Here is a 112,237-nt window from a genome sequence, read left to right on the forward strand (position 1 = left end):
ATCTTTCCTTCAAGTGAACAGGACATCTGTTTTTACGCTTAACTTTTTCATCAGTTAAGACTGAATTTATTTAAGATTTTATGTGAACATATGCATAAACACAAATAAGTTTAAACACATCTGCACAGAAAAAAGATTAACCCTTCAAAACATAACAAAGCAGGTCTGGTTAGTATGTAACTATTGTAAATCTTAAAGATCCTGTGCATTAGGCTGACCCATACAGAAAGCAGGGGAGAAGTCTCAATGAAAGAAAATTACTGTTCAAGTCTAAGTGGTGTTTTGAAGAGCCAGCAGACTAAGTGACACCATGAAGCTAGTCACAGTATCCAAACAAGCAGACCTGCTTGGGCTACTAAAGCAGTGTATCCTCCTGAAGGTGTCATTTTCTCCCAAGTTATTTTCTGTTTCGAAGGCGTTTAGATTTCCTAGGACAGTCTGTGGGTTCAACCGCCTTCCTCCGTTTTCCAGAAGATTGTTCATTTGAGCCAGAAGCTGAAGAATTTCCTACTGTACTCTCCATCACCTCTCGCAGCTTGCGTTCAAGCTCAGCCAATCGGGCATTCTGTTCACCTATGATTTGGGTTTGCTCTAGCAGTTTCTGATCTTGATCTTGGAGTTGTTTCTGTTGCTCTTGCACTTTGATGCGAAGCTCTGAGATTTCCCGCTTTAGCGCTGTCAAGCCCGTGCCATTGGTTTTTACTTGCTGCTGCAGTTTGGTGATGTCCTGTCTTAAAGGGTTCTGCTTGGAGAACAGCTGCATTGTTGTCAGCGCTGCGGAAGTCCCTGGAACTTCAGAGAAAACTGTGATTAACCCTCTGCAACTTTAAGACAAAGGCAGAAACTGTGTCCCAGTTTTCATATTTTGCTTATCCCCACTTCCCGAATATGAATCTGGCTGCAAGTTATGTGAACATGTAAACAGATTTACAGTCATTTATGCATCTAACAAGAGCATATGGTATCTCAGAGCACAACTAGTTTAATTTAAAATAATTAGATTTTCAGTAGTCTGGAAAACAGCTCATCATTCATTTTCTGTATATAAGCCCCCCTCCTTCTGCTGTATCAAAAATTACGTAGAGATAGTATGTTGTCATCTAGACTTAGTGTCACAGATGTTAAGTAAAAACCCCACAACATGTCTATAAATTACTTATTACAAAATAGTTATATTAAATAAATGTATTTCATTAGAGCAGTACAATTCTGCCGTCTTAGTTGTAGACAGCTAAAATTCTAAAATTTTGCGGTTTGGGGCTTAACAAGGTATTTCAGTTTAACTTACTTTTTAGAAGAAAGGAATTTACTTTCCATGCTTCTTTAGACTCACTCTTCCTAAGTACTAAAACCATACTGGAATTTGAGCTTGGGGATGTTGGTTCTAATAAAGTTCCTGCAAATCAAGGAGACTAACAGCTACTGTATAATTTCTTTCACTTTTTCTATCATAAAAGATATCTATCACTTCTTCTATTTCTATCATTTTACTCTTCTAGCAATGCTGTGCAAGTAAGATGCAACTTTTAAGCACTACAAAGACAGAACAGTCTGGAACAGCCTAGAACAGTCATCATCCTCCTCCTCTTTTTTTTTTTCCCCTTAAAGATGCCAGCATAGCTACAGTTATGTAACACTAAAGGGTTGCCATTAGATAGGTTACGCTCCTCCCTCAGCACAGGATAGGCACTTTTATGCCACATAAAGCCTTGGCCTCGAGAAGCCGATTGACATCAACTCTGGTTTTGGGCAACGCTTCCTCAACTGAGAAACTAAATGGAATTGAGGTATAATTAACAGGATATAATTAAGAGGTAGTATACACACTTATGGCTAAAAGGATGGACAGCACATACCAGAAACAACAAGCAGCTCCTACAGTTAGGCCTATCATTTTTGCTTAAGATGTATTTATTTTTTTTCAATTTTTAATCACATTCTTTCAGAGAATTGATTTCGCTATTCCAAAGAAGTGTGAGGATGTTCAGCACAGGGAAAACACTACCGTTCTACTAACATTTGCTTTTGGCCATTATTATATGAGGCAACTACCTTAGACTTCGGTTCACAAATGGTCTGGAAAGTCTGACAGATTATATGAAGGACCAGTTTAATTGTTTATTTATAGGCTGTTATTTTAATTGCCTTTTCACTATTACCCACAAGTATTTTGCTTGTTAGTGTATACACTAGTGCCCCAGGAAAGTAAAAAAAGCATGTGTTGTAGCTTTCTATCCGCTACAACAGCTTAGGCTAATTCATTTGCTGATCATCCTAAAAATAAAAGGCATTGGGTTGTCATCTCACGTGCCAGATTTCAACCAAGTGCAATGATAAAGTCTCATTCATTGGTGGCACAAAAGCGTTTGTTTAATGAGTACACACTATGCATAATTCTAACATACATTCAAGTGACTGTTCTTTTGGTAGTACAAAGGCTCCTTAAATTTCAAAGCAAATGAATTTCAGTTAGCATTCTTAAGAAACAAGGATCATCAATATTTATGTAATAAAGCTTGCATTTAAGGGAGGGAGCTTTAAAAAAAATACAGTGCTGTGAATTTTTACAGAAAAACTAAATAAAACTTAACTATACATTGGAATTAATACCTGGGGCAGTTCCTAGCAGACGTCCCGATACATCTGACCCAGGTATCTTTCTTTTCAGTACTGGAACAATCTTCTCATCAAAATATTCCATAGCCATGGAGGAAATGTCCCTTAGTTCTTGAAGAACTTCATGAGCTCTCTGAGGAGCTCTTGTAGAGTTTACATACCTTAGCACACGATAAATTTCATCTATTACCTAAAACATTTAAGAAGAATTAGGATTTTCTGATAAAGGCAAGATTATTTCAGACCATTCTGGAAGTGCTGGCATATTCGGGGGCTTTTACTACATACCTATCACATAACACTGTGTGCTTTAGTTCTAGATCAGCTTTTTGAAATGAAGTGCTATTTGTGATATATCAGAGAAGCTATTCACTTGATCTGTCACAGCAACTCTCTTCAAACTCATGAAATAACGCTCATGGTGTGAAATTTTGTTTTATTACATCCATACTTGAGTTCTAAATTATATAATCTATACTCAGCAGAGCATAATAATTTGGTTTTGGAGAACCTGAAGCAAGATGCTCTAAGAGCAGTCACTGCCCCAGCCAGTTACGAGGTATATGAAACACAGGAATGGAACAGCAAGAATTATCGTTATGTCAGTCTGAAGAGCTGTAAATAGTTACTTGAGTCCATTTGCATACACCCAAAACATTGCAAGTTCAGATTAAGTCCAAAATGTATTAATTTATAAAATGTCAATCCACTACTGACAGAGAACATAAGCACCCTCTTAACAGGTTTGACAAACAAGCCCTTTGTAAGGAGAGATAGAGAGATGAAAGGTGCCTTGCTAAACTACAAATTATAGTCTGAGGCAGGTTAAGATAGAAGCGCTAGACTTTCATTACCAAAACTAATGACACAGGTATTTTGCGCAGGATTAAGAAGGGTTGAAAAGATGCCTAAAGAACACAGATCCTAAGGACTCAAAATCACAAGTAAGACAATACAGTTGCATCTTCTGTTTCAATAAAGGAAGCTTAGCTAAAAAGTTGCAAAAGCCAGACAAGACTAAAATGTCTCATCACGCAACAAGCTTACAAAAGACTTCTCTAATTTTACCCACATTATATCCTGTTAGCAACAATATCCTTAAAGCATTCTCCTGCCATCCTCAACATAAAATCTCGCAGCAGCGTTCTGCTGTCACCAGGAACCCTCACACAGTATGCTGAACCTCAAATCAGGGCTCACATACTCTAATACAAATTCACTTCCTGACAATTCTGTGGCACTTTCATTCAAACGAAGTTTCCTGAGGGGAGCAGGGCAGTGAACACTAAGTGTTGAATCTGCTTGACCACAATAGGATTTTCTGGTGAATTGGTAACGGTGCTAGCAAGCTCATATACAGGAAGTAAATAATTTAAAAAAAAAAAACTTTTTAGCTGTTACACCAGAATACAAACAAGGTCCTTATGACTCAGTACCCACAAGGAAAACAGCTGGCAAGCTCACTTGCCCAACTCCTGCACACCCCAGGTCTAGATTGCTTATTGCCTTTCCATCTACTGTTCAAAAAAGTAAGGCAACATTTCTTTCAAGTATTCCATTTACTATGTGAGTATCTAGGACGTAATTTTATTTGGCTTTACGTTTCTTAACATTTCTTAAAATACATAATATATCTAAACATATATTATAAGGTCAAATAAGCATCTAGTTTTAAATCATTAGTTTAATTTATTTATATCAAGTCAATAAGAGTGTACAGAAATCAAGTTACCTCCTCAAGATAAAAATACATTGCGTGCCAACAACCTATCCTGCTGTACTGAATGAAAAAACGCCTGCCATCCTTCACCTGAGTCCAACAGCTAACTTCTCCATTCATCCCAGGACAATTCAGTTATCTGCCCATGAAAAATTAATACCAACCTCACACGGAAAGATCAATGAATAGAGCATTAGCCTAATGTTCACAGATCTTGTTTCAACCCTGAACTGTACCATTCTTCCTCAGATCACGATTTTGTTGATTCCCCTGTGCACTTTTGTTTTCACAGCTTATAAAACACTGGTATCTCTGATGTACATCTCGCTTGCATAATTTATATTTTATGTTGGGGCGGTATTCTGAAGTGCTGGAATTGTTCAGTAGTATTGATATTTAACACACTTTATCTACATTTAAAACTAATTCCACCTACTGTACAAAACCACCCCATCCACTGTAACACTGAACAGTGCTTCCACATACTAAATATCTTAATTAATCTGAAATACTCAAAACCTTAAGAAAGGTGCCTAAAATCTTCCTGATTGAGTGCTTCGTGGTATATGTAGTCTAAATTACTGTATCTTCTGATGATCTGGCCTCCAGTTGTTTCATACAATTAAAATTCACAATTAAACCCTACACAAAAGTTGCATAGGATGTATATGCCACAAGTCAAACATCAGAATTAAGAAATAATCTAAGGGAAAATGGAAATCAAGTTAAAAATCATTAATATTTAGATATAGTCTGGTTCATTCATTTCAGGCTGCCTGTTATAGCAGCATATTGGCTCGTGTGTTTGTTTGCAAGTATCTGAAACTCAGTTTCAGTATATATATAGTATATAAATTTGTCCCAGCCTTCCTAGGTTAAGTTACACAACCATATTCTTTTAAATACAGATATACATGCACATAATATAGTCTACATTTTACCTTTCCAGGTATGAAGCAACAGAGATTGGAATCCACATACTTCATGAAAGTCATATTTAACAGAGAGAGTCTCGTTTCTACAGCAGCCAGGATGTCTGCATGACGAGCTAATGAATGGTTTCTTCTTTCTGACTCCCGTCTAGAAGACAGACCATTAAGTGACACTGATTTAACAATGAGTCAACAAAATGAAACTGGAACAATTGCTCAAGTTAATTTCACCCTTAAAACCCCCTGAGGTTTGAAAATGTAACCATCAACATTAGTTCTGTCTTTATGGAAAAAACACTGACACAGATTGAGAACTAGCTAGTAATAGCACACCGCACTTTAAGACAAAATTTGTTCTCTAAATAATTACTACACCTTATGTGATCCATAAACTCTATATGTAATTTACGACTGTTTAAAAACAAGGTTTCACTACTAATTAAGAGTAGTCAGTGTGAATATTTTTATCCCCCCATGTTCTTACAGTTAGTATTTCAATGTAATTGACATAAACTATCAGTGTGTCATGGTTTCAGCTGGGATAGTTAACTTTTTTACTAGCAGCTGGTATAGTGCTATGTTTTGGATTTGAGATGAGAAATACTTTTGATAGCACACTAACGTTTTGAGTTGTTGCTAAGCAATCAAGGCTTTTTCTGCTCCTCATATTGCCCTGCCAGTGAGCAGGCTGGGAGTGCACAAGAAGTTGGGAGGGGATACAGCTGGGACAGCTGACCCCAACTGACCAAAGGGCTATCCCATACCATGTGACATCATGTCCAGCGTATAAAGCTGGAGGAAGAAAAAGGAAGGGGGGGACGTTCAGAGCAATGGCGTTTGTCTTCCCAAGTAACTGTTAGGCATGATGGAGCCCTGCTTTCCTGGAGATGGCTGAACACCTGCCTGCCCATGGGAAGTAGTGAATGAATTCCTTGTTTTGTTTTGCTTGCGTGTGTGGCTTTTGTTTTAACTATTAAATTGTCTTTATCTCAACTCAGGAGTTTTTTTCGCCCCCCCCTCACTTTTACTCTTCCAGTTCTCTCCCCTATCCAAATCGGGGGGAGTGAGCAAGCGGCTGCATGGTTCTAGATGCTGCCTGGGGTTAAACCACAACATAGTGCTTGCTACAAAGCTTAGGCTGAGATATAAGCTCTTTTGACAAAGGATCTCTACAGTAAGTAGCATTTAGTTTCTTCTCTCTGACTGGGAAATCTGATAGGACACAGCAGCAGCTGCACTTATTCACTGGAATAAGGAGAAAAGACATTGCTTCAGTGAGAAACTAGCTCCCAGTAATGCTCACATGTCAAACACACACCCCTCCCCCCCTTACGCTGTTTAATCCTTGGCACTGAAAAACCTTGCTTTTTTTAAGTAGTGTTGTAGGTAAATCATCAGTGAAGGCAGTCAGTCTTTTAAAGAAATGGCATTTATTCCTTCCTAGGAGTTCTTGCTTGATTTGCCAGAAGAGTTGAGTAATACAGGACCCACTCTTCTCTATTTAAAATACCAGAGACTTTCCAATATTCCAGTTCCTAGTACAAGACAACTTACATTCATCCACACCATTATTTTGTAATTGGATCTTAGGTTCAAGGTGCTTTTGGAAAAAAAAAAAAAAAAAGGCAATAAAACCAAATGTGACTCAAATTTTCAAGATCTATTTAAGCGGAATTAGCCAGCAAGAAATTCCTTTTTCAATACTCTGCTTAAAAGAAGCTAGCATATTTAATTTTAGCTTCAGTTGTAACTGGTACATACCTTGGAAGCTGAGCTTTAACTTGCTTTTGACACAAGTTGTGGTATCTTTCCACTTTCAGAAATCCCTGATTTAACATCCGTTGGCAAACCAAGTCCATTCGCTTACAAACCTGTATTTGAATAAAAAGAAAAAACTTAAGGCTCAATTAAGACCACAAGTCACTTTTACTATATCTTATCCATACTTGGTGGGTAGTAAAAGATTATCTCATCAGTTTTTGCGCCATTTCAAGAAGCGAAAACTGCAGTTGAGCTTAAGACATCACCACCTCTAACAGTGAGCACAATACTCCAAAAGGAGCAGCTATGTTCCACACAGTTCACAAATTAATCTCCTGATATTGCCTAACAAGAGACAGTAGGCTAAATGCCACCTATATATAAGCAGATGTAATTTCCTGTGATTTTAATGAAAGTTGCAAATGCCTGAGCATGGCTTTTAACTTGGTCTCCAGAGTGATTCTGGTAGACCAAGTTAATATTTTGTAGTCTTAAAAAAGAAGGCTTTACAAACAAGAAATCACGATGGTTTTCTTTCAGCATTTAAGGCTTATGTTTTTGAAGACAGCCACAATGAAATTTAAGAACGTATGCAACATAGTGCCCATGAAACAAGATTCCTTTCTGTATAAAGAAGTATTTTCTTCTGTTTAACTGATTCCTTTATTTGCTACTTTGGATACCAATAGCCTTAATTTTTTCCACAGGGGAAAAAGAACATTAATAGCTGCAGAAGCTATAATAAACTGCTAAATTTAAACCTTCACAAAGTAACCAGTGACAAGACAAAGCCGACAAAAGTTTAGAGCAATTGCAATTCAGTTCTGAAGATGCACGAGCTTAGTGAACCAACTGTCCTTTGAAATTCTTTTGAGTTGGTTTTTTTTTGTTTGCCCCCCCTTTTTTTTTTTTTTTTTTTTTTTTAAGTGCACAACTACTGTGAACCCACTTTGCGATGGACTAGCTTTGTGTTTTGGTTTGGTTTTTTTTTTTTTTTTTTTTTTGTTTGTTTGTTTTTTTTTTTTTAAATAAATACTCCTTTCCTCCATACATTACTCATTTCTCAACTTTGAAGTCTATGTAAATTTATACCTCAAGGAACAAGATTCTCACTTCTAGAAAAGCCTCCAATTATTTTCTGTTTACATGGAAAACACCACTTAAAGAAGTTCTACTTTCTGTGAGACTTTCTCTAGTTATAGCTAGTTTAAGTTCTGTAAGAACTGACCACTTTCAAACAAACCTGTATTAACAGACCATTAAGTAATTGCTGTCAATCTGCCTGTGATCCTTTGTATTAGATCTTCCTTGTTAATAGTCAAAGGAGAAGGATTAGACAAGCTAACTACAGAGGTACAGCCTCAGTACACTCTCACCCACATTCACTGAATCAGTTAAATTATTTCCAGTGTATAAAAAATAATGCTGGTCCTTCAACTACAGGAAGGAGGAAATTGTCACATTTCTTTTAAGATACTAGCTGCACCAGTGATGCCTAGATCTGATACCATTTTTGAGTACAAGACTTTACAGCTTACTTGTAGTTCTAATGCTACCAAACCGCTGCACAAGAGCTATGTTAGCTATGCAATTATTCAGCACAAGAGAAAAAACAATCCTAGATACATTATTAGCTGCAAATTCAGAAGAGGCAAAGAAAGAGTGATTTTAACCATGTGTATACTGACCCCTGGTGGCACCAAGGACCTTTCCGTGAGCTGGAGCCTTTCCACACCCCAGACAGCAGGTCACAGTGGGTAATGATAGATTTCTTAAACACTGAATTTTTAAAGTCTTACTCGTTTGCTTACACTACGCAGCATGAAGACTTATTTGCTCCAATTTCTGGACATTACCCATTATTTATTCCAATAATCAGTCTAGAACCCAAACACCGAACAGATAACAGGTATCACCACAAACCAAAAAGTGTTTGTCTGCAACTTATTTTACCAATCACCTCTTACTTCTCAGCTGGTCCTGATGTCACCATTTAAGCCATACGGTACCTGAAGTTATAGGAACAATATACTTCTTTTAGACTGCATAGTCAGCAGTCATATGCAAAGCAGCATCATTACACTTTTAAGTGTTCATATTAGTCCAAGACAGTTTGACATTAGCTATTCAATGGGCTTCAATATTCTTCTATTCAAAGGAAGTAAAAAGTTAAATTTGCTCATTTGCAAATTTTTGTGAATATTTTCTCATTCTAACCATACAGCTGAAAGAGCCCAAGTTTCCTCAAATTTCAAGCCCAACCAGACACTGTTCAGATTTCAGTGTTAGAAAGTTATTCCAAGTCCACGTGAAAAGCAGATTGAAAAGTTGGTTGCTTCTTAGCATGCTGACTTATATGTAATAACAGATTCTATGAGAAAACTAATTTTCCACTGCATTTGTAAACAAACTAAACTGACACAATCTACTAGATGACTACTACCAGCTTCCATTTCCTCAAGCACGTCTTATTTCTTCCAAGCTTCACTAACAGATAACCAATATCAAAACAGACATAAATATATCCTAAAGTATTTAGATTCAATACATGTTCTTTTTCTTAGAGGCTACACAGACACCATGTTTCATAATGCCTTTCTAGGGTGAAGTGTAAGTAAGTGACAAAATGTTGATGACTTCAGCAAGAAGCTTTAAAATAGAAGTGCCTGTAAATACAGATTTACTGAAACTGTGGGAAGATTAAAGCCATGCTGTCCAAAGGCTATGAGCCTTTATTTGTGCTGTGCAGAAAATAAGCACAAGTTTGCTGCAGAATCTAAGGCACTTCTGACGTGTGTCAGAATCCAAGATAACCTTCTCCTCAGAGTGTTCACGGAGGGAGGTTACAAATTGTTTGGTTTTAATAATTCTTGCTGTAGTAATAGCCTGAATGGAAGTATATTTCCAAGGTCAGACACATGAGTGAAAAGAATTTCATTATTATCCCACTCAGGTAAAAATTCCAGAGCTGCTGTAAGTCATAAAAAAAAAAAAAAGATCACAGTAAAAGAAGCCTTCAAAAGCTAGAAGATACGCCAGCTTCCATATCAGCATGCCCACCAGGCTGCAGCTTGTCCAGAACATTACAGCTTCAGACATAACGATCTTCTGAGTTTTCTGCGTTTCTCTTATGATGACATAGCAGAGGAAATAGATGAAGTAAATACTCGAAAGGGCTGAAAGCAAAATGCTGCTGCTTTTCCTCTCATTCACTTTATCTGAACAAAAGTTTGAGAACTCAAGATTTGTACTGAGGCATAATTTCAGACATGACTGCATTATGAATACCTATTGTTTAGTCTCCATTACTTTAGATCCACTTCACTGCTTAACCAGTAGGTGCTTCGTTTATGCTTTTAAATGCAGTAACACCAGGAATAGCAGAAAGCATTATGCTCAGGAAAGCAAGTTCTTCTTTGTACAATGAGGGGCCCATGGTCTTGCCCTGCCTGATAGCAATCACCATAACCAGGAAACATTCTTTACCTTGTCCTTTGGTGAGAGAAAACGACTTACGTTATGCTTCTCATTATGCTTTATATAAACAATACAGGCTCCCATCTCTATTTCAATCTGAAAATTTGCCGATGTTCCACGTCCTCCTACCCATCCCACCCCCTAGTCTGTCTTCTTGTACACACACTCTAGCTCCAACACCAGTTCAACCCAAAGATATCTTTTTTTGATCAGTGAGCTAAGGTGATCCTGAAAAAGATTAGGACACCCATTTCATTCAATGCTGGGATCCAGAGAACACATCAAAGTGATCAGTTTAGGGAATCCACATTTTGTGTTTATACACGTATGATCAAACTTCGTTTAGGTTGATTGATGTCCTGGATCATACCTTCCTACCTTCCTCAAGATGCTTTATTCCACAGAATGCCACATTCTAAGGGGTTAACGAGGCTAATTTTGGGCACTTTAATATGCATGAGAACTAAGCAATTTAATCCCTGTCATTCAATTAATGTGTTCCTGCAATGCATCTTGAGCAGAATACTACTCATTATAAGATACACCCATTCATCTTTGATAAGCACCTCAAGTCAGTTCTCATAGAGAAGAAAAATTCTTGTTTGTGCTAGGCAGATCTTAGAGCAGGAATATACAAGTGTTTCCCAAGGTTACCTGTAGCCTTTAAAAATCCAAAATCGATGAAATTTTATTATGAATTTATGCCTAGGCATTGTTATTTTAAAAGGCTGCCTTAATTCTCCATCAACAGCATCTGGAATTACGTAAAACATCCAGTCTCTTCCCCTCTGTTTATACCCTTCAGTGAATCGCCAAAATAATACCTTTAGTTCTGAACGGCCATCCAAAAGACATAACTCAACAAGCTTATGTGGTTATGAGCTACACTTTAGACTAGATCAAACCAAGAGGGCTTTGATTCTTTACATTAGCACTGGTTAACAAAGTGTACTTTCTTCTCAGAAGAATGCACATAATGCCTTCTGATGTGCTTAAGGGGACAGTAAGGAATTTGATGGAGATTAAGTTTCTTGGCTGTCACTGACTCAAAAATAGGGAAAGACAAACTGAATAGTTGCCTTCATTTTACACCTAGTATTGTTCCATATGTGTGTCAAAGTTTGTATTTATCCAGCCTGGTTTTGCATATTTCTGAAACTTCTGAAAGGAGCAGTCTTCTTCCAGAAAAATGAACTTCTAGGTGCCATGTAAGAGAGCATAAGAAGTAAAATATAACACCTTTAAGTAGCACGGACAGTTAAACAGCTGGTTTAATCCTTACACCACCATCTTTCCTATTCTCAACTTCACTGTTGACAAAGCATTGTTTATAAACATTAAGTTAACCCTACAGAAAGAAAAAAACTTCTATTGACTAGTGATAGCTCCCACAGGTACTACCATTTATAAAATGCAACGGGAAAGTTGCAGCAAAGGGCTGTGTCTAGTGTTGTAATACAGACCACGCAACGCTAAGCGTACCCAAATAGTACATGTACTTCTCCTCCCTTCATTCAAACTGTAAGTACTCAAAAGCAGAGGCTGCAATCCAAAAAGGCAGTACTACATCTTTTTCACAGATCCACTACCTACTCTCACAGAAGCAGCAGAAGTCTTCAGTGGATTGACAGCATGCTAGAAATATTTAAGCACTGGTGTACTTAGTGCAGTATGAACGAACAGATTTTCTGCTTGAAGAGCTTTCAGTTTAAAGTTACAGTTAGACTGCAACGCTTCAGGTTGCTGATCCAGGACACATGCAGTCTAATTTTCTGCAGAAATATGCTTGCAATATTATTATTTAGGCTAATAGAGTTCTTAAAATAGAAACAGTACAGTACATGCAAGTTTACTGAGGGTTACATAAGCTATGCATTAAGTCCCTCACTATTTATGACCTCATAAGAAATTCAGCAAGATAGCAGCTTATCATATTATGTCATAGTATACATCAGGCTCCTCGTGCAGGCAGTTAAAGATTGATATATACTGATCTCATCACTGACAGCTGTGCTTTATTTTGGCATTTACAAAGTTTGGAGGTAGAGGTAATATCTTTTATTAGATCTACTACTATGACTCGAAGAAGCAGGCTGCCTGTCAGGCAGACAAGGGCTTTCTTACATCTTTTTGGCCCCACATTTATATCTAGACAGAGTAGGGTCCTTGGAGCAGCAGGGTCACCACCGCCTACACTTAGAGGCTTAAGCTCTTTAAGTAACAATAAATACACAAATGAGACACAATAGACTACTCCCCCAAGAACAGCAGTCACTAGGAGAAATAAGCCTCCAGCAGCCCAGTAATTTCTTCTAGAGGACCAACGGAATGAAACAAGTAAGAGAAGGTAAAAGACCTTTAGGAATGCGTGTATGGAGGTACGCACCTACATGCCCGTACCGAGGATCGAGGGCCGTTGGGGAGATGGGAGAAAGCCCCATCCCACCCCACCCCACCCCAACCCACATCTTCCCCGGCGAGGGCACCGCCGACACCTCCCCACCTCCCTCCCCGCGGTGCTCCCGCCCCGGGGCCGGCGGCTCCCGGCCGACGAGGAGGGCTTCCCCCGGCGGGCCCGGGTCCCGGCCGCAGCAGGGCCCCTCGCTCGCTCGCCTGCCCTCCCTTCTCCTCCCCGGCCCCTACCAGGCGGAGCTGGCTCGTTTCATCGTAGGACAGGAAGCTGAGGATGCTCTCGATCGCCACGATGGGCAGCCCTATGAGCGTGTTGCTCTGAGGCGGCGGCTCCAAGGGCGCCAGAGCCTCGGGAGACTCCGAGACCGGGGGCGGGGAGAGCCGCGCCGAGCCCAGGGCGCCGCCTTCCCCGTCCGACAGGACCCGCTCCTCCGGCGCGGCCATCTTCGAGCCCGTCCTTCCTCTACTGAGGGAGGGGAGTGAGCCTTCCTATGACGACACTTCCGCCCCCGTCTGTTAACGGACGGGGCGCCCCGCCCCTCCCGGCCGCCGGTGAGGGGGCGGAGCGCGGATGGGAGCGGGCGGGCCCCGGCAGTGCTCCCTGCAGGGACGCCGTCGACCTCGGGCTGTCCTCGGGCAGCGCCGCCTCAGGCGTTGCGCCCCGGGAGAGCCTTCTGCCGACCGAGGGAGGGCCCCGAGGCCTTCTGGAGGCTGATGGAAATAACTCCCCGCCCCCCCAACTGCCGGTCACCCCGCCAGGGGCCAGATTTAAAACAAGCGACTGGAAATAAATCTACCGTACCATATGTAGTGAGGGCGTGAGGCTCTCTGTCAGTGAACGCGGTGGTGAATAAAAGCACATAAAAAATAAAAGGGAATGAAACCCTGCTTAGGGCTTGGTAAGGGTGTCAGGACACGGGGGTAAATATGGCTGCGTGCCCGGTGCGTCCCTTGCACAAGGGACATAAGCCACTGCTACCGGCTGTGGAGGGAAATGGCCCCCTGAGCTCCCGGTGGCAGCAGGCCCGCCCCGCACAACTGGTTTTGTTGCACGTTAGTCTGACCTGGGTCGTTACAAAGCTACAGGGCTTCTATTTTCCACTCTGGGGAAGAAGAGACGTGGGAGTGAAGCCATCCAGGGGGCTGCAGAAGCTCACAGAGGTGTGGACTATCCTGAGCTCGAAGGGACCCAAGAGGATCATCCCGGCCTGCTCCTCACTCCACACAGGGCAACCTAAAAGTTAAACCATATATATATGGTTATATATGGATATACGTCTTTAAACACTTCTTGAACACCGACTGGCTTGGGGCCGTGACGCATTCCCTGAGGAGCCCATTCCCATGCTGGACCACCTTTTCCGTGAGGAGCTTTTCCCTCATACCCAACCTGAACTTCCCCTGAGGCAGCTTTACACCATCCCCTGGGGCCTGTGACCAGACGCCAGAGAGGAGAGACCAGCGCCTGCTTCTCTACGCCCCCACCTGAGAAAACTCGGTGAGAAAGACCTCCAAAAGGTTTGTCACTGCTGTTGCTCAGGAGTACAGCAGTGCAAATTTAATCCTGGTCTTTCTATTCTACACATAAATGGATGAGCATCCCCCTTTTGTGTCCAACGGGGGCTTAGCCCCCCTTGGACAGGACATGCAGCGGGAGCTGGGGTGAGCCGATGTTACTGAGAAGGCAAAACAAACAAACTCTGCTCCTTTATTTGCCTTTAATCCTGTATATTAGGGAGGTTTCTTGGATGTAATAGCTGGGGCAGCAAGGGGACGGGATGAAGGGCTGTTTCTAGAACATTCCCTGGTGCTTCGGAGCATGGTCACGGACATGTACACCATAGCTTCACAACCATTTTAGCCCAACAGAACTTGACACAGACATTGAAAAGTATGGTGCCAGTCTCCTCTCTGCCTTCAGCTGCTGCTGCTGCTGCTTTTTTCACGTCAGAAGCGTTGAGCATGCATGCTTGACTGGGGACCTGGTGCTGCTGAAGACTGACTTGCCAAAGAAAATATGTAGGGGCATGCCAGAAGTGACGGTAGCAAAGTGTATGGGAAAAAGCCATAAAAAGTTTGGAGAGAATGGGACCATGCATTGCAGTACCTGCACCAAGGTAGTACAGCTTAAAATATTACTGGATTAAAGCATTAGCTAGCTGCAACATCTCTGTACATTTTTTTTCAGCTGTGCTTCTTCTCTTTGGAGGTTATCTTAACCCATTTCTTTCATGTGCAACTTCTCCCTTTCCTTGGAGATCCACCTGGAACCTCTTTCTTAAAAGAAAAAAAATACAACCGGAAAAGAATTAACTTGGGAGCAGGGCAAATGCAAGGGTAAGCCTTTATGTGTGTCATCCTAATGGCACTCCAAAAATGTGCACTAAAATTAATATTTCCTTTTTGGGAGCAGAACACTGTGTGCCTTGTACGGATTTGGAAGTGTTTGCTCCCCTTGCCCCTCGACTCATCAATGCTGCTGTAAAATGATCTGGCTATCTTGGAACAAGGGTTTTATTCTTGTGCATGATTTTAGGACCTGATCTCCTCTCACATGCACACTCAGCAGTTTGAAACACACTCAGGAGAATTCTTTATAAAGTTGTGACTTGGCACGTGATATTTGGGCTGGCAGTCCATTAATGTTTTAAAAGCAAGTGGTTTTTTCATCCTCCCTAAGCATATATAATTTAAGATAGCTTCAAGAATGCTTTTTTGTTTTGAACAATTTGAGTTTTTAAGATACAGCTTTATGTTTAATAAATATAAGCTCTATGTTCTATATGTTTATTATATAACTAAGTAGAATATAGTAATAATATTCACCATATATTTTATATTAACTACAAGTATATAAATAGCCTTATAGTTAGTAAGTCTGCTCTAGTAACTAAGCTAATTCTGCCGCCTTCCAGGTTCTGATTCACATCTTTCCCCAATGAATCTTGTGTCATTTGTCTGAGTATGCATCACTTTGCATTAATTTGCAAAAACGCAGACGACACGTGTTTTCACAAAATCCCCATCACAGACTCTCAGGTGGCTTAACTTTTCAGTTACTATCGGGTAGTGTGAAGCCAGACAACTTGATAATAGTTCCTGAAACGAATGATATAAAGTTATGTAGAGTCTATTGCATGTCAAGTATCCTACAAACACTATAGTCAGGATTTACAGCTAATGCGGGATGCATGCTTCATTTGCCTTATTTGGGTTACTACACATTTAGATTTCTGCAATGCTTGTAAGATTTAAAAGATCTTGAAATAGCCTTAGTTTTGATTATACCATGTTAGAATGATAAGTATAGTTGGACTGAAATTTTTTGGAAGTGTCTCAATGACTCACAAGAAAGATGTTAGGGGATTTTTGTGCCTCTCTGCTTTGGACTATATGGTTTAAAGGGAAGGCTTCTTGGGCCAAGGATGGCTGGTTTGCTTTCTTTGTAGTAATCTGCAAAAAATTTTTATGTCATAAATATTTGTAAAATCTCATTACTTATCTTAAAATTTGTCAGTGAAATTCTTAGATGTATCTATACTGAACAGGTTCAACCTCTCAGCTTACTATGTGCTTATAAGACTGTGTGTGTATCATGCTCCCAACTGATTTGAGTGTGATCTGTTGAGGACAGCAGGGACTGTGAAATTTTGCTGAAAGTACATAGAATATTTCATTTGGGCTTTGTCTGATGACGAGCAATGCCAAGAGGCGTGATGAAGAGGAAGGAGCCTGGCTCAAATACAAGGAATATGGTAAATATCAAATGTGAGACAAGAGAAGAAATTCAGGGAAGGGGAGAAAGAGGGTGAGAAGCAGGAGCTAACAAGCAGACATCTGGGAAGACAGAGATGGGGGGAAGAAATCTAGCAGCAGGAGTTGGAGCGAAGGAAGGTGTGTAACTAGGTCAAGAACTGCCATGTTAATGATGAACATAGGAGCAAAGAGGAGTACTGTGCTCAAAAACTGAGGATAAGAGCAGAAGTTGGGTAGGAGGAGAACAGATTTGTTTTATTAAGTCAATGTAATCAATAGAAAAATAGGAAATGCCTTTCCACATGGCACGTTTTCTTCTCTGGGGTGGCAGCAGTTTGCTCACTTTATGGATATTAAGGGTTTTTTTAAGAGGTGCTAAATTTGAAAGAAGTCTGGTATATTCACACAGCCATATTTTCTTTCAGGCTGCTGGAAACTGAGACAGAGTAAAGTCGAAGGCTAAAACAACTGCAGAAGCTAGGTGCAAGGCCAGACCTGGACAAAACACACAGCCTGGTTTTGCTTATACAGGAAAACAGTTACATCTGGGCATATGCACGGACCATGAGTTTTGTGCCAGAAGAGGAGAGACCTGTAAGCAAGCTAAGGGAGATCTACAGAGAGTCTGCGCTCTTGTCCCTGTGAATCGCCTCCAGCTTGCTTAAAGGTCTTGTTTAGAGAGGCATTAAAAAAGAAATAGGAAGAAAAAGCCATAGTAAAATTTCCTTTTAAAATGTTCTTAACAAATGTAGACAGGAGTGTCAATTTGTACAGATTCATGCTTTGCAGCCGAGACTTTTGATCCATTAATAGGTAACTTACTATTTATTGTCATGTGGAGTCATACCTTCAGATACAAATGTAATCCCAGTTTAATTAAATCAATATAAATATTTAAATGGATCTTTTGTAGTTTAACCAGTTTTGGGCCTAGTAGTGTTACATATTGCATGAAAAGCTGGTTGAAAAATGACCTCTAAAACCTACATCTAGCTTATAATTTATTTGTAATACTATATGTAAGGTATCTGATAGTAATCATAAGCTGAAGTTGGGAGGCAGAAGAGTGTGATGCTCCCTGGGAAATGAGAGGAAATGGCAAAAGGAGAACAGGTAGAAAACAAGATGAAATCAAATACAGTCTCTGTAGATTTTTCTCAGATAAAAGTAGGGGAACAAGACTAATCTTGAGTAGTTTTTGTAGGCTAGGTATGTTGCACAGTCAAGCTTTCATAAATATGGGGTTTTGTTTAAAATAAAAAAAAATACTTAAAGTGTTTTCAACTCCACAAGAAAGTAAGAGTTTGTAGACATGTAATATGTTTATTAGGTAAATTGATGTACTTGGGAGATAAAAAGGTCAGGGGTTCAGAAAAATAACGTTTCTATTTTCTTGGAGTCAAAATATCTTCCCTGAAAGAGAACTGCAGAATCAAGTTCTGGATAGCATGTTATCCTGGTCACGTTACATATCCTCACACAGCTGTACTTAGAAGTAAGCTCAATGAAAAAGCTTTTATAAAGAAAAAGGTGGTTTTAATTAGATTGTGACTTTTGCTATTTGTCTGTATTATTTTCTTGTAGGGTGCTTGCAAGCCCTAGGACGGAGAATCAGTTTCCACTATAAGGAGGGCCTCAGTTTTGTTGCTGGTTACCTTGATGTAAGTTCAAAGGAATTTCTTTGATTTTAGTATATTACCACGTATTTATGTCATGATAAAGAGAACTTGGTGAAGAGATCAATAAATGTCTCTCTCATCAGTTCAGCTGAGTAACATACCACTGACACGACAAACTGCGCCAATAATGTTGATGTATAAGAAAAAGTGTCTGTTGTCACTTATAGACCATGTACCTGTGTCTTCTAGGGTTATCTAAAGCAGAATTTGATTTGCTGAGGCACGGGACTATAGCTCTGTGTGAGAATGTGAAAAGAAAGTAGGTAAACTGACCAGGAGAGTACGTTAACAAAGATGTAGTCTGCTCAGTTCTGCAGTCACTTCACAAAAAAGAAACTGTGCGGAGCCCAGTCTTGAAATAAGTTTGTATTTTCTGAAATCCTTCTGGTTTCATTCCCTCTTGACTCCAGAGGGACTGCTAGCATGAGCTAAGGCTGGCTGCTCGGCAGCCAAGAAATAGGGATGAGGCAACAGTAAAATGGCAGTGTTAATTTAACCCTGCACATTCTCAAAACGCCCAGCTGGGATGAAGGTTCAGCATCACTGCATGGCTGATTGCATGGCTGATCAGTGTCTTAAAGTTTCTGGTAAGGAATGAGATTTTGATCACAGAATTACTGTTTGCAACAGCTGAACGTATATGTGCTTAATGAGCATAGTTTTAGTTCCTTCCCTGTTCTTCCTCACTGACCAACTCCCTTATGGGGCTGGGTGAGTGGCTGCAGGCAGATACAGCTTTCTCACATTGCTCTAATTGCCTTAAACAGACATTTTGTTACACAGGGTCTTCTGTCAGGATCTGTGCTGAGATAAATTGTCAGGGATCCAGAGTGAGTCTAGTGGATATAATTTAGTTCTTGAGGAGAATGGCAGCTGTGTAGGATGCATACAAAACACTAATTTGTGCCAGCCTACATTTTGTTTAAATATGTGGGGGACTAATGGAAGAGGAAGTTTATTTCTCCTCTCTTTAAGACACAGTGCAGACTTGCTTTAGCTGGCTGGTTGTTAAATTACTTGTGGAAAAAAGTCTGAATTTAAATTATATGGAAAAGAATTTTGAGTGAGGAAATCAGAATTTTCTTCTAGCAAGTAACTTGAGAAGTTGGAGGAGCTTTAGTTTACGGAAGTTAAATAATTCCTGGTTGATCAGTAATAAATGGAAGACTTGTTTATGGTGAGTGATGCTTGAGTACAGTGGTTTTAATGTCACTTTCTACTTTTATAGAATCATCCTTTGAAACTGTTGTTAAATTATCAGGTTAAGAGCTGAATAGGTTGCAGCAAAATTGAGGCGAATTTCTAAAGTAGTTTCTGAGTGCTGCTGGTTTCTGGGTGCTGCTGGCTCGGTATAATTATTAGCTCACTGAGTAATGTGATTATGTATTTTGCACAGTGGGTGCATGTGTGACTCTCACAACTTAGATAATGGGATTAGTTTACAGAGAGGATGCAAGTTAAGCAAGAAATATTTTTTTAATTAAGTCTGAGGCTACAGAGTCTGGACCTGAACCTCTGTTGTCTCATTAGTTGCTTACCTGTGTTACCAGTTCATGTATACAGTGACCAACAAAGTTTATATTCACTTTGTACAGAAGTGCTTTCCCAATGCAAGAGAACGGCTCTCATGCTTTCTGAGTGAGATAAATGTAACTCAGCTATTCCTTGTGTTGGGAAAACTTAGTTTTTGTTTAAGCCGTGACACCGGAATGTGACAGAATACAATTTTTTGTTTAGAGTTTAAATCAATATCATCTGAGTGTGAATAAGGAAGTATACATCACGACCGAAATGGACTTCATCTGACAACAAAATATACCTTTCAACAAAACGCAAACCATTCAAGTAGGGGCCTGATGATGTTCTTCATTAAACATGCACTGATGCTATAAACTCCCTGAAGGGGATTACAGCTGAAGATAGTCATTTCAAGTGCCAGACGCAGATGTTTTAGAGAGAAGTAGCTCATCACCAGGAGGAAGGTATATCTATTATATCACTCCTCAATAACGACAAAAATCTTTACACTTGAATAATTGGACTTGACAGAAGTTGTACTAAGGCACCATGTCTAAACTTTAAATTTACATCTGTTAAATGCTTCTTGATGTAGTCTTTTGAATGTGGCATAAGACAAATGCTTTTGCTTTGGAAGCAGCCACTGGGGTAATATGGGATGTCCTAGCTGATGTGGTTAGCAGATTTCTTTAAGTATTTCATGAATCTCAGCTGCAGACTTCAGAACTAGTGAATTTCTTTTTTCCATCTGGGAGGTAGACTCAGTCATTGCTGCATGTTTTCCTCAAAACTGTTGGTACTGCAAGGTCTTTTATCTGATGTTTTAAAACAAATTAAATAGTAAAAATGCAGTGTTAGATAGCGAAAATGAATCTAACAACCACTGGAGGAGAGCTGGTGGATTAGTTGAACTATATGAATGTGTTGAAGGTATAAAACCATTCGTTTTCTTTTCTATAGCTACTTCTTTTTTTGTGTGTGAGGAAACTTGATATTACTGACTGGTTAAGGCATTTGCTTTGAATCACTGTCTGGAAAAGCCTTATCTTGAGCTGGAGACTAGCTGTATAAATTAGGTGCCGGGAGTTCCAACATTGCTGGAAAGAATCCAAACTCGTGAAGCTGCTGTGCCCCAGCCTGCTGAGTTTAGGTGAGCAATTCTCTTGGCATGTTCCCTTCTGGGGTTTTATTTATTTGTTTGAGTTTTTTTGTTGTGGTTTTTTTTTTTTCTCCCCAGCAATCTCAATGCCAATGCTTTGCCTTCTTTCTGTGCTCTTAAGCCGTAACCCTCAGAAACCGGAGCTCAGAATTTTGATTTGGTGGAGTTTTAACAGTAGGTGGCAGTGGACAGCAAATCTAACCCACCTGGCTTCCTGCTGTTGTGTTGATTCCTGACAAACTCTCTCTAAAATTACTGTCTAAAAATCAGATTCACCATTTATTTTTTTTTTTTTGGCTGAGTAATTAAAGGGGTTATTAAAATATAAATGACTGGCAGGTACAGATTTTTAAAAAATATTTCAAGGTATTGCAAGAGAGATGTTGCCTGATAATCCTCCTAATTGTGTCAGGACTGCAAAAGAAGACTTGACTGGTCTGGAGGCAGTTTTAGGCAGCCTAATGGAGAAGTGGATGAGAAGTTACTGTTAAAATTGCTTAGATACAGCGCTGAAGGAATTAACTGAAGTTTTGGAGTTTTGAGTAGTGTGCTGAAGGCAGGAAATACAGCAGTGTCTTCCCAGTGCGCCCCCCGCCTCCCCCTCCCCCCCCCCCCCCCCCGCTCCTGTTGTATGACAAGACTAACAGCAAGAAAAGATGATGCTATTGATTTCTGCTGACCGTCATTACCACTCTTGTCTGTAATGTCTGTCTGCTACAGTAAGTTTCTGTGGTTCAGATCAAGTATAGAATCATAGAATGGTTTGGGTTGGAAGGAACCTTAAAAATCATACAGTTCCAACCCCCCAGCCATGGGCAGGGACACCTTCCACTGGACCAGGTTGCTCAAAGCCCCATCCAACCTGGCCCTGAGCACTTCTAGGGACGGGGCATCCACAACCTCTCTGAGTAACTTGTTCCAGTGTCTCACCACCCTCACAGTAAAGAGTTTCTTCTTAATATCTAATCTAAATCTCCTCTCTTTCAATTTAAAACTGTTACCCTTTGTCTAATCACTACACTCCCTGATAAAGTAGATCACTTGCAGAGAAAAGAATGATTCTGCTACATTTTTGTTTGGTGATTTATTTTTTTTTTTATTTCCTTTCCTTGGATGCTTTTCAAGCAATTCCATGAGTATTAACTTCCCCTGAACCCTTGCTGTGACTGCTTCTAGGGAACTGCATGTGGTCTTAGTCAACCGCAGCATGCTCTGGACAGGCCGCCAAGAGTAGCGGGAACCAGGGAAGAGGTGCAGAGCTTCAGCTGTCTGTGCCGTTGGCTCCAGATCTGGTGGATCTCATCTTCTCTTCCTTTTTGTGATAACTCTGCATAGGCAGGACTGAGAACTGTAGCCCCTTGCCAATTCCCCTGTGCGTGACTCGGTTACCTCCAACTGTTGACACTGGAGACTGAACGTGCAGTCAGAAACCCTCACATGTTTCTCCCCGCCGTGGGGAGGAACCATCTAATCCCCTGCTCATAAAACCGAAAATCCCTCCTGTAATTAATAACTTGTGGGGAATTCATGTTGTGCTTATCTGGTGAAATCACGTCTGAAGTGCTGTAAGAGACAGCAAGGTGGGATGCCGTAGGGAAGGTAAGAAATCCGGAGGGAAGGTAAGCAATGCTGCTGAGAGGTGCACAGGTGGAAGCGGGTTTGACCCCGCTTTACCTGCAAACCTGGCGAGTGTTGTCTCCTCTGTTGGAGCGAAGCTGTGATCTAGAGCGCGTGGCCAGATGGCACTGTGAGCCTCCACCGCGGTGTATGAGTCACAGAGCCTGGACAAAAACTGGAAAAACAAATAAGTGCACCCCTTGAAGCTTCATTTCCTTAGCGGGGATGGGGTTGTAGTTTTGCGGGGAAGCTGTAAAAATTAGAAGTTGTGCCAACAGAGACTTCTGTGGATTGGCCTGCGAGAGACATGCACTGGCAAAATATAGGTACTGTGCACGTGCACACATCTGAAACCTCTTTTCTAGTTGATTTTTTTTTTTTATCTAAACATTTCCAAGTGTATTTTATAGGCTTAAAAGTTATTATTCTAGTATTCTGATTATTATTAGAAAGAATTTGTCCCTCTATTTGGGGTATACATTGAAAGCTCGTACCCTTTATTTTATCCCTTACTAGCTCAATGCTCCTAAAAATTCAGCAGAGATTTGCAGGAGAACTTTGTTTGTGCATTGCGACGTGTTTTGGCCTGTAACACTTTTATCTTGTGAATTAAATTAAGAGTTTGAGTTCAAAAACCTACCAAGAGAATAGTGGGATTATAAACCTGCTGTGGTGAACGAGTCCGGGCAGCAGAGAAGCGACCCGCAGGTGAATGGGGGCCATGGGAAAGAGTAGGTATTCACAGCGTGTACTCTACTGGCAGTGTCGCGATGGGGGGGCTTTGCTCATGGTCGAGGGTGGGTGTTTCCAGCCCTTAAGTCAAACCACCGCGTAAGAGGCAAACCGGCGGCGGCTGGTGCTGCTGGGAACCGCGGGTGCTCCCCGGGAGAGCGGCTGTCCGCCAGGCGGCGGTGTGTGTGTGAGGGCCGCGGGGCGCCAAGGGTCATGGGGTGGTGCCGTGACGCCACGGCGTTGCCGGGAGACGGCGCGATGTTTTCGCCAGGTGCCCAATAGGCGTCGGCGGAGGTGATGTCATACAGCCGGCGGCGCCTTCTCATTGGCTGGCCTTGGCGGCGGGGCGGGGACCGACCGGGGGTAGAGGGGGGTGGGGGGCGGGCGAGGTCCGCGGTGAGGGCGGCCCTGGTGGCGGGAAGCCCCGCACGGAGGGAGGGCGGCTCCGGGTCGCGCCGGAGCTACCGCCGTCTTCGCTTGAAGAAAAACGTACCGGGGGAGGGGGGCTGGAGAGTTAAAGGCGGTCACGGCCGCGGGGAAGCGCCCCTCCCGTCCTGTCCTCTCCCCTTCCCCGTCCCCCCTCCCCCCACCGGTGGTTCCTCTGAGAGCGAAGCGCTCCCGGAGGTGTGAGCGGGGAGACTTTGCACAGCAGGTTTAAAACCTGTGAGACACTTCTGGGAAGAGGTTTTAAATATTGGTTTGTTTCAAAGCGATGTAACAAAAAAAAAACCAAACAACCAACCAACAACCGACGTGTCTTTTGTTTTCCTTTGCTGTAATTAGGCAACTGCAAAAATAGCTTTTTGAGCTTTTTTTACCTCCTTTCCCCCAGCTGCAACAGTATTGTATTAAACAATACTTGATTGTCGCATAGGAGTTCCCGGGGTTTTTATCAATGCTGTTAAAGTTTCTTTGTTGCTGTAGAAAAAAAAAGTGTTTATATACAAATTAGGTCTGAGTTTTGTTCTCCCTTCATCTGGGAACTTCTAATCCTCTTCCCTTTTATCCTTTTTAATTACTGGAATTACTGGGAAGATTTTAATACGAGTAGGAAAAACAGATGGAGCTGGTTTTCCTGCAGAGAGAGCCCTGTAACGGTGCTGATTTAGCATGCTTTCCTTCCTCGGGCAAAGTACCTGTGTTTGAAATGCGTGTCCGGACGCTGGTTCAGGGAAGAGAATTCCCCCCCCCCCCCCCCCAACTGGGTCCAAAAAGATTGGTGAGGTGGTTTTTTTTGGACAGCCCAACCTTAAAGACTTTGTTCTGGCCCCTCCACGTTGTTCTGCGAGGCTTGACTTGGTCACTGTAGCTCGCCTGCCAGGTCCATCCAAAAATAGCAAAAAAAAAAAAAAAAAAAAGTAAAACGTCCCTTGAGCAGGGATGCTAAATTGGCTGCGTACACGAAGAGCTAAAAGGGGGTTGCCGGTAGGACCATCCGTTTGCGGCGGCAGGGACTGGCACATCAGACTAGGGCAGGCTCCAGTGCTGAAGCCCGACCCCGGGCCCGCCTCTCCCCGCTGCCGGTCCAGGCAGGCTCCGTGGCGAGGGACCGGTGCCGCCTGTGCCCCTGCCCTCCGTGGGGCCCGGCGTGTTCCGGAGGGCTGTGCGGGAGGAGGTGACCCGTGGGGACTCACGCGGATCTCGTACTGCCGCAGCACCCCGCTGAGTCCCGGACCCGGGACCGGCGGTGGGAGAGCTGACCCCCGCCGCATCGGCCGGGGAAGCTGAGCTCACGGTCGGCCGGGACCAGGCGCGGTCCGGCGGCTCCCCTGGGCCGGGCACCCCAGGCGGGGCGAAGGAGGCGGCCCGTCCCCCGCGGGAGCCACGCCGGCCCCTCCCGGGGGTGGGCGGCGGGCGGGGCGCGGCGGCTCCTCCTCGCCGGGCCGGGGTTAGTTTCGGAGCGGAGCCGGGGGCGACGGCAGCGGCGGGAGAGCGGCCCCCGGTGGGAACAAAGCGGAGGGCGGGCGGTGAGGCCGAGCTGGGCTGGGCGCCTCCCGCAACAGGTCTCCCCGCGCGTCCCGGCGGCAGCGCAGGGCCTCCGCCTCCCGGCTCGCCGGTCTCCCGCTCCGGGCGGCGGGGCCGGCACCGGTCGCCCCCATGCGGTTCGGCCCCAAGATGATGCCGGTGAGTCCCGGGCGGGTAGGGCCGTGGGGGCTCGGTGCGGGGCGGCGCGGCGCGGCGAGGACCGTCCCTGGGGCGCGGAAAGTTGGAGCGGGGCAGCGGGAGGGAAAATGTATCTTGTGGACGTGGAGGGGGGCGGGAGGGCGACTCTCTTTTCCCTTCTCTCTCCCTCTCCTTCCCTCCCTCCTTCCCTCCCTCCTTCCGCCCAGCGCGGGCTCCGCAGCCGCGGTGCGGCCGCGTAGGGGCTTCCCCTCCCGGCTTTTTTTTTTTTTTTTTTTTTCCTTTCTTTCTCATTCCCTCATCTTATTTCTTTTCTTCCCCTTTCACGCCGGGATCAACTTGTTAGACGGGCCCGCTGGAGCAGAGCCAGGGCGGGGGAAAGCGGGGGGGCCGCGGGGCCCCGGCAGCGCGGCGGCGGCGGAGGGGGGCTCACAGCGCCCGGGACCTTCCCCCTTCGCTCCGCTCCTGGGGGGGATGTGTGTAAGGCTGCCCCGCGGGGGCCGCTCGCTCCGCTCCCCGCGGGGTAAACGGGCACCTCCTCTGAATCCTGCCTTTTTTTTTTTTTTTTTTTTTTTTTTTAATGGTATGAAGTTCTTAAAGTTGGCTTGAGACGTGCCGCCTCCGCTGCTTCTGGTGGGTGGTAGTGGGGGTGGCTTTGTTTTCGAGTGCCTGGGCTCCAAGAGGAAGATGGTGTCCATGTTGTTTACGGTTCAAAGAGATTAGGAGCTCTCGGGAGTAGGTATTCCCAGCCCCGGCTGGGAGAGTTTCAGGAGTTGTTCCCGGCGGTGTGTTTTAAACCTGCCCTGCTCTGGGGGGTGTCTGTGGCTTAACACTTTGAAAAGGGACACGGAGGACCACCTCCTGTCGGAGTTTTAACATTAATTTTAAAACTACCCCGGTTTTGTCAGCTGAAGTTGGATGCAAGGATAGCACAGCAGCTTTGCTTAGTTTTCAGCACAAAATACGTGAAGGTGATGACATAAAATACTTTGTTTCCTTAACAAGTACGCCTGGCACTGAATACCTGGCTTTGTCTGCGGAGATGGCCCATGAAATCCATATTTTGTTGTTCCAAGAGGCTGGAATATGTACAGAAAATCCCAGCAAGCTTAATACCTGCTTAGTCCGAGTTGAGAGTGCTTTAAAATGTTCTTTCCGCCATCCTCCCCCAGGCGATACGGTCTGCCTTACCACGCTTGATATCGCATAGGTAGTCCTTTCAACAGCGCTCTTTTATAAAGATTATTTCCAGTTTAACTCTTACAGGAGCTGACTGAAGCAAGTGAGAAAGGAACTGTACTGGGAGGTGAAACTGGGAATCTCTGCTGCAAGGATATGGGTGTTTCAGGGATGCTTGTTTGCTATCAGTGTGAGGTTCTTCCTCTGCAATTAGGAGGAAATAATGAATGATAATTTGATCTTGCAGAACGCTAGAGAAGGCTGGGTGACTGTTGCTGTAACTAATGAGAGGAACAGACAGAATATGAACCCAACTACCGACAAAATAGCCAATGTGTTGTGCAACTGTGGTGTTGTCTACCTATGAAAAACTAAGAAAAACAAGCAGTAATATAATAAGGTGTTAATTTAACCCACGTCAAAACCGAGCTACGTAAGCACCCTCATATGACAGTGAAACCTCCAAGAGATGCTGTTGTTGGCTAGTTCCTCTTCACTGAGTTCAAATAAAGGAGCAAACAAGCAGGAGCAGTCTTATCCCATCAGCGTTTACAGGTGACAAGTTCCGGAGTATGCATTGCCCTGGTGGCACAGACTTTTCTTTGGCTGATGACTCAACTCATTAGTGATTCTGGTTTTCAACCCATAAATAAAGGGATACAGCCTTTTCATGTTGTGTTTACTGTGAATAATGAAAGATTTGTGAGGGTTGAATGTGGCTAAAGGAATTAAAAAATGTAAGTATTACGAGTATTAGAACTTCAATTCACCTTAAAAAAAAAAAAACAAACACCCAAACAATAAACAAAACCTGAGTTTTAATATAATCTTTAGAGGTATAAGATGCCCAACAGTTTTATTAAACAGTGCGAAAGGGTGTTAAAGTGCTGTGATCCATTGGCTGTAGGACAAATAAACAGACACCACTTTGAAAATATTTTGTAGTAAATATACTCACATGAATGTGAATCTGAAAGTATGGAAAATGCGGTGCTAAAAGTAATTCTTACTATTTAGCTTTTTATTTGTAAGTGTTTCTACAGGCTTCCTGGTCTCTTTCTTCTTTTTTTTAAGATTTTTTTTTCCCTCCGAACTAATTCTCACTTCTCTTTATAAGAGATTGAAAGAGTTTGAGATGGGAAGAGAAGGAGGGAACAGGACATCTGAACGCCCTTTTATTTACGCACTAATGAGGTGTTCATGGACTTGAGTACTTGAGTATCTTTATCTGCGTTTGAATGAGTAGCAGGATGGCCCTAAATCATCTGCAGAATGTTTTGTTTCTTGCTTAACATCGTTTCTTACAATGTCTCTTTCTCACCGGCAAATAAAAGTGTCTGTAGAAGATTTTAAGTCTCCTTCGGGTCCATCTCTCCTCTGCTCCAGAAGGTAGCTTGGACAAGGGATCAATCACCACAGGAGGGCTGGTGGCCCCAAGCGGGGAGTACAGCAGGCGTGAGCCCGGCCAGGAATTCACCTCGGAGTAGCTGCCAGTGAAAAGCCTGGAAACTGCTGTAGCAGCAGAACTGCTCCTGCTCTTGGGAGACTACCCAGAAATGGGAATGTTTTCCTTGCGGTGATGACAGACAGGAGCTAAACTGCTGCTGTAACCATATGTCAGGACAATGTGATTAAAACTCCGCGCAAGGGTGTAATATGAAGTAATTTGTGTGTAGCTGTACTGATGAAGGTAATAACAGGGTTAATGCTGGCAAGCTGTGTGAAGTTGTCTCACCTTTCATCTGTGAAGGGTTGTGGGAGTGTGACTGGTACTGTTAACTAGTGAAAAGGAGTTGGAAACAGTTTCAAAAATAGCATATTTTTCTGCAGCATAATTGGTCTCTCTCCCTTATTTTACATTATTACCCTAAAGATGAGCATGTATTGAGAAATCATCTGCGTCATTATGCATACTGAATAAATGGCTTTTCACAGATAGTAGGAGGTAATGCAGATTGAGCTACCCTGTAATGCCCAGGGAAGTTTTTGGATCAAAACCCCTGGATGATCTAGATAAGGTTCTGTTTTGCAATTTGTCTTATGTGCGGTAGTTATTGGGAGCCTCCTTGAAATCAGAATGGATCCAGACGTGTAGATACATTGTTAGGGTTAGGGACTAACTTGACAAACTGAAGAGTGCTTAAATTTCTAAATTAGTTTTGCCTTCTGTCATCAAAAATGACTCAAATTTCTGAAACTGATGTTTCCTTGTAACCACACATTCTTTTCTAATCAAGCTAAACTTTGCTTTAAGTGTAATGCTGCAACTTTGATATTATAAGGAGTTCTGCCTTCCTTCTAAAGTCTTGAATGCCTTATTCCAAGCGGTCTTCCCTGAGCTGTTATGTCCAGTGAGCACTGGACTCAAAGTACCTGTTTTCATTGTAGAATACTCACTACTTTGGGGGATGTGTGTATTTTTTTTTTTTAATATATTTTTAGCCTTTAAAAAACCTCCTACAATTAAAGTTGTTCTGCTTGTTCCCTTAGGCGGTTAACTGGAATTGCCATATGGATTCTGAATTACTGGAATAGTGTAGTAGTAGCCCATCTTGGGCAGTTTTCTTGGGAAACAGTTTTCCTGCTGCTTAACTAAAAAATAAATTCACAGAAATTAATCCCTTGCACTTTGTAGGATGAGCAGCTGTAAGTTTATAAACAAACTGACCCCCCTGTAGAGTTTTAACAACTTGTTAGGATACCAGTGAGTGATCTGTAGGATCTCAGCCCCATTCCCTATAGTCTTTTAATTATTTAAGCTCCTATTGGGTTTATCAATCATTAACACCGTTTTTCTTGTCTGCTTGCATGGATTTCAGTGCATGAATGGGAGTTCAGACTGTCATCTCTTCTGAGCATATGCCTCATGTCTTTATCTGATTGAAATATTTATTTTCTTTGGTGTGCTCTTCTAACTGAATTTTCATTTAATGTTAATAGTTTAAAAGTTTTAATACTGTGATTGTATTAAAACATTTAGATGTATTCAGTGTTTATTCTGTCTAGAATGCTGAATAGAGCTTCGGTGATTGTTTTGCTGAGACTTCTTACCTCTAAACTTTCCCTACCTCTTGCACTTCTTCTACAGACTGTGACCTGTCATGCACAATAGGAAATATTGCCTTGAGGTTCCCACAGTAATTTTTTTTTTCCCTCTTTCACGTTATTACAGCAAGGTATTTATCTCTCTTTTTTTTTTTTTTTTTTTTTTTTTTTCTGTCCCATGAATAGTTGTTCCAGGAATAGTTTTAAATATATGTAACTTCTCGGATCACTTTTTTAATACCTTGGCCCTCCGTCTGCAATTTGTGTTGTATTACACTGCAGTATGTTAAATATCTTTGTTTCTTTGTGTGGCTTTTATCAGAAATGGGGGAAGGGAAATATTACAAATTCATACCAGATCAAGCTGTAGAGGCCATGGGAATAGCTAATTATGCTGCTTCTGATCTATTCAACAGTTCAGGGTGTGAGTGCCTCGTGGGGCTCTTGCATTTACTGTTTCAAGGGCTAGCATGCAGTGAGGAAGTTTGGGATGGGTGGATAATTCACAGGACTCTTATATTTTTTTCCTTTTTCTTCCTAGCGTTTGCAGATGGGATCTCCACTTTATTTAATCAAGCAGGTCTGCTTTGCGAGATTAATTTACATGCAAGTCAGTTGGACTTTAAAAGAGGCAGGTATAAAGGTTATTTCAGCAGCAGAAACTAACAGAATGGCAATGTGCCTCGCATTCCTTTCAAATTATTGATTAAGAAACCGTCTTGAAAATGCTCCGTTTGTCTAGCTGCCGTCCTTGTTACTGGTTTGCCTCGGGGACTCTCCTTTCTCTCCCACCGTGCACGTTATTGAGCTTGTTTAATTATGGGCATAGTTGTGCCTTGCTGCTGTACAGTTTCTCTGAAGAGGGAGCTGGATAACCCCGAGGAGACTGACTCAAGCTACCTCCCATGGCTTGGTGGCACAGCTGGAGGAGGACTTCTGTGTGGGCCTGCTGATAACAAAGGGACTCCCAGATCCTTTTAATCTGTGGGCTTTCGACTTCCTGTGAAGTGTAAAAACTTACTTAATGCTCTGGAAACTGGAAGGTGCTCCTATTCAGGAGGTAACGAGCAGATAAACTCTTCTTTCTGCTCTTGGTTTTATTATCTTTAGGCCTGGTTGCTCTCAGCTTAGTCACTTGTGAGTCAAGCAAAGTCTTTTTGATCTTCAGTCCTCAAACAGTCTGATGATACTGTGTATAAAGGTCACTAGAAATCCTGGACATCATGTGAAGTACGCTTAATTATCTTAGTCACTGTTGCTTAACTGTTTTGGAGGTTTCAGGCTTTTCTGTGGAAGATGAAAGACCTGAAACGTTGTTTAAAATAGTGTTAGACAACTATTGCTGTAGTTTGGAATAAATGTTCATGGAGAGGGAGGTGTAAGTGAATCAGGGAAAGAACATCAGTCGTGACTCTGTTATGTTGCTGGACATGTTAAAAGGCAGAAACCAGTCTTCCGCTTGCTTTTGCTATTTGATTTTTGTTAATCATTAATATTCTGGATCTTGTCGCTGGTGTTTAGAGTTAGTCATGCGTGTGTCCTCACCAGTTGTTTCACCATAGCGATGGCATTACGTGGATGTTGAACCCAGCTGTGTATAAAGGATGAGCCCTTTGGTTTTTGTTGCTGTGGTGTTAATACCAAGAATTTTATTACTGAGAAGATAACATTGTTTCTGTACCAATTTCTTCTATACCACAGTGATGCTTCCAGATCTTAATATGATATGATCCTTTGATAGATGGCTGTGTACAGTGCTGTTATTTGCATCTATTTTGAAAAGGAGTCTTAGGGGAACACCTCTTGCCCTTTTCTTGAGTTTTTTAAAATCCTACTCTTACTTTGCAAAAGGATGAAATACAGATGTAAAGCGCATACATTTTAAAACCAAACACGTACCCCAACTATCCCTTGTTCTGCCTGGTTCTGTTGACTATGAAATTGATTCAGGAAAACCTTTATCTGCAGTGTACCTGGATTACAGTTACAGTACCCAAACTCAAGCAAAACCACGGACGCTTTCACATTGCTGACTTGAAAGCTTCTGATGTTATTATTTTGAGATGTTCAATATCAGACATCTGGTCTGTAAAATACTAACTGCTACGGATCAGAGTATTTAATAAAGAGAGCGGAAGCTGCAGGGAGGTTAAGCCACTTGTTAAAGGTCATGCAGTGAGTTCAGCCTGGGATTTGGGAGACCCGTAGAGTCAAATCAACTGGTACATTGTGGTACAGCTGGAGTACAAGTCTGTCATATCCAATGTAAGTATTAAATGATCTTGCTTAAAGTAATTACATTGCCTGCACCCCTACTTCTGTAGGGTTAACTGTGAATGGGGAGAGAATCTTGATGGTAGTTCATTCTGTTCCAGGCTTGAGAGCAGTCCCCAAAAAGAGGTAGTTGTTCATAAATACTTCACATGTCCGTAAAGTTAGTGTTCCAGTTTCACTGTTTAAGACGTATCTTGAATATAAGAAGCAGCATGTGGGTTGTTTGTTTTTTTTTTTTTTTTTTTTCTTTTGTTGTTGTCAAATAAGTTAGGAGATTTTCTTTGTCTTTTAATACTTTGTGGGGCATAAGTGCTTAAGGAGCAATTTAGGTCTAGGCTTAGATTACTAGTTTTCTCTATTGCAATAGTGTGTTAAATCCCATTGTTTCTTTAAATTGAAAGCTGAGGAAGAGTCTCTGGAATTGTATATCTTTCTTACCTTCAATTTCCTTCTGTCCTTTAAAAGAGGAAAATCCATATTTTCTTAAGTGTTCTTCAGCGGGTTCTTTTTTAATGCTGTCACTGTTATGCCGTTTGAGCTCTATGCCGCACCAAACCACCTGTGTGCTATGGTGCTCCAGCGGAGCGGCAGCCTGCGGGTCTGTGAATATGTCGCAGCCTTGCAGCGTGCAAATAAGGAGCTGGAAGCCTACACGTAAGCACTGGTGTAGAGTATCCTTCTTGCATTCTCAAGGTGTGGAGGTTTGGCCTTCTGCAAGGTGACTGTCCCCTTCTTAGGCTTCAGTAGCCGCAAGCCTCTTCAGCAAGACACACAGGGATCTCAGCTCCCCTCTGTTCTTTAGTTTTGCTGGACAAAGTTGAAGTTATGCAAATTGGCTGGGCTAGCAAATCACACAGAAATGCACAGGAAGGCTCTCACTCCCTGTAGCTGGGGCTCTTGTTCAGCTGTTTCTGTCGTATCTGTGCAGTTATAACTCAGTGGTAATTTCCTTGTTGCTTGAGAGCGGTGTCTTGTCTGGTGTGCTTTTTTTCTTCTCTTTTTTTAAAGTGTGTCCAAATACCTTTTTTTCACTCTGCTCTCCATCCTATGTAAATATATGCTGCCCTGAATGCAGAACCTCACCCAGATCAGTATCTGGGCCATGCAGAGCAATGATTGATGGCATTTCTAGAATTTATTTGAGGTTCTCTGGTCTTAACTGTAGTAAGATTGTGTGTGTGTCTCAACACAATGAAGTGTTCAGGAAAAGCTGACATAGCAGGGAATGTGACTGATTTCTGGCTGCAAAAGAGGGAGGGAGGTGTTTTCTGAGTCGTGAAAGGCTGGGTGTGTAGGGGCCAGGCAAAATACGCCAGACGTCCTTGGAGAATGCTGTGAAGCTGTCCTGTGAAATACCAAAAATTACAAAGGGACTCTGCCACGGGTCATGTGCGAGCCGTGTTTCTCAAGAGCATTGCCTTCTTATCGTGCTGCCCCATAGCTACTTTATCAGTGATAGCCAAGCTATGCCTTCCAGCCTTTTGAGAACAAGTTTTACTACAAATAGGTGTTTGTGTGGGGAAGCTATGGAAATGGAACTGCATGCTTCTTGTCTCTGCGTCATTATTCCTATGCTATTGTATGTAGGTCTTGCCCACAAGGCCTTTCTGCAGTGTGGTTTCCCAGTGTTGCACAAAAACATTGTTATTTAGAGTGCTTCTCTTGCAAATAGCAGTTAGTAGGGTTGGGTTGGAGAAGTTTTCTACCTCCAGGGAAGCAGAATGAGTGGCCACATAGTAACAGGCTGAGGGGGACAATTTCTGGAGTTCTTGGGGCAAAAAAAGTTGAGGAGTCCAACATAGTATAAGTGTTAATTTGGTTAAACTCTACTCTGTTTAATTTATTTAAAATAGCTGTGATGTCACCTCAGTGACCACCATTTCACATGAGACCATCTGCGAAGATCACTGTCATGACTTTGCTGGTGACAACGTGCAGAGCCACCCAGCACGCCTGCTGCCTCGCTCTGACGAGCTGCTCTCCCTTCCTTCACTTCTCAGCTGGTGTGTTTGCGTGGAGCCTGGTATTGCCTAGAAAGAGCTCTGGGGAGTGAGCGGCGCTTAAATAAAACCTGTCAGACAGTGATCAACTGTACAATCTGCCACCCTCCTGGCAGCTTCTGTTGCAGTAGCTGAATGTTTTCTGGTGAAAGTTAAAGCACATAGAGCTCCACATTACAGGAGCAAAGGTTAGATCAAGCGGGGTGCGCGGTGGGCTCACGGTCTGACTGATGGGGCAAGATTTCTCCTTCCTAGTTTTGCTGTACATCAGAACGTACATATCCCGTTATAATGTGGTTGACTAAGACCATCTGACCATCCATCATTTCCAGTGTTGGAATAGACCCACCGGTCCCTTTTAACTCACAAAACAACAAAAACGATCCATCTGTTTTGGTGCAAAAGCTCAATGTATCTTCTGTGCCAGTTGAATGCGTGCTGCTGTGGCATAATATTCTCCAGTATCTGCACAGTTACTAATGACTTCCTGTGTGTTTGCAGCCCAGAAGCGGTAGGACAAACCCCCTTCTTTATGGCTTTGAACAACAACTTCAGCTGTTGTCAAATAGATACGATCACCAAGCATAGGCATTTTGTGCCAGTTGTCTTTGGCATTGCTGATGGCCGTGTTGGTTGCCTGCATTGCCGTGCACGGGCTGCTCGCTCTCAGTGTACTGGCAGTCATCTGGATCTGACAAGCAAAGGTCGTTCTTCAAGGTACACTTCTGTTGCAACAGGAGTGTGTTCCCACCCAGAACCGATGGTGAATCGGAAAGAGCTACCCTTCTGCAAAGGTTATGGTGTGACATTACACCTAATTAATTTAATAGTAGGATGCTGCTCAAATGTATGGTCTTGTTCCTTTGGTTTCCATCCCCACCCAAAGCCACGTGTCTTTTGTAGCTTCCCCTTGAATTTAGTAAGCGCGTTGGGTGATGGTTGGGAGGAAATGCTACCTACACTGAAGGCAAAAAGCAACAAAAAGGGTTATATGGTGCAAGTGATTCGCCATGTGGCTACATAATCAGACATAACGGGGGGATTTGAGAAGAGCATGGCTTGCCTTCGTCAGCTCACTATTTAGGTCAGCTAAGCTGTAACAGTCAGATGATATCTTATGCTTTCCTTAACCTCCATATTGTCTTGAGAGATGGTAATAGAGGGGAACTTCTCCACCGTCTTTGGGTATTCTCGCTCACTGCAAGGATTAAGTTGGACTAACACAAACATATTTATCCTAGTGAGATTGAGATGCTCATATAGCAGGAAGCCTCTGCTTCCTGGAGGCGAGTATATAGGAAGCCAAATCTGACCTTCAAAGCAGTAAAGCATGCAGACTGTGGTGCTCTGTGGTCTGAAATTCCTGTTTTGGGTTTGTTTCTTTTTCGCTTGTCCTGAGGATAGATGGCTGAATGGCATGTTCTGGGGTTGCAGCATAAAGGAGATGTCAACCTGTGGTGTGTTAAAATGCCCCTGAATTTCACATTGTTGTAATGCGCTTTAGGATATCAGACTGGTCAGCGTGTGTCACAGAACAGCCCAAACAGTGTATCCTATGATTTTCCCCGCACTGGAATTACCCGTGTAGTTAAACATGTGTCATTATTTTAGATGCCAGAAATGGTGTGTCCTCTGACCTACCTGTGCATGTCATGAGCATTTTGGTTTGTCGTAGGTCTGTTTCATGGTGGTAGGACACAGGTTTTGGCAGCTATTTTCCCGGAGGAGTGACTAATGTGATATAAGGAATTGTATTTTCAGGAGTGTTTGGCATTTTGCTCTATGAAATTGCTAGGATGGAGTAAAGCAGTGTTCTATGCTTTTTTTCTGACTTGCTACATGATTTGTGTTGCTATTAAATCACAAAGCTTTTCCTCTCTTTTTTTTCTTCTTTTTTTTTTTTTTTTTCTCTTGTAAGCTGTTTGAGATAGACATTGACTCACAAAAAAAGAAGTCCTTTCTACTTCAATGCTCTGCCTCCCCCATGGGCACTCCCAGCAGCGCAGCCCCCTGTTGCCAGTAAATAGAAAACAATACATTTGTTTGTCAGGCACTTGTTGCATGATAAATATGGATTTGACTTGTATGTTCTGGTGGGCTGAGGTTGAGTGCTTCCTAGTGTGAGTGTTGATTGTCTTTTTATTGGTGAGATTATTATAAGTTGGCTGGAAAAGAAGAAAATGAGTATTTTTAAACCGAGGAAAGAGTTGGTGTCTTAGCCAGTGGGCGGTGTGGTGTGGGTGGTATAGGTGCCAGTTTACTGTGATAGCCCATTTTGTTTAGGTGTAGGTTGTGTTAAATACACCCGTTTTGTTTAGGTGTAGGTTGTGTTAAATATGCTTTCATCCCTGATGAGAGTGTAACTTTGCTTTTCGCCATGAAGGGTCTCGGCTTGTACAAAATCTTTCTTGATTACCAGGAAAAATACTAGGCTTTCTTTTCATTGTAAGAATATACATGCATCTTAAAGCACTATTTTGAGAGGTGTAATTCTAAAGTGTCCCAACAGGCAGCACTTAGTATGGCTTTTTATTTGCCTCTGGCCATCTAGGAGGCTAAGAGACCAGTAACACTTATTCCCAATGGGAGGAATGCAAAGCTCTAGAGCAGCAAGTGCAGCTTAGTTTCTTTTTTATTTTCCTTTATTTAGTTGTTGGGTTTTTTTTTTGTTTTTTTTTTTTTTTTTTAAGTACAAAGACCGCCTCTGGGTTTGACGCAAGTACAGAAAATTGAGATGATTCAGGCTTAAGCTTGAGTTCATAACCCTGCTCATTATGCTTGGTTATTGCCTTGGCTTTAGGCTCCTGTTAGGTGCAATGTGTGTTGCGATACCGAAGAATGGGAGGAAGAGCAACTGTAAACCCCTGTGGTTATGTTGTGTGAGTTAGACTGTTACCCTTTTCCAGAGCATAGTACCTATTGTAAGGATTATGTGGTTATCTTTTTTTTTTTTTTATCTGCCTGAAAATAATATTAATTGCATTCTTCTTGTGTATCAAGTGTTATAACTCAGTGCTGACCACGGAAGATGAGGCAGAGTCTGCCTGCGGGGGCAAGCCTCCAAAGACCCCCTTCTCCTTCGTGGACTCCAGGAGGAGGAGCATGCTCCAAGTAGGACACCAACAGTACAAGTCCAAACACCGTGTGTAAGCTTGCTTTTCTGCCAGTCAACTTGCAGCAGGTTTTGGTGAAATGTCCAACCTTGTAAAAGCCATGGCTATAAGGACCCACAAGGAAGTATCTGGGAAGAAAGGGGAAGAGTACTTTGGGGGGAGGAGAATGTGTGGAGGAGAGGAGCTTCATAAACTGCAATGGGAAGAGGTCTGTGAAGGCACTGCCATGTGGTACAATATGAAGAATGTGTTCAGGGTTTGTTTACCCTGAATTCCTGCAGTTGTTTAACTAAATTGGTGCAAATCCAGGTGTGGATTCAGGTCTGAGCAGAATGAGCTGTACATGATGTGTTGGCAAATGTGAGTGCTCAGTAAAAGGCTGTGGTTTCCTACTGAAACCAATTTAGTTTACATATCTTAAAAACCAAACAAACTGGCCTGTATCTTTTAGAACGTATTCTTCTGCTTAATGCTGATGTTGCAATAGATACCCACAGTGCAAAAGTATAAGTGGCTTTAAAAACCACACTTGATTTGAGACATTCTTGCCTTCGGTGGTAGCTCAAGCAGGGAGCGTGGAGTGTGTTGCTCCTGTGCTTCACATTCATCCAAAATAGTGAGCTTCATTTGCATAGACCTTTCTAGTGTCTGACTTATGGGGAGGACTTTTGCTCACTTCTTGTATATGAGAATGACTGAAAAAAATTGTCAAGTCGGAAAATGTAACTGGGTACAAAGTAAGTCTTTGTTTGGAAGGATCTCTTCTTAATGACCTTGTGTGTAATACCCTACTAAAAGAGGGGGGATGTAGGTTAGGAGTCCTGTATTTATCAGTCCTGAGCTGTGCCTGGCAGACTTTGCAAAACCAAAGTGGCTAAACTAAGAGGATGATGATGATTTTCTATAGGGTTTGGGAGGAAGATTTTAATTGCATCTTCCTCATTTGTAAGTCTGAACTGAAACACTGAGTTCTGTCTTTGAGATTGCACTCCATGAAGTAGGAGGGTTACAAACCAACAGCCATTAATTTGAGATGGTAATGATGCTTGGCCAGAACTCGGACTGTTTTACTTGCAGCTCTTCCGATTCCCCTAATGATGATTCAGATGCATGCCTGCTAGTGAGATGTGATGTGGCGGTTGTGCTATAGCGTTTGCCCAGTTTAACTAGTGTATATCAAAAGCAGATGGCTTTCATTCTGTTCTCTCTACATTAAGGATAAAAGGGAGAAAAAAAAGGAAGGGGAGGGAAAAGCTTCCTCTTCGCTGTTTCCAGCTCCGTGTCCCCATTCCCCCCAAAGTGCATGTAGATATACGCTGTATTTTAAGTCCTGGAAAAAATTGACATTTTTACCAAAGGCAAAATACAAATACATAATAAACTTATCTTTAAAATGATCTATAGAAGCAGAAACTAACATGCCTTTGAGAGTAAAGGCTCAGTCTTGTTTTCTCCTGTGATACAATTGAAAGGGAAAAGGGCTGTGCTTTATATAGACTGGGAATAATCTGAACAATCCCACAGTGCTTCCTACTGTACTCCACCTACCTTGCATCATAACTTCCTTTCTCATATTTATGGCCAAAAGCCAGTACAATGTAAACGGAGTAGTATGTGCAGCGGGTGAGACGGCAAGAACCGAACTCCTTGCATTTGGGTGTGGCTATAGGCAAATATTAAACTTCACTCTGCATTTCTGTTGAACCTTTATTGAACAGCTGAATATGAAAAGGATCGGCGATAGCAATCATCCCGTGTGTCTGTCTTCTAGTAAGTCTATTGTAATCTTTGCTTACCCTAATCTTTTGCTTACCTTAATCTTCAGGTACAATAAGCGAGCATGTTGCCTGCTGAAGGACTGATTTAGGGTTCTGCGGAACTTGATGTGAAAGAACTGCTGAATTACTTTATTACTGAGATTTACTTTGCGTTAAATGGAGAGCTGTAACTATGCACCAGCTCAGAACGCTGCTTATCAGGACAGGAAAATGTGCCGTTGTGCAGGCTGTCTTCTGTTGTTTAGAAAGTTGCATCAAGTCAGCAAAAATATCTATTTTAGCAGCTGATTTCTTCATGGCTATTTGGGAAGGTGCAGAATCAGTGTTCCCACTAGGTAAGATGCAAGACTTTCATTTAAAACTCTTTGTTTGGCAGGATTTTATATTTATCAGGAAAGACCCATTTGTGGTTAAAACTGTGGCTATCGGGTCTGTTGGTGGAAGCAGTTATTTCTCATTTCTGTCATCTGTGCTTGAAATGTGATAGTTAATCTATTAATTCTAAAATTTTATGTTGCTAGTTTTTCAGCTAACTAAAATTAACTTCTAAAAATATATTTTAGTTCAGGATGTAAATTACATTGTTGCAATTATTTTCTATCCCACGCAGTGTTTAAAAAAAGCTATTTCAGATACTTGTGAAATAAATTTTCTGTATTGACGTATATTGCTGCTGTGTAACCACACTGTGTAGAAAAGTCACTGAAGGACGTGCTATGAGCTCCTTTTTGGAGGCTGTATTTACAGCGGATCAGGTGTACGTGCTCTCCACGATGTAGGAAGATATATTGTCCTTGTTGAAACATTTGCACTGTAATGTAATAGGTATAACTGAGATAACAATAGAGAGAATATTATTGCAAAGCGTTGCACTGTCAACCTTAAGAGTGACTTTTAGTGCCTCCTTAAAAATGGGAGCTAAGAAAATTTGTTACGGGAGCTAAGACCATTACTTAGGTGTGTTACGGAAATATAAAAATCCCCAACACTAGTATTGTGTGGTTCAAGGGTATTAGGTTTCAGTCTAAAATGTAGAGAATATGGAATGTGCTACAGAATTATATTATTAGCTCTTATGCAAGGTAATGAAATGAATCATGATTTCCAGAGGCAGTGTGCTTGTTCGGCTACCAAATAATGTTCTTGTCTCTGTCATTGCCGCCTTGTATGCCTCAGTTTCCCTGTCTGTAAAGTAGGAAACTGCTTGCTTGTGTCACAACTTCCTGGTCATAAAATGCTTTGAAGATGAAAAATACTATGTGAATAGATGCCATAGTTTGTATTGTGTATTTCACGCTGTGCAGGAAGACTGCATGAAGTTAGGAATTCAGCAAGTAGTGAAAACCAGGGTTAAGATAGGGATTTTTTTTCTTTTTTCTTTTCTTTTTTTTTTTTTTTTTTTTCTTCAAATTGTCTACTTGATTATAATATTTTATAAGGGACTGAGTTTTGCCCTGGAATATTGTTGTCTGTTGTTGAAACCTTATGATCTGAATTAGATCTTTCACTAGAAACTGTTGGGGGAAAAAAGTATGTTAATCCTTTAAACTCGGGTAGTTTCAGGAATTAAGGAACTCCTTGTATTTTAATTTGCATCATGCACAACAGTAGAGCTTTCGCCTGAATACTTGCACTCTGAATAGTTAAATATTATTAGTATATTAATTAGAAAATGTGCAATTTAACAGCTTTTTAATACCGAAGATGTGTGATACTGGTTTTATAATAAGTAAGGAGTGAGAGAAGCCTGACCCTTACAGAAACACCATCAAAGCTGAAAAGTAAATTGAATTTATATTTCCCCCCCTTTTAATCAATAATTGAGGTCTTCTGATCTAAGGAGAAAATTGATATGAGGTCTTTGATATGAAATGATGTCTTGTTGGATGGATAGAAGGCATGTGTTTGTTCAGGTTTGTATCCCAAACAGGTTTGGAAGCTGGGTGGGTTTTTTTTTGTTTTATTTTGTTTAATGCAACAAACCAGGAGCCAAAATGTAGTGCAGTCATAGCCTAGCACTTTCAGTTGAAAATTTATTTGCAGATGTTGAGACCTGTTATGTTGTATTTAATATCAGTGCGATTGTATGAAATGATACTGTTGATGAGCTTAGCAACAAATGGGTCAGATTTGCAGGCAAATGTAAGGCTATTTGGGACTGACGTACAAAAGAGAGATGGATTATAAAGTGGGGTGTGACTTGCTTTAATTGATGCCCTCTTCTGTCCTCCTGTGTGGTTGCTTTTCTTGCTCCATTCTCTTCCTGGGCGTGTTACAATCCAGGCTTAGTGGCTGTATTTGGAAGTGATGCGTAAGTAATACGGGTTTGAACAAAATTATCTATTTCGTGCTGAGAGGACTCAAAGCAGTAATTCATACCAATTTGGATTTTCTTAGATTTGCCTTAAGTGGAAGGCTTTTTTGAGACATAAAGTCATTTATGTTTAGTAGTCTGCTTTGCCATTCAGTTGTTTGTAAGTTGTAGTCATTCCTTGCAAAAACTATTTCTCACTTTAGCTCATGTGTCCTTGGTTGTCCCTTTGATGCCCTTGGTGCATCCGATCGAACTGCCTCATTTGGTGGTTCCACAACTGCAAACTTTTATTTTCTAAGCTGTAGCAGAGTCAGCTGAAATCTGTGATGTGATTTTTAAAAGGAGCTGCTTCAGTAGGTACACAACACATCCCTGGTTTCTTGCAAGTATGACACAGTACTGGAATGCTTTTACATTTTAAAACTTTTCAATACCTGTAAACAGTGAGTACATCTTGGGGGTGAGGTGGGGAATGATGGGGGAATCTGTAGTTTAGGACTTATTTAGAGACCTGACTCCTGTTTAAAAGAGCTCGGCTGGTGTGCTGGGCATTCCCAAAATTTGATCTTTAAAAGTCTAAGAGGAAAAAACCCTGATCCAACCTGGAGTTGTCAGATATTCCAGTATTTGCCTGGATGGTGTCTTTAAAAGTAGTACACGGTCTGACCGAGATCTGTCTTCCTCTCTTTTTTTTTTTATCAAATCTTTCATTTATGCCTAGCTCAAAACTGAACTTTTGCATGGTGGTTTTTTTTTTCCTTCTATCTTAATTCCCGGATGCCTATATATAACTCTTAACATTTTTGGTTTCAGGGAGGAGCAAAAAAGACTGCTTTATGCTGTAGCTTGATGCAATCTACAGGATTCAAACTTCTGAATGAGGTGTCATGAGAGTATTCTTGTTTCCTTTGTTTTTTGCTGCTGCACAGCAATCAAACAGCAATATAAACTAGCTGGTAGGGTGGTTAATAAATGTTGCATTTGAACCATTCCCAGGGGAAGGATGATTTCTTGAGATCCCAATGCAAGGTGAAGCCACAGCAGCCACCAGTGGTTACGAGCAGTGTCAAGAAGCCATAGTGGGCTTTTGGTTCATACCAGCTTCTTTACCTTTTCCAGCCCTCTCTGGGGAGAGAGACATCTCTGTGACGGATAGTCTCTGCTCAGTGCTTGCCCTAGGCTCAGACGTGGCCAGGCGGACCAGGCTACCCCAGGAGACCTCGCAGATATGCAGGCTGTAGAGCAGGCAGGACTAGCTCCTTGGGGTGGGAGAGGAGGGACGCAACTGCTTAAAGGACTTCTGAATCATGTCACTGTTGTCTCTGGAGCTAAAGGGAAGTGAGATAGCTGTGAAGGTCATGTCAATTTAGTAGCCTTTTAGCTGCTTTAGACTCTTAAGCCTTTGAGGTGTGTTTTTAGGGAATTTGCAGAGTTTGGTTGCTTTTTTTTTTCCTCTCCCAGGTCCTAGAATACATGGGAGAGAGATAATGCAAACAGTACCAAGTCTCAGAAATGGCCCTTACACCAGATTTGTGTGCTCTTGGCTTAATGTATTAGTAATTATCCTGAGTATTGTGGATAGAAATGGCAGCTCGTGATCCTTCCTGCGTAGTTGTCTGTATTGGTAAATCCTGAGGATTAACAACTGGATATAAACAGGCACACTGAAGACTGAACAGCCCTGCTAGGGTCAAATTGGGTCTGCTTTACGTAGAATACCATGGTTTTTATAATTTTCTTTTAATTCCATCTACGAGCTCATCTTTTAAAACTACCAAATGTTACTGCAGATACACAGCCTGTGCAATTTAGTGTTGTTCTGAATACAAGGTTATACAGCATTAAATGTGTTGATGTGTTTTACATATCTATATAACACTGCTGTAAAACTGTTTGGGAGCCTCCTTTTTATTTTATACTGTTCTGCCCCAATTTTTGCGGTTAAGTGGTATTCTTACCTGGTTGCACATGGCATCCCTCACTGTCAGCCTCCTTTAGAAACACTACATCTAGAAGACAGCGTGTTCAGTGACAAAAGATTAAAGCCGAGTATCGAGAGTTCCTCCTTGGAAAGCTTTGTCTCTTAATTTAGGTCAGTACTTCGACGCACTGTGCTGTAAACAGCACAATGCTTGGCGTCCGTCTTCGCTATATAATAAGTGTATGTGGCAAGCTGATCTACCTGACTGCCTGCCATGCAGCTCTGGCCCACGCAAAGCATACCAGAGAGGGAGCAGCCTTAAAACAAATTCCCTGCCGCCCGTGGGCGAGCAGCTGCGACCCCGGCTGGCAGGCGGGATGCTCCCCTCCAAGAGCAGAACTGCGGAGTGAGCAGCAGCCTTGATCCCAGCTAAAATCCTGAAGTGCCGGGTGTCCCGCTCCATCTGCCTGCCTGCCCTCCACGGGATTCACCAGCTTCCGTCAGTCGGTAACCGGAGTTTTGTTGCTGCCTTTGCATTTTCCACATTCTCCCTCCTAATTCCTCTCCTTACAAGCTCCAAGTGTTTCTGGTTTTCTTTTTTGCCATAATACGACAAGGAAATGGTTGAGGGATCTGAACATTTTCCTAAGGATTATTGGCAGCTTTGAGCTCTGTTTCAGCAGGCTTTTTCCACTCTGTGAATATTTGTAGAAGGTCTTTAGGAATTTATCAGAAACTATTGTCTTGAGGAGCTGGGCAAAACCAGAGATCAGAAACTCTGCTTGCTCTTGATGCTGAATCTGGTGCAGGCCCAGGGCCCAAAATACTATTTGCGAGTGTTTGTACTGCCGCGAGTGGGATGAATGCTTCTAGTCGGTGTAACAAGACATGCTGAGTGTGGAGTGTTTTCACAGAAGTTTTTAAAAGAATAAAGGCAGCTTCTCTCATAGGGGTGGAAGGGATCTTGGCACTCAAAAGAGCCGTGGAGAGGCCTTGCAGACCTCGGGGATGCCTGTGTGCACAGTTATGTTCCAGGAGAATCCCCAAGCGGGGGGTTCCTAAAACTGTGAAGAAGACGGGGCTAAGTTTCACTCTGCAGTGGCATCAAAAATACTCATTCCAGAGTATTCACACAAAATCACAGAAATAATGCTTATGGTAATGTTTTTTGGTTTTGTTTTTAAATTTAGAAGGATATTTACACCTCTTTCTTGCCTTGTTTGATTTTGTCTCTTTTTTTTTTTTTCTTGAACTTTGAACTGCTGTTTGTAAAGATGTATACCTCTTTTACCCTCTAAAAATGAGAATAGGCAGATTTGTGCCTCTTCCTGCAAAAACAGCTTTTCCAGCTCTATGAAAAAGACTGAACTGTGTAGCCTATTGATAAGGTTTCTATTGCTTGAAATACTTGGCGGAATAATTGGTTTCTGGAGATGTTTGACTAATTTTTTTTTTTTTTTTTTGTGTATGTTGCTGGAAGTCATGCAACTAGTAGCCAATTGATAATGAATTTGAGAATAGGTCTCAGAAGAGAATTGACATTAATTTTTAGCTAGCAGCTAAACTTTGATAGCAGTTTAATATTAATAGCACACGGTGAGGTAGTGTTTAGAGGCAGTAACCATCAATATCAAATAAGGCAACTAATTTTTAAAATGCTCATTTTCTAGTTGTGTCAGGAAAGACATGAGCCAGAATAACATCTAGCTGTGTGGTGTGTTTATACAGAATAATAACAAAGATCAAGGATCCTTCTATAGCTGTGAAGAGGAAGCCAAGTAAAATATCCTTGCTTTCCTGTGAATGGCATTTATGGAGGGGACGACCTCGTATTCAAACTGAGACTAAGGGCATAGCAAGTCGACTTGTGTTTCTAAGAAACCTGCCTATGGAATATGTTATGGAAATGCAAATTATGTTTCTACTTCACTGCCTATGTAGTAACCTCTGGTCATTTTTTTTTTTTTTTTAACAGATGTAATTACCATTGTTTTTCACTCTAAAGAATATTTCTGAACTCTAGAGAACTCTTCCTCCTGCTGCGTCAAATGGGTGCAGTGTATATGTATAGTAAGGTGGGAGGAGTTCTGACACATCACCTTAAGACAGAAGGAAGGAGCAGTAGGTCCAGATTTGAAACCAAACAATCCTCTGGCAATGTAATTTAATTGAGCAGAGAATCACTTCCGTATTGTCTCACTTGCTTGTACCTTGAAAAGAAATTCTGGTTTGCTTCAAAATTCTGTATGCAGAGTGCTTGATTACAAATGATACAATTGCGTTGAAAATAATGCATTTAGAGAGGGTTGTGGCTCTGATGTGCAGTCCGGCTTTGTGTTATAAAGTAACCGTGTGCTGCTGCCTTTGTCTTTTCCAGATGTTTCTGACAGTGTACCTCAGTAACAACGAGCAGCACTTCACTGAGGTGCCAGTCACCCCCGAAACAACCTGCAGAGATGTGGTGGAGCTGTGCAAGGAGCCCGGTGAGAGTGAGTGCCACCTGGCTGAAGTGTGGTGTGGCTCAGGTAGGTTAGCCTTGCACTTCGTGGATTACTGGGCATTCACTGCTTCCAAGAAGGTAGCATACAGAGACCTGACAGATGAGGTCCTGCCCAAGAGGGTTTCTTCCTCAGTTATGTTAATCTCTTCATCACACCTGCTGTATGGTAATGCATCTACAGTAAGGCTCGCGCATGCAAAAATGAGTTAAAAGCGAAAGAAGGGGACTCAAGTATGCAATGTTTTTGTGTGTATGCAGCCCTTGTCTGACTCAAATGAGTCTCTGAAGGGTGTGGAGGAGTTGTCTCTTCCTTCTCCCCACAGTGGGATCCCAGTGGCCTGTGCAGGGGTTTTGAAGTAGTATCAGTAGTTCTGTGACACAGACAGAATAATTTCTTCAACCCCATAGCTGTTTTCACTTGCAGTGGCAAAGGAAAACTTCCTTTTTCTGATAACGCCTTCATTGTTCTTGATCGTGTTAATTGAGTTTGGAAGGGAAGGAGTGTTACCAGAAGTAGTAGGAGTTACCTGATGTGAAGTGCTCTAAAGAAGGTGTGTGATGGGTGGGAGGAAGGATGTAGAAACTACTTTAGACTGCCCCCCAGCCTTTTCAGCCTGTGGAAGAAAGTTTTATTTATGTGGTCTCTTTTTTCCTCCTTCTACATTCTTGCTGATTTTTTCTTGGAAGTTCCAATCTCCGTAACTTGCAGTGCTCCATTGGAACTGGAGAACGTGTCAACAAACAAATCAAAAGCTAACGTGTGGCTAACTTTTCATGGCTTAAATGGGAAAGGACTCTTGACTATCTCCTGTCTCCATGGCACTCATTAGATACTGGTAGCCATCCAGCAGTGTAAAATAGATGAATCACGGACAGGATTTTAAGTCATGAAAAATAATGATATTTGATCCAACTTTTTTGAGATGCTTCAACAAAATTGTAAGAGTCAGATGATAAGGGCTTAATGTTCCCGTCACCCTCTGCTGTTGGCTCAGACTCACACCTGTTCAAAGAAGTCTTTGGTGAGCTGGATATTTGTTTAATAGTGTGAGATACCTGGGTTGTCTCTTGATTTTTACCTACTTCTGACAGAGATGTAGTGTTTCTGGTATTTTTGAGTCTAAAAAATCTGACAGAATTTTGGGTTGTTGGGTGTTTTGTTTTGTTTTTTCCTCTCTTAAGAGGAGAAAGCATTTTTCCTTTATAAATGACAGTAAAATAAAATCACCAATCCAGCATGGAAAGAGATCTTCTAGGAAAGTGTTTTTATTATACATCTTTGTCCAACTCTGTCTAAATCAATACAATACTGAAGTCTACAGTGAAAGACAAGTAAAATAAAGGTTTAGGTAAAACCACTAAATTTATAGTCAGCCTTAGCCCCGCGCCCTGTTAAAGAGCACATGTTGTGGTGGTGAGGGACAGATTCTCCTGTCATTACCAAAGTTGGAGCCCTGCTAGAGTGGGCAGCTCCTCTCTCCTTGTGTTCCTGAACCTGTGTTCTTGATTGGCTTTTGAGATGTTGATGTAGAGTATGCTAGAAAGGGCAGCGAGATTGCCCTGAAATCGAGGGAGAGCACATACACCGAGAGGGAAGTGAAGTCTGCCAGTATTTGGTGTCCAAATGGTCTTGTTAAGCTGAAAAGTGAACTTCTGGGTGAGTGGGACCATATAATACATGGAGGTTTACTTGTAAAATCAAGTTGTCAGCCTTTCTGCTACTCAAGGAGATGTAAGAAAATAATCTGTATACAGAAATAAATATAAAGTGAGGCAGAGAATTTTTTTCTGAGATTAGTCTTTGCAAAGACGTCATGAGATACCACGAGAACAGATATCTAAATGTTACTTGCACAACTATTGTCATACAACCAAGAAAAGTGTCTAGGTTTTTGCTATATAAACAGATGATGATTGTTTTGGAAACCAAATTATTCTTCTTCCCTTCACTGATTCTGTCATATTTACAATTATTTACTTCTATATCCAAACACTGGGGGGTGTGTGTGTGTGTATAAAACTGTATATAGTTTCAAATTGTACTTGGTCACAAAAAATGCAGTAGTCTCAAATCATGTAACATTAAAAACTTGAGTACTGGATGAACTATATGCATGTTCTTGTGGATATGATATATCCTTTCTTAAACATCTGTGTAACATCCAGTAGCAACTGTTTGCAAGATATTTTTTGGGGGGAGGACAAGTGGGAGAGAAATACTTTTAGCTTTTAGCTAATCTCATTTTAGATGTCAGCAAAGTTCACTATCTTGTTTTGCCAAGATATGCCATGACTTCTGCTTTGTTTGCATTTTACACTGAACAAATTAAACTTTATTTTAAAACAAACATGGTGGCCGGCAGCTAACCTTCTGGGGTAGAAACAAAAGATTTATGTTGGAAAATGACTTCTCAAACTTCAGTTACTGAGATCCTTAGATCACTTGTCTCTTTCTTTATGACGCTTGCTCAGGAATTTTAGCTTCTGTTGTCAGACCTTATTAAGCGTACTTTGAAAGATTGCTGCAAGTGTGCTTGAGGCATTCTGCTCCCAGAAGGGGGCAAGTTTACTACTCTCCCTGTCCTCCCAGTTTTCCTTGAAACTTGAGTATCAGGGCAAACTTTCATGATCTTCCTATTGTTGCCAGAATTCTGTTAGCCAGGTATCTTGGCCACTGTGGAAAGCAGTCAAAAGGTGTGTGCATGTGTAAACAGGTTATTTTTTTGCTTATGAGACAGATAAGGAATCAAAAAAAAAAGAAATCTGACTTTTTGTCCTTTCTTCTTGAGCTTTCCTAATGTAGTTTTGTTTGGTATTTGAAAATCTCTTTGACCTTCCTTTGAAGTCACCGGGTGATATTGACAGATTCCTTGTGTAAAGGGCATTTCTCTTGATTATAGAGTTTCAGTTGAAGTATTGCCGAGCTGCTAGAAATCTGCCTCATAAGCCCGCTGTATATTCTTTGAGATGGAAATCTTACAGCAGCACTGCTGGTTTTTTGTTTTTGCCCCTTTTTTTTTTTCTTGGATTAAGGTTTAGCAGATGAAGAGCTTTTTTAGCTGTCTAGACAAGTAACCGCCAAGAGACTGCTTTTTCTGTAACAGTGACCTACTTGCTTATTCTGTAAAGCTAATCTCTTTTGACAGTGACTCCAGAATTTTTCCTTCCTAGATTGCTTGAGCACAGCTGCAGCATTTTCTTTTAAAGAAACACTTTTATGTTGAAAAGAGCTTTTCACATGCTGAAAACATGTTAGTAGTTCCTCTTCTTATGAATCTGAAAACATTTATACTTAACACCAATGATTTTTTTCCCTGAAATGGTTATTTCATATTAAGATAGCGACTTTGAAAGACTCCACTGAATATGAATGAACTACTCTCTGATTTCTTTCTTTTTTCTTTTGTTTTTTTCTTTCTTTTTTTCTCCCCTTGCTTACATAATGAAAGAAAACATCCAACAAAAGCAATGTCAGGAAAAATGAAACTGGTGCAAAAGTGGTGGTATTTAATTTCAGTCTTTGTCTGCTTGTCTCATTTCTCAGGCCAGGAACAATATCTTCTGTTTGTCTGGCACCCGGTGCAAATGGGTCCAACCTGATCATGACTCAGATGTTGTCATAAAATACTATGACAGTATCCTGACTACGTAAAATTGACTACTATGATATATTGACCACATAGTTGCCATCACTTTTAAAATAGGTGTAAAAATGTATGGTAAAATGTCTAGAATAACAAAAGAAATTGCTTTTATGTAGAAATTAGAGGCCAATAAGTAATTCTAATTATATCCTGTCTGTGAATGCCCAGCTATGAAGTGTGTAAATTTTGGAAGAACAGTAATGCAGAAAGGGAGGAGTACTGGTAGAAGAAGGCAGGTGTAGATTCCCACTGTATTTTTGTAATATCACAGACTCACAGAATGGTCAGGGTTGGAAGGGACCTCTGGAGATCATCTAGTCCAACCACCCCGCCAGAGCAGGGTCACTTACAGCAGGTTGCACAGGACGGCGTCCGGGTGGGTTTTGAATGTCTCCAGAGTGGGAAACTCCACAGCCTCTCTGGACAGCCTGTTCCAGTGCTCTACCACCCTCAAAGTAAAGAAGTTCCTCCTCATGTTAAGATGGAACTTCCTATGTTCAAGTTTGTGCCCGTTACCTCTTGTCCTATCACTGGGCACCACTGAAAAAAGACTGTTCCCGTCCCCCTGGCGCCCTCCCTTTAAGTATTTGTAAGCATTAATAAGATCCCCCCTCAATCTTCTTTTCTCTAGACTAAAAAGACCCAAGTCCCTCAGCCTTTCCTCATAGGAGAGATGTTCTAATCCCCTAATCATCTTTGTAGCCCTTTGCTGGACCATCTCCAGCAGATCCCTGTCTTTCTTGAACCAGGGAGCCCAGAACTGGACACAATACTCCAGACGTGGCCTCACCAGGGTGGAGTAGAGGGGGAGGATGACCTCCCTTGACCTGCTGGCCACACTCTTCTTGATGCACCCCAGGACGCCATTTGCCTTCTTGGCCACCAGGACACATTGCTGGCTCATGGTCATCCTGTTGTCCACCAGGACTCCCAGGTCCCTTTCCTCCAGGAGGTCAGCCCCCAACCTGTACTGGTGCATGGGGTTATTCCTCCCCAGGTGCAGTACCCTACACTTGCCCTTGTTGAATTTCATAGGGTTTCTCTCTGCCCAACTCTCCAGCCTGTCCAGGTCATGCTGTAAGGCAGCGCAGCCTTCTGGTGTGTCAGCCACTCCTCCCAGTTTTGTGTCATCAGCAAACTTGCTGATGGTACACTCTATCCCTTCATCCAGGTCATTGATGAATATATTGAACAGGACTGGAAAGGCAAGGAGTAAGGCTTAAAAATTAGAGATGTGACTGAATCCCGAACTTGGGAACAAGAGCAGGAAAGGAAATTCTGTGGAACTTGTGCATGTAATGTTTAAAGAGACTTCATCTTCACTGTCTGAAAGAAAATGGCAAGTTCTTCGTGGAGTCGCTTTTCGCCGTCTGATCTTTTTTCCTTTGAACCGTGAATCCAAAATAGTTCAGCTTTTCCAGGCTTATCAGAAGTGGGGCTTTCAAAAACGCGTGTAATCTGATCCTCATGAAATTTACTGTCCAAGAGAATGAGCCAGATCTATGGCTGACAGGAGCTATAGGAGAACACTTGAAGTGACAGGAGCTGTGATGGCTGGCTGAGGATCAGGCCTGTTGGGCTCTGCCTGGGAGCCTCTTCAGGGTACTGAGAGCTTCTGCCTGAGCTTGAACACAGGGGCTGCAATCCAGCATTTGATCGCAATCCTTAGGAAGCGTTAAGAGAAGAATTCCTCTTCTCTGAGAGTTTATCCTCTCATCTCTCTTGATTCTTATTGGAATAGGAAGTAAATGAGTCCCTGCAGGAATCGGGGCAGAGGAGCCCTTAAGGAGGGGGGTGGGAATGACTGAGAAATAAGTTTGAGGTACTGCAGTAAGTGGAGCAAAAGGTATGCCAGCACACTTCCTGTGGTGGTGAGTGGGTAAGATGATTTGCAAATATAAAACTTAAGGCACGAGAGCCAAAAGCTCTAAACTGCCTGTTTGCTTCCCCTTGGGCTGCAACGGGGCCTCAGCTTTTGCCTTCGGGGGTGGACTTTTAAAGGGCTGTATCTGCTTTTCAGAGGTGTTGGTTTAATTTCAGAGGTAAGGAGCGGTACAATGCCTTCCTAAGGGAAAGGTAGAAATGCCTTGCGTGAGGGCACGGGTTAGACGCACACACTGCACCTGAGTAATAATAGGTGTTCAAGTGAAAGATGATGGACAGATATCTCTTGTTTTGGTTTGATATGTGCACAAGCTATATAGGGATGTAATAGTCAACTGGATTTTTACCTTTTCAGAACGTCCCATAGCTGATAATGAACGGATGCTGGATATTTTGCAGCGCTTTGGGATGCAGAGAGGCGAGGTTCGTTTCTTTCTTCGGCATGAACGCTCTCCCTGCCGGGAAGCAGGTAGGTGTTGATCTCGGATGGTTAATTTGTCTAAGAGAGTTCATCTCGCCATGGCCTTTTCCATCAGTCTTTTTCATGGGGGAAACACAGGAGGAGATGTGGGCTAAAGCGTAGGCTCCCGTGCTAACAGCTTAATTTGAACAGCCACATTTTCTTTGTATACAGGGACACATACTGATCTGATTTTAATATGAGTATATTTGAAAAACTGTTCTTAGTATCTTGAAATCAGTGATATAACTATGTTGACAGTCACCATGCCAAGACCCATTACAGAACTGTCAGCTCTCAAAGACCCACTTAAGCTTAGAAAAGCCACAAAAACGTCTGAACGTTCTTATCTAGCTCTTACGCTAGACCAAAAGGGAACTCTTTTCCACTAGGGATTCCCTTTCCAATCCTACATTTCTTAATTTTTAATCTCACTTCATTCCTCAGGGTTAAGGAAACAGCTTGCCTATGTTACTTATTAATATTGGTAGTCAGTATGGTGTCGCAACCCTTTTTGGTCTGACCATTTTCTTATGAGTAGAGAATGCTAGGAACAGAAAAGTTTGTTTTAGTAAATACTTCATCCTCCCTTGCCAGATCTGGGGATGTTAAATCCAAATTGAAACTTTTGCAGGTTTTCTAGAGCTGGTCATCACTGAAGCATCCAAGCACATCTTGTGTTAAATATATTAGCCACAGCTAAATATCTAGAGGTCTGTGATAGTCTCTTCTTTTAAATCTAGTAACCAAACTGTTGCCTAGTAACGTAATTTATTATTTGGGCTTAGGATATTTCACCTGGATAATACTTCACCAGAGTGATAAACTTAGCATACTTGGCAAAAGATAGAGTTCTTCAATGTTTCTCCCACAGTCTACACAATCATGTTAGTTTCAGGAACAGCATTAAATGAACAGCCTAGTTAAGTTCTCTGAGAATGTAATATCTGTGATCTGTGTTGCAAATCTAAATGTGAAACTTATAAAGAAAATGACTTTTTGCTTTTCAAGGTTTTTCTGTGCATCTCATTAATTTCTTCAGTAGAATCCTTAAGACTTTTACCTTCAAATGAGTCGTCTTCCTCCCTTTTTTCTGTTTTCATTCCTGGTAATCTTCCTCAGTATTGGATATACCACATTTGTGTTGTCACATTGTACTCAGCATATTTTAAAATGGCTAAATGCATCTTGATGTTTGAAGTGTGTAATGATGATAGAATGAGTACATGACAAATTAAAGCTATGCCATCTCTACCTACTAAGGATCTTACAGTGCAGTTTAGTTGTCAGGATGTAGTTTTTCAAGGCCAGGGTGCTCATAGTATAAGTATTATTGGTTACAGCTTTGCTAAGCAATATGTCTGAGGAAGAGCGAACGAATAGACAGGAGCTGTGCAGTTGGTCTTGAAGGAATATGTTCTTGAAGTGTAGGTATCAAGTGGGCATGAAGCTCACAGGGCTAACTTCATCCTGTAGTACATGTATGACCTACAGAGAAATGAGTGAGCTTGGTATTTGGCATTTGAACACCATTTGTACTTAATTTGATGGAAATATTAAAGTAGGTTTCTAGTTAAGTAGCATCTTTACTGTCACAATGACTGCCAGGAAGAAAAAGTTTTGTGCTTTTAAACTTTGTGTGCAAATAATCAGCTGTAGATTAAATGGTGCATCTTTCATGACAGGTGACTAACCTTTAACTATTTTTATTCATATGCTCTGTGAGACAGTTGACGAAGGCACATCAGAACATCTAGATGCTGGTTTTAAGACACTGTGGTCCAAATGTCTTTCTGTGAATTAACCAGATATTTTTGTGTCATTCGCAGAGTGGAAAAGGTTTTTGTGACTCTTCATCATCTGTAAGGCAGACTTAATAAGGGCCTGTTGACCACAGGAGAAATATTGAAATAGCATACTATTGGTTAAGCTTTTTTGTTTGTCTGTTTTTAAACAGTCTTATATTTTAAAATAAACATTGACATTGAACAGCAGCCTCTACATGAAATATCTTGTGTCATCCATTAAGTTTGTCTTAGTGGTAACAGCATGGGAAGAATAGTTGTTCAGATTCTAAGCCAAAATGATTGTACCATTTCTCCTTTTGTACTGCATGCTGTATAAGATACAGGGATAAGAAAAATCTTATATAGTGCTGTATAAGGGATAAGAAAAATCCCAAAATACCTTACTATCTTTGACTATCTGGTATTTCTATCTAGGGACTGGACAAAGGTGTCAAGATCCAGCCTTAAAAAGAAATGGTGTGAAAGTGCCTGGTGATCGAAGAATAGAGAATGGAGTAAGTGTTTAATGCAATGGCCAGCCTAGTGAAAACGGAGGCTTCCCTTCTTTTGAGATACTGGTGCAAATCCTACCTTGGAAACTAAGAGTCTAGTTTGGAGAGATTGCTAATGACTGCTCTAAAATAGACACAAAGCCTCTAGCAATTATCACCCTTGCTTTCAGTTTTTAAGATGTTTCTGAGATCTGTTTGCTGCCGTATCTGTGTTTGTGCAGGTGATCTCAGAGCAGCAAATTCAGCATACTTTCCCTCTCTACTCCCATCAAAAATTTTCTCTCGTTTTGCTTCAGTTCATTGATTATCTTCACGTTCAGTTTTGTCAGAGATCCCTTAGTTCCAGATTTCAAGTTGAGAACAGTTAGCGTTTCAGCATTGAATTCATTTTCTGTCATTTATTCTTGCTCCAGAAGTTATAATTATGGATATAAGATTGAATCTAGATTCAGGAAACATGTGAACAGATAAAGATGGCACAATTATTACATTATTTGAAGGTAGCGAGGTTGTGACGAGTCTGCCACCATCCCCCCTGGTCCCCCCCCTTAAACTTTCAATTTTCTTCAACTTATGTTGAAGTGCTTTGAATTGCAACGATACACCTACGACCACAGATCCAATCTGCCGTGTGCTGAGCATTCTGGGCTCAGTCAGTCAAAGCTGATTCATGCTGGGCTTAATTATAAAGGGCTCTGAAACGCCTCTTTAAAATGCTGCTGGGATTTTGCTAGATATATTAATGTTTCAAGTGATGTCAACTTATGTGTGTTGCTGGGTTGGGCTACGCATGTGTACGAGCTTACAACTATTTATTCTTTTACCACAGAAATACACCATTTCTTTCTAATTATTTTATTGGATACTCAGTTGTTGTTATTTTATTTTTAAAGACCTTTATCATACTTCTCTGCAATAGCTCTATTGAGTTGTAGCCAAATTAAAAATTCTAGGCTTAGCATGCTTTTGATTTTCTTTGACAGGTCAGTGCTCCAAGGATGGATATGACACTGGCTGAACTTCAGGAAATGGCATCACGCCAGCAACAACAAATTGAGGCTCAACAGCAAATGCTGGCTAACAAGGTGAGTTTGGAATGAGATTGTTTATAGCCAGGAACAAAGGTATTAAGAGTCACATGAGGTGGAGCGAGGGTTGGGGATTTGTGTTTGGGTTTGGTTTTTGTTGTTGTTTTTTTTTTTTTTTTTACCTCTTATAAACAGAGGGCCCCCTTTCTTTGGCTCCTTTTTAAATTTGAAAGTCAACTGTCAACCTATGCAAATATCCAGTAGTAAAACATTAAAATAATGCCAGTGATAGAAGTGACCATATAGCTTACTAAAAGGATAGAGCATATAACGTTAATATATTGCCATTCATCCTGGTAGCTCTGCCGCCCTATTTGTGTTCTGTGTGGTGACCAGCCATTCACCGGTTTGATCACTGAACAATGCTTTTGTCTCTGGATATAAAGCTGTCCTGTAATGATATCTTGCTTTCCCCTGATAGGGTTCAATGTGTGCCTGGTTTCCTGGGGCAGCTGTCTAGAAAAGATGGCATGTATGCGATAACAGTAACTAAGAGAGTGATTTATAAAATGCTTGCTGAACAATAACAGAAAAGCTAATGAAAGCACACAGGGTGCTCCTGAATTGTTAGGGGAAAAATATTCTGAATGCATCTGCAGAATGGTGGCATGGATTTCATATTTGACTTAAGTGTTGTTGGTACGCACTACTCTTGAAATCACCATGGAAAATGCTGCTTTTGGCAGAGAATGGTTAAATGTGAGCCCATCCTGAAGAGCGCTTGGCTGTGTGGGTGGGTGAGTTCCCATGCATTTCCGAATGTGCTCTACTGGGGAAGAGGGCTGCTCTGGGGTTCTTGTCTCACTGCTCTTCCACTGTCAGAAGCCCTGTCTGCCTCTCCTTTTGAGATCAGCTGGATTTTTCTCCCCCTACATGTTTCCATCTTGTTCGGTTCCCTTGGCTTTCAGTAATCCTATCTCAGGGAAGTGCTTCAAACCATGGCTTTCTAATGGTCTGCAGCATCTTCAAAGTGATACTGTGGCCCATCAAAATAGCCAATATAACTTTATTTCCATTTTATGGTAGGATCTTACATGAAGAAGATGCAACTCTAAGTGTAAGAAATCAGTTAATCATCCAAGTGATTGATCAGAGTTTTCACTTGAAGTTTAGCAGCACAGTTAATACCTGTTCTGCCCTGATTAATTTGACAAGGCAGAATGTTGCCCTCTTCTCTGTTCCAGCTGAGATGTGTTAAATATAAGAGGAGACTAAACTTTCATAACGTCTGCCTGTTTCACTCACAGGTGATGGTAATAGACCATGGTCTTATAAATAACACTGTCCTCACTATATATATATATATATATGAAACCAGAAATAGGATCATTATATATATTTACTGTAAAGGGAGTCATAAAAGATTAAAAAAAAATAATTATGAGTTTGAGTCTGGATAGCTACCCATCAGGTAGGTGTCTCCTGCCTGTGGTTTGAAGAAGAGTAGCCTTGTGGGTGTCCCACTGGAGAGTTTTTCATTTAACATGCTTCTGGAATAAACCTGCTTTCCTAGACGCCCTTTCAAAGAGAGGCTTTCCGTTGCCTCTTTCCTGCCTTCTGAAATCAGAGGCAACATTAAAAATAGATTCTGAGGGGGAAAAAATATACTTTCTTTTTAGACGCGAGCTGTAATATCTATTTTTTGACGTTTTCCTGCGTGGGATTGACTAAACTAGTGCATACACTGCAGGTGCTGCCTGATTTTCTTTGGGAGGCAAGCTCACTCTTTGCTTTTCCTTTTTTTACTCAAAGCGCGCAAGAGTCCCTCTTTCTAAATATGACTGGTGACTTTTTTTTTTTATTTTTTTTGAGGAAGCGTTGAGTTCTAATGTTAGTAAGCAGTGGTAGACGTGGCTGTTATTGGATGCTTGGGAAAGTCTAAGTAGTTCTTCTGCCTCTGGAACAGCCTATCATCTCCAGAACTGGAAGCCACGTATAACAGCCGGTAACTTAAAGGAAGTCTCTGTAGGTGATCTGGTGGTCTCTTTTAGCTTTGCACTACAGACATCTGTACTGAAACTGGTGGCGAACCATCCTACTCTTATGCTCTCTGCTGAGGTGATGTCTGTTGTATAAATGGGAGCCAGGTCAATGAGGTTTTCCCATGTCTTGAATTCTCCTGGCTTGTGACAGTGGTTATTGTTACCAGGATATGGTAAATCTACAGAGCTTTGGTGTGCACTGATCCTCCATCTGAAGAAGGTTCTAGCTGAACTAGAAAAGTACAGAGCGATGAAAATGATTGATAATTTATGGAATATCTTCTGTATAAAGGATGCCTAATATTTTCCAGCATGACTTATAGTTGTTTAAAATGTGATGTACGATAGAGATCTATAAAGTACAATCAGCATGGAGAGAAGGTTGAGAGGAAATAATCATTACCTCTTACAACTCAAGAGCCAAGTAGTGATTAAATGAAATTGGCAGGTGTCATGGAACATGAATGCTAAAATTTTTCTTAGGCTTCAAAGGATTTTGAGCAATTTCATGGAAGAAAAATTTACCGAGGGCTGTTAGACATGGATACCACCTCTGTTTCTGTAGGTTCTTGTACTACGGAATGGTGGTACATGGAGAATTGTATTGGGGCAGTATTGGTACGTGCTTGCTCTGCTCTCTGAGACTTCCCTTGACACTCTGGGAAGTCAAGATATGGGGCTAAAGCTGATCGAAGCTGCTGTGGCGATTTGTGTTTAAGTTTTGACACTGTTTCTGTCAGTACCTTACCATAAATATATTTAAACAAACAAAAAAATAAATTCTTTGTCTTGACTGCAGGAACAGCGCCTAAAATTCCTGAAACAGCAAGATCAGCGACAGCAACAGCAAGCTGCTGAACAGGAAAAACTGAAGCGATTAAAGGAAATTGCTGAGAATCAGGAAGCCAAACTTAAGAAAGTGAGAGCACTGAAAGGCCATGTGGAGCAAAAAAGACTCAGCAATGGGAAATTAGGTGAGTTGCTGCTTGGGGAAAGATTGTGGAACTCTAAATTTTCTGGTGATTTCGGTGATTCAGAGGAGGTATTTACAGTGTTCCAGGAAATAACGTTTTCACACCTTATATTTACCAAGAAAATTCCTGAATGACCTAGAACAAAATATATTTTCTTACTTTATTTTAAAATATCCCACTGGGGCATTTCCACTCTTTGTTTTGAGCCTAGTATATCTGCTTTTTAATTACAGTGTAGGTTGTTTCCTTACTCAAAAACCTTTGTGTACTGCAGTAACTTTTTCCATCCTTGATGTTAATGCCCCACATATTTAGAGTCTTATTTTCTTCTTGGCCTATAACAAAACTTGGCATGATACCCGAGTTGCCTGTTATGCAAGAGGTAACTTAACGGCCAAAGTGGCTGAGTATTTTCGTTTTAATTATGGAAATCAGACTAGTGTCTGGCTTGCTACAGTACTGGTTGGGTGCTTGTAGTCAGCATGTTGATGCAACATTAAATATTTATTTCAGTCTTCACATCAACACTCATTCTTCTGCCTACCTTTTCATCCTCTCTGTCCTACATATTGTACAGAACTTGTCATTTCCAGCTGGACTCAAAGGAAAATATATTGGTTTATTAAGAAGCATGGTGCTTTACAGATAAAGCAAAAGTGTTTTTCTATGGGGAGAATGTGTTTTCTGTTTGGGTTTTGTTGCATAAAATAAATGTCAGTTTAAAGGAATGGAAGGATGGTAGAATAATACAAGATCTCAGAGCATGTGTATCTGTTTCTCTGCACCCTCCTCAGCAGGTCTGGTTTTAATACTTGCTTGAACTCATACTGATTCCTTAAACTTTATTCTATAACGCAACAATTTTGGCAGTGGGAACAGCTGATGACAACCATTTGTAATAGACCCTAAAAGCTCTCTGAGTCTTTGTATAATATAACAGCTTGAGTGTTTTGTTATTGAGTTCTTGTGACCTAAATCCAGAGTTTTAAATATTATAAATATGCCTTGTGGTTGAGTGAGTGTCTTCCTGCAGAATTCAGCTTTGAGTGAATTTAGGCTTCTGCAGATGAAATTCAGCCTTGTAATGTTCTTTTATTTGTTTCCGTACTTCAGAAAGTAAAAAAAAAAAAGTGCTCCAAGTAGAGGGAATTTACATAATCTTGCTAGTGTGTTTGCTTTTACAAATACTTGGAGGAAGAGCTGGTTTGACAGGGACGGTGAGTTCGGGGCAGCCGGCCGCAGCCTGTGCGCAGCACTGCTCCGGAGGTCGGCAGGGCGCTCTCTGTCCCCTTAACCGCCGCTTGGAAGCAGCCCACGCTCGGCTGTTTCTCAGGGCAGCTATTGTGCTCTCTCGTCCTCTCCAGTGGAGGAGATTGAACAGATGAACAGCCTGTTCCAGCAAAAGCAGCGCGAGCTGGTGCTGGCGGTGTCAAAGGTAGAGGAACTCACCCGGCAACTGGAGATGCTGAAGAACGGCCGAATTGATGGTTACCACGACAACCAGTCAGCTGTAGCTGAGCTCGACCGCCTGTACAAGGAGCTGCAGGTAAGGCAAAGCCGGCCCGCGAACCACAACTCTAAGGGCCAAAAGTTGGCTGGGTTGTTTCTTGCCTCGTCAGAATAGAACTGCCATTGCTCCTGTCCCTGACAGAGCTGCGTGGCTGCCTGCATGCCGAGGATGGAGGGTTACTTGTACTGGGTTCAAGGTAAACAGGGGAAGGAACATGCGGTGTATATACCTTTCCTTTCTACAAAATTTGGAGACTAACCAACATTTTTTCCGGAGAACATAATCTGAGTTTGCCAGCGTGACTTGACTTTTTAGAAGGCTTTTCTCTTTGTAACTGTTTCCTGTCCCCAGTCCTGAAAGTTAATTTGTTTTGATTTTTGTTGTTTTCCCCTCCTCCCCCCCCACCCCGGCTTTGTGAATTTATTCAGTTGAGGAACAAACTGAACCAGGAGCAGAATGCCAAGCTGCAGCAACAGAGGGAGTGTTTGAACAAGCGCAACTCGGAGGTGGCAGTCATGGATAAGCGTGTTAATGAGCTGCGAGAGCGCCTGTGGAAGAAAAAGGCAGCTCTGCAACAGAAAGAGAATGTACCAGTAAGTATGGGATATTTAATAACAACAACAACAAATTTCATTTGTGGCCCGTACAGTCTGAAGGAAAAACTTGGTCTTGGTTGTAGGGAAGGCTGTTCGGATGCTAGACTTGTTTTTATCCATATGTGGTGGAAGTCTTGTGTTATTAAAGTACTTTTCATGGTACGTTGGTGTTAACCTACTTACTCTTTATGGACAAGAGGTCTACTTATGCTGTCGTGGATATTTTTTTTTTAAGATAACTCTTTTTTGCTATTACTACCTCGTGTTTATAACTCTTAAAGCTTTTTAAAAAAACATATTTAATATTGGAGTATCATTTTCTACTTGTTTAATCACTTTTGACTTCTGTTTCAAACTGATGGATGGATACTGCAAGATAACATTATTAACATTATTTAAATTTTCTTTTTCTTTTTTTTTTTTTCTTCTTTTTCTTGCAAAGGTTTCTTCAGATGGGAATTTACCCCAGCCAGTGGCTTCTGCTCCAAGTCGAGTGGCAGCGGTAGGTCCTTATATCCAGTCCTCTACTATGCCACGTATTGCTTCCAGACCTGAACTTTTGGTGAAACCAGCATTTTCAGATGCGACACAAGCTTTGCAGGTACCTGATGGTCCACTAAAAACACAAACTCTGCCTAACATGAGAGCTGGGAGCAGTTCACAAGCTAAAGCTCCTGCAGGTAATAGCTTACGATTAATATTTCTTCTTAAAAAATGTTTTCTTTTCTTATCTACCAACTTTGTCTTTTTTTCTTTTTTTTTTTTTTTTTTTTAAGCAAAGTATTATTTGACATGTCATTCTTGCTACTTTCAATGTTCTTGCTTCAGTGAATATATTTTATAAACACTGAGGTTATACTACTCAATGTGTTATAAATTAGTGAGCAGTCTGAGTTGTTATACGTAGGACGATCTTTCTGTAAACTAGTGATTTATTTATTTTAAAATATGCAACTATACAACAGTGTGTGTTTGAGTTTCTAGAGGAAGTTTTAGGACACACATGGTAACAATGTGGTGCCTGGACTTAAATCTAGCAAAGCCAAGTTTTCTGATCATGTATTTTGGAAATGACACATGTAAAGGATTAGTCAACATTACAAGAAATATTATAAAGGAGGCAGTTGACTGTAGCATAGAAATAGAAATAAACTTGCTGACTTGTTGGTGGCATAGGAATATAGAGAGACATAAACCCAACATCTGACACAAAGCTTGGCCTCTCCTGCTAGGAGCATTAATGGAGGTTTGCCTGGCTTTGCTGTATGGGTTTCTCCTACAAGATACAGTTCAGCTCTGGGAGAAGTCTCGAGAAACCGGATAGTTGCAAATATCTCTTCTGTGCTATTTTGGGAGCAGAAGACTTGCTTTTCAGCTTGGAAATAAGACAAACTCTGATCTTCCCAAAAGGAGAAAATGAAAGCTGAGCTTGTAGAACAGTTCTGTTTACTTTTTTTAATCTCTGTCCCTCCATCTCCAATTCAGGCAGATAGTATTAAAGTAGCCGTAACAGAAAAGCAGTCCAAATGTCTCTGGCTGTATTGGAGAACAGAGAACTGCTTCATTTTACCTGGTTTGCAGATCCTAAAACTGCTGGAATTCTAGCTCCAGTCCACACAAAACTTGAATTTTTGCTATAGGAATGCCTGGTGGTATGCTATTTGAACTAAAATATCACTCCTTATTTTTTAGTATTTAGGCAAAAAGACTGCTTTCCTAGAGATAGTATCTGATACTTTGTCAGAATGAAACTCTTCTCCTGCTGTTTATCATTACAATTTGAATTTTACATCACTTATTGTACCAGATAATTTAGAATTTAGTAGAGAAAATTTGGCAAAATATTTAAACTAAAATAGCAAGTAGCAAACATTTTCTTAGTTATTTTTGAAGCAGTCTGGATGTCTACTCCAGTGAATGTATGATCAGCTTTAATGCAATGCCTGTATGCACATTGAACATACAGATGACTTTTCTGCTGCTTTGGCTTGGATCTATTTATGCTTTAAAGCACCATGTTTTTCTTCGCGCAATATCTCTTTCTCCTCCCTTCTTACCATCCTGTCACTTTGCCTTACTGTAAGTATTCAAGGAAAGTTTCTTACTAACTGGAAAAGTTTCTTGTCTGAATTCTGTAAATGCAGACAAATGTGTGCTAGGACAAATAGTTTTGCTGCTGCTTTAATATTTGTTTCTGAGCTTAGTTTTGCATTCTTTTTTTAAAATGAACAAATGAGCAAAAATCTAAAGTGATGGGATTTGTAGCAGCTAACCTGTATATGATACTTGTACACTGTCTAGACCTGACTCTTCAGAAAAAACCTACCTGTAATAAATAAGTCAATAAAAACACTATTTTAGCTTAATCTGTTCCTCTCGTTCTCTCCTAGGTTCTGTGGTCCCTAGTGCAAAACCTTCCCCGTCTGCCACTGATTGGAGTAGTTCAAATGCAGACAATCACATTAGTCAAGGATCAGCCTTGACTTCAGGAAAAGGAATTGTGACTGGTGAAGGACAAGGTATGTTCTTATATCCTTGGCTAATGTTAAAATATGGAGAATCTAGTTAATGATTCAGTAAGTATGTAGAATTCATTTGAGAGCACAAAAACCCCCAAAGAATGTTGCCGTATAAGCTTCCGTATGGTGTTGCAGGGATTTTAAAAAAGAACCAACCAACCAAACTCATTTCAGGTGGTGAAGTATACACTAATGCCTTCGTACATTCCCCTGTTCAATTAGCAAGACAAAGCATTTGGCAGCCCCTTGGGCCCTTAGCGCAGGGGTAGGATGGATACAAAGAGCCTCCCTTGCATACAGGGTCTTGAATATTGCACAGAACAGGACTCTTATTCCTACAGTTGTGTTGTCCCTTTTAAAAGTTTGCCTCTCTCTAACAACAGCTGAAGGAGAAACTTTTTTACGAGACAAAGAGAAGAAAGTTCGTCCATTCTCAATGTTTGATTCTGTGGACCAGTCTGCTGGGCTGGGCACCCTCCGAAAGAACCAGAGCAGCGAAGATCTCCTTCGAGAAGCGCAGGTATGCAGGAAACTCGAACTACTGCATTCCATCTGATAGGGATTACTACACAGCTTTTCAAATACTGCTTTTAGGAAGCTCTTTGAAAAGTACCTAGGCCTACTTTTAAAGGACTCTTTCTGAGGAAAAAAAAAGTCTTTAAGGCTGTTTTTGGCAGCTTGTAACTCAAAATCACTTCCTACAGTCACTGTGGTGAAAATCTACATTTTGACCGAATACATAAAAATGGCTGTGTTACTTGTACTAGTGTGTATACATATTTTTTTTTCCAAAGATGATATGCACAGAGGCATTTGCGTGGGTTTTTTTTAATCTCATTTAGACACTTGTTTCACTGTTTAATGCACCAGTGTCCTCCAGATGTTTGATTGCAGCAAGACTTCCCACCTAAATCTTGGCACAAGAGCACAATTTGATCAGGTGGGGTGAAATAACATAGAGGACCTGGGGATGACGAGTGCTCTGTCGGAGAACAGGTTTTGTGCCTAAAGTTGCTACAAAGTGCCTTTGCTATCTCTAGAAAAATTACTGTATCGTGCCATTGCTTGAAGTTTTAAACATAGCTGCTACAGAAAGAATTAAAGAGAATAGGTTCAAAGTATAAACAACTATGATGATAAAATGTTTCAAGAAGTCTCTTCGTGTTTCCAGTGATGTTGTAAACAGTATTGCAGCAGCAGAAATACTAGATACTGTGTCCTTCTTTGAGGCTCTTTGGTCCTTCACAGCAGAACTCCTAAAACATGTTTCACTACTTAATCTTGATAAACATTTTTTCTTTTGTCTTTCAGACAGCCAATAAAAATGTAACAAAGGTACCACCACCTGTCCCCACAAAACCAAAGCAGATAAACTTGCCTTACTTTGGTCAAGCCAGTCATCTGCAACCTTCTGATACTAAGCTGGATGGAAACCTGCAGAAGCTGCCTTTGGCTATTGTAACTATGGGGAACAAACAAAAAACAGTGGCACAGCAGCCTTCCCATCCTTCTCAGCAGATACAGCAAAGAATTTCTGTACCTCCTGCAGGTTCTTCCTCTAGCCAGGACCAAATTCTTCCTTCCTCCAAACAGGAGAGTCCCCCAGCAGCAGCTGTGAGACCTTTTACCCCTCAGCCGTCCAAAGAGACCTCACTCCCACCATTTCGAAAGCCTCAAACTGTGGCTGCAAGTTCAATTTATAGCATGTACACACAACAGCAGACTCCTGGGAAGAACTTCCAGCAGGCAGTGCAGAGTGCTTTGACAAGGGCGCAGACCAGAGGACCACACTTCCCAAGCGGTAAGCGTGTGGAGCTCTGCCTCTCTTCTGCTTCATAAACCTCAGATAAGATGTACTTTCCACCTGGTCTGTGGGTATAAAGCTGTTCCTCAGGGGAATTAAGCAGGTTAGTACAGCTATAAGAATCTTAAATGGCACTTACATGCTGTATATGAGCATTAACAAAAAGTGTAGAATATCTGTCTTGCATTTGCAAAATAACCAACGGTAAACCTGGTTACCAGATTAACTCTGTTCAATGGATCGTATTATTCTGCTTCTTTGCCCTATGTAGGTGAATCAGGTTGTGTGTTCTTCTTAGGTTTGTTGATCAAATGTTCACACTTGGTGTTTTTTCCCCACCCCCCCCCCCACCCCTCTCTGAACTCCTCCACAGTGTATGGCAAGCCTGTGATGGCAGGAGCTGGTGTACAGAATCAGCTGCCGCAGACGGAGAACGTCTACTCGAACCTCCAAGGAAAGCCTGGCAGTCCGGAGCCTGAGATGGAAACAATAGCCTCTGCTCATGAGAATCATGAAACGGAGCGAATACCCCGTCCTCTTAGCCCGACCAAATTGCTGCCTTTCTTATCCAATCCGTATCGCAACCAGAGTGATGCTGATCTGGAAGCACTACGGAAAAAGCTGTCCAATGCACCCAGGCCACTGAAGAAACGTAGCTCCATTACTGAGCCAGAAGGACCTAATGGCCCCAATATTCAGAAGCTGTTGTATCAGAGGACCACTCTGGCTGCAATGGAGACTATCTCAGCTCCATCACATCCCTCCAAACAGACGGCATCAGCTGCCAGTCCTGAAAGTCCAGCAGAAATCCCAAATCCTTATCTAGGTGCAGAATCGGAAAAAGAAACAGCTGTTTCTATGCCAGAACCGGCCATTGCTGAGGAAGCAGAAAACGCACCAGCGGATCAGAGCGAAGCTGTTCTTCCCTCTGTAGCTTTGGACACTGTACCTGAGGGAGTATCAGATGGTGATGAACTCACGCAGCCAAAAATGGAAGAAGTAAGCCTAGAAGCTTCACTGCCACTGGAGGTATACTTGGAGGAATATCCTCCATACCCACCACCTCCCTATCCATCAGGGGAACCAGAGAGTTTGGGAGAGGACTCTCTCAATATGAGGCCTCCTGAAGTTACTGGACAGTTTTCCTTGCCTCCTGTAAGTATTAGTTAACCTGCAACTTGGGTGCACTGTCAATAAGTCATCTCAAGCTCTGCCATAAATCCTGTCCATTGTATTATGGGGGATGATGTGGGAGAACAGTCACACAAATAGCCTAGAAGTCTCTCTGTGGGTATCTGTTCTATTTGTGTGATGCTCTTATCTCCAGAGTGAATGACAGTAATGAAAAGTCCCTGTTGTCTCTAGAATTAACAACATGATGAAAAGTTTAAAATGGAATTTGATACACGAATAGTAAAACTCTTTTGAGCTGTAAAGAGCATTCTTTATACAAGTCTGCCTACTACATCCAAACTATGCTCCCTTCTTAAGAGAAATTAAAATTCATTCTTTTGAGGCACAGTTGCAGATTGCACAAACATTTCCCACTATTGCTGATATGAAATGGAAACTAATTATCCTACTCCCAGATTGCATTTGTTTATCTGAAAGTGCCTTGCTTGAAAAATACGGAGAAATAGACTTCTTTAGTTTCTGCTTTACAAAACGAGTTTGTAGACATCAACTGCTTGCATTTCTTCTACTGAAATGTTTTTCTGACTTTTTCTTTGGAACCTGATTTAATATCAGTCGGTTTTTAAGTTGCATCAAAATGGAGTCTCTTTGGGCTCAGGGTCTGCAGCATTTTACCATCTTGTTTGTTTTGGAAGTTTGTATCTGTGTGTGTGGTGGGTGTTATCTCACTGTTGTAGAACAGAAATGCTTACTACTTTCAGTTCCTCAAAGAGTTTCTTTTAATACCTATCATGAATAGAATTTTAATAACTTGATATATGAAAGTGTGTGTTTTCCTCCATTGCTTCAGTGCAGGGAAACATTTAAAAGCTTTAAATGTGCTTTTTAACCTTGTAATTTCTGCATGGGATAGTCAATGCATGTTTTCATGCTTTAAAGACTTTGTCCTTGCTCCCTTTTACAAGGAAACTCGAGTGGTAGGATTTCCTAAATTGCAAGAACTTGTTCCTGGTTGGTTTTGCAATAATTCTGCGATGATGAGAATGAACCGGCCCAACTTCTTGATTTCATATTTAAATACTTGGGTTGTGCTGACAGGCTCTTCCTTTAAAAAGCCTGTACTTTTGATATTATGTATAAATCAACAGGCAAAAGAGTATTTTCTGGGAATCTCTTCTTAATGTATCTTATCTTTACGTGTTTGCTCTTGCAAAACATGAGTCATTTCTATTCATCTTTGCTTGGACATCTGTCAGAAATTTACATACCCTTATGAATAGTGATGAATAGTGTTTATTGCTGCTGCACAGCCAGCTGGGGAGAGCACTGAGCTAATGCGTGCCTATTCTCCTCAAGGAAAGAGTACAAACTCAGCTATAGAAATACTTGCTTTCCAGTATCACTGGGAGCATGTAAAGCATTTCTATACTTGGTCCTGTATTCTTTCCCAAAGCATTTTCCTTAACTGCTTATGTTCCTGCTAACCTCTGCTAAATTGAAGTGCCAACGTTAAGTTCCTAATATTTTCCTAAAGTAGTGTACTTCATGGAGTGTACTACTGGATTTGTGTAACAGCTTCGAGAGCTAATGCTAAAATGGTCAGAATGAATAAAAAAAATGGCATTTTTTCCTGATCTTCATGGATTTGGGAGTTTTGTTATTTCATTGATGTGTTTGAGTTGAATAGTGACCTTGTCTAGAGATAAAGGCAGAGATCTTTCATAACATGTCTGACCTACTATATTCATAATATGTTGGGGGACTGGCAGAAAACAGTCTAAATTTCATATTAAACACTGACTTACTTCTGCTGTCATTCCCAAATAAGCAATTCTGTATTCTTGTTCTTCCCAGGAAAAAAATGTCTGTAACTTGTGTTACCTTTTCACAGGGAAAGAGGACGAACTTGCGCAAAACTGGCTCTGAGAGAATTGGGCATGGAATGAGAGTGAAATTCAATCCCCTCGCATTGCTTCTGGATTCATCTTTGGAGGGGGAGTTTGACCTCGTGCAGAGAATAATTTATGAGGTACAAACGCTAACTTGAAAGAGAGGAATAGCAATCCTGGTTCAAACTGGGAAGCCGCAGCTTTTCTGGACTGTGGAAGCTAAAATGACAGTGAGCAACCTAGATCTGCCCTTGAGGAGATAAGTCCTAACAGGACATGGCCACTTGGAAGCTGATTTTAAGTGTGTTAAAGCCACACTGGGTATTTAGCACCAATATTATAAATTTGCAGGATGACATTTTCCTCATCTCTTATGTAGTGTTTCATCCCCTATCTGGCATTTTATCGGATAATTTTGATAAGTAAAGTCCACATGAATTTTGCTTACAGTTAAATAGGCAAATTGCAGAAATTTGTTACAATGCTTTTACTAAGTTATCAGCATACTATTTCTCTGAACCACTTTAGGTTCTTACTGTCAAAATGAAGCTGCAAGCTTATATGTGAGTCTTCTTGTGAGATTGGTTACTGCTGTAGTTTTCTGCCTGTTGCTCATGTCCTTCATAGAAATATGGCTCAAAATCCTATTTCAGAATAAGACAGCTCATTTTGATATGTGAAGAGATGTTTGTTGTAGAGAGAATGCGAATGGCTCCTTTTCTGGCTGAATAGGTTGAAGATCCTAGCATGCCCAACGATGAAGGGATTACTGCGCTGCACAACGCCGTGTGTGCTGGACACACGGAAATCGTGAAGTTCCTGGTACAATTTGGTGTGAATGTGAATGCTGCAGATAGTGATGGATGGTAAGGCTTTCTTTAAGTGTTACCTTACAAACGCTCTCCAGAAGAGAGCTGCAGCTTGGGGGCTGCTGCAGGTCCCTCAGGAGGTCACTCAGTTTTGCTCCTGTAGAGCTGGCAATAACTTTTCCACAGTAGAGCAACAGCAGCTCCCTGTGGGGCATCATGTGAGAATGCGCAGAGGAGAAAATAGGCAAATTAAATTAATATTCCCAATATGGAAGAAGTCTGTCTGAGGCCCAGTAGGGTGGATACAGTTGTCAGGAAGTTGATCTCTCTCTCTGAGATATTGAAGACAGCTTATGCTGTTTGCTGAAATTCCCGGTGTCCTCTCTGTGAAACAGCTTGTGTGTAGCTTACACACGCTCTGGGCAGTATCCAGCCCTACAAACTATCTTCAGTTCTTTGTCCAGTACTCGGACAACTTAAAAACAAAACGAAGCGGAAAACCACAACCTACAAAGTAGGCTTGTGACTGATAATGGGTTACAAATGCTCCTTAAAGTAGCTAGGGAGCTTATTTATAAAAGGCTAGGGGAGGGGGGCACTGATTTTACCATTATTTCTGCCTGTAACAAAAGTGTCTAAGGCCTATGACTGAATAAAGATGCTTATTGCACCTCAGCCTCAGTAGTTATCCCAATTACCTGCACTTGTCATCAGGTCAGGTCTTGAAGTAATTATCTAGCTTGTAAGAGGCATGATGTCAGGAGGATTTCAGAATGGTTTTTTAGTATTGATTCTTTTTTTTTTATTTATATTGCTTTAATCGACGTTCTCAAAATGTTAATGGATTATAAAAAGGTAGCATAACTAGAGATCCATATGGAAACCCAGCTTTAGGGCTCAAGCAGCTCTTGGTAACTCCCGTTACCTGTGAAAAGCAATTGCTCTTGACATCCTGGGTTAAGTGCTTCTGGTGGGAAGCCTTCAGTGATGCTGTATGGATTGCTGGAGGTCACGCACAAAAGTGGTTTGCCCCTAGGAGTCTGTAAGCACTGCTGTAAGCAATAAAAGTAATGTCATCTTTTTCTTCTTGGCTTGCAGGACCCCATTACACTGTGCAGCATCTTGCAATAACGTGCAGGTGTGCAAGTTCCTGGTGGAGTCAGGTGCAGCTGTATTTGCGATGACCTACAGTGACATGCAGACGGCTGCAGACAAGTGTGAGGAAATGGAGGAAGGCTACACACAGTGCTCCCAGTTCTTATATGGTAGGTGATGACAACTGAGTTCTGGAGCATGCTAGGGACTCACCTGGTGTTTCTTGGTGTGTTTTTGGATGAGTGGTAAGTTGCATGCTTAGGCTGTGTGCCGATGCCTCGAGTTTCTCTTGGAAAGAGAGGTTTTGGCCAGCTTCTTGTCACAGACTGAGATCCATCGAGACTAACTTTATAATGTTGAAGCTATAGAGGTGATGTGAGTAACAAAATGTTCTCCCACGTTAAAAACTTTGAAATGAGTTAAAAGCGCGCATTGACAAATACATTAGTGTGAGGTGACAGTTAGGTGAATCGTACCACACAAGTACTTTTTTACATAAAATGAAAAGTGGAATGGATATCTCAGTAGGCAGTTCCTATTTGCTGCCTAGTGTCTTTAAATGAGGAATATTTCCTAATGTGCACTTCAGAACTAAGAAAGGTATTGCCAAGTTTCTGCCTTAATGGAGGTTAGTAAGCACTGAATTTGACTTTATCTTTCTGGCTGCCGCCTTCTCTCGCATTTAAAAAGAAATCCCTTATTAAATTTAGATTTTATTCAAATAGTAAGATTAAAGGGGAAGCTATCTTTTTAACGGAGAGGATGAATTGTCCCTAGGGTGTGATGAGTATTAGTCAATGAGGTTTTAAATTACTGTAAGTTTTGTATGTAATCAGGTTTTAAATTACTTTTCTGTATGTCTTGTATGGGGTTCTTGTCTCCTAGGCACTTACCAGCTGGAGTATTATCTATCTGTAAGAGGTTAGAGTAATGGCAATGTAATACAGCATAAAAACCTGTAATAGACCTTTCTGGTTTTGTGGAACATGTGAGATCTGACTTTCTGTAAGCTGCTCAGCCAGCATATTTCAAAACAGCCTGTCCAGCTGTCCACACTAAGGTTGAAAACTGTGTCTCTTAGTGCTGAATATGTAGTTTTCCCTATGAAGGGAGGAAACCTATTTAACTAGTGTCAAAATCTGTAGGCTACGCAAAAGTCCATTTGGTTTTGTATCCAGACTCCAATGGTAGTCATCAACAACAAATGTCCAAGAAGACTGGAGGACTAGATTAAAAATAATAATACTTATCCAATATTTCTTCCTGGTTTTACTCTGATGTGTGTTAAGAGATGGTGTCTTTGTGTAGAATAGGTCTTGAGATATTTATTTCAGGAATGTGTCTAATTCTTAAAATTCAGGTAAACAGCCCACAAGATCCTGTGGGAAGGAGATTCACGGCTTTATTATATATAGCATGAAGAAACACAAAGTTTTTGTTTGGGGGGGTTTTTGGACCCACCATCTGGTGTTCTCACGTGATACTCTGTTTTTTTTTGTTGGGTTTGTCATTTTTTTTGTCTTACGAGATACTTCCCAAAGGGTCCTGAATAGTCTGTAAGGCTTTGGCTTGTTGTCAGCTTTTCCAAATTGAAGCCACTCAAAGTAGGGTATGTCTTGATACACTGGCTGTTCAGCTATCAAATTTCCATATTTTTCCATTAAGAATTAATCCTATTGATAAGATTGTTTCAGTTGCCTATAGTTAGAAATTCATTCACCGGCTAAATCTGTTTCTTGCTGTAAAGGAAGTTTGGGCATGTGTATCTGTCTGTTTCCAGAACAGATACAGCATTAAAACTTGTTAAGTGAGAAACCTTGCTGTAATTCATTGATTCACCTAATCCCGTTTTGTTCTAAATGATGCACAACATTGAATATCATCAACAAGTACAGGTATGTTGAAATAAAACCTCTAGTCCTTTAGCACTGATTAAATGACAAGTCTCATGCTGCTTAAGTATGTCATTTTTCACTTTCTAAGTTTAAATGTGTGTTTGCGCTGCTACCCTGGCGTGACTGCTAACACTTTTTTTAGAAGATGAGATCCGTTGTGCAAATCTTTTTTGTCTGCTTTGATGTTTAGTGCTCAGTCTTACTTTCCATATGGGTGCAGAGCACAGCTTTTGCCAAACCTTTAATCATACCAAATGCAAAGCAAGGGAAGAGTCTCTCTGAGCAGAATGAAGCATATATTGGAAGTAAATTAATTTTACATGAGCTGGAATGCAGAAATGAAGAACCTGATTTGCTTCCTTTAGCAGACGTAGGTAAGAATCCTATACAATAGGTTGTAATAGGTAAGAGAAGGAAAGGGAAATGACAAGTTTTGTGATATGATGTGCAATGTACTTTTTGCTTCTGGCAATACCAACAGGAAACAAAAAATCCAGTAGGATTCAATATTTCAAAATGGAATAATTAGGAGAAAATTTGTGTAACAGTGGATTAAGATACCTGTTCCGGTTTGCTGCTTATAAGCTGAGGAACGTGTACAGAAAGAACAGCGTTTCATCTTTGGCTACAGCTGTCAAATGAGCAAATTCTAAATAACATCTGCAAGGCGTGTGCATGTACCCCAAAACACCTTGGCCCAGAAGCAATTTAACAGAAATGTGTTTCTGAAGTCAGTGTTTAAGAAACCATAATTAAAATAGTGGCAGAAATTAAGAACTGCTGAGATAAGTATTTGAGGTAACGGAAAGCAGCTGGTGGGTAGCAGACAAATCTTTCAGGTATAGGTCTGAGATGCAACTTTAGTTTTAAAGTTCTGAAATAATGTGGCTCGGGTGGCAAATGACACCTCAAGGATCAAAATGACAATGGTGGTCAACATAAGCAGTTATTGCTATCGCCTTTTGACAGAAAGAGATTACTGATGAACTAAGAGTGCAAACACCTGTTTCTTGCTCATCACCTAAGTGTAGGAAGTATGAGCACTAGCACGAAAATAAAACCTTTTGTCAGTCAGTGCTCCTCTCCCCATTTACCTTGTATTTTTTGAACACGCGTAAGGAAGGAATCTGTCTGCTGTGTGCAAGGGCTAACTTTGCAATGCCACCTGTTCCAGGACTGACTTTCAGTAGGCTGATGACAACAAGGTGCTAAGTGTGATAAGAACCAAGGTTGGTTTCTCTTGTTTTCCTGGACTTCTCTCCAGTAAGATTACAGCAGTGTTTCCAACTGTTCCCTTTATTATTTTTTTAAACATTTTTATTGAGCTGTTCTGTGTTTTTAATGTTGCAGGAGTCCAGGAGAAAATGGGGATAATGAACAAAGGAGTGATTTATGGACTCTGGGATTATGAGGCTCAGAATGACGACGAGCTCTCGATGAAAGAGGGAGACTGCATGACAATCCTGCGCCGGGAAGATGAAGATGAAATTGAGTGGTGGTGGGCACGGCTGAATGACAAGGAAGGCTATGTTCCCCGCAACCTGCTAGGGGTGAGTCCTTGATGTTTCAGAATCAAAAAGCCCCACCCCACTACGTGCAGTACGCACAGCATTATTCTCATGCGTTTAAGTTAGGTGCCATTTCAAAAGTCAAGAGGAAGGAGTTGGCATTCTCCATTTATTCATCTGGGGAGTTGAATACCTTGACAGAGAGTGGGTTAACACCCTCTGTTTAGATACCTAACACAGATTATATTAATGGGTATATAAAAGAACGTGTATCGCCACCCTGCTATATACATAGCAGGTTCTAATACTAAGCTTGTCTCACCATCTTAGACAAAAAAAAAAGCTTTTATCTGAACATGTGTGTGTAAGGTTTTGTTCAGCATGTGAACAGAACTGGGTTTCCCCTCTTAGAAAGTGATACACTGGCACAAAGGGCCTTAAGAACTGAAACTTGTATGAAGAATGAGTCATAAGTCTTTCCATGTCCGGGTGTACACAGTGCACCTTGTGATTTGAGATGGTTTCACAGAGAGTTTTAGGACAAATACTGCAAAATTCTATGGTTTTCTTTTTTTTCTAGTGTTGAAAGAGAGATAACATTGCCAAATAAGGGCAGATCTTTGTTTTCTCCTATGCTCTTTTAAAGTAATATATAATCATATGTCAAAGGCCTTAAATTAATGGCCTCTCATCATCATCTTCTGTACTACCTCTCTTATTAAAAGCAACTGTGTACAAATAATAGATACTTTCAGTTATGTCCCCATACTTCTCATGGCTGAGTTGTTAGAAAACTATGGCAGATGGACACATGTATAAAAACTTCATTAAGCTTTTTTCTACATATCCAGTTGCCCTGCTGCTGGAGATAAGAGGTTCTGCCAATGCTAAAGATTAACTGCTGTGAATTTTAGCTGATTGATGTATGATGCTTGAAAGAAGCTCAACCTCCTTCCTCATGCAGATAATCCTTACTGTTAAACTGGTTAGATTTTTTTGTGGAGTAACTATACCTAATGCAAAATCAGTTTTCATTTCTGTATCACTTTCAGGTCAGGCCTACCCACAATGTTGTGTAAAATTCTCCCTAGCATAGTACTTCTGCTTGTTTTTTTTCCCTTCCAAATGTAAGCATTTCTAAATCGAGAGCAGCCATCAGCCCTGCAAAACAAGGTCAAGAAAGGTCAGAAATAGCAGCACTTTTCCCCCGCCCCAGGGTGAATTGTGCATGTGCTACTTCTTCATAAGCTTGTGCACTCAGCCTGAGCACAGGTGTGTAAGAACACAAGGAGCATCTGTGCTTCTGTAATAAAAAGCACAAGGCAACACAGCTTAGGCTGGCGATCACGACTCATCCTTCTATGCGCAACACAATCCGAACAGAACCTTTTGGGGAAAACTACCCAAGTGACACTCTTGTGTCTGTCCAGTTGTGCTAGTACTGCTACCGAAGAATTCTCTGGTTATTCTCAAAAGCAATTACTGGACTCTTAATATAGCGGCTGAAATCTGGGCTAAGATATTCAGCACAGAGGAAAACATTTGGTAGTTTGATACATTCTTATATGAAGTTGTATTTTTATCACAGCTGCTCTATCCTTTTGCTGTTAGGTGCACTGAATAGAAACAAGGATGAAATTATCTGCAAAAGTGCTCAACCCTTCTTAGTGACTCGCTAGCTTCCTAAGCTGTGCGAGAGCTCTAAAACTGAATGCAAATGAAATAATACTGTCAAAATACTGACTTCTTTGTTCCAAACGAAATCTTTTGAACGCTGTCCGGTGTTATGCTGCTGTGACTGACTGACTGACTTCATCTTTGCTAGCGGTGGAGTCACAGCAGACTGAGACAAACCTTGTGGGTGAAGTTGTTGGTCTTCTCTTAACCATTAGCTGACCATTAAAAAGAGGCAAGCCAGTATCTGGCTGAAGAGAGAAGAGGATATCTTTAAGGAGAACTTTAGCTGAAAAAAAACAGGATGTAGTGTAGACATGCGTTGCCATTTAAAGCATGGAAGATTCATCTTTCCTAATTGTATGAAGTGTATCCTTCTATTCTTTCTATGCCAGTAGTCAGTAGTCATGCTTTGCAGAACAGTAGTTGTTCCCAGAGCCCTTTGCAAGTGGGAGCCAAGAACTTCCCAAGCATCTCAGCATTGCTGCATGCTGTGGTGAGCTGTGTCCCATCAATCGTCACCCTGCATCTGAGGCAGTCTCTGTACTTCTGTGTGTGTAGCCAGAATGTGTGAATAGCACATAGTTCAAGGGCCAGAGGGTGGCAACTACTGATTTACTGCTGGCCAGTTAAACGAATTTAACTGGCCACCCACTATCCACTAAAGCACAGCTCCTACAGTTCCACAGTCCTTATGCAGCCAGACGTTTCCAGCTTGCCCAAAGCTATAGATCTGTAAAGGCTGATAGGCGTTGAGAGAGAAAAAGCAAAACGGACTTTAATACTTCTCCATTTCCTTTATAAAACAGGGAAAAAGCCCATAGTTCACTAAACACAAAAGTCTCTTGACTTACAAAGCCACACGCTTTTTGTAGCCCACCCATCTGGGTAGAGCTGAAGGTACTGAATTATGTGCTTTACAATGCCTTCCTTTTGTACTGTCACGGTTAGTATTTTTTAAACTTGCCTAAGAATGCTAAATTTATATTTGTTAGTGCTCTGTGTGTGTTTTGTAATCTCTAGTAGCAAAAGCATGGTTATATTTTCTTTTATTTTTTTCCTTTTTTTAAAAAAAGTAACCTTTTAAAGCACTAAAATTTTAAATCTCATTTCTGTTTTACCCTCAGCTGTATCCAAGGATTAAACCTAGACAAAGAAGCTTGGCATGAAATAGTACAGAAGCCAGATTCTTGAAGTACTAATCATGGATGACTTACAAAAAAAAAATTCATTTTGTGTTGGTTCCAATATCATGAGACTTATTTCAATGACAATGTAATTTGAAAGCTATGAAGAATGTGCTTTGAAAACAAATGAAGGATTGATGCATTAGCAAATGGATGAGGGCATTCTACAAGATGAAATAATGCTTACAAGCAAATGAAATTCTGCTGCCTTTGGTCTAAGCAAGCCATTATGTTCAAGTACCCACTCTGATTTCTTCAAACGTGGCAGAAAGGAATTTCACATTTTTCTGCATTAAATCCAAGGACCTTTTCAATTTACAACTGAAGGGAATCATCATGAAACAGACATTTCGGCTTTGTCCAAACTTACCCCGAGGCTTTTTCCAGATGGGAGAAACTGAAATAAATTACGTGCACAGCACCCAAATGCTTGTTGCTGGAAGCAGAACGTTTGTTAAAGAAGCTAAATCAAAGTGCATCTGAACAGTGACAACCACATGACCATTAAGCAATAACTTTAAAAAATGCTGTAGCATCTTAGGAATTCCATGTATCCAAAATATTATGTGCTGTAACAGACAACGTAGTTTTAGATTCCTCTTTTTACAGAGCCTCATGTATTTATTGTATTTTGTACTTTGAAAACTAAGCGTAGAAACTTTCCATAGTCCTTGACAACTTACTTGTTTTTACTTGACTGTGATACCATTAAACTTTTGTCTCCTCTTTGGGTTTAACTCTGGGTATTTTTTAGTGTCAAGTTTTTATTAGACCATCTGAAATTGTTAACAGTAAGACACACTGCTGTTCTACATTATGCTAACATTCATCTACTTTCTGTATTAAATTGAACCCTTCCCCCCCAGTTTGCTCAAGAATCTTTCTGCACTTAAAATTAAGCCAAATCTGTTAGTTGCATATAACCTTTGTTAACCATAAAAGCTAAGGGACATACTTAAGAAAAAAACTTGGTACAAGTATTGTCTAAACAAAGCCTTTCCCATGGAACTATCTTTTTATATCTATCTATTTGGGAATAATCATCTGATAATGAACACTATTAAATAGTGAGGATCAACTCTTTCCTTAAAGGTATTTATGAAGTGCCTGACCCTTCAGGCTCATGTTCTCCTACTAGGTAAGTACTTACCGTTTTCTGAAAAGGTGCCCATAAATCCAGGAAATTATTTGTAGGAAGGAGGACACACTTCCTCAGGTGGGTAAACTTAAGTCAGCAGTAGTAAGAACTCCTGGAAGCAGCAATCTGCTCATGTTCACAGCCTCCTCATTTTAATAGGTTGGGTGTATGGGATATATAGTATCAGTCACCTTTCTTGGAAGCCTTTCACTTTTCAAGCATTAATCTTATAAAGTATCAGACTAGCTAGCATTTCATTAGCACATCCAGAGTTTCCGTCGGTGCCCAGTTAGCTCCAGAATGCTGTTTTTCCCCTTTAAAAGGCAACATATTCTGTTCCTGACAGTGAAAGCTCTACATATGCTCTGTGATGATCTATCTCTAAGAAAAAATGTGCTCATTGGCAGAAGGAGTTAATGGTCTTGCAAACTTTATTTCTACTGTTTTTATTTAAATAATTTTTTGTATTTCAAAGGAAGATAAATAAGATTCTGGAAATCAAGATTCCACCTGAGAGCATGGGCTTTCTCGTGGAAGAGTCTGGTTATCACAGCCTCCTGCTACAGCCACATCAAACTGAAGGCAAGTCTTCCCATCCTGGCCGTTGGTCAAATGTGTACTTGCTAATCCAAGTCTTCAAAAAAAGTATTTAACCAGAACAATGCTGGAGCTTGACAGAAAGCTCACAAGAGACTCACATCTTGCCTAAACACCTGTATTCAGGGATATGCAATACCATCCCTTTTATATTTTCAGATACCCGGAATGGAGTGGAGCTGTTATTCAAAATGCACTTATTAAACCAAACTGTCAAGCTACAATGAGCTTTCTTCCAGAAGTCATGTAAAACACCTTAAATACAAAGCTATTAGCAAAGCCGTATTTTTAAAAGTTGCATTGAGGACTTATACTAAATCAAAGCTTTTGTACAGAGGATATATAGTAGTAGCTAAAGACTGTCAGACCCATAAAAATGAGGTTGCAGAGTCTCCTGTTGTTGAAGTAGACTGCTTTCCTTCTTATAAACGTGTGCAAAATTTGCCATGCATAAGTTAAGGCACATTCACGTTAGAATAGCACTTGTATGATTGCTTGATTATCTTCACCTGGTCTTGCTCTTTTTGAGGTGGCTCGAGCTGATGACAGTGGCTCAAATGACAGTAAAGCACAGCCACTGTAACAAGAGAAAGGAGGAGAGGAAAATGGGCCAAGGTTAAGGTTAGTAAAAACACCCGTAGCAAGTATGCATGTTCCCATTTCTAGCACGATGAGGAAGGTCTATTGTTACAGAAGTAATTTTAGGATCTTTCCTGAACGATTTAGATGAGGTATAAATTTAAGTCAGAAGAGTTTTGGGATGATTTGCACATTCCTCATTTAAGTCCAGAAATAAGCTGAGTTCAGGTAATAAGCAAGTCAAACATGTGTAGGAGGGTAGTTTTCTCCTAACTTAGTCCTTTCTACAGGGCAGACACGGTCAATACTATGAGTCATTACTGCACCTACATTTTACCCTGTTGTTGACAAAAATGGCAGGGAAGAAGCCTGCATACATATCAGCCAAAATTACTGCCAGTAAGGGATAAGTGACATCAGGTTCCAGTAACCTTGTCTGTTAGGGAATACAATGTGATGTAGGTGCATTTTAAAAAAAGGGTAACCTTTCTTAAGGCTGCTTATAAACACACAAGCTATATAAAGCCAGTATATATGAAAATACATATAAGCAGCCATAAGCAGTCAGAATGAAGCACAACACTCTCTACTGTTAACACCACTATCCCCCCTCCCCCCCGAGAAATAAGAGAAAACAAATGTTTTAGAGCTAAATGAACTTACGTTAACAAGGTTCAATTCTATTGTTCCAGTTTTCTCAGTATCCAGTTTTCTAAACATTTCTGTGGTAGGAGAGAGATGACAGACAAAGATGAGTATAGGAACTGATGGGAAAGCCTTCCCCTTCCTCGTGCTTCAGGATCAAAAAGGAATTTAGTCCCAGAGTGTAACATTCAACAACAGTCTACAGCCCAAACCAGAAGGGCCACACTAAAGTCACTGCATGCTCGTGTGCAAGAACAAGACTGAACATTTTAAATAGTTAAATTTTAAATAGTATTAACGCTATTTGACAATATATAAGCATTTAGATTGATTTTTGGTTTTAAATCAACGCTTAGTTGTTTGCATGAAAGACTGACTGGCTCCGGTTCAGCAGCCTGGCCTAAAAGGCTGATTCCTAAATCTAGGAGGAGCGTGCAGACTGGGTTTGCCGGATTTATAGCTCGGTTTTGAAGTTGCTTTGGTTCCAGTATAAAAGTTTTCCGAATAACTTATCCTGGACTTGAAAACACAAAGCAACAGCGTCTGTCTGGTTATTAAGCATGTACTCACTGAACAAGGTTTCCAGCCGAATCAAACACCGGACAAAGTTATCAAAGTCAATGATGAGGTCTTCATCAGCAAAACGAGCCACAATGATTTGATGTAACTGGCAGTTCAATTTGAACCCTAAAGATGCAACGCCAAGGATTCAAAATAGAAGAAAAAAAAAAATGCAAAAAGCCGCAACCAACAAAAACCCCCAACCTTTACACATTGCCAGAAATTCAAGTAGCTACTTTTGATTAAATTCACAAATTTTAAGAGTGTTTACTCCATTTTGGGAACTCCCAACCAGCCCTTCTGTACTTGGAGTGATTTAGAGCTGTGACTAGGGCACACATGTTGTTCCTGCTGCATGTGCTCCCACACGTGCACTCCCATTTCCCAGGGGACACGGCCAGCTCCTGGTCCTTCACTGGGTGATGTGGCGGCTGCCGGACTCGGCCCACTGAGACCTGAGATGAAGCAGTGGCTTTCTGTGGGCAAAGGGGTCTATATTGCCACAGAGCACCTAAACTTTGGGGCAAAAAGAAATGCTGCCTCATCTTACGTGGTGGACAGGAGGGGGAAGCTCCAGAGAGCACAAACGCTGACATTAAGGTGGCCCCAGAAGAGCAGTAAGTTAATCTGAGATCGTATGGCTCTGTGATCGCTGTCATAACTCAGATACACTTGCTTTTCAGTGCTTGCAGTAGCAAACTGACTCTTCATTTATCTCTCTTATGAGCATCACCCCTTGGTCGAGCCACTTCCATTCCCTGGGTCGCAGCATCCCTCTTTCACAGGCTTATGCCAAACCCACATTTACCCAGAGAGACTCATTGACAGATGACAGTACGCTGTTACAAGACCAGATGGTTGCAGTTATACGTGCTTCAAAAGCTGGTCGCCAAAGAAAATAACTGCAAACCTATCACTCCTTTGAGGTGCTTTTAGTGTGCCTGCATGGCAAGACACAGCTACACAAAGACAAGAGCCCAGGCTGAGCATCTGGATTAAACGAAACCTTTCATCAGGTCTGGGAAGACAGGATTTTGCAGCTTACAAGTGATACACAGGAGACTAGGGAGCATCTATCAACCCAGCTTGAAACTGATATAATCCTAAAAAGAGCCAGACCACTACAAATACCTGCTGTTTCCAGCGCTCTCCTCATCTCATATGAATTCATGGTACCGGATCGATCCACATCAATTTCCCTGTAAATTTTCTGCGGAACACAAAACACAAAGTTAAAACTTGTCAATGACTCAGAGCATGGTTTGGCTTTCGTCAGAAGTCAAACATTTCGATATGCAGCCTGCACATTCCCTAGGAGTGTTTGCAACGTAGGTCTGAAGGACTAGGTACTTATCCCCAGGTTCGTCTAAAAGCAGCTTCGGAAAGTATTTTTGATGCAGCAGCCAGAGCGGATAAAGAGTCCGGGGAACTCCTTGAACGCCTGTGCAAAATGACACTATCGCTACCAAAGCGAGCAGCAAGACTGACATTAAACTCACACTGTTAAGCGGGAAGGCTAAAGGTATTTGGACACGAGTTAAACCAAACCAGAAAACAGCCTTTCCTTCAGCCCTTCACCTGGGGCTGAAGCCATCACGCCCCCGGGCTCCGAGGGGCAAACCCCGGGGGGGACCAAGGACAGAAATGCATCGTGAGCTGAAGCGGGAGTCGCTGCTTTGGGCAGTGTGACTGTACACGTTGTCCGCGACAAACCAGTCTACAGCCACCTCTACATTTGATTGCATGTTCACCCCAAAAGGCTGCGTCTTACCTGGTATTTCTGAATCTTTGTCCAGAGGGTGTGGAATTCCTTCAATCCCAGTTTACCACTCCCGTCATTCTTCTTTGAGTTAAGGTAAGCTCTTTGGAAGAAAGGAAAAGGGTTTCCTCTCCCTGCGATGGGTTTATTTACATGGGCAGTTGTGACTTAATACTTAAAAAAAAATAATATGCAATTAAGAAAAGGATGCAAGTCCTCTCTGAAGGACTCGTCCTGTTGAATACACAATTGTTGTTCAAGATGTCTTTCTAAATCAACAAGGTGATCGATTCATTTAAACCGTGATGTGTTCACAAGCTCTTCTGCTCCTGCTTTGGCAACTCTCTCTCTTTTCAAAACAGCCGAGATTATGCAATTTTGTTCTGCATGGTTGGTTTAACACCTGCAGTTATAGCAGCATGAGCCCTAAGTCTGCATTATAAACAGGAAAAGCCTCAACCAAGCCTACTATTTGGAGAATTTAAGTTCTTGCACAAACTGCTAACAAAAGAACCTGGTCACGGCATCGCTCCCAAAACCCACTAAGAAGTCCCTACCGCCTGCCATATTTTACACCAAATTATAGCAGAGCATCACTCTGTTTCGGTAATTTTCCCTTTTTCTGACTATGCAATTCAACGCCCACTGCAGAGAGAAGCTGAACACAACTATTCTTAGACTTAAATCTTTCATCCTACACTTTCATTCTTAGGAGTAAAAGCTCCTAAAATCCAGCATACTCTCTGGTTCCTGTATTTGTTTCCCTCATTTTCTGTTAGCCAAGTCCTCGTGGCTTTACGATGCCCGCACCAACTCCAGCCAGATAACAGAGCAGTGAAAAGCCCCTAGATATGCGTGTTCAAACTCTATCAGCCAGGGCAATGCACGCCACGCTGAGAGCCAAGTGCCTATTCCCAGCACAAATATCGCTTTGTCCCCAGCTAAACCAGAACTTCCAACAGCCAGAAACACTTCAAAGCAGATCGTCATGTCTGAAAACGGATCTTCCCCACTGCCTGGGAGAATTCGTGTGCCAGGGTCAGCAGTAATAGCAACCATTTTTATTCAGGGGAACCAGGGTAAAACCAGCTTCTCCACCTCAGGAGTCACTAGTACATCAGCATGGATCCCTCACTGCAAAGGCAGCAGCTCACCTACTCCAGCACAGGCAGAAGAATATCATCCAGGAACAGCCTTAAAGGATACATCTAACAGGTCAACCATTATTTTGCATGTCTCAATACTAAAGCCATCAGATTTAATATCTTGGCCTGTAAAGAAAGAGCAAAAGACAGGATTATCATCGCACACTGTACCACAGCACCTTCCGAAATCACCCAGGAGCTCTGTAACCAGCGTATACACCTCAGCCCTTATTTGTTTCTGTGTCCTTGGTGGCTTCCTCTGCAACTGGCAAGATGATTTTTTTCATTTTGGTATGTTTTTTTCTTGCTTCTATGTAACACATGCTTAATGCTCTACCTACTAGTTACTCAACAGCCATCCGCTGCCTACTTCAAATCCTCCCCTGGCAATAGGTTGCCCAGCTGTGTCACTGCCCCAGCCTGGGCCAGGCGAGGGCGCAGCAGGGGATGCCTCCCTCCTGCTCTGGGAATTGTTAATGTCATCCTAAACCTTTGGGATTTTCCCAGGAGCTAATGCAGTGCTGACAGTGGAGGGTGCGGTGCCTGTAGAGCTGTAGTCGGGATACCTGCCTACAGATAATCCTGCAGTTCCCTCAAACGCTGGATGGGAAACCATTGCCTGATGTTGCTTAGGTACCTCCCCTGAGGCAAGCTATGGCCGCTGACAACTCCTTTGCATCCGGCAGAGCAGGAGGCACCGCTCGCTTAGAGGTGTGGTCAGTGGGGTCAGGACCTGCCAGCGAGGGAGAGCTTCAGATGGGAGGACACACGAGCATGAGTTACACAGCTCTTGGCAAACAGTCATAGGACGATCGGTCCTTGTTTTGCATGAGAGGGATGCAGCACTGAAGCAGGTGAATGGATGCTGATAAGATTTCCTGATGAAGAGACTTAGGGTGAAAGTTAGCTGCGATGCTTCCCTGAGCAAACAAACAGCCCAGATAGTCTGGTTTGTAGGTGTGCTGCAGAAGCAAGAGGCAGAGAGGAAGCAAGAGGCAGAGAGAGAGAGCTTTCCTGTCCTTATTGTCTGCCTGCAAAGATAAGGGTGGACTTTTGTGGACAATGTGGGCTTCATGCAAGGGAAGAACGTCAAATCAAGCTTGGTAACCAGCAATACACCATCGCTAACTGGCTGCTGCACACAGATATACAACACAGTTCTGGCTACGACTTCCCTTTGGAAATTAAAGACACACTTATTTCTCCAAGCACTTATTTCTCAAGCACTGTTTAATGGAAAGGAAAATAATGCGGAGCCAAGCTCTGAATCACTCCACAGAAAAAGAAGCCCAGAGTTTCAAAGTGTCTCCTCCTCCTCGGGGACACCTCAGACCATTGGCTGAGCTACTGTTTGAATCCCAAGTGACTCCATACTAAAGTAGCAGCAATGCCTTCTCTTGATTGTTATCAAGCATTAATCAAATCTGTCCATCTTCCTGGCAGCCAAGTCCCAGTAACAGATGCTGGGATAAAAAGCACCCATACGTGCCCTGCCAAAGCACGCGTCCTGTGTGCACAGCCCCGGTGCTTCTGCAGCCCCCTGAAGGAACAGAACACGTGGCGGTGGCCACAGGGAGAGCCACATGGCAGGTCGGGGGCAGAGTCTGGGGCTTTGACTCTGCCCAGGTCAGCGGTGCGCTCTGCGCTCTCGTGGCCGTGCTGGAAACCTGCTGGTGGCCAACTGAAGCCGCAGCTGGAAGAAGGTACTTACGTTTAGCCATGACTTTATTCAAGATGTTGCGCAGTTCAAAGGCCGAGATCTCTGCGTCCTGCAGAAAAGAGGATAACGGGTTTTTCACTGTGAGCTGCAGACACCGTCTCACGGGCAGCCTCTGACTGCTTTAGACGACATCCCTTGGAATTCAAGTTTCCCTCGGATAGACGCACAAGTGGTAAGTTCTCCCCACCACCCATTCCCAGGAGCACCACCAAGTCCCAGTAGCACAGCCCTGCCCTGTGTGTTAGCGGAGGGGGCTGCGGGGTTTGCCCGAGCCCTGGGGCAGGCGAGAGCAGCCTGGGGAGAAGGCACGGTCCAGCCCTCATCATCTCCCCGAGGGACTCATGCGCCCACAACAAATGCTCTGCCCAAAGGACAGAATTAGGGACCTGCAGAGATAAAAGTCAAACCTGCAGTTCAAAGAGAAAGGAGATTGTTTGCCAGCAGCACTCACAAATCTGTTGTGTAAGCAGACTGGTAACTACACAGATTTTTGCATGCACAATTATGCACATACTCAAGATCTGACTCAGCACAGGAATTAAATTCCATGCTAGGAGAGGCGTCTCTCTTACCCACTCACCCATGCTACCAGTAAGTCCTCAAAAAAACGAAAATAAAAAAATACTCACACTTCCCGCTAGCTGTCCAAAAAGCTTTTTAAAGCTGGGTTCGATGTCATCTTCGCTGATCTCAGTCTAGAAGAAAGAAACAGAGAATATGGAAAGGAGGAACTTTTCTGCCTGAGAAAGATATAATGCATTTCCTTGCCCCTAGTAAAAAACAATTTAAACGGGAAAGTTGAAGGTACAGGGTGCTGTTACTTTGATTTTAATCAGTTTTATTTTCAGAGGTGCCTCAGAATGCTGGCATTGCAAACACCGCAGGAATTAAGAACTTTTGCAATGGCTTTTACTAAAATAAACAAACCCACTTTTAAAAATTCTTTATTTTATTAAAAAAAAAAATAATCACACCCAAATTCAGAACTTCATTGTTGCTGCTACTACTGTTGGACTAGCTGTCTTCATTTAAAGACAAGAAAGCAAAACTAAGTTCTCATCTTGAAAAAAAAAAAAAAAAAAATTAAGTCACAGAGTGGTAGACACATTAGTAGGCAAAATATCTCCAGCAAGACCAAGCATATGGTGAGCCACTACTTACTCATGGAAACGACATTGCATGCAAAAACACCCCTATGCCGAAAGGGCACTCTCAAATTCCTGGAGGGCACAGGGAATTTCCCATGGCTCCAGTTACCTCTGCAGAGAATAGCTGATCTCCTCTACCTGGAAAGCCCAAGTTCACCACTCTGGATTAAGGACATCCCGTGTTTCCATTATTGCTTATGATGCTTCCGTTTGCTGGACATTCAACTATGGATATCGAAAGATCTGTTTCCAAAAGTGGGACAACAGTTCTTGATCATGCCTATAGCAAAATGCCGTCCTGCACAGGGAACAGAGCACTCCAACCCCCCTTATTTATGGCAAAATTATCTCCATTTAAAAAATTTAAGTTAAGATATACCTCTTCAAAATTGGCCTCAATTTCATCATCTATAACCCTAGAAAGATAAAGAAATCAATATTAAACTCAAAACAAGTCGCTTTTCTGATGCCCTTGCTTCAAGCGATTCTTTAAATTAAGGGAATAACGATGAGTGTTCAAAGCTCAGGGGTTACTGGGTTAAATCAGCCACAGACACTGCATATCACCAGTGAAAGCAGTGTTCTGCCAGCTGTGGCAACAAGAGTTTCAAAACACATTACGAACTGTGCAACGTCCTGCAGAGTCACAGACAGGATTTTGGGTCAGACATAACCCTTTGGGTCACTTAGTGCCACTGCCTACAGACCTCAGCCCAGGACCAGGCTCTCAGGTGCGAATTAAACTTCTATCTAATAATTTTTTTTTTCCTTTTTTCCTTTAAAACAGCAAAAGTGAGAGACTTAAAGTCATTCAGATGTGCCAGAGTGGGAGAAGTCTTTCACGCTGTCCCCCAGCTGCTGCGGGAGCATCACACCTACAGATGGTGCACAAGCACCGCTAAGGGCCCATCAAAAGCTGGACGTGCCCTCACACAACTGACACCCCAGTTTTCTCACTGCTGCGGAAACATGCAACAAAAGATTACAGAATAGTTGGAAGGTTTTTGCTTGTTTTGAATCAGAGAACTCGGTATGAAAGATCCCGCACCCCTTGCCAAGGCCTTAGCCCAGCTGCTCTTTAAGATGGGACATGTCTATATGCCAAGAAGGCCAACACCATCCTGGCCTGCATCAGGAATAGTGTGGTGAGCCGGACTAGGGAAGTAATCATCCCCCTGTACTCGGCACTGGTGAGGCCTCACCTCGAGTACTGTGTTCAGTTTTGGGCCCCTCACTACAAGAAGGACATTGAGGTGTTGGAGCGTGTCCAGAGAAGGGCTACAAAGCTGGTGAAGGGTCTGGAGGACAAACCGTATGAGGAACGACTGAGGGATCTGGGGTTGTTTAGCCTGGAGAAGAGGAGGCTGAGGGGAGACCTTATCACCCTCTACAACTACCTGAAAGGAGGTTTTAGAGAGATGGGAGCTGACCTCTTCTCCATGGCGACAAGTGATAGGACAAGAGGAAATGGGTTCAAGTTATGTCAGGGCAGGTTTAGATTGGATATTAGGAAGCATTTTTTCACTGAAAGGGTTATTAAACATTGGAATAAGCTGCCCAGAGAGGTGGTGGATTCACCATCCCTGGAGGTGTTTAAGAAAAGGGTAGATGAGGTGCTTAGGGACATGGTTTAGGAGTGGTGGTGTTTTTATCAGGGTAGGTTAATGGTTGGACTTGATGATCTTAAAGGTCCCTTCCAACCTCACTGATTCTATGATTCTATGATTCTATATTTTTTCAGGGCTTCGGAGTTAATGGTGTGGGTTGAGCCAGTTCCATTAAAACCCATTTTAGTTTTATCAAAGGTATCATTTGGTTGGGCAAGTATCTTTATTTTTTTTTTCCAGTCTGATCCCAAAGGTGTGGTATCAATTGTCGCAATCGGTTTGTTCCCAGACAGCGGAAAGCACACACATTTCTGTCTCCCAAGGGGAGAGCCCAGCCTGACGCCCTCTGGGGCTCTCTCCTCTCCACAGGCCAACCTCTGCTGTGCCACCCAGCTGCCTACAGCCCAATACCCAAAAACATCTGCCCAGACAAATTATAATAATAATTTGTTATATTATACTATTTTATTATTAAGTCACCACTCCTTCCTGCTAAGTTTACTCAAACTTTCCTCAATTGCACAGGGAGAAACCGGGGACAAACAAGAACTGCCGGCACCCCATCCACGCAGGGCAGTTGTGCATCCCCCCCCTCCCCGGTCCCTGCGGGATGTACCCCAGGCCCTGGGCTGCTCCATCCTTCCACACCCATCAGAGGGACCAGAGGTCACCCACGTGCCCATACCACTCTTACGTGGTTACAAAAAAGCTACATACGTGGAGTTCGCGTTTTTTTCAGAGAAGACTCGCAGACAGAAATCCCCGTTCTTGTTGGGTTCAAAGGTTGAGGGCACGATGATATATTCTCCCGCAGGGAGCTTGAACCGGTTCAGCACTTCTCGGAGGTTGATGAAGGTGTTCGATTTTTCTCTTGCTTTGTTGGTCAGGAAAAAGTTTTTGCTCAGATGAATATTCGTCTGGCCAGAAAACTTAGGAAAAGCAAAGAAAGAAGGAAAAAACACCCACAGTTTGCATGTATTTGCATTTACAAGTTAAAAATATAATAGATATGACAATTAGCTATGTATGGGGAAAAAAAGAATAAATATGTCCATTCAACAGAAGCAAAAGAGAGAAGAGGCAGGGGTTGGGTACATCGCACCACAGTCCTCCTGAGCTGTGGGTGCAAGAGCATGTTGCAGAATATCTCAATAAATCATTTGGGTCGTGCTTATGTTTTGCAGTTGATGAACAGTTTGTGAAGACATCTGGCAAACTATTGTACCAACCATTTCTCTTTAAAATGAGATGGATTACGACCCATGTCCCTCTGGTCTCCAGAGATGGTGCCGCCTGGGGACTGCAGCTCAGCTCTGCCTTTGAGGCCAGGCTGCCTCAAGGCAGAGATCCTGCTTATGGGGGCCTCCAACAATAAAATAAACATTATGCCTTATAAAAGCATATTTGGAGCGTAACGTCTTCCAGAAGAAACTCCTCTGCACAGGGTCTTACAGGTGGGCTAGCTCACATCTAGAAGCAAACATCAGAAACATGCACGCTTCAGAAACCTCCCCCTTCCCGTCCTCCCGGATTTTTAAGAATGCAAAACCTGTCAGACCCGCTGCCATGGCGGGAGATAATATTCCACCTTTGGGGGGGAAAGAAGAGTCACGGGACTGTAGCTACAGTCTCTTTTTTATGGAAGTCAGATTTTTGAACCACTAGGGTGAGAACTGAACGGCCGACCGAATACTGCTAAAGCATTCTAAAGGTACTTAAGGTATTTCGTTAACTGGTCACACCATTTCCTTTCCTGATGAAACAACGTTTTACATGACAGCAGCTGGTTTGAGCGTAGCCTCGGGAGCCGCGAGGTGCCCTGGCTGCTTTGGGTGTACCCTCGCAGGTAGAGCAAGCCCCATCATGAGGTTACCCGGGCGTTTTGCTCAACCTCACTCAGGCATTTTGCTCAACCTCACTCGTTCCCCTGAGGAGCAACAGCTCAGAGGCATCTACAGCCCGGCCTCGTATTGCGTAGGCATCACCGCATCGCACACCCCTCTCTGATCCCCAGGGCGTGCTATTAGCTACCCGCAGGTAGAAAGAGAGAGAAACCAATAAAGACGGTGCTTAGGGAAATGAAAATAAACACCTCCTTGGAATATTAGTTGCGGGTCAAACATGAAATCTGCGCAAACCTGAGAAAAGCAGCTGCGCTCTGGGGCAGCAGGTGTGGGTCTGGGCTGGGAGAAGACCCCTGCAAGAGCAGCTTTGGTGAGTTTCTGCAGTACAGAGAGCTCTTATCCCAACCCAAGACACTCTGAAAACACACTGGCTCAAGCCCTCTTCCAGAATAAACAGCCTCTAACTTTAGACTCTACATAGTCAGTATTGTCCTGCAGCGAAGGACGATCCTCTTCCCACAAACCATTCAGCCCCAACTCTGCATCTTGACCACCAACGAACGCTACGTACCTCTGGGGGCACCTGCAAGGAGAAAAAGAGAGAGAGAGTTATTTGCTTGCTAGAATGGCAGCTCCGGGGCTGCTACTTTTCCCTGCTGGTTAGTGTGTACATTCACATTCTCAGGAGTCAGCTCAAGCGTGAAGGTGAGCCCTAAGCCCTTGTCACCCAACGCTGACTGCTGGCTCTGCTCCCGAGTCCATCCTGGAGGCAGCTGGGGCTCACCCAGGGCAGCGTGGGCAGCCTGGTACAGATGCAGCCAGACTGGTCGTGGCTTCCTGCTGACCCTCTACTCTGCTGCCCACTGTGATATTTTTAGTAGACTCAGTTTCTCTACTATTTCTTTCCACCTTCTCTTTCACCCTCTTGCCCCTCTTGCCTCTCCACCACCAGGAGAGAAGGCAGGGGCTGAGCAAGACAATGACGTGCTTTTTTATTTCCTTATGGGTTCAGGGGACCTAGCTTTGCTTTAAGACTTATTTGCCTCCAGGGACCAGATTCTTTGACAAGCTTTTCCAAAGCTGGGATGTTGAGAAAGCAAGCAGTTGGACATATTGCCTATGGTTACAGAGCAACCTGCAGGCAAGACCATTATTCCTGTTTTCGCTGCCGGTTAACCAACGCTGCTTTGCAGCTCTGAACAAAATGTCCTGCTTAAGGAGTTACCATAGACACGTCTCTGACCCTTTATTCAGCAGAAGGAGTCTTACAGGTGTTGTGGCTGGTTCTGCTGTTGGGTTCGCGTTCCCCCAGCTAGTGTGGGTGTCCCAGCTACGGTCACATTCCTACCACGGTTGCTCTCATCCCGCTGCTTTTCAATGCAGCCTGACAAGCAAAGGTCAGACTGGATTTCTACACTTTTATTTTATTTCATTTTGTTTTTAAATAAATTTTCTTCTCCTCCATCTAGAAGCACAGAATATTGTAGGTGGGAAGGGGCCTCTGTAGGTCATCTGGTCCAACCCCCTACTCAAAGCAAGGCCAGTATCAACGTTAATGATGTTGCCCGGGACCTTGCCCAGCCTAGGTCTGAACATTTCCAGGAACGCAGATTCCATCGTCTCTCTGGGTACCCATCCCTGTGTTTGACCACTGTTTTTGTGGAGGGTAGCTTTCTAGACATCTAAATGGCATTTTCCTTGCTGCAGCTGGTGTCCAACTCAACCCAGCTGAGTTTTGATAGAAAGCCCAGTCTGAGGACTGCACTACCCCATTTATAGGGTGAGTTTTCCTTTTCCTCCCATGCACGTCTACTGCCTTACTTGCCTCATAAATCGCAAAGCCGATGGTGTGCATGTCCTCTCCCATCTTCCTCTGCTTCCGCCGATGCTTCTGAATGAGGCCAATGAGGAAAGTGCAGCCCCCCTCAGGATCATCAGGATCCTCATCTTCTTCCTCCAGCTTGATTAAATACTGTGGATTCGTCCAGAAAGTGTCTGGGAATTGGATTTATGCAAACTCAGAGGCTGAAAGCAGCCGTGCCGATATATACATGTCAGCTGGGACAGATGCAAAACTGATTTCTAAAACGAGCTGTGAGGAAATCTATCACTCCCACCCCAGCCTCTACAACCACAACTAGACCCTCACCGGGGAGCCACATTTCCCAAATGGACCTCAGTGCCAGATATCCCAGGTACATCACCCTCCTCCTCCATAAGCCACCCCAAACCAGCTCCCAGGAGAAGCTCCTAGAGAAAGTACAAGTGGACGAGTATAAAGGGTTTCTCCTTCAGATTGGTGACTGCACGCTCTTACTTGGGTAATTCCTGCAGCCCCCTGCAGTGGCTCCTCGCCTCCAGTTCCCATCCAGCTTCAGCAGGCTCCATTTCTTGTACCTGTCGCTTGCCAGGGTGTCTGGAGTGAGGTTGCAGATCTCCAGGCGGGAGTAATGCCTCAAGAAGTCGTTGAACGCCATCCTGTGGGAGGCAATGCCACAGACAACGTCTCCTTAGAATGGACAGGTTTTCTAAACAACCACCTTGTCTATCCTCCGTCTCTCCAGCTGCAGTTTAGCACTAGGATTTGGGGTGAATTTGTTCACTTGTCTTGGAGACTGTACCAGTGTACTGGGAGAGGTTTCTACGTGTGAAAAAAAAAAAAAAAAAAAGCAGAGAAGACATTCCCTTCAGCCTGAATGGAAACCCAGTGGTACTTACCAAAATTCCCCATCTTCATGCCTCCTGGTCAGCCGCTCCCGCACCTCAGGGTCAACGCCACTCCAGTTTGGGCAGCTGAAACACAACCCCACGTCAGCTACAGGGTACGGTAAAGGTTAAACCCTAATGTAGCTGTTCTGGCACAACAATTTCACTTTCTTACAGCTCCATGCAATTGCGATACTCCACAGTATCTAGCTGATAGCAGTTCCAGGGGTCTCAAACCATAGCAGGATTAAAATACAGGGACCTGGGATATTCAGTACCTTGCTTAGTAAATACCCAAAGTAAGGATCAGAAACAGAGTTTTACTTGCAGAAAGTGCTGATGCCTTGGCTGAGATGGAGCTTTATTTTAGAAAAAGCAAGACCCAGAATAAATACTGCCCAGCCCCAGGAGTGAGTAAACTCCAGCTTTCATTGCTAACAACAGAAACAGATTTTTAAAGCCCTTTTAGAAAGTAAGTTTTCAGAAGCTCACCACTGAACACAGGCTGTTAAAGAAGCAGAAACTACAGAGAGGCTTCTAGGACCCATCAGCCAAATCACTGCACCTTGCACAAAGGCAGGTGTTTGTACGAAGCGCACCGCATGCTGTGACGCCTACGTGGGAGATGACAGTGGTGGGACGCTTCTTTTAAACAGCTCAGAGCACATCCAGATATGGCTTAGAGAGGAATTTGTGGTAGGGAGAAGAGAGACGACAGCAGAAACACAATCATACCCCTGCAGTAAAATCCTACAGGCAACATGCAAGCAATGGACTCACTTGTCGTTCCACTTTCCGGTCCATTCCACTTCCCCCCAGGGATTTCGGATTCTGATCAGCTTCTGCAGCGTTCCTCGAAAGTTCACCTGGTGGGATCAGAAGTGTATGGAGAGTTACCCAGGGACTCAGCACTGAGCTCCCTTCCACCTTTTCTATGGGAATTAAAGGATGTGACAGAGTATCTCAGTGCTCTACAAACACTAAAGTGTATATACACAAATACACACTTATCTGTTCCAAAAGACATGAAGTCAAACTTATTTTGAATGAGCTCCACACACCCAAGCTCGCCCAGAGAAGGTTTTTGTGCAATCAAAGCTCATGATAACCAAAATGTCTGTTTTGTGCTGCTGAAAAAAAGCTACCTCTGATAGGATTTCAAGCAAAGGGAATGTAAAGCTGCTACAGGACTTCCAAAAAGCAGGTACAAGGGGATATTTCCCTAAAGTTTTCATCTATGTACAAACTGCCCTTTCACATTCAAATTAATTTCTTCTCCCTCCCTATATATAATCTCAACCGCACCCACTACAAGAGATGAGATACTCAGTCTGGCCACAGCCCCTTTGACCACACGAATGCCAGGACAGCACCTCCTCCCACCGCGCCAAGGCCCTGGCTTGTTATCTGCCCATCTCTGTGCGCACAGAGGCCAGCCCAAGCAAACCTGTATGAGTTTCAGTGGGAACACGCGGTATTTATGGGGAACACAGGTCATTAAGTTGAGGAAGGAGCTGGCGCACCTCTGGAGCCCGAAGCCAAGAAAACTGCACAGAGCATCAGCAGCGCACAGTACAGAAATTATTCTCCAGTGCCCGAGATGAACTACCCTTACAAAGCCTGCTACGTCCACAGGAAAAGCCTGGCTAAGTCACGCCTATCTGCAAATTAAGGTCAACAAACTCCTTCTTCGCTGCTTTTGCTGTGAGAGGAGGACCAAACGCACGCAGATGGACCTGCCCGTTAGCAGCGCCCACTTCAGCGCAGCACGTCAGCGGCTCTCTACCCCTCACTCTGAAGTTCCAGAGGTATTTCAGAAACAATTATTGGTGAAGTGGCTGAAAGTCCATTACACACCTGGAAGAACACCACGATCTGCTTCTTTTGTTTGCACTGGCCTTACCTTCACCAGTCACCTGCTCTTGGACAGGCACCTTGCGTTCCAACACCATGCCCGGCCCAAAGGTGCTATTCAGCAGGCATTTAAGGGACAATAATATATTTTATTTTGGCACACATCTCTTGCACATGTTGCTGCGCATTTCAGGTACAGTGCTGCCTGCTACAGAGACGTGTTGAGGGGCCCGGTGACCAGCAGAGGGTAGTGTGCCCTCTGCACAGGGCTTCCCACTGCCCCCCTCACTGGGAAAAAGCAGTACTCAGGGATTAAAAGGGGTTGGTTTGGTTTTTTTTGGTCAAACCCCCAAGAAGCCGAGTTTGCCTTTATCCAAAACATACCAACTAATTCAGTATTTCTTCAGAAAGAGGGGACTCAAAACCTGATTCGACAAAACGGATGAGACCGAGGAATTTGCCAAGTTGAAGACGAAGCTGTGTCTGCCGCGGCCTGGGGATGGCTACGCACAAAGCTCGCTGCCTTTCACCCCTTTGGGGAAGCGCACCTACCTCCTCTGCCCCGGTGACCGAGTACGCATGTCCCTTCACCAGCTTCTGGGAAGTGACTGCCTCTGTCTCCGCTGCACTGGTGATCTGGAGAAGCAAAGAAAGTTGGTGAGCGTGACTCCCCACATGGAAGGGGATCCAACAGAGCAAAGCTTCCCCCTCCGACAGAGCTTTAACCTCGCTGGGAGGCTGCAGGGGTGGCTTAGCTGCTGCACAGAGGCAACGAGGGATCTGTGTGACAGAGCAGGGAGAGGGGACAGCAGCACATGTGGTGGTGCTGGAGCCTCTGGGGCCCAAGTTTGTGGCACGGGGTGCACACCAGAAGTCCTGCACTGCAGCAGAGGTCCCTTCTGGCTCCAAAACACTTGGAGCAGCACATCCCCTCTTGGGCACCTCCAAACGCTGTACAAAGGGAATACACACGATGAACTCCATGATCCCAAGGGACCAGGAGGAAGACAGGGGATGACTGGCCTGAGGCTGCCCAGGCATCACCAGGGATCACACCCAGGTCCAGCAAGCCCCAGTGCTCTGCTTTTGGGTCAAAACACCCCCTTTGGCTCCACAGCGTGGTGGTAGGTTCCCCTTCCTTTCCCCAGCACCACCACCCTATGACCTGCCACGCAGGGCAGCAAGGGAAAAGGCTGTGTTTTGGATGCCGTTCGTACCTGAAGGCATATCACCCTCTCACTTTTTCACGGCCATTACAATACTGGGGCAGTCAGGCCTATAAACACTGCAGAGAAAAATCACTTCTTCCTAGAAAGTGACTGCTCGACGTCTTGCTCTAAAGATGCTTAAGCCTCTATAAAATGTATGTTTGCCATTGCCTTCCCACCATTTCAGAAAGTGTGTGATCTTTAAACAAGCAGATCTGAAGCTTATCAAAAAGAGAGAGTGGGATCAAGCGGGCAGGATTCCTGCTGTCAATTCATGCCCTATTATTGCCCCGCAGTGCACTCTCCGTGTAACGCTTAACCTCTGTGTCCCTATTTCTCCAACAGAAGAGAGGAAAAGATTTTACAGGATTTTTCAAAGGCTAAACTCACTAATAATTAGTTTATAATACAGAAAATGTCAGCACTTACCAACAAAAGAGTATGTTTACTTCCTCCCACCCCCAAAGAGATTTGTATCATTTTGGGACAAAATTCCAGATGTCAGATTCTTATCTAAATGCAAACTAGTGAAACAGGCCTCAAAAGTGCTGTGAAGTCGCACGCCGACATCAACCAAGTACTTTTCCTGCTGTGAAGCTTCCCTCTCCTGTGACTCTGATTTAACTTAAAAAATGGGAGGAAACACTTGAGTTTATATTATGAACGGGGTCCCTGTAAGCAGTTTACCTTCCCTTTGGACATAGCTAAGATGTAATCTCCGTTGGGAGTAGGGTGATTATGGTAATCACAATACTTAGACTCGCTTCAGTTCGGCTAAAAGCGATGCTGCATCCTTGCAGGCAGGGCCAAAGCTCCTCTTTTCCTTCTGGTGCAGGTTCAGCTTTAGGCAACGTGTTTTCCCACAAAGCCTTTTAAAGACCTGGCAACAGTTCAAGCCTCTCTGCTTCGAGAACAGAGCCCAGAATTTTTGGGAACATTTTGGTAAGATCTGTGTGACTTAACAGGCTACGGCAAGGACGGAGGTTGCCACCTCTGAGCATCTGACAGCAGAAGCCATTCGTAGCAGCTTTGTGTCCAAACCCACCCAGCCTGCACCAACCTGCTGCCAAGCTACGGGCTTTCTTAAGAACAAAGATCTACGTCAGGATGCCTAAAACAAGTTTCCTGTATGGTTTGTTACCACGAACCTATGAAACAGGAAAAGCTTTAAGTCTCAAGGAAGAAAAACATGGGAGGCATTGAGCTTTTACGCATGAAGTCAACCTATTTTGATTTCAACCTATTTTGAGACACAATGCCCCAGAAAAGCACATGCCTGTGTCACACTCTTGGGTCAAAGGGAGCACAGAGAACTGGAGGCAGAGGGGACCAGCATCCTTTGTGCAGCTCCTGTGGATGGACCCCAGCTCCATCCCCGAGCTGCCCGCATGCACAGCAGGAGCTGAGCATCCACCAATAAGCCCACTAACTCACGTCAATGGAGCAGCCAAGGAGAGAGCCTTTCTGAAGTGCCTTCTGAATTATTTTGAAGAGGTTGGGTGGTGCCTTCTGCAGTTCATACCATTCTGCAATTCCACCAGTGAAGTCCTCAAAGCCTTCAGTGGTGGTGCCACCAGAGAGAGACTCATACGAGCCGTTCAGCCTGCACAAAAGGGGGCACACAAACACAAAACCATCAGGCTTCCCATTTTCCTCTTCTCACATACACAACCATCAGAGGGAAGAGGGTAGATTTAGATATGATATTAGGACGAAATTTTTCACTCTGAAGGTGGTAATGCACTGGAACAGGTTGCCCAGAGAAGTGGAAGCTCCATCCCTGGAGGTGTTCAAGGCCCGGCTGAATGGGGCTTTGAGCAACCTGGTCTAGCGGGAGGTGTCCCTGCCTGTGGCAGGGGGGTTGGAACTAGATGCTTCTTAAGGTCCCTTCCAACCCAAACCATTCTGTGATTCTACAATCAGGTTCCTTATTCTCCTCTTGGAGAGGGGCACTCAGTTGTGCCAACTGTCACAGCTTTTCTGCTTTCAAAAGCAACACAGCAGCTATGAACGTGCCCCCCCCCAGTTTTGCTTCTGACACCTCTGTACTTGGAGAGCCCATCTTACACAATCATGTATACGGGTTGCAGCTTCATATCAATGAAAAAATCATGATCGTTATTTGAAGAAAAAATATTAAAAGAAAAAATATATCAAGACCCAACAATTTGCCTCTCTAGTTCCACACATTCTTTTAATTCCTTTAACAGTTATAGGTCTAATTTTCAGCTGACCTAAATCAGCTCAATTTCTTAAGCCAATTGAAGATAGTAATGTTAGATGGCGGAATTCCTCCCCGATGATCCCAAAACTGGAAATTCGGGTTTGAAAGACCTGGGCACGTGGACCGGCGTGCCTTGCACACTGAAGCACAGCAGCTGCAAGCCCTCACAGGAGCGTAGAGCAGATGAAGTGGAGCTTCCCAGGCCCCGGCAGCAGGGGATAGCAGTCTGGGAACAGCCTTGCCGTGAGATGCAAGAACTGTTTTTCCTGGCTACCAGCAAAGCCCGTACTTTTGGCTACTTGTCTTAAGCACCTGCCAGCAAAGCTTTACTAAAGCAGCCACTGTGGGATACCCGAGAAGTTTTAAAGAGTAACAGGCTGACATTTTAAATGCGCAGTATCTGTGCAGTTGGGGATGCTATGGGGAAGGAGAGGCACAAGGACATTTGAGTGGGTTAAAAGCAGTCTCCCCCGCCCCAGCAGGGTCGCCCTGGCCTTGACTCACTTGGCATAGGCCTTCTCCAGCAGCGCGCTCCAGAACTCACTGCCCTCCGCCGAGTGCACAAAGAGCAGCTCCCCGTTCTTGGTGGGCAGCCTGTCGTCCACCACGACGTCCACCCACTCCCCATACTGCCAGAACTGGAAAGAGAGCACAAACTCCTCATCACCGCCCCGTGCTGTGCATTCAGGTCACCAGGACATTTTATCTGCTAACACTGATCTCCTAGAGGAAAAGAAATCCCCCCTCACAGCCAGCTTCACCCACCCTGGGCAGGTATGCATGTCCTCAGCTGGATCTGCTGATGGAGGAAGGACCACCAAAGACCCCTGCTTGCAGCTTTTTGCTTAGTAGTCTTCTTCCTTCCACCAGCACCATCCTTTTTGGATGCCCCCGTTCTTCTGCCCGGCCCCTTGATGCCCCTCAAAACATTCCAGGAAACAGCACACACGTGGACATAGCTAGCCACACCAATTCCTGGCCAACAACCCTGGGGGGACAGCAATAGCCAGTTTTCCATCTACCTGGAAGTGGAAAATTCCTGCATATTTATCCTGGAAGCTCTGGTCTTTGGGAACCACACGGGCCAGTATTTCTTCATTCAGGGTGAGAGAGGCAATAGCGGCCAAGAGCCAACAGTCCCCTGTTAAAAAAAAAAAAAAAAAAAAAAGTTCATTATTGAAACCTCATTCTTTAGTTTTTGTACTACATAGGGATTGTGCATTATAACTAATAACCACCTCAGCTGCGATGAGATGATCCCTCCCACCACTTTACCTCTAAGGCAGATCAAACGCAGGTACAGAAACACACACCATTTCCAGGCAGGTGTTGCATTTCCTCAAGACCAGAGTAATTTAAAAAAAATAAAGTAAAAGCAGACTTTTTATGATCTACCAGCACAGTTATCACCCATGATGGGACTATTAGAAAGAACGCTTAATATTCAATTGAGTGTGTACAGGTCAGGAAGCAGGATGGGGAAAAGGCAAAGAGCTGGGCCTGTGAGCACATGCAGGTACTCAGGGGTGCAGTCTCTCCTCAAAAAGTCAGTGTTTTCTCAAGCACAGGCTGTTTTCCTTTCCTTCCTCCACATTTAATCAACGCCTGTTGACTTGCCATCCAGAGGGCTACCCTATGGACAAGCTCCCTTTAAGGTCTCTTGCCAGACTCCTACCAAACAGGAGCTCCTTTCACCTAATACAGCTCTGGAGGCTCATGCTAGAGGCCTTCCTGTTTAGTCCCACATCCCCTCTCTGGCGCTAGCCACCAGAGAGTCAGGAAAGGTCTGAAGGCTGGTACTGTTCCCCAGTCCCGCACACCTCTTCACCCTTCCTGGGATGGAGCCAACATACACCGAGCCTGCACACCACAGCCCCAGGGCCCAGGCTGTCTGGACAGTATTTTTCCACACCATCTCCTACCAAGCAGAGGGAGGAGGAGACCACAACTATATAAACATTACCTCTATTTTTTGTAATTATCTTCAGAAACCAGTGTAACTTTAACAGAGTGATTACCTTGTTGCTCAGCCCTGGGGTTTCTGCAGCCCATTAGCAAGGTGATTAGAGATTTAAAGACCCGGCTGATCCCCTGACTCCCACAACCCAACACAAAACTCCCTGTTCCCATCACCAGCTCTGCTGTCGCCTTGCTTAGTGAGCACCAGGAAAGTCACTATTACACATCAGATCCCACAGAACGGTCCTGCAGCGTGTGTAGGACAGCAGGTTCAAGAAACATGAACCAGTTGCAGCTGCTAGCAAGTCAGAGGCCAGCAAAGCAGTCGTCTCTATACAGCGAGCTCTATCCTATAGAAAAAGGGTCAAAAGCTCACGGGTGAGAAGCCAGGCTTCAAACGGGTGGCTGGAAGGAAGTCTCCAGGAGAAGTAGCTCTTGGTGACCCTCAGGCTCAAACCCAGCGCTGCTCAGATAGCACAAGGAGATATGCAGCAACCTGCAACCCCCTCCGGGCTGCCCATCGCTTTTCACAACTGACCCCCAGCAGCAGCTCTGCTAATGACATTCATCCCATGGCCCTCTTCGCATCTCACGAAAGATGGAAGATATGGAATTTCAGAATAATTTCCAAACCTGAGATGCTTTGACTATTTCATAACCTAGAGGGGAAGAACCAAACAAACCTTGCCCTTCCGCCCTGCCTCTGGTTGCTCGTACTGCGATGGGATCTTGTGTCAGAGAACTTTTTCAAACAGAAAAATCACCTTGCCATTCTCCTGTGGCAGATTATGAAGCAACGAGGGTGTTCCCCTCCCTCCTCTGCGACAGCACCTCCGTTTCACCCTGCAAAACGGCGACCCTTCTCACAGCCTCCTTCACAGCACCAAGACCCTCCTCCCCGGGAGCTGCGCACCCCCTGGTGCCGTGGCGCGTTCAGAGGCACTGCCGAGCACAGCAACTGTGCTTGCTGGGAAAGAGATTGGGGTCAGAAGATACTGAGAGACATTTTTAGATGGGCTAATCTACAATTAACAGCGTGATCCTCTGTCCCCCAGCCACGCGAGGGCTTTAGCAGTTACCCTTCACAGCAATTCTCTTTACAGAGGAGGATGTTAAAGGGCTCTGCAAATAAACCCTTTGGTCAAAAGGCAACAGTGGGACTTTAACTTCGGTTCAGCTTAGATCTGTGCTCTCCCACACACAGCCTGCCCGCACAAAGTTCTTTGGGTTTTTTTTGTTTGGTTGGTTTTTTGGTGTTTTTTTGTGGTGGTTTTTTTTTTGTTGTTGTTGTTTTGTTTTTTTTTTTTTTTGACAAAAGGAGCCTTCAAACAAACCTGACAACCTGGTAATCACTTGAGAGAGACTGACCAGAGATTTATTCTGTACCGCGGATCCCTGTTTTCATTAAGTCTCCAAAACAGGTAGTTTCTGAACAAGAGGGGTTCTTCAAGTTCAAGGGACAACTGCCTGATAGAGAACAGCCCTGGCACTTTGACTGGGGCTCTTTTGGGGTCAGGCTGAATTAACATCATACTACCTCTGAAATAATATCATATGTTCTCCACTCCTTCCTCCTTAACTTATTATTCTCCCACTGGCACTCATCACACAGCAAGTCAATTCATTAACCCAGACAAAAAGTCTTTCAATCTCCTTACTGACTTAAAGGAGGTCACAGCTTGTGACAGGCCTCTTCTGGGTCAAGAGAGCAGTGGGTTGTTACGTATTTGGCAGCAGAAATATCATATATCAGAGACATTGTGGGAGGAGGGGATGGATGTAAATATACACGTGCACTGGACCAGCACACACCACAGGGGAGCTGAGCACTCTCCATTAACACCCCAGCACTGCAGGCAGGTGGATAACCCTTGGCCTCCCCAACAAATACTTTTCCAGCACTCAGGAGCCACCGTGTGTTTAAGACCAACAAACCCCTAAAAGAAAAAAAAGCAATGATCTTCATTCTCCTTGCTGTGCCACTGCGCTCCTGCTCCAGCAGGAACAATCATTCACACCTGGGAAAAGTTAGCAAGCCTTAGTGAGTCTTTGAACTTCTAACAAACAGCAGTCTCAAAGCATCCTGAACCCTGGGAACAGACATGAGACAAGTCACAAATACGCAAACTGATAGGTTAACCGGTCTCATCTCAGCACAGAGGCCAAATAACCGATAACCTGCAGGGAGGTGCCTGTCCAAACAGCAGAACAACCCCAGCACACAACCCACGCCCTGCAAGGCTTTTACGGACAGACACGCACAACTCGGAGGCAAAGTGAGTCTCTGGCTTCTCAGACCCACACTAAGCTAGCCTGAAGCCAGCACAGGTATGCCTACCTAGACTTCTAGGATGCCTTCTCATGGTTAGGCAGATCCACGCTCTCATTCAGATTAAATTAGACAAACCCATAAAGAGAGCAACTCTGCCTGCTCAGCACTGCCGTGCTCCTCCGAAGGCACAGCTGGGTAAAGCCATACAACTCTTGGCCTCTGCAACAAAGCTGCGGACAGAGCTGAAGGCGCTTTGTGCATGCTCTGTCGGGTGGGTGGAAAAAGCCGGAGGCAAGTCCCGTGCCCCTTGTTCGCAGTCAGCTGTGGAGGTATTTTTCCTCTCTATTGCTCAACCTGCAGCATAAACCAGGGTTCACATTGCACAGCCTTAACTTGACCAGGAAAACTCAACCACTCCAAGAGACCCCCACATCATTTGGCACCGGCGTTACTACCCTCAGAAAAACTGCTGATTTAAATTAGTAGCAAGTCTGGCTCAGAGAGCAGCTGTCCCAGCACTCTTCCAAAGAAATATTAGCATTTCTATTCCATAAGCAAGGCAGGGGCTGGGCAGGCAGAGAGCAGCACAGAAAGAATAAGTGCACAACTTGGCATGACCACAGTAGCTCAGGAAACTTTGGTCAAGCTGGTCATGCATCTAGATTAGGAGCACGCACCCTTTAATGCTATAATACGTCTTTGAGTCAGATTTCCCCTATAGGTAAGAAGCACTGAAGCTCAAGGAGGAGAAACTCCCCCCAGAGGACTGCTAAGCCCAGAAGCAGAGTTTACAAAGAATTTCCTTTACTTTCTAGCCGTCCCATCAAGGCAGACGTGAAAAGAAAGAAACAGCAGACTTTGTTGTCAAATGTCTCTGTTGAACTTTATACTGGATTCTAAAGAGAATTTATCAGACAAACATAGATCTTGACTCCGACAACTCTGGGCAAGGTCTTCTTGAGGTTAAAAGGCAAATGCAGCATATACAGGAGACGCACCACCCTTTGGTTTCCACATTTAAAAGTGCTCAAGAGTCAGGATATCATCTCTCCCCTTCTGAACAGTCATCACTAGAAGTAGACCTGATAATTCAAAGCCTGGACGAGAACAGATCTTGTGATAATACCTGGAGCTTTAGCCTGCACTAAGTAAGTGTGAGCAGGGTCTTTACCAAGTAGTCTTAACTATAAGAACTGGTACTTTTGTAAAGCTCTTGACAGTGACTTTGCTTTGATAGAGAAGGAAAGTCCAAGAGGAGGCTAACAAGCAGGTTCTTTATATGAAGACTTTGAAAGGTCTGCTAGCAAGGTTTGGTTAATCATGGACAACTTTTGTAAACGCAAAATACAACAGGCAGAACAAAGTTACCAGGAAAGAAGATTTTGTCAGGCTGTGAATTTATTTATATTAACAAGAAGTACTACTTTTTCTGTCATGCTTCCTTTTTGCTACTATCAATGTTTTACTTCTTATTTCTATATATCCATCTCTGCACTTACCTAATCTCCAGCTATAAATGAGAATGTTCCCAAAAAATGTAATTGCAAGACAAGCATAAATACCTGTAAGAGCTTAAAATTGGCCGTTCTGGAGAGCAGAGGCAAGGAAAGCATCCCCATAAAGCGCCTGGAGGGCTGTAAGCAGAAGGCAGCTCCTCCGACCACTGCCCAGCTCATGTAAGAGCATGGGGTCAAAGGAAAAATGTACATTCAGCCAATCACAGACACCTCATTATTTTAAAACACTCATAGCTATAGATTAACAACCACATCAATGGCTGAACGTATTTATATTGATACCATGGGAGTCCTGGAAGTTTGCTGGTTAGAAACACGAGGCCGTGGCCACTCACACCACAGTGGTTGCCAGCGTGGGAAAACCACGCATCGAAATTTCTAAATTCATCCTACCCAATTCATTATGTTTCCACACATTTTTATTTAAGGAGGAGACACCTGTGTCTAAACAGCAGATGAGAGATAGCGCACTGTGTACGCCCCAGTGTTGTGATACCATGGTGACATCCCCTCCAAAGAAGGCGGTGAAGGGTGAATAAGCTTCCTCTCCGCAGTGGCTTTGGTTCCTCCCCTCTGCTGTACTGAGTCACCACATCCCATGTGCTGCCGTTCTGAGCCAAATACCATCATTGACTCCAACTCTGATACTGCAAAACTAACTCCAAATACTTGCCTTTAAAAGCTTCTCCTAAAAAGCAACAAAAACGGAATAAAGGATAATCCAAAATCCAAGGGGCAGAATTTTGGTGTCTAGAGAACCTAATGAAATGCCGCCTTGGTGAGGGGACAACCTTTTCTGCGCTGATGATCAGCTACGCCTTCTACACATTGCAGTATCATATAGTCCAGGCCAAAAGCAACGAAACAAATTTATAGGCTGTGTCTGGCCCACAGACCAAAGACTCTTGGGCTAAAAGGAACACCGGTACCACTGCTCATTAGCCAAGCCGTACAGTCACACATTCCCTGCCAAGAAGCCTGTTGCAGCAGCGATGGGCGCGTGTGCTTTGGATGCCTCATCTGTCCTGTCCCTGCCGTACTCCAAGATGCTCTGAATGACTTAGCAACAGCGATGGAACTCCATGTGGGTACAAGTCTGTTACTTTGTGATCAAGCCTTTTGGGGGGATAAATAAGACTACAAAAGCTTCCTACGGAAAAAAAGCAACATAATAAAAAGTACAGGTTTCCAAGAACACTTGACATCTTCCACTGCAATCTTCTCTGTAACTTCTCTGAATTTTGCGTGTCAGCAGACAAAGTTCAAGTAAATGGAAGCTGGAGTAAATGTATTGATATAAACGTGGCAGTGGTGGAAAAAAAAGAGCATTTGTATAGCCCATCTGCTGGCCTCATTGTGTGAAAAAGCAGAGATTCACTACAGGCTCTCAGTAACTCAATGGCTATACAGAGAAAAGATCAACAGCATCTAATTTTTAATCAACCACTAAACTGTCACACAATGACAAACTCCTGCCCAGATTCATAGGAAGATAGTGGGGTGAGTCATCGCAGTACATAGTCATGGTGAAAACAGTAATACAACCAAGAACACTAACAACCTCCTATTCAAATATTGTTTCAGGAGGTAAAATAAAACCAGCTGTGAGTCAGTTCGCATCCTTTGGTGATACTGTACAACCTCATGAGAACATCTGACTGCTCCAAAGACCATTAAGGCGACAAATGCTTTCGTCAATTTAAAACAAAGTTTGGCATTAGCAACAGCAACTCCGCAACTTGAAGATGAAGTTGCAAATCTTTCATTCCAGTGCTCTTGCTGCCACAACATCTGGACAGAAAAGCTGGAAGCCTGCAGAAGGCAGAAAGCAACTAAGTGCCTTCAGAAACCAACATCTCTACAAAATGCCAGATGTTGAAATGGCATTACAATAAACTTTAATTTCAAGTTGAACAACTTCTTAGCTGTAAAGCTTCACAATAAAAAAAAAAAAAGACTGACTTGTGCGTTAAGCATCGGGACAGGCTTTATGCCAAAATAGTCATGGTGGGAGTCACGATATCGGGCAGAGAGAGAACACACGAAGGAAGCTGCTGACATGCCAAGGACATCACCGATGACATAATGGAGCCCAATCCACGCCACAGATGATATTGGGGCATGAGGAGAACTAAATTCACAATCTAAGTATTTTTTTATTGTCAGGGCTTTTTAACCCAAATTGCGTCTACTTGTTAAAGCACTAACCTAAATAACTCCTGAAAGAAAATGTAAGCACAAAATATGCGAAATGAGCTTCCCTATCCGTTATATTTTTGGACATGAAAACACAAATAGCAGCATCGGGACTAGAAACTAAGAAGCTGCAGTGTGGCTAATATTATGCCGATGAAAAGCAAACAAACAGAACTTCGTTCCTTTGCCAACCCCGCTGCGAAAGCACAACACACGGCACGTATTAGTCATGTTTCCCTACACTGAGAGCTTTCCCTCTCAACCACGCTATCAGTCTAATCTAAAACTCTCTCCCTGCAGTTATAGAATAAATAGGAGCCTCAGTGCTTCCACCTCAGCTTATTTCCTCTCGCATCCCCGCAGCTGTCCTCCTCGCTGCCTTCTGGGAGGAGAGGCACGGAGGTGCTCGCCTAAAATCCCTTCTGGCAGGCAAGGCAGGAGAGAGACTTTGAGACCGGGGTAAGCCACTCACTTCTCCCTGTACCCTGGGGCTTCCCTGCAGCTGCCGGGGCTCCTCCGGAGCAGCTGACAGAGGAGCTGCTGCCACACAAACTGAGTACCAGCCACGGCAAAAGCAGAGGGCTCACAGGCTGGCCCATCCCTCTTGAAATACCCATTTTTTTTTTATCTTGAGAGCTGGCGAGCAGCAGGGAATCCCTCCTGTGTAATTCGTTTTCTCCGTACTGCATCTTTGCAGGTTTCAGGGGGTTGCTCCTGCTCAGCAGCACTCTCTCCCGCTGGGGAAAAGAAATGCCCCGCTATGCACGCAACTGCTCTTCTAAGCAGACTGTCAAAGGCAGAAATTAGTCAGGTTGCTCTCAGGCACACGGATGTGGACATGAAAGGAAGTGGTAGCGATCAGAAGAGCCATCAGGAAACCAGTCTGTCATATCCCTTCTTGGAGTACACAGCACGGCTGTGCTCAGTGGCCAAACACACATGGGGTCCCTACCTGCAGCTGCCAAGGAAGGGCAAGAAAGATCTGATTTGATACGAAGAGAGGTGGTAGGATGCAAAAGGATATATTTGCAGAGTGAGTGAGTTCGTATAAACTGTGGTGCCCTGGGGCAGCACCTGCATGGAAAACTCAGCTCTCTGCCTCCACCTTACCTAAGGCCCCTTGGCAGATGTCTGTGCGAGTGGCTCCACCAGCTATGAACTGAGGGCTGGAACACAGCTCCTGGGAACAAAACAAGCCTCGTATTACATATATCTGCAGGTAAGGGAAGGAACAAGCCAAATTTAAACAACCGATCGACCACAGCAAGGCAACATCACAAAGATGGAGCAGGTCAGGAACAAACATGGAGCACCAGACACGCTAAGCGCTGTGAGAACGGCAGGTGGTGACCAAAGCTTGTGGGCAGCCATCTCACTTCACAGTATGTGCCAGGAGGTCCACTGCATTTTTACACACGTGCACACACCACTCCGTTATTACCTCCCCGCGACTGACCACGTCAGGGTCTTTCAGAGATGCCTAGACACCCCGGAGACCCTCTGACCCGATGGCTCCCGTGGCCAGACAGGGCTGCTTCAGTAGCCAGAGGTGCGGGTTGAGCCAGGGCTCATAAAGGAAACCTCCGTATCGTGGTCAGCTCATCTCTCTGCTAAGGAAAAGAGTTACCCCAAACGACAACCCCGAGCGCTGCCCAAAACAAGTGGTTTATCCACAAGGAGAGCTCAGGCTGGAAAACCGAACGCCTTTTTTTGCTGTTATTTTTCCAGATGGAGCACGTTACTCCGCCAGCCCGGACACAGGGCCAAGGGGGACACCCCCACACACCTCCTCCAGTGCTCTGAGCGGCCACAGCCTCACAAAACGGGCGCACCGGGACTTTGCAGCCGCCTGGGCGCTGCCCGGGAAGGGGCGCTCAAGCCCGGGGCCGCCCGCGCCCCGCTCCGCGCCCCGACCCGCCGGCGGTGCCGGTACCGGTACCGGGCGACGGGCGGAGAAACGCGCCTGCGGGTGAGCCGAGAGGGAGAAGGGGGAGCGCAGACAGCACATGCACAACCCCCGCAGAATTAAATGAAACCCAGTTTAAGGGGGAGGAGGAAGAGAAAAGTCGGGTGAAAAGGCGCGGTGATGCCGCAGAAGGATGCGACCGCGACCGGGACCGGGACCTCCCCCCACCGCCGCCCTACCGTAGGTCTGCGCCAGACGACGCCCTGCGTCTTGTAGGAGCTGGGCCCCAGCTCTCGGTAGCCGAGGGCGGTGGGGCCGGCGGGGAAGGAGGGGTCCTGGAAGAGCCGCCCCTCCTGCAGGCACTCCTGCCGCAGCGCCCCGAAGTGCTGCCCCAGGTAGGGGACGGCGCGGCCGTGCCGCCCCGCGCCCGCCGCCGCCGCCCGCTCCTTCGCCACCGCCGCCGCCATCCCCGCCATCGCCCCGCCGCTGCCGCCCCGCCCCGGCACGGCCCCGCCCGGCCCGGGCTGACACTACCCCCCCCCCCCCCCCCCCCCCGACCGTCCCTCCCGGCGGGTGTCACGAGTGCCGCCAGTGCTCAGCCCCGCGCAGACCTGCCCCCCCCTCCGGGTTACGGGTGAAGATTCCCTCCCCGGTCTCCACCTCTGTTCCCCGTGGACCCGACGGGAAACGCATCTGCCTCGCTGCTGGGCTCCTCATCGGCTTCACGCCTGCACCAGCCCTGGCTCCCGTATTGCCACATGTATTCATCAATTTAAGAAAAAAAAATAATCAATATTTCCTGTGTAAAAAACCGGAAGGATCCATGTCCAAATCTGTAAGCTTAGAAAAAAGTCAAAGTAGGGGAAAAAACTAATATGGTTCAAAACCTAATACAGCTCAGAAACTAATATAGTACATATGTACCCTGTATTGTCATCCTGTCACAATTTTGAGCGCTGCACGTAACAGAAATCATTTACAGCTTGATTTGCCAGCAGTAACCACAGCACGTGTTGCTGCCACCGCTGGCATGAATCCATCCCACAGCCCCCTGTACAGCCCAAACCGCCCGCAGCGAGTTCCCCCCCCCAAAAGTGCACCCCCACCCAGCGGTGCAGGAAAAGGAGCGTCTCCATTTCGGTGGTGAGCTGCTGCTGAGGATGGCTGAAATGCTGCTGCTGGCACCCGTGTAGCGCGGCATCCCTCCAAGGGAGAGTTCAAACCATTTGTTTCATATTTCAGGTCTGACTCAGGACGTGCTGGGCGCCAGGCAGCGTTCCTCAGGCGGCGGCGCAGAGGCTGATAGCCCTCAGTGCTGCACCCATCGCCTGCGCTGGCTGTCCGGCTGCCTCGGAAGGAGAGGCATCTCCTTTTGTGGGTCATATCCCAAGCCCTGGATGCACTAAACAGTTATTTGGAGCCATCCTCTCCGACTAAAACAAACATTAGTGCTTGAAAAATGCCCAAGGAACCATAAAATACTCAGCTGTATCACTTGCTGAGATGTGGTGGGAAGTTTTCCTTGAAAATTACAAATCGGAAAATTTTCTTCATTGCTGACACATGGTGCCCTGACGTACCGGGAAACACTGTCCATTTGCTTGGTGGTTTGGACTTCAACCACTTATGATTCCTCTGCCTATACTCAGCACAGGTCCTACTCACACAGTTACGTGAGATGTCATTGCTGGTAAATAGGAAAACAAGATAAGCACTGCTCATTCAATTCACAAGGTAGCAAAGGAGGCCCCAAACACTTTTTGAAGTTAAATATGAGAGTGGTATGAGCCACACCAGCCAATAACATCTGTGTAGATCATGGCCATCCAATGGAGCAGTCCTGATGCTGCCTGTGAGGTTGCCCTAACCTGGCCAGGTGCAGACCAGCTTCATTCCGCTTTGAAGGTGTCTCCTCTTCCTTATGGGTCAGAGGGGCTCTCTTAAGAAAGAGAATAATGGTATTTTTAGCAGAATATTGAGGCACATGGGAAATCAATCACACATGGAGAACTGGAAGCGGAGCAATTGATGTTATGTGCTGTAAGTGCTCTCTGAACAGAACTGGTACATGCTGTGTGCACTCAACTACTGGTACGCCATTAGCCAAGGTCTCCAGCACCGCTGTGCTGGAGCTCTAGCAGGACACAGTATGACACCAGAGGATGGTTTTGCTCCACTGTTTCGATTCATTAAGCACTGCTGAATTATCTCACAGGCAAGAAGGCCATCTACTGAACCAGGAGACTAAGACACAACAGCACTTCACCACCTGGGAGTTTAATTCACAAAGAGCCGTGTTGCATCCTAATGAGACAGATCCAGTAGCTGTAGAGCTGCTCAAAAGGCATTTGGCTCCACGCAGTGGTGTAAATCCATACAGCTGCCACAGATCAGACATCTGATTTTTCAAGAGTCACAGTAAAAGGAAACCAGTGTTGGTGTAAAGCAGTGGTTTTCACTGGACCACAAGACTGGTTTTGGTTTGTGAACTCCTCTAGCCACTTTCCCGTGGGTGCAGAAGTTTAAGCTGAGTTGAAGATTTTCATATAATCACTTTGCTTTTCTCAGTCATCTCCCCTGCATCCCACAGATGATAATTACAGACCATTCTAGGGTCTGCCGGCAGCGTGCCGACAGCCTCCGCTTGGACATCGATCAAGATGTGTACAAGCATGTTATATGGCCTCTCTGTGCAGTCAGAGTTACCAGAATTTTCTTAGAGTCTCTGTGGTGGGACGGGGGTTGAGACAGAGCCAAGCAGAAAGGAGAAGAACAGAAAAGAGCAAAGCCAGAAGGAAATTGAGCCAGCAAGGATTCAAGCAGGTGGTGGGAGAGTATCTGGAGCAATGCAAAGAAGAGGCATATTTGCCACCACAGCTTGTTAGACTGGTCCCAACCATATAGGGGCTGTGCTGTCCCAGCTGGTTTGATGGGAGGCAAGGATATGTTGGTGTAATACAGGATTTCTTTTGCTATATGAGAAGTTGTCAGCCATCTGAACAGCCTACCCACAAAGTCCTCTGCAGCCAGGTAAGTCGACAAGTCAGCCGCTTCCAGCCCAGCAGCAGATGTGAATGTGAGTCCACAGTTAGAGTGAAGGAAGTTCTTTTGAGCACTACACGAGCCAGTCCTTGATCTTCTGCACACTCACACCATATGCTGGTTTTCTTTAAAGAAAGGGGTGATTTCCACTTGGCTGTGAAACCACTTCAATGCTCCTGGGTAAAATCACAGCCCCAAGAATAGTTACCCAGTAGCGTTTCCCTAAAACAAGGCAACTTTCGAAAGAAAAGAGAGATTTGGCTTTTCCTTAAGCTCTCTGCACACCTGCAGCTCTTCAATAAAAGGCACTAACTCTCACATTTCTCAAGTAAATTGGTTTCAGCTGTTGCTGCAGCAGCTCATGCTGGTTGCTGATAAGGAGCACCCAGCTGCCACTCACAGCCTGCCATTCCAGGTCGGAGGATGCGCTTCTCCTTTCCTATGCCCACGCTCAGCAGTTGTGAGCAGCTCTTGCTCATCCGCCCTCTGCTATGCACAGATATCGGGGGATGAAAGGGAGCAACTGGCCAACCACTCAGGAAGAGTGAAACAGGGCCACTCACCTGCTGAGCTCCTGCTCTCCTTTCCAGGAGCTGCCCTGTCCCCACCAGGATGAGGGTGGCTTCCCAGAGGAGGAGGCTTGCAACGGCGGTGGTGTTTCACAACAGAGGGAATTGCTTTCCCCTCTGGAGTTGGGATGTGGAAGGGGGGACTGAGGTTTCCTGATCAGATGGATGAGCTTCCCCCATCAAATGGACTGGCTACAGCCCCAGCCCATGCAGTGAGAGGTGGCAGAAAGACCTGGGTCACCTTGCAAAATGCAGCCGCCCTTCCCAGTTCCTTACAGCGCTGAAACACCACCCCTGGATCAGCCCCACTGTGTCACGGAACTTCACACGCGGGGTGCAGGTGTTACTGCCGTAGCACATCATCTTCCTCCTCCTCAGGCACTGACCATTTTCTGGTTTTTATAAAAAAAATGAGCAGGCTCATAGCCAATTCCAGCTGCGTTTTCCTATAGGGAACCCACCAGGCTGCAGCTTGTATCAACCCCTCCCTCCCTAAACATTTAGATAAAATACCGCAACCTCTAAAAGAATAATCTTATAGAAAAACTTTTAGGACCTTTCATAGCTCACACTAGTCTGCTATTAATAGTCACTCCATTTTCACGGTAATAGTGCGGGTAGGAGCCAGTACATCTAGAACAGGAGAAGGCAAGCTAATCCCCTTTCACGCTGCAGGGTCTACAATACAGCTAAGCAGCTTTAATTCTCATTAGCAAAGTGCTGCAGTACAGGAGAGCCATTTCATTTCCCTCTAATGCACTACAGCAAAAAATGTATCTAGGACTGCTAGCTAATTGGCAGTTATTTTGTCCTAAAGATTTCCACAGATACAGAACGGTTTTGATATCATGGAATTTGCAGGTTCTTCTTTGAAACCAAGATGATGCATTTTCCTGGTTTATTCTGTTCTTCCCCATTTCTCTCACCTTCCTGCTATCAACAAGAAAGGGAGAGAGGCGAAAGAAAACAGGAGGAGCCAGACAAAAATATGCAAATCCCTGAAGAAACAGAAATTAGAATATTTTTTTTTTTTTCTGGTTGCTCTTTCCCTGGGGGTTAATACCCCTTCAGCAGCAGTTTTTGAGAGTCATGGAGAACCTGAAAACTTTTTCCCCCATAATATGACTGTCAGCTGTTACTGTAGTCTACTATACAGTCATCATCATTTCCCCTTCTTCATATCCTCTAGATGGTGCTTGTGTATCACTTTCTACACAAAATAAATCATGCTGCTGCTAATCAAGCTTAGAAATGGATTTTGTGCTGTACTACAGATCCCTAGGAGCAGAGGGTTGTGGTGAACACACGGGGTAGTTACCTGGTCTAAGCCTCTGGCAGAAAAAATGGTTGTCCTCAGCCTCTTCTCAAATGTGAGATACAGGACAGAAAAAACCCTATGGCACATTTTTCTGGAGTTTATGAAGATTAAAATCTGATTGTATTTCCTCCGTGTCACACCTTAACACGGTGGCGATGCACAAGGGTTCGCTCTTTCTGTGCCCACTCCTGTCCGGTGGTGACTGGAGTTACAGAGCACACAGCATACCAAGTGTATGTCTAAAAAAGTACATGGGAAACAAAAGATTCCTAATCAAAATGGCATTTCCCAAATGCTGGAGCACCATGTTTATCCATGAACAACATCACCAAAGCTTGCAGCTTACAGCAAGCACAGCAAAATGGGAGTGTGCCTCTGCGCCACAGGAACAGAGGAAATTTCAGCGTAAGAGGCTGGTGCAGGGAGGGAAAGAAACCAGTATTCTGCCTCACGAGAAGAGTGGGTAGCTCTGAATGGGTCTATTTGTCAGGGAAAAAAAATTAAAAAAAAAATCAACCCCGGAAAGAAAAAAATCATCCCCTCAATCCTTCATTATTCACTCTCCATTCTGATTCAGGACACAAACACACCTAGAAGTACTTAAATGTAGCAGAGACTAAATTCTGGCCATCCTTCTCCTTTACTCAATTTCAACTGTATTAATTAATTAATTAATTTTTAGATAACCCATATAGTAGTTCCCGCAGCCCAGCCTTCTCTCCCTGTGCCCACCTGGAACCGACCAAGTCATTTCATTTCCTCTTGTGCATTCACGCTCTTCAAATATTTGCAGACAAGCAACCCAGTCCTGTCTCTGTTTGGATTCCTTATCTCAACAGGTTTCGGTCCTTAAAAATTCTCTTTTCCCTTCCCCACGCCTTCTGTCTAAACTCACCAAGGGGTAGTCATCAAACACTCTCTCGGGCAAACAAAGTTACTGTTTGCCCAGCTCTCAGCTGGACAGGCAGTGGGGTTTGCTGGGGAAAGCTGGCCATTCGATAGGAAGACAGCAGAGAGCAGCTGTGCTCCGTTGGAAAATTGTTCCTACTTCAGTTCTTGAACCTACAGACACTTGCAGCCACCTTGCCAGGGAGGTGTGCACCCCTCTGCCAGTACAAAATGGGGGTGCCAGGGTAGAAACTTGGCGT

General features: G+C 43.3%; 3 protein-coding genes across 3 annotated transcripts; 1 reads left to right on the forward strand and 2 right to left on the reverse strand.

Moving 5' to 3' along the window:
- Positions 1-25: 25 nt before the first annotated feature.
- Positions 26-13,370, reverse strand: FBXO28 (F-box protein 28). Its single transcript, XM_082480548.1, has 5 exons — positions 13,150-13,370; positions 7,030-7,139; positions 5,278-5,416; positions 2,611-2,806; positions 26-792 (listed from the first exon to the last, which is right to left on the reverse strand). Exons 1-5 carry the CDS (start codon positions 13,360-13,362, stop codon positions 398-400), a joined length of 1,053 nt encoding a protein of 350 aa, XP_082336674.1. The 5' UTR covers positions 13,363-13,370; the 3' UTR covers positions 26-397.
- Positions 13,371-45,585: 32,215 nt separating this feature from the next.
- On the forward strand, positions 45,586-76,588 carry TP53BP2 (tumor protein p53 binding protein 2). The gene is made up of 17 exons (XM_082481287.1): positions 45,586-45,649; positions 51,508-51,621; positions 53,835-53,914; positions 54,895-54,996; positions 57,781-57,955; positions 59,320-59,501; positions 59,894-60,058; positions 60,504-60,741; positions 62,452-62,580; positions 62,964-63,100; positions 63,892-64,381; positions 64,758-65,539; positions 67,410-67,547; positions 68,140-68,273; positions 69,315-69,481; positions 72,557-72,756; positions 75,516-76,588. The coding sequence occupies exons 2-17, from the start codon at positions 51,534-51,536 to the stop codon at positions 75,555-75,557; spliced, it is 3,249 nt and encodes a 1,082-aa protein (XP_082337413.1). The 5' UTR covers positions 45,586-45,649; positions 51,508-51,533; the 3' UTR covers positions 75,558-76,588.
- A 549-nt stretch (positions 76,589-77,137) lies between these two features.
- On the reverse strand, positions 77,138-106,636 carry LOC309669702 (calpain-2 catalytic subunit; the record flags this gene model as incomplete). The annotated part of the gene is made up of 20 exons (XM_082480457.1): positions 77,138-77,887; positions 78,553-78,611; positions 79,105-79,221; positions 80,227-80,305; positions 80,867-80,935; positions 82,061-82,125; positions 83,711-83,768; positions 84,349-84,414; positions 85,247-85,283; positions 87,192-87,403; positions 90,132-90,313; positions 90,636-90,796; positions 91,037-91,111; positions 91,805-91,890; positions 93,431-93,514; positions 95,521-95,689; positions 96,815-96,948; positions 97,333-97,451; positions 105,365-105,434; positions 106,400-106,636. The coding sequence occupies 20 exons, from the start codon at positions 106,634-106,636 to the stop codon at positions 77,864-77,866; spliced, it is 2,103 nt and encodes a 700-aa protein (XP_082336583.1). The 3' UTR covers positions 77,138-77,863.
- Between the last annotated feature and the right edge of the window lie 5,601 nt (positions 106,637-112,237).

This window comes from Vanellus vanellus (genome assembly GCF_965231255.1).
Source record: "Vanellus vanellus genome assembly, chromosome: 3".
NCBI classification, from domain to species: Eukaryota; Metazoa; Chordata; class Aves; order Charadriiformes; family Charadriidae; genus Vanellus; species Vanellus vanellus.

Coding starts and splice junctions, on each gene's coding strand:
- TP53BP2 (XM_082481287.1), top strand. CDS start 51,534: ATGCTGGATATTTTGCAGCGCTTTGGGATGCAGAGAGGCGAGGTTCGT. Junction 60,059..60,503: donor AACAGAAAGAGAATGTACCA/GTAAGTATGGGA, acceptor TTTCTTGCAAAG/GTTTCTTCAGATGGGAATTT. Junction 69,482..72,556: donor GTGCTCCCAGTTCTTATATG/GTAGGTGATGAC, acceptor TTAATGTTGCAG/GAGTCCAGGAGAAAATGGGG.
- FBXO28 (XM_082480548.1), bottom strand. CDS start 13,362: ATGGCCGCGCCGGAGGAGCGGGTCCTGTCGGACGGGGAAGGCGGCGCC. Junction 7,140..13,149: donor AAACGAGCCAGCTCCGCCTG/GTAGGGGCCGGG, acceptor ATTCAAATACAG/GTTTGTAAGCGAATGGACTT. Junction 2,807..5,277: donor GTTGCTTCATACCTGGAAAG/GTAAAATGTAGA, acceptor TAAATGTTTTAG/GTAATAGATGAAATTTATCG.